Source organism: Staurois parvus, unplaced genomic scaffold (assembly GCF_062004578.1).
Source record: "Staurois parvus isolate SC_StPar_1 unplaced genomic scaffold, SC_StPar_1.0 ptg001344l, whole genome shotgun sequence".
Classification (NCBI taxonomy): Eukaryota; Metazoa; Chordata; class Amphibia; order Anura; family Ranidae; genus Staurois; species Staurois parvus.
In genome coordinates this window covers 669,147-813,325 of record NW_028319140.1, presented here as the reverse complement: position 1 = coordinate 813,325, position 144,179 = coordinate 669,147, and the positions used below count along the sequence as shown (strand labels likewise).

General features: G+C 49.2%; 2 protein-coding genes across 2 annotated transcripts in view; both read left to right on the top strand.

Moving 5' to 3' along the window:
- The window catches only part of PRKCA (protein kinase C alpha), a gene marked incomplete at its 5' end in the record, with an annotated part of 38,182 nt that extends 10,617 nt beyond the window's left edge, over window positions 1-27,565 (top strand). Inside the window, 4 exons of the mRNA XM_089661472.1 lie at window positions 6,926-7,006; window positions 7,309-7,416; window positions 11,058-11,198; window positions 20,173-27,565. Of these exons, the coding sequence (XP_089517598.1) occupies window positions 6,926-7,006; window positions 7,309-7,416; window positions 11,058-11,198; window positions 20,173-20,337 (495 nt within the window). The remainder of the gene's footprint in view (window positions 1-6,925; window positions 7,007-7,308; window positions 7,417-11,057; window positions 11,199-20,172) is intronic.
- A 24,129-nt stretch (window positions 27,566-51,694) lies between these two features.
- On the top strand, window positions 51,695-123,424 carry CACNG5 (calcium voltage-gated channel auxiliary subunit gamma 5). The gene is made up of 6 exons (XM_089661470.1): window positions 51,695-52,042; window positions 90,092-90,326; window positions 93,408-93,494; window positions 106,168-106,308; window positions 120,766-120,911; window positions 122,330-123,424. Exons 1-6 carry the CDS (start codon window positions 51,947-51,949, stop codon window positions 122,585-122,587), a joined length of 963 nt encoding a protein of 320 aa, XP_089517596.1. The 5' UTR covers window positions 51,695-51,946; the 3' UTR covers window positions 122,588-123,424.
- Window positions 123,425-144,179: the final 20,755 nt, after the last annotated feature.

Sequence of the window (144,179 nt, the reverse complement as noted above, 5' to 3'; positions counted from 1 at the left end):
CCCGATGCTTCCTTTGTGCCGAGTTAATCCTCTTGCGATAAGCACTACTTGTAGTCAATCCTTTGTTGGCCGCTTTCAGTGCAGCGCCGGGCTCTGGAAATGACGGTCGGGCGTCAGCGGCGGCACTTTGAGGTGCTATAATCCGCTTTAATGCTTTCAGCGCCATAAGACGGCCTAAATAACATCAACAAAGCGGATGATGAGGCGACGCACCTGAGCCCCGCAGAAACGGCGCTTATTAAATATTAGAGGAGAAGAAATCACAGGAAAAAGCCGGTGACACTGTAATGATTGTGCGCGGCGGGGGCTCGGCCTAAATCCTGCAAAATGTCCCAGTGCATGTCCCTCACACAAAGCCGGAATACCCCGGAGAAATTCATTTTCTGCGGCAGGAAACAGTGGGGAGAATGCAGCTGGGAGCGCGGCAATACGCTGGAGGCTCTCCAGATCTAATCATCAGCAGGCCGCGGTCATCTCCTGACACCCCACAGGATTACTAATTCCTAAAGGTATAAGGGCAGAAATACAACAATGTTGTGTATATATATATATTGCCCAAAGTATTGTCCCCGCCCTCACAATCATGTGATTCAGGTGTTACAATCCCCTCCATATCATGTGATTCAGGGGTTCCAATCACCTCCATATCAGGTGATTCAGGTGTTCCAATCCCCTCCATATCATGTGATTCAGGTGTTCTAATCCTCTCCATATCATGTGATTCAGGGGTTCCAATCACCTCCATATCATGTGATTCAGGTGTTCCAATCCCCTCCATATCATGTGATTCAGGTGTTCTAATCCCCTCCCAATCATGTGATTAAGGGGTTCCAATCCCCTCCCAATTATGTGATTCAGGGGTTCCAATCCCCTCCATATCAGGTGATTCAGGTGTTCCAATCCCCTCCATATCATGTGATTCAGGTGTTCTAATCCTCTCCATATCATGTGATTCAGGGGTTCCAATCACCTCCATATCATGTGATTCAGGTGTTCCAATCCCCTCCATATCATGTGATTCAGGTGTTCTAATCCCCTCCCAATCATGTGATTAAGGGGTTCCAATCCCCTCCCAATTATGTGATTCAGGGGTTCCAATCCCCTCCATATCATGTGATTCAGGTGTTCTAATCCCCTCCCAATTATGTGATTCAGGTGTTCTAATCCTCTCCATATCATGTGATTCAGGTGTTCCAATCACCTCCATATCATGTGATTCAGGTGTTCCAATCCCCTCCATATCATGTGATTCAGGTGTTCTAATCCCCTCCCAATCATGTGATTAAGGGGTTCCAATCCCCTCCCAATTATGTGATTCAGGGGTTCCAATCCCCTCCATATCATGTGATTCAGGTGTTCTAATCCCCTCCCAATTATGTGATTCAGGTGTTACAATCCCCTCCATATCATGTGATTCAGAGGTTCCAATCCCCTCCCAATCATGTGATTCAGGGGTTCCAATCCCCTACCAATCATGTGATTCAGGTGTTCCAATCCCCTCCCAATCATGTGCTTCAGGTGTTCCAATCCCCTCCATATCATGCGCTTCAGGTGTTCCAATCCCCTCCATATCATGCGATTCAGGGGTTCCAATCCCCTCCATATCATGCGATTCAGGGGTTCCAATCCCCTCCCAATCATGTGATTCAGGGGTTCCAATCCCCTCCCAATCATGTGATTCAGGTGTTCCAATCCCCTCCCAATGATGTGATTCAGGCGTTCCAATCCTCTCCCAATCATGCGATTCAGGCGTTCCAATCCCCTCCCAATCATGCGATTCAGGCGTTCCAATCCCCTCCCAATCATGCGATTCAGGCGCTCCAATCCCCTCCCAATCATGCGATTCAGGCGTTCCAATCCCCTCCCAATCATGCGATTCAGGCGTTCCAATCCCCTCCATATCATGTGAAGCGCACAGTGCGCAGAAGTCGGCAACTGTCTGCAGAGTCAATAGCTAAAGACCTCCAAACTTGGTGTGGCCTTCAGATGAGCCCAACAACAGAGCGTAGAGAGCTTCATGGAATGGGTTTCCATGGCCGAGCAGCTGCATCCCAACCTTCCATCACCAAGTGCAATGCAAAGCGTCGGATGCCGTGGTGTAAAGCACGCCGCCACTGGACTCTAGAGCAGTGGAGACGTGTTCTCTGGAGGGACCAATCACGCTTCTCTGTCTGGCAATCCCATGGCCGTGTCTGGGTTTGGCGGTTGCCAGGAGAACGGTACTTGCCTGACTGCATTGTGCCAAGTGTGAAGTTTGGTGGAGGGGGGATTATGGTGTGGGGGTGTTTTTTCAGGGGTTGTGCTTGGCCTCCTAGTTCCAGTGAAGGGAACTCTTAAGGTGACATTTTGGACAATTTCATGCTTCCCAACTTTGTGGGAGGAGTTTGGGGATGGCCCCTTCCTGTTCCAACATGACTGCGCACCAGTGCACAAAGCAAGGTCCATAAAGACATGGAGGAGCCAGTTTGGGGTGGAGGAACTTGACTGTCCTGCACAGAGTCCTGACCTCAACCCCATAGAACACCTTTGGGATGAATTAGAGCGGAGACTGCGAGCCAGGCCCCCTCCCCCGACATCAGTGCCTGACCTGACAAATGTGCTTCTGGAAGAATGGTCCAACCTTCCCATAGACACCCTCCTAAACCTTGTGGACGGCCTTCCCAGAAGAGTTGAAGCTGTTATAGCTGCAAAGGGCGGGGCCAACTCAATATTGAACCCTACGGACTAAGACTGGGGGGCCATTAAAGGTCATGTGTGTGGAAAGGGCGGGGCCAACTCAATATTGAACCTTACGGACTAAGACTGGGGGGTCATTAAAGGTCATGTGTGTGGAAAGGGCGGGGCCAACCCAATACTGAACCCTACGGAGTAAGACTGGGGGGCCATTAAAGGTCATGTGTGGGGAAAGGGCGGGGCCAACTCAATATTGAACACTACGGAGTAAGACTGGGGGGCCATTAAAGGTCATGTGCGGGGAAAGGCCGGCGGCCCAATACTTGGGGCAATTGTGTGTGTAATTCATTTTTACATTGAATGTCTGAGGTTGCGGCACTTCCTAATATTAGGCTGCGTTCACACTCTTGGGGCGTGTGTTGCATGTAGAGCTGTGTTCACACTCTTGGGGCGTGTGTTGCATGTAGAGCTGCGTTCACACTCTTGGGGCGTGTGTTGCATGTAGAGCTGCGTTCACACTCTTGGGGCGTGTGTTGCATGTAGAGCTGCGTGCACACTCTTGGGGCGCGTGTTGCATGTAGAGCTGCGTTCACACTCTTGGGGCGTGTGTTGCATGTAGAGCAGCTCATTCATTTCAGTGGGCTGCCCTACGCCTGAGAGCTCAAAAAATTGCCTCACCCTTCTGAGAAGTTTCTCTGCACTGGAGCACGCGGTGCCATGCGTTTTGGCACATGCACTGCACCTAGACTTAGATGCGGTTCCCATTTGTACACTGTAGGAACTTGCCTAGAATGGTGCACTTTCCTGCAACACACAGAGATTTGCTGCCCTTTTGCAGACACATGATGGTGCTGCAGCAGATGTAATCGCAGTCTATAAACTCTCCTGTGAGATTTACAGATGAATTGAATGTGAAATACTCCGGTCCTAAACCTGCAGCTTTTATTGGAATAATCCCTGGAGATCCCACTGTGAAGATCCTTGTTCAGGCGTTAATTGGGTGACAACGTTTTATTTCTGTCTTTCAATTGTCTTCCTGCGTTGTCACCCTCTCCACTGTTATCATAATCAGAAAAAAAATTGCCAAAGGTCATCTGATCCCCAACACAGATGTAGCAAAAGCGAGTATCAGTCAGAGGACTATTGTCTTCCTGTAGAATTGGGGGATTAGTATTGAGGTACATAGGCTGCGCCCTAATCCCAGGTTCCTGACTGCTCCCCGTGTCCTGTAATGTGCGATTAATGAACGGGACTTTGTTGGCATTCATAGAACAGGACAAGAATTTGATGCTAGACTTGTGAGCGCGGCGCTGAGATAATTCGAGCTCTCCATACTTGAGCCATCACATGGAGCGGCTGCATTGTACAGAGAGGGATGGCGGCATTATGTCAGGGGGAGGAGCTGTGGTCAGACTCTTCTAGACATGGATGACACGGCTCTCACCTTTCCTATTGTGGAAGGAAGAATCCTCTCATTACCGCAGATCCAGACGCAGCGGGGAGCTCGGGACCCGGGCCTGTGGGCGCCTATTTATAATGAGAGGTCAGCACAAGGAGGAGCCCCATGGCTGGACTCGGGGTCTGAGGATCACAGTCATGGGGGGTAGATAGACGCTGTATTGTGACCTTTCTGGAGATCATAGAGAGTCACGTGACTCCTCTGCGGGGGGGTTCGGTATTCGGAAATGCCATGTGTTTGAAGTCTGTCTGGTTTTGGGAGGTGGATATAGACTCTGGCCTACTCTATACAATGTGGGTCAGTCTGGTCACCTGATGTCCTCTCAGCTCTTGTGCTCAATCTTTCTGGTCTTCAGATGGATTATCAATTCAATGAGATGAGGCCCTGGAGGTTCTTCAGGTGATAGAGCCTCCTCTTCTGGCCTATATCCCACTCCTGCAGGGAAGGTATTCTACCCCATTCTCTGGAATACACATACTAATGCAAGCCATACACGGGTCGAATTCCGAACAAATTTTCTTTCAAAAATTGTAACTTAATGCATCAGTTGCAGGAGCATTGTCGTGGTGGAGAATATGCAGGAGCAGTGTCGTGATGGCCATGTCCCTGTACCCCCAAATAATACTGTGTTCCGTCCTGTGTCCCTGTGCCCCCAAATAATACTGCGTCCAGTACTGTGCCCCTACATTGTGCCCTGTATCATGTCCTGTACCTTGTGTCCTGCACCGTGTCCCTGTGCCTTGGCTCCTGCACCGTGTCCCTGTGCCTTGGCTCCTGCACCGTGTCCCTGTGCCTTGCCTCCTGCACCGTGTCCCTGTGCCTTGGCTCCTGCACCGTGTCCCTGTGCCTTGGCTCCTGCACCGTGTCCCTGTGCCTTGGCTCCTGCACCGTGTCCCTGTGCCTTGGCTCCTGCACCGTGTCCCTGTGCCTTGCCTCCTGCACCGTGTCTCTGTGCCTTGCCTCCTGCACCGTGTCCCTGTGCCTTGCCTCCTGCACCGTGTCCCTGTGCCTTGCCTCCTGCACCGTGTCCCTGTGCCTTGCCTCCTGCACCGTGTCCCTGTGCCTTGCCTCCTGCACCGTGTCCCTGTGCCTTGCCTCCTGCACCGTGTCCCTGTGCCTTGCCTCCCGCACCGTGTCCCTGTGCCTTGCGCCCTGCACCGTGTCCCTGTGCCCTGCACCGTGTCCCTGTGCCTTGCGCCCTGCACCGTGTCCCTGTGCCCTGCACCGTGTCCCTGTGCCCTGCACCCTCCCTGTGCCTTGCGTCCTGCACCCTCCCTGTGCCTTGCGTCCTGCACCCTCCCTGTGCCTTGCGTCCTGCACCCTCCCTGTGCCTTGCGTCCTGCACCCTCCCTGTGCCTTGCGTCCTGCACCCTCCCTGTGCCTTGCGTCCTGCACCCTCCCTGTGCCTTGCGTCCTGCACCCTCCCTGTGCCTTGCGTCCTGCACCCTCCCTGTGCCTTGCGTCCTGCACCCTCCCTGTGCCTTGCGTCCTGCACCCTCCCTGTGCCTTGCGTCCTGCACCCTCCCTGTGCCTTGCGTCCTGCACCCTCCCTGTGCCTTGCGTCCTGCACCCTCCCTGTGCCTTGCGTCCTGCACCCTCCCTGTGCCTTGCGTCCTGCACCCTCCCTGTGCCTTGCGTCCTGCACCCTCCCTGTGCCTTGCGTCCTGCACCCTCCCTGTGCCTTGCGTCCTGCACCCTCCCTGTGCCTTGCGTCCTGCACCCTCCCCGTGCCTTGCGTCCTGCACCGTCCCCGTGCCTTGCGTCCTGCACCCTCCCCGTGCCTTGCGTCCTGTACCCTCCCCGTGCCTTGCGTCCTGTACCCTCCCCGTGCCTTGCGTCCTGCACCCTCCCCGTGCCTTGCGTCCTGCACCCTCCCCGTGCCTTGCGTCCTGCACCCTCCCCGTGCCTTGCGTCCTGCACCCTCCCCGTGCCTTGCGTCCTGCACCCTCCCCGTGCCTTGCGTCCTGCACCCTCCCCGTGCCTTGCGTCCTGCACCCTCCCCGTGCCTTGCGTCCTGCACCCTCCCCGTGCCTTGCGTCCTGCACCCTCCCCGTGCCTTGCGTCCTGCACCCTCCCCGTGCCTTGCGTCCTGCACCCTCCCCGTGCCTTGCGTCCTGCACCCTCCCCGTGCCTTGCGTCCTGCACCCTCCCCGTGCCTTGCGTCCTGCACCCTCCCCGTGCCTTGCGTCCTGCACCCTCCCCGTGCCTTGCGTCCTGCACCCTCCCCGTGCCTTGCGTCCTGCACCGTCCCCGTGCCTTGCGTCCTGTACCCTCCCCGTGCCTTGCGTCCTGTACCCTCCCCGTGCCTTGCGTCCTGTACCCTCCCTGTGCCTTGCGTCCTGTACCGTCCCTGTACCTTGTGTCCTGTACCGTCCCTGTACCTTGCGTCCTGTACCCTCCCTGTGCCTTGCGTCCTGTACCGTCCCTGTACCTTGCGTCCTGTACCCTCCCTGTGCCTTGCGTCCTGTACCGTCCCTGTACCTTGCGTCCTGTACCCTCCCTGTGCCTTGTGTCCTGTACCCTCCCTGTACCTTGCGTCCTGTACCCTCCCTGTACCTTGCGTCCTGCACCCTCCCTGTGCCTTGCGTCCTGTACCCTCCCTGTGCCTTGCGTCCTGTACCCTCTCTGTGCCTTGCGTCCTGTACCCTCCCTGTGCCTTGCGTCCTGTACCCTCCCTGTGCCTTGCGTCCTGTACCGTCCCTGTACTTTGCGTCCTGTACCCTCCCTGTGCCTTGTGTCCCCGTACACAGCGACATTATTTAACACAGATCCCTTTACCTCTTCTCTCCTCAGATCATCGCTTACCAGCCGTATGGGAAGTCTGTGGACTGGTGGGCCTACGGGGTCTTGCTCTATGAGATGCTGGCCGGACAGGTGAGCACACCTCATGCTGGAAGTCGTCCATATTCAGGCTGCAAAGATAACATGTTTACCATGTAGATGAAGGTGAAGCCCCTCCATTGTATGAACAGACATGAGGCCGTGGTGGTGGATTGGATGATGCATTTGTCTTGGGTAGAACATTGTACAATGTATCTGTAGAAGAGATCTCGTGTACCTGGCACACTTCCTCCTCCAGTCACATCGATCTCCCTGTTATTAGCGTCGGTCCCAGAACCCCTGAAACATATAATCTGTCCAATAATGCTGTAACCACACCTCTCCCTTTGTCGCAGCCGCCGTTCGATGGTGAAGATGAGGACGAGCTTTTCCAGTCTATTATGGAGCACAACGTGTCCTACCCGAAATCCATGTCTAAGGAGGCCGTATCCATATGCAAGGGGGTAAGAGGTCCTAGAATCCTGAGCGGTGCAGGGCTTGTACTGAATGTTCCATGTGTGGACACAAAGCTCAGAACATTCTCCATCACTGCCTTTCCACGTACCAAACCCAGCAACAATGTAACAGAAAGGATTTTCTCTATATTGCAGCTTTCCCATCCTTAGACATGGAGGCTGCAATAGGTTTCTTTTCTACAAGTATAACTAAATCCTCCTTGATCCTGCCAGAAATCCAGTGTCCTCCTATGCACTGACCTAAAATCTCATTCAATGTTATCAGCTTTCCCAGTTATCTCTGAGGACCACAGAACCCCCCCCCCCATATTATAGAGTGGGGGGGGGGGGCAGTCATGTCCTAGGATGACATTTCTCTTCCATAGATATGATGAGTGAGTGTTGCCACCTTAGGAAAGGAAGTGTGTTCCTGGCAGGATCACCAGGTGAAAATATAGGGGGAAAAAAAAGAAAACAAATGCAGCCACCACATCTGAGGTCTGGTAAGCTCCAATATATGCCGTTAGTAGTCTTTCTGGGTATAGATGCACTTTACCTGTTTTCACAATGGTGAATGCAGATCATTGAATGTGGGTGTGTCCTGTGTGCGGGTAATAATACATTTTGGGTGTGTCTTTTGTTTGCAGATCGTGGAAATGTGAGTGTGTCCAGATCATGGGGATGTGGGCGTGTCCTGTGTGCAGATCATGGGGATGTGGGCGTGTCCTGTGTCCAGATCATGGGGATGTGGGCGTGTCCTCTGTGCAGATCATGGAAATGTGGGCTTGTTCTGTGTGCACAGATCATGGGGATGTGGGCGTGTCCTGTGTGCAGATCATGGGGATGTGGGCGTGTCCTCTGTGCAGATCATGGGGATGTGGGCGTGTCCTGTGTGCAGATCATGGGAATGTGGGCGTGTCCTCTGTGCAGATTATGGGAATGTGGGCGTGTTTTCTGTGCAGATTATGGGAATGTGGGCGTGTTCTCTGTGCAGATTATGGGGATGTGGGCGTGTCCTCTGTGCAGATCATGGAATTGTGGGCATGTCTATGCACAGATCATGGGAATGTGGGCTTGTTCTGTGTGCACAGATTATGGGAATGTGGGCGTGTTCTCTGTGCAGATTATGGGAATGTGGGCGTGTTCTCTGTGCAGATTATGGGAATGTGGGCGTGTTCTCTGTGCAGATCATGGGAATGTGGGAGTGTCCGCTGTGCAGGTAATAGAAATTGTGGGTGTGTCCTGTATGCAGATCATGCCATATAGGTGTGTCTGGCATACAGCTCATGCAGTGTGGGCGTGACTTATACAAAGACAAGAGAAAGTTGATCTTCCATATCCTCGATCAGTTTTTTGTACTTTATTTGATGTATTTATATACAGTATATACATATATATTTTGATTTATCTTCCTATATGCCTGTCATGAAATAGGGGAAAGGGGGCGGGGCCTATTGGCATAGGATACATGTGACTATTTTATATAAAAGATAACAGCCGCCTGATAGGCTGTCCTAGGGGCACACATGGCTTACACACTGCCGCGGCTGCGAGCCCATATAGTGGTACATGTTGCTTTAAGTGTGGCAGGTCGGCCATCCGCGGCTCCATGAATTGGGTATGTGATCCGTAGAGACGCACGATTCCGCTCCGTAATAAATGACATTATTATCCGGTGACTGGCGATCGCTCCACAGGACATTCCTTCTATTTCAACTCCGCGTTCCCATAGAAACTATTAAATGCTTTGGCGCAGCGTTAACCCCTCTGCTCCTGAATGGGTTCGGCGCGGTGCCGGCGTCCAGCAAGGAAAGGGTTACACGCACAGATAGGGTTTGTTGAACCCCCCCACAACACACGCATCTGCTAATTAGGTGTCAGGACGCAGATCGTTAATTCCTATCTTTAATTAAGAGCCGCGGCCACTTACAGAGAGATGAGGCGAAACATTGAAATCGGTGCCGGAGAAGAACGCGCCGGCTTTATGGCTTCCGAGCGAACGCACGACGCTAATGGCGGTCATTTATCTTCCGTGAAAGAGACTCCCTTCTGTGTGTTTAAATCCTTTCCCGTAAATTGCCGGAATGTGACGCCGAAGCCACGGGCACCGTTCACTGACATAGCAGACAAAAGCCCGGCGAAGATTTACACGGGGCCCAATTCACACCTTCACCGCCCTACGGAAAATGAGAGCAGCCTGCGGAGATTCGCTTCACATTTTCCTTTGATTTTGAGAATGAAAGGAATATAGAATTTCTTTCTCCTTTTCAACCCAAAACTAATAGCCTGATCCCCAACACCGGCCCGACCAACGCGTTTCATAAGAAGCTGGTTGTATGGAGGCAACTGCCCATTTAGAAGTGGGATATAAAGACGGAGAGGGTCATAGTAAGTCCAAGGCCCTGGTGGTCAACCTGCAGCCTGAGGGACTCATGTGGCCCTTTAGTATATGATGTGTGGCCCTCAGCCATCAGCAGTCTGTTGCAGGAACATTGATTAGGGTAATTATATTGATCTCTACCAGCCGCATGTCACATCTTCCCGGCTTCCTATTGTCTTCTGCAGCAGATCCTCAGCCAACAATGTGTCCTGTCCTCACTCTCTGACCCTCATTTCCTCTATTAGTCTGCAGTCTCTGACATGAGGCTGTTAGAGATCAATGCCATTACCCTAATCAATATTCCCGCCGCTACAGACTGCTGATGGCTGAGGGCCACACATCATATACCAAAGGGCCACACATAAAGAAGACTGTCAAGAGACTGCAGACTAATAGAGGAAATGAGGGTCAGAGAGTGAGGACAGGATACAATACTATTACCCTAATCAATGTATCCACTACAGCAGGGGTGCACAACCTGTGGCCCTCGACTTCAAGCCAGGATAGCACACTTCTATTATATCTTGCCGGTTTGGTGCTCTTTCAGAAACTGCCCCACACCCACAAGATATAATAGCAGTCAATGGGAAAGGGGCAGCTAAGCCGCAGGTGCCCAGGAGCGTGAGGGGTTGCAATAGTGACCCCGGCCCGTGCTTCAGAGCCTTCCTGTCACATTCTGTCTTACACTTGGCCAGGAGGGGCAGTGGGGGCGGCATATGCAGGAACCCATCTCCTCCAATTTCTTCCTGCAACGGCTGAAAGCCGGCTTCTCCTCCTCTCCCACCGGACTTTAGCGGCTTTAGGAGGAAAATGTTCAATATGCTGTTCAAAATGAAAAATTCAAAGTTCTGAACTGTTTTATTTCATTGTGGCCCGGACTGGTTACCAAATCACGCAAGTGGCCCTCACTCTTCCAAAGGTTGAACACCTGTGCACTGCAGACTGCAGGGGTCCGAGGGCCGCACGTCCTATACCAGAGGGCGGGCTGCATGAGACCCTGGGGCACCACGGCTTTAGGGCTCCGGATTCAGATGTGACTTGCAGGACAATGGCAATCACGTTGCTTCCAATAGTGCCTGCTCTCATCAATGCAGCACATCTATGATGTGATTTGTGCTGCTTTGGTGCATCTTGGCCCCATAGAATATGCAATCTACATCCAAAACACAACCAAAATCACATCAAAGTCACCGATATAATAATCGTGCTGCAAACTGGGTAAAACCGCGGTAGTGTGAACCGAGTCTAAGCGTTCTTCTTTGTTTTACAGCTGATGACGAAACACCCGGTGAAGCGGCTGGGCTGCGGGCCGGAGGGGGAGAGGGACATTCGGGAGCACGCCTTCTTTAGGAGGATCGACTGGGAGAAGCTGGAAGGCGGAGAAATCCAGCCACCATTCAAACCCAAAATGGTGAGTGAGAAGCAGATCCTCAAATACCCTGAGGCGGGGTGGGTGGGGCAGGTTCACCTTCCCAGAGATTATCGCTGGTGCAGTCCAGAAATCGGTTTTGTCCTGGACCTGTGTAGGAAAAACTAGCTTTCTCTGGTGACGCTATGAGGGTGCCAGACGGGAAATTCCAACAGCTTGGCAGTGACAGGAACAATAGTAGACCGATAAACATTTCCAATGGATTCGCTCCCTCATTGGATGGACCAGTGAGATGTCACTTCATTGCTAGCAGGTGGGATTCTGGCCCAGCAAGGCCATAGCTCCATGGTGGTGGTCAGTGGACCCCTCACGTGGTGAATGGCCCTTCTGATGGTTGGCCAGTAATGTCAGCTTTCTAAGAGAATTTGGCCTCCACTACGCCTGCTCAAAATCTGCAGAATATCAGAAGAGAAGGCGGTGGGGGAGGTTAGAGAAGGTACATTGAATAATCGTGGTCACCATACAAAGTGAGCCAAGACCAGGATGTGTCTGTCCTAAATTCCATATCCTCTCTGTCACATATCACACCCAGCATGTCCTCCTCCATTCTCTGTACATTAGAAGAGAGACCTTTTATCTCTCCTTCCCGCCTCTTACCTGAGAAGGAAGAGATTCATGCTGAATCCTGCTCAGAGATGAGCCGCACGTCTCGTCATTGGCGGGTACACGGAGCGTTCCCATCACAATGTTCTCTTCTGCTGGAGGGGAAGGTGTCATACGTTTGGCTGAGCCCCATCTCTCTGTCATCACCTGTCTACCTGATATTAGTCGTCTCCTACCCGTACCGTCTCATCAGAGCGAGAACAATTGCCATCCTCTGGAGCTTCTGTCTGCTCCGTGCCAACTCCGAGCCGATGACTTATCTCTCACACACTTTATTCTCATCCTCCATTCACAGCCTGAACCGCACAGCTGACACACAAAGAGCTATACATTAAAGGGGGCTCTTCTAGGGCTACAACAAAATGGTGGCTGGATTATGCCCATGGCCATGTCAGCCTTACAAAAATGTCAGCCTTTCCCCTTTTCTGCTAGAGTGCCTTGTGAGCCCCAAAACCAGGTAAACACCCGTCTGTGTGTGCCAGCCCCCACCCCCTCCCCCCTAATACTTACCTGAGGCCCATCCCAATCCAGCAATGTGCTGTCAGTTACAGCCAGTGAGCCAATCAGGAGTGGGACATGGCCAATCAGTGCTCTCCAGACAGAGGGTCAGGGGTTATGCACCCTCATAGGACAACCTCCTGCAAGTTTAACCAGTGCTCTGCTGGACACTGATAGAAGTCACAAGACTGCTATATACTGCTGATGAGAAATGGTATTTAGCAGTTTATATTTACTGAAATAATTGCATTTCCATGTTCTGTGTACTGTGGGAGAGTGGATATAGTGAATGCAGGGTCCGGGGAGAGCGGATATAGTGAATGCGGGGTCCGAAGAGAGCAGATATAGTGAATGCGGGGCCCGGGGAGAGCGGATATAGTGAATGCGGGGTCCGGGGAGAGCGGATATAGTGAATGCGGGGTCTGGGGAGAGCGGATATAGTGAATGCGGGGTCCGGGGAGAGCGGATACAGTGAATGCGGGGTCCGGGGAGAGCGGATATAGTGAATGCGGGGTCCGGGGAGAGCGGATACAGTGAATGCGGGGTCCGGGGAGAGCGGATACAGTGAATGCGGGGTCCGGGGAGAGCGGATGTAGTGAATGCGGGGTCCGGGGGGAGCGGATACGGCGAACGCGGGGTCCGGGGAGAGCGGATACGGCGAACGCGGGGTCCGGGGAGAGCGGATACGGCGAACGCGAGTCCGGTGAGAGCGGATGTAGTGAACGTGGGGTCCGGGGAGAGCGGATGTAGTGAATGGCGGGGTCCGGGGAGAGCGGATGTAGTGAATGGCGGGGTCCGGGGAGAGCGGATGTAGTGAATGCGGGGTCCGGGTAGAGCGGATACAGTGAATGCGGGGTCCGGCGGGAGCGGATACAGTGAATGCGGGGTTCGGGGAGAGCGGATACAGTGAATGCGGGGTCCGGGGAGAGCGGATACGGCGAACCAGGGTCCGGGGAGAGCGGATATGGTGAGAGCGGATGTAGTGAACGCGGGGTCCGGGGAGGGAGAGGGGATGTAGTGAATGCGGGGTCCGGGGAGAGGGGATGTAGTGAATGCAGGGTCCGGGGAGGGCGGATATAGTGAATGCGGGGTCCGGGGGGAGCGGATACATGAATGCGGGGTCCGGGGAGAGCGGATACATGAATGCGGGGTCCGGGGAGAGGGAATATAGTGAATGCGGGGTCCGGGGAGAGCGGATATAGTGAATGCGGGGTCCGGGGGGAGCGGATACATGAATGCGGGGTCCGGGGAGAGCGGATACAGTGAATGCGGGGTCCGGGGAGAGGGAATATAGTGAATGCGGGGTCCGGGGAGAGCGGATATAGTGAATGCGGGGTCCGGGGGAAGCGGATACAGTGAATGCGGGGTCCGGGGAGAGCGGATACAGTGAATGCGGGGTCCAGGGTTTAGGAACACTTTCAGTTGTTTTTTTCTCATTCCATAGAGATCTTTAGAAGGTATCAGAATAAACCTTGCAGCTCCCATATTTTATATTGTACATATAATTTGAGGATGTGTAGTTGTTCAGACTTCTCCCTCTCACGGTCGCTGAGCTCCTCCCGTATGTGACTAATATAAGACGTGGCCCGCGTGTTTATCGCAGAACTGCCGAGACATCCGGCTCATCTCTCACGCTGGGATGTGTGATGACACCTCTTCTTTATATAGAGGTATGAAGAGCTGGCGTGTGGGGAGACGGGACAGAAAGTGCGTGGAGTCAGCATGGGAGGGATAGGTGTCATCACGTCGGCACAATCCCCCCTGTATGGTGATCGGTGTTTCACATGGGAGGATAGGTGTCATCACATCGACATATTCGCCTCTGTACTATGCTGGAGATTGGTGTCACCAAGGTGGAGTCATTGTGTATGATGGAAGAATAGGAGTCGTGGTGTAGCTGTGACCCCCTGTACTATGCTGAGGGGAATTGGTGTCACCGTGTCATCATTTCCATATAATGGAACTCGCTCTGTGCTTGGTATATGACATGGAAGAATAGGTGTCACCCATAATCTCCCCCGAACTCTGCTCAGTATCTGCTGTGGGAGAATAGGCCTTACCGTGCCATCGTGTTGGTGTAAATGTTACAAACAACATAATAAAAACATTTACATATATACAGAAAAATAAAATATATTTATAAACTCAGCCCAAGGTTGTGAGGAAGAGGCCCTTGTCCTCATCAACATGAGAACTATGTACCCCATACTCATTCACACGGGGGGGAGGGGGCCGGGATTTGGTGGCCCCCTTGTTAAAGGGGGCTTCCAGATTCTGATACTCCTCTTTCCCCTGCCTGCAGACCCCCACAACCACTGCCCAGGGATGTGGAAAAGAGGCCCTTGTCCTCATCAACATGAGGACAAGGTGATTGGGTGGGGGTCTCCCCCTTCCCCAAAAGCACACCCCACCATGTTGAGGGCATGTGGGCTGGTATGGTTTAGGAGGGGGTGGGGGGTACTCACTTGTTTTTTCCTGGCCTGCTGGGTGGCATGCTGAGATATGGGGCTGGTATAGATTGGAGGGCCCTCACACTGTTTTTTTTTTTACTGCTGGTATTTCTTTTTGTTTACATTCTGCTGTCAGTGGGGATCGTGGTTGTTAAGGATGCTGTGGCTGGCCGCTCCTTAACAACCATGATATTTACTGGTTGCTAAGGAAGCCGGTGGCTGCCCGCTAATTAACAACAAGCTATTTACTGGTTGTTAAGGATGCCGGCGGGTGCCAGCTCCATAACGACCAGTGCTAACCGTATATATTCCTTGAATAACGCGCAGCTAGACCACGACTTTTTCAACAAATGCAGTTTTTTAATTTCTGTAGCTTAGTGATTGGACGTCACAGTCAGCTTACGCAGTATGTTCTGTGTGTTTTACTACTGCGGTAAATACTGCAGGATTGTCAGTGAACTGACATTCTGAATATCACATAAGATAGCTGGAAAAAAATGTCACGTGATCCAGTTATCTCATGCGATATTCTTTAGTGGAATAAAAGTAAAGCGAGCGCTCAAAAATCAGCTGCTGGAACACTCCAAGGAATCACTGGACCTCATAACAAGAGTAGTATATATATATAGTGCAGCGCTGCAGTGTCACAGGGCTCCTCATTGGCTGCTGTCATCTTCAGCTTCTGGGTCCTGATCTTTGGCCATTTTCATTGGCCTGGCCGAAATTACGCCACGTGCAGGAGTTCATTGCTGACGGCATTCCCGAAAATCGTACATTGGGCTGCGTGTGCACAGCTCAGTATTCAGGGCGTACAGGCAGGAGGGTTCCAGATTTGCATCAGCCAATTCCTGGGGTACCTGGAACCAGGAGAGGGATCTCTATCTACCTATCACTTTGGGCAAGAGGGCTCTCTGGACCTGGAGGTATATCACTGCACCCAAGGCTGATGTCATTATTTGAGAGGGATGACCTATGTGCTTTACGGATCTGCATGCCTGACTGGTTATCTGGATAGAATTGCATACATGCGCATTTAAAATGTGCGATATTCTTTAGTGAATTGAGACCTGGATTTTCGGCAGATCAGCCCGTATTTGTTTATGCTTTTCACTTTTTTAATGAGAGAACGTACGGATAGATGTGTCCATGGGCTGAATGGGTTTTTATGCCCCAGGCAACATATGCAGCATCTTGAAAGTACCTTAAAAGGCCAAATCCTCCGATTCTAAAACACAGTTACTGCTAACATGCCATAAATTGCCACAGCCGGCGGTTTCCGGCACAACAAGCTGACCTTGGTTTGTGTGTTGCTGTTCAAAGCTGAGAAGCGGTGACATTGTGTCCTTGTGTGATCACTACAAAGAGTCTTCGTCTGAGCGCTTTGTGTCCTCGGAGCGCCGTTCACGGTTTATGGGAGTAAACGTTTCAAACAATTCATAGAAGAGTAAAAACATAGTTTGTTCTGAGGAACGGGGTGTACACTTGTACATTCTGCTCTAATTTCTGAGAATGTTCACCGAAAATACCTTCTCGTCTCATTGTGAGAAGACATAGAAAAGAGACGAGTCGGAGTCGCCTGTATTGTCCTTGCTTTGTCATCAGACTCGGCATTGTGTGGCCCCCTCCACCCCCGGGTACAGGGGGAGCTCCCCTCCTATATGGAGGTATTTTAAGACGTTGTCTGGAAAGAACAGACATGACAAGCAGGACATAGATCCTCCCTGGTATGAAGGAAGATGAGGGTGATGTGTGCGCTCAAAGATCAGCACAAGATACAAAACATTCTCTGTATTGTCTGAGAATCTTCCCCAGTCTGTGGTCAACCAACGTTTGTTATAGCGCATGGTCCTTGGCCTTGCCCCCTACATCCGACTGTATATTAACCGCTTCCCGTCCAACATATGTACAGTATATAAATGTCCTGATGGCACGTGGTTGGTACCAGAATCATTATACGTGGGTAGTCTGAAATGTTCACGGCCCAACATGGAAGGAGTGACCACAAAGACATGAAACTCTTATCACCAAGCCACTCTTCCAGATGGAAATGGAGCATGCACGCTAAGCAGGTTTCATGCGCTCTTTGCGCCGCCTTCTTCCACTTTCTGCATTTGACTACAGGGGAGTGCCAACTGTTTGCAAAGTGATGGCAACAACAGCCTACTGGGATTCCAAGGGTTTGCAGAAGACTTTGCCATTACTTTGCCCCAGTGGTGTATTTAGGTTTCGTGCTGCCCTAGGCAACATAAAAATCAGCCCCCAATGGAGAGATACTGACCAACACCTCCCCCCCTCACGAAGAGAGCCTGACATTGACCAATACCCCAGACCCACCCCCACCCGAGAGAGCCTTCCACTACCACCGCCCCCCCATACACTGGCCAGCCCCCCACCCCGGCAAGAGAGAGAAGACACTCACCTTCACAGCTCAGGACATCCCCGGGAATGAGAATCGGGCTCTGCATACACCATTAAGCAGCCCACATCCTCTTTCGGATCCCACCTGGTCCCCATGCTGCGTGTGCCCCTTCTTCCATCCCTTCTTCTGGGGTGCAGTGCTGCCCCCCTTAAAAATGCCACCCTAGGCAAAAGCCTTGTGGTAAATACGCCCCTGCTTTGCCCGCTGATGGAACACTTCAAGCTTCCTTCTCTGTGGGAATTAATACAGGCTGCTTGCCACAGTCCTGGATTCTTGAGAGGAACAGAAGAGCTTGGGGGTCACCATAGGTGGCGGTCATTTTCACAGTCAAGCAGATCAGTTATAACTGACAGCCAATCTCAGAATCCCAGAAGACTGTTGCCATCACTTTGCCCGCTGACGGAACACAGCCGCCTTCTTCCACTTTCTCCATTTTAAACATGACCGTGAGGGGTGCCCCCTGCCAGTTTCCTTTGCCAGTACGGGCAGGAAAGAATGTAATGCAGTGCGATCTACACTGCATTAGGTTCAGTGGAGCACAGGGGAGACATGCAGGGTCTTTTAGATCCCGGGTCTCATTAAAGAGAACCTGCCACCAAAAAAAATCATCACCTAGGGGACTTTGTGTCCCTTTGTGATTAAAAAAAATCTGTTAAGTGAAAAAATAATATCCCCCCTCTCCCAAAATTTTTTAGGCCACATATATGTAAGAACAAATGTAAATGCATGCGTCGCGGTCATCTACACATGAAATCATAAATACACGGTATACATCACCACACTGCAGTGAAAGCAATATTTCTCCCACCAGACCTCCTCTGTAACACTAAACAGATGACCTAGAAGGGGCTTTTAAAGCGTCGCCAATAGAAAATACAGGCTAATGAAGCTTGGTGCCATATTACAGGCACGTGCAAATTTAAGGTTTGACATGTTCGGTATCTGTTTACTCGTGCAACCTCAAGTTTTATATTTTACAAAAAAAAAAAACAACATTGGGTAATTTATTGCATTTTCTGTGCCCTAAAATTAACTTTAGTGTATTTTTTCCTGAAATTTTGTGTTTCCTAGAGCAGTGGTGGGCAACCTTTTTTTTCAACTGAGCCAAATCTCGCCAAAACCATGATTGAAATTTATTTTGAGAGCCACATTTTTAAAACTGAAAATACATCTCCCATATAGTAATTCATCCCCCATAGTAATTCATCCCCCATATAGTAATTCATCCCCCATAGTGTAATTCATCCCCCATAGTAATTCATCCCCCATAGTAATTCATCCCCCATATAGTAATTCATCCCCCATATAGTAATTCATCCCCCATATAGTAATTCATCCCCCATAGCAATTCATCCCCCGTATAGTATTTCATCCCTCGTATAGTATTTCATCCCCCGTATAGTATTTCATCCCCCATATAGTATTTCATCCCCCATATAGTAATTCATCCCTCATATAGTATTTCATCCCTCATATAGTATTTCATCCCTCATATAGTATTTCATCCCCCCATATAGTATTTCATCCCTCATATAGTATTTCATCCCCCCATATAGTATTTCATCCCTCATATAGTATTTCATCCCCCCATATAGTATTTCATCCCTCATATAGTAATTCATCCCTCATATAGTATTTCATCCCCCCATATAGTATTTCATCCCTCATATAGTAATTCATCCCTCATATAGTATTTCATCCCCCCATATAGTATTTCATCCCCCCATATAGTATTTCATCCCTCATATAGTAATTCATCCCTCATATAGTATTTCATCCCCCCATATAGTATTTCATCCCCCCATATAGTATTTCATCCCCCCATATAGTATTTCATCCCTCATATAGTATTTCATCCCTCATATAGTAATTCATCCCTCATATAGTATTTCATCCCTCATATAGTATTTCATCCCTCATATAGTATTTCATCCCCCATATAGTATTTCATCCCCCCATATAGTATTTCATCCCCTCATATAGTATTTCATCCCTCATATAGTAATTCATCCCTCATATAGTATTTCATCCCTCATATAGTATTTCATCCCCCCATATAGTAATTCATCCCTCATATAGTAATTCATCCCCCATATAGTATTTCATCCCTCATATAGTATTTCATCCCCCCATATAGTATTTCATCCCTCATATAGTAATTCATCCCCCCATATAGTATTTCATCCCCCCATATAGTATTTCATCCCTCATATAGTAATTCATCCCTCATATAGTAATTCATCCCTCATATAGTAATTCATCCCTCATATAGTATTTCATCCCTCATATAGTATTTCATCCCCCCATATAGTATTTCATCCCCCCATATAGTATTTCATCCCTCATAAAGTAATTCATCCCTCATATAGTATTTCATCCCCCACAGTACTATTCCCCCCCCCCTTCTAGTAAGCCAAGTCCCCCGTGTCAATTCACTTACCTTTTGCGTTCCTCTCGCTGTCTTCCCGCGCCGTTCGGGTCTTCAGGGCGGACTGTGAGAGGAGCCTAGCTCCCCTCCCCTCACGTTCGGCACGCTGCCCCGCCTACACACATCCTGACAGCCACATCCGCAGGCTGGATTAAAAGGTCCGCGCGGACTTTTGGGGCTGCCAACCGAGAGGAGGCAGGGGAGCGGCCGACCGAGAGGAGGGAGGGGAGCAGGCGCCCGGCACACAGAAGAGCCGCATTAGACTGGGTAAAGAGCCGCATGTGGCTCGCGAGCCGCGGCTTGCCGACCACTGTCCTAGAGCTATGCGGTTAAATCATGTGACATAAAATTGAAGCTGCCACTATTTTATTCTCTAGGGTGTCTTTCAGAAAATGAATGTTTTGGAGTTTTATGCAACCTTCAGGCCTAAAATTATTTTTTTAAATGTATTAAAAAAAAAAAAAAGGGAAGGGTTAAACCTGCAACCTGCCTCCTGTTGAACCTGACTTGTAGGAGACATTGCTGCATTTCTAACTTATTTTTTTTTCTCTCATGCAGTGTGGCAAAGGAGCCGAAAACTTTGACAAATTCTTCACAAGGGGACAACCCATGCTGACACCCCCTGACCAGCTGGTCATCGCCAACATCGATCAAGCCGACTTTGAAGGCTTCTCCTACATCAATCCACAGTTTGTACATCCCAGCCTGCAGAGTGTAGCTTGATCACACAGACTCTGATTAGGACCTTCCGGGGGACATGAAGTCTTAACCCTACAATTTTTCAGGTCACAGCTTTTACTATGACACAAAAATAGGCACCTGTAAATTCTAGGGTTAATATGGTTTCTTGAAGGGTTAAACAAAAATCTTGTTTTCTTATTCAATGGTGGAGGCTGCTCAGTGAGAAACGCTGGACCATGCCTCTTCATGCGCTAAAACTCAATGAGCACAGTCCTCGCGGCTCCGTAACTAGCGGACATAACACTATATTAAGAATATCACGTTCGGCTAGAAGAAGGAAAGAAATGTTGAATAAGACCAAAAAAAAACAAAACGAAAAAAAAATGGTCATGGTCTTCCTACTTTACGGGTCAGTAGGTTGTTTCCCCGAGGACACCAGTCCTATCTTACATCTATATTGCCATATGAGATCCAGAGTTAACGGTACGTAGTAACGCTCTGAACTCAGTCTGGAACCCATCAAAGGTTCCTAGACAGGCCAAACTGCTTGTTGCCATGTAGAACACACATTTTCGATACAAAGCCAACAGTAAGTACAGCAGCAGTTGTAGATTCTAGAAGTTGCCTCTAGAATCCGCAACACATCGACGACGTTTTTTTTTTTTCAATGACGTGTGATGGCAGTAGTTTGGCATATGTTATATGAAGGTACTCCATAGAGCGTTCTTGACTCAGAATGCCATAACATGCCTTTCTAGCAATGGGCAAGGGCTCTCCAGGAAAGTCTTATTAATCAAACCTTAATAAATAATCACCTTACAGAACAATGGAATCCAAACGGATTTAAGAGATGGGTTCTGCTTGACGGTCATTTTGTTTTTGGTTTTTTTTTTTTGTTTTTTTGGGCATATGCGTCATGCAATGATTTTTTTGCATGTTTATATAATGTATTCTTAATTGATTCTGTGATAAATTTAGCTGAATCTCCATTAAGAGTATTAATGAGAAATTTTTATAAAAAAAAAAAAAAAAAAAAAAAAGAATCATGCTATATTTGTGAAGGTTTTCTTTTTTTTTTTTTTCTTTTTGCTCATTTTTGGGCGTTTAACTTTGTTAGTTTTTAGGCTAATGCTCATTGCATTTTTATTTTTCATATCGTCTGTGGAATAGGGTCTATGTATTTTCTATACTTACTCTAAACGCGCCAACCCCCCCCTCCCCCCCACTCTCAATCATGATGCAGGAGTCTCCATTATAACCATTTTCTTTGTCCTCACTTGAAAAACAACCCCCCCCCCCATCCTGTTTTCAGAATGTACTATGAAATCTATTATATTTGTAAAAAGGTATTCCTCACCTCAAAACGTTGGCACCCGTTGACAGCTTTTTTTCCCCCCATTTTCGCCTTGTTCCATGTCTGTAAAATTCCGATGTTTGTTTTCTTCCGGTTGCATGTCGTCGGCGAGTGCATGCGATGAACTGGTGCATGCTGAAAGGTCTGCGGTTTGGCTTTTTGCATGTTGATTTTCATGGGAACTCCGCCTGTATTCCATAGGAGAAAAAAAAAGTTGAGATATAGTTTTTGTTTTTTTGATTTTCAATCTTTTTGATTTTCAATCTTTTTGCAGTAAAAACTGAAAGTTGTGTTGAGATTTGTGCCAAAAATTAAATTTCTTAGCAAGCATTGCTTGGAGATGCAGTTCTAACCCATCGCGCCATATGGTGGACTTCACACCTAGTTTTTCTCCTTCCCTTTCATTAAACCATTATTCGTAGTCCCTCGAGAGTTTTGTTTTATTAGAAACCTTTTTCAGTTTCTACCAGTCGGCCAACCTAAACAAATATTGAAGTGTTTGTGCCACATTTGATGTATCTGCTCCATGCAGGTCATCTGGACACTGCCAGCTCTTGAGGAACCAATGGGCATCCTCTGCCAGACGTCCTGCCAATAGGACCTTTATAGCAGGCAGTAAGCTGATATGGATGAGCAATGGCAGTTTTGTTGTGTCCAGTTCTGCCAACTGACATCTTTTTTTATTTTTTTTTCCAAAACTCATGAAGCTCAAACACGATATAAAGACTCAGAAAAGTATATTTATATATAGGAAAAATAATATATAGTAATAAAGAAAAATCAAACTGTTTTTCAAGGACGCCTTTTGCAAATGTGTGAAACCTCTGCAGTGTTTTGCAATTCTGAATATTCAGTATGTATGAGTCCGTCTTATCATGAGCCGAGACTCTTCCACAAAGTTGTATAGAAACCCACAGCCATTTTCTTCACAGTAAACTGGTTACTGAGGAACTGAACTAGGGCAGGGGTCTCCAAACTACGGCCCAGGGGCCGCTTCCAGCCCACAGCTACGGACAGTGGCATATTGTTCATGTGCAAAGGTTAGGCATCAGAGCGATTGTAAAGTCTAAACATGTCATACTTACCTGTTCTGTGTAATGGATTTGCACAGAGGAGCCCCGGTCCACCTCTTTTGAGGTCCCCCACCTCCTCTTTTTCATGTGCCTCCATAGCAAGCCGCTTGCACGTGTATGTATCTATGGAGCCTTGCTGCTCTGCCCTGCCTCCTGTCCTTCTTTACACCATTTGATTGACAGCTGCAGGAGCCAATGGCTACTCCTCTTTTGTGAGTCCATGTGAGAAGAGAAAGAAGGGGGAGAGAGGACTGCAGCTGGACACAGCGCTGGATCCCTGACAGGCTCAGGTAAGTTTGGGGGAGGGAAATAGTGGCGGTTTTTACCTTAAAGCAGAGAATGCATTAAAGTGGTTGTGAACCTCGGATATGAAATATGAACAAAGCACATCCCTCTATAGTGTGTACTTGTCTCAGTCCAGAAGAATAAGTGTCATTTCAGTCTGCTGCCTCAGATGCAGGAGAGGGACCTTCACCAGGCTGACAACCTCAGCTCTGTCTCTGTTCCTGTGAGCTATTTGGAGGTTTGGGGGGGGTCCCTTTCCTCCAATCAGCTCTCAGAGCTCTCCTCACTGAGCTCTACAGAGTGTGACTTCAGCTCTCTGCCCTCTTTTTTTCCTTGCAGCTCAGACAAGCTTTGTACATTCAGCACTTTGAACAGATGAAGAGAATACTGCAGATATACAGGTACAACTTGTGTCGGAGGATTTGTTTCATCTCTGCATGTCACCTGAGGCTGGTCACTTCACTGGAGATATGGAAGGGTTTACAACCACTTTAAGGTCAGCAGAGGCTGCCTATGGTCTCCGCTTCAATCCCCCCCCCCCCATCATGTAACAGGGATCTCTAATTGGGACTCTGATGAGGACAAGGATGTAGAGGGGGACTCTGATCTTAATGGGGATGCTGAAGGGGACCCTGATGAGGACACTGATGTAAGGGGGACTCAGATGTTAATGGGGATTTTGAAAGAGACCCTGATGAGGACACTGATGTAAGGGGGATGCTGAAGGAGACCCTGATGAGGACACTGATGTAAGGGGGACTCTGATGTTAATGGGGATGCTGAAGGGGACCCTGATGAGGGCACTGACGTAAGGGGGACTCAGATGTTAATGGGGATTTTGAAAGAGACCCTGATGAGGACACTGATGTAAGGGGGATGCTGAAGGAGACCCTGATGAGGACACTGATGTAAGGGGGACTCTGATGTTAATGGGGATGCTGAAGGGGACCCTGATGAGGACACTGATGTAAGGGGGATGCTGAAGGAGACCCTGATGAGGACACTGATGTAAGGGGGACTCTGATGTTAATGGGGATGCTGAAGGGGACCCTGATGAGGGCACTGACGTAAGGGGGACTCTGATAGGCACCCTGATGTAAGGGGGACTTTGATGTTAATGGGGATGCTGAAGGGGACTCTGATGAGGGCACTGACGTAAGGGGGACTCTGATAGGCACCCTGATATAAGGGAGGATGCTCATGTAGACTGAAGAGGATGTTTTTTTGGTCCATGAGTTTTTGTACAGAAAAGTTTGGAGACCCCTGATCTAGGGATAATATATTCGACATTCATTAAAAGTATTTGTCCAAATGTTGTGAACTCTCCAGAATTCTATCGATGCCACAATTCCAGCCATGGTATTAGCCATAACTCAAGTATTCGCTCTTGGAATTTCAGCAACCTATTGGTAAACTATGGCGCTTAGATCTCCTTCCCGGGTCGTCTAGTGTTGTGGACGTTCGGTTGAAGATCATTTGGGATCCACTTGACATATATCCATAATAAAATGTACAGGCTGCCGTATACAGTGATCCGAGGTACAATGTACAGCTAGTAGGATTATCAATGTATTGGACTAGGTTACCATTTATCGCGGCCAGAGCTGTTGATTATTAACCTTTTGTAATGCATGTTGGGCCTTCATAATCCGTCCGGCGCTACAATCGTGAGAATCCACTAATACAAGTTATGAACCAAACTAGTTTTACTGCATTAAGCGAATAAAAGCAAACTACAGCGACGTATGGTATACTCTGTGTGTTATCACTGTATGGACAGAACCGTCTGCGGGGAGTTTATAGCGATTTCTGTTCTCTCTTTGTATCCTGTTGATTTATGATGGTACTATGCATACAGCGACTGTTCGGAGGGGCTGGTCTGGAGCACCAAATAACAACCTGTTCTGCATCTGTAGTTTTGGGTGTTTAAATGAAAGCAAAGGAGAAGTTTGTTCTGTTAGCGTAGTAACTTTTTTCTTATTTTGACTGTGAAAAAAAAGAGCAGAGTGCAAAATATTGTTTTTGTTTTCTTCCCATTGCTCTTCACCCCCAAAGCTGTGTACTGTTATATGGGACGCGGGATATGGTGTCACTGTGGGAGGCTAAACATAAAGAATGTCGTCAATATACCTTACCTTTCCATTTCATAGTGGAAATCCCATGGATTAGCTATTATTAAAAAAAATATTGCTGTACAAATTTTCCATCATTTGCACAGAAGTCACAGACAATACTCGCGATGTTTGTGATACGCATGAAATGTCCATTTCTGATCCAGTGAAAGGAACATTTCCTAATATTGGCTCGCAAGTAGAATTTTACCATAAACCTAACTAGGCTTAAAAAATTCTCCTTCCCGTTTCCTAACACCCATGCTGACTAGCCTGTGTAAGAAGGAGGTATATACCTACCTATTTTCTGGCCGCTCCGATACAGTCACATTTTCTGGCTCGCCTGTGTCAGCCACTGGTGGCTGTAGGGGAGAGGGGAGGAGTGTTGACAATGGATGGGCCATTGAAGCCTATGTCAGATGACACAGCTTCAGGCTTCACCAGCCATTGAGTGCTCTCTCCTCTCCCCTGCAGTTGGCTGATACAAAGGATCATGTGATTAGAGGGGGCTGAGAACAGGTAAGTATATACTTCTTTTTTTACCTGGGTCGTTCACCATAGGTGTTAGGAAGGGGGGTGGGGGGTTCATTTTAAAGGCTAGTTAGATTTAGGCTTGAATTCTAAATTAAGAACATTTGACCAGAAGAGGGAATAAGACGAGGGAGACCTGTGCTCTGTGTACAAAGTGTATGGAGAGTCCAGAGCTTGTCACTGCAGACAATAATGAAATCCACCATAGAAGACAGTCAACTCGAATACAGCACGGATACAATGTTGCAGAGAGCGATCTGATCCACAAAACGGATACAATGTAGCAGAGAGTGATCTGATATACCAAATGGATACAATGTTGCAGAGTGATCTGATATACAGAACGGATACAATGTTGCAGAGAGTAATCTGATCTACAGAACAGATACAATGTTGCAGAAAGCGATCTGATCCACAAAACGGATACAATGTAGCAGAGAGTGATCTGATATACAGAACGGATACAATGTAGCAGAGAGTGATCTGATATACAGAATGGATACAATGTTGCAGAGAGTGATTTCTGTTGTTTGATATGTTTACCAGTTTGAAACCTTTACCAATGAGCAATAGATCACCTAATGTAAGAAGAGAGTTCCATCTTTGCAACATTGTATCCCTTCTGTATATCAGATCACTCTCTGCAACATCCATTCTGTATATCAGTTCAATCTCTGCAACATTGTATCCATTCTGTGTATCAGTTCATTCTCTACAACATTGTATCCATTCTGTGTATCCATTCGCTCTCTACAACATTGTATCCATTCTGTGTATCCGTTCGCTCTCTACAACATTGTATCCATTCTGTATATCAGTTCATTCTCTACAACATTGTATCCATTCTGTGTATCAGTTCAGTCTCTGCAGTAGCTGATTCATCACATTGTCTTTGGTGAGCTCAGGAATCTGCATACACTTAGTACACAGAGCAGAGATCTCCCTCCTATTATTTCCTCTTCTGGTCGAATGTTCTAGGCTGCTTTCTCTATTGATATTTTCTGAATTGAATGTTAGGGAATGTTACATTCACTCTGTGAAAAGCAACAAACAGAAGCCGATTTGTAGAAACACTGTGGGTCTTATCTGTGACTTTTGCATGAATGGTATTATTAGGGTAATGGTATTATTTATCATTTGAATCCAGTAACATTGCTAGAGATGAGAAAATGGATCTGTGAATGTGTGGATCAGTTGGACATTTTCTGAAGAATTGCGGTTATTTTGCAAAAGTGCATGCAAGTACCCCGATGAGCTGAGAAATGGAAGATTCATTAATCATAGCAGCTGGAAGTCATGACGTGTGATATTTCCAGCCTTTGGTGCTCCCACAATGAAGATTTTGTGATTCTTTTTAAAGTTGTGGATCCATTTTGCTCATTTCCTTATATAGTCCAGGGGTTGGCTGCCTGGGCCCTCCAGCTGTGGTGAAACTACAATTCCCATCATGCCTCTACCTCTGGGAGCCATGTCTGTGGTGGTCAGAGTCTTGCAGTTCTTCATGGGACATGTAGTTCCACATCAGTTGGAGTGCTAAAGTTTGCCTACTCCTGAACTTGTCCCTAGAACTGGCTCAGCCATATTATTCTCCTTGAAGGGTCTGGCTGTCCACAACTGCTATCACAGTTCAGTAATGGCCGCGTTGGGTGGAGTTCAGGAACTGAGTCCCCCATGGGAAGGTTTCCGCACGGTGAACCTGCGCCCAGCATCCATTCCAGTACACGGCGTAATCCGTTTACATTGTTTTGTTAAGACCAGCTCTGCAGATGGAGCTTCGGGATGGGACATGTCATGGTTTACGGTGAGGAATGTTGTAACTGATTTACCACAATGTTGAATGCACTCACCAGAACATTCGCTTCCAATACATCCATGTAACCCAAGCTATGTCTTTTCAATAAATTCTTTTGTTGGTATCTGTGTGTTCGATTTCTCTTTTTATCCACCTGTTGGGATGGACAAAGGTTGGGTCAGTGGATTGTAAAACTTGGTGTGTTGTTAATATAAAAAAAAAAAGAAAGGAAAATGACAGCGGTATAAACGTGTCTCCTCCCCCGCATTTGCATACAAAGTCATGGCTCCATACACGGTGTGTTTTAATATATAGGATCGAGCACCTTCATGATTTATTTATGCCCTTTCCATTGGGCCCAGTAGGAAATAAGGATCTGATCTGTTTTTTTGGCTGGGCACAGTGGATACCTCAGGAGCCTGTTCATACAGATCTGATCATGTCACCATCTGTCATAGGAAAAAAAATGGAGGCTGCCATTGCAAAACCAAAATTTTTCAGGATGACCGATTTCTGCTTGTCATACTGATTCTGTGGCTGTAATGCTTTCGAACTTGCTGACCTGGACATAGTATTCCAGCTCTGTGCCGAGAGTAATACAAAGGTGGGCAAACTTTTTTCTATTAACTTACAGAGGTCGTACAAATTTCACATCAGTACATTAATCCTTCCTCTACAGTAACTTATTTTTCATTGCAGGTAAATAATGGATTCCAAGCAGCAGCAATGTGCGGTCATTGAATTCTTGATGAAGGAGGGGGTGCAGGCAGTCCGACATCCACAGAAAGCTACGGAATGTTTATAGAGATGGCACCATTTAAACTTCTGCATCCATCTGAGCACATTGTTCTGATCAATGGAGCGGTCTCTGTAAACATTCCGTAGCTTTCTGTGGATGTCAGACAGCCTGCACCCCCTCCTTCATCAAGAACTCAATGACCGCACATTGCTGCTGCTTGGAATCTATTGTTTACCTGCAATGAAAAAAGAAGAGTTACTGCAGAGGAAGAATTACTCTACCAACATGTGAAACAACCACTTTCAGTACATTGAATATATAGATAGAGAGAGAGAAAGAGGGAAGAGGGAAGAGAGAGAGAAATAGGGAGGAAGAGAGAAAGAGGGAAGAGATATAGTGAATATGGGGTCTGGGGAGAGCGGATGTGGCGAACGCAGGGGCTGGGGTTTACACACACTTTACGTAAAGGGCTCCTGTCCTGTTTTTCCTGAGTCTCTCCCAACACATATTTCCTTCTGATCCTGCCAGAAGTTACGTTATGTTTGCACTTCCTATACCAGGCCAAGCTGTCCAGCAATTTAGACAATTACAGTGGTTGGGACAAGCCATAAAATGCTGCCAGGGGGCCTTACAGTGGTGAGATCAATCGGTATTAAAAATGGATCTACTAGCAGGATCAAAGCGTAATAAAAATGGATCTACTGGCGGGATCAATGAGTAATAAAAATGGATCTACTGGTGGGATCAATGGGTAATAAAAATGGATCTACTGGTGGGATCAATGAGTAATAAAAATGGATCTAATGGTGGGATCAATGGGTAATAAAAATGGATCTAATGGTGGGAGAAATGGGTAATAAAAATGGATCCACTGGTGGGATCAATGGGTAATAAGTCTATATGAGGGGGACTGAGAAAAACACAAACTGCTGTGTTAATGATGCTACTGCCAGACTAAGCATTATATGTCACGTCTGATATTGCCCAGAGTTCTACTTTAGGTCACACACAGCCAGGTAACTCTCATTTTCAGGAGGCAGCCAGCTATGGCAGCCCTCATACGTGCTACTCTTCGGCTTGTTGCTGCGCTCCCAGTGAGCGTGGATCCATTCAGAGGAAGCGGCTCGGGGGATGCTCATTACTAAGAAACGAGTTTGTCACATATGATTTAAGTAAATTCCCACAAATACATTATTTCCATTTTATCATCCTTCATGAATGAACGCTCCGCTGCTCCCAGATCTCTGAATTATCAGCAGAGAGGACACACTGAGCGCCCGGCATCCAGCCTTCTGCACACAGCTACCAGGCTGCAGCTTGGAGGGCTCTGGTTCGGGGTGCAGGGGGCTCGCAGTTTCAGGAAGAACTTTTATTGGACAAATTATTAAAGGCGCAAGCTTCCTTTATTGTATATTGCTGGAGGAAGGAACTTAAGAAAGGTCCTGGAAGCTTGCACTTTAATGAGATTAAATTTGTCAATAAGGAGAATCACTTAAACTCCAAACTTTCTTCCTTCATGCGGTACAATACTCTACTTGCTGGTTCAGGGTGGAAAGGAAGAGCCCCGGGCAAAACTATCCCCTTTTCTGAACAAAAATCACATAGAAGCTATAACAACAGATGTACATTTTAAAAACTATTTGCAATAAATTTAAATACAGCGAAGAAGGACCTTCTCAGGCACTTCCTGTTGTTGGTGACAACTCTCTGTCTACCAGTTGTACTCTTGCGTTCCCACCCTGTCACAGGGGTTTCCAATGGAGTCTACACCCATTACACAGACACGGTCTACTGTTGTCACCCGCCCTAAGAAAGGCCATGGGGCCATCACTGGAGTGCATGTAGAAGGGATGTACAAATGGGTGGGAATATAAGCATGGATACGGTCCCCTCCAAAGCCATTTCAGGATTCAGAGACTGAATGATTGTATGAATGGGGATGGTGAGATAAGATGGCCAGGTGTAGACCCGCTAATGAGAAATAGTAATATATCTGTTATGGAATGAGAGTTGGAAATAACCAGGGAGGGTTTTCTTTTTCCAGGACAGGTTCTCCATAGATTTTACATATCAAACCTGACCCCTGACATAGACAGGTATAAATTCTAAGTGTTGGCTCAAGTGATGACTGCTTTTCAACTCATGTTGGAGACTTGGAATCAAATTGTCAAAGTATTTGATATCAAAGGGCTTGACTGATGTCAACACTCAACCAATGGGATTTTTCCTGGGGGAATTCAGTGATCCTCTCATAGTAGCTGATTTATAGAATCCTGTTTGAAGGAAATGAGGTTACAACCAGAAACTCCACCACAACGCTTACAACTCATCCTTTGTTAGGAACCACCTGAACCAGATCTCACACTGATTAGGTGTTAATGTCATCATCAAGGCTTCCCGTCGTCATCTAAAATTGGAGCTTTGCAGACCGTCTACTACCATCGCCCAATAGGAGAAGCAAGACCGCGGCATTGAAAGTCTTCATACAATCTACTGAGCATACGAGTAATCAATTATTTCCGGCATCAGGGATTCGAACCTGGATTTCCAAAGCCCTAGCAAAGCGCTGCCCTGACATATAAATTTAATGAGTCTGAGAACGATGAGTCTCATTCCATTCACCTGAGTCCTGGTATCCACTATGATGGGCTACCATGGATCCAAGGCTGCTACTCAAGGCCAATCAGTGAGTTAGCCCACCATGAATCAACATTGACTATTAGGAATCTGATCAATTGAGTCTGAGAACGATGAGTCTCATTCCACTCCCCTGAGTCCTGGTATCCACTATGATGGCTTACCATGGATCCAAGGCCGCTACTCAAGGCCAATCAGTGAGTTAGCCCACCATGGGACACCGTTAACATTTCTGATTAGGAATCCATCATCAATTGAGTCTGAGAACGATGAGTCTCATCCATTCCTGGTATCCACTAAGGCCTCGCCCTGAGTCAGCACAGCATCCCACTTTTCATTCACCCGGGTTCAACAGCTTGTAAAATTTGTAGTAAACTGCAGATCACTGTAATTTGTAGAAGTCAGGGATCACAATTTTTTTACTAAGTCTTTTTGCAGCCTTGATGTTAAGGGGCTGGCTGCTAACCCCCTAGACCACAGCTTAGCTCTGGCCTGGGGGTTTAGCAGCCAGCTGGCAGCCCAGCCATGACCTTGGAGTTGCCGGTTCGAATCTCTCTTTCCCCTTTTGGAATTTTTTTTTTCATTCATGAGTTTTTTTGCTCCTGAAATAGCAGAACAAACACCTAAGTGATTGAGCAGAGGCAAGTAGCTCAGTGGATAAGAGCAGTAACCAAGGGTGCCATTGACTCAAGTTCAAATCCCGTAGTCCCCAGGTCAAGTCTGTGAGTGAGATGGGCGGAATAAATCACTCGCTGACAGAGGCAGCATTGACTTGAGTACAAATCTGAGTGAATTGGGTGGCTATGAATCACTCAGTGATGGAAGGACCGTAGACCCGAGTGCAAATCCTGCAGACCCCATGCTCAAATCGCTGTGTGAAAGCTTGGAGGCCATGGACAACCCACCAGTCTGCTCCAGTCCCAGGTCCCCACAGGCCTGTAACATGTGTGGGCATCACATTAGGTTGTGGACACCCCCCTCTTCGGTCCACGGTCTGTGACATCACTGCAACATATATAAATACAATGGGCTGTCTTACCGGGGCAGCCCTTTCCAAAAGCAGGAACTTAGGGTTTTTATTGATCTATCTATATATATATATATACACCCCAGGCACTGCACAGTACCTGAACCCCCTAGAGGTGGGACAGGGTAGTGAGTCAGAAACATTTCACACCACCTTGTTCCACCCTCAAGGGGTTCAGGAACCACACAGCACCCGGGATCACACATGAGGCTTACTCAGGGATTCGAACTCAGGTCTCCAGCAGACTAGCCACAGTTCTTGCCCACCAAGCCATCTCCGCTTCACACCAACCTAGGTACTGAATGTCATACTTCAGGACTGTGCAGATGATGAAGCATTAAAAAAAAGGAAAAAGATTTCTAGAAACTCATCTTCCTACTTCAGGACTCAATACCTCTGAAATCCACCACATAAAGTAGAAAACAAAAATCCAAAACTAGACAAACAATCCTCCATACTAAGTCCCACCACAAGAAATAGATAAAAAAAGTATTCTAAGTCCCTCTTTGGGTTGGAGCCGCCTCCAGCAGAACGGGACTGTTCAGTCATGTTGTAACATTGATATCACATGGGATGTAAAGAAAGTCTTACTAGACATCTCTGATGAGCTTTCCAGCCTCCCCTTCCTTCCTCTTGTAGACGACACAGAAGAAAAAGAAAAATAAGATGAAGCATGAAAACAAAAACTGAATACCTCTTCTGTCTTCTCTGGTGAGCCTCATGCTGGCTGCTAACACCCCAAATCCAGATGAGAGCCGGGACACCAGGAGCCACGTTTCTCTATCTCATCACTAACTCTACACAACAGTCATCTTTGGGTCCACTCCAATATTATCAGAAAATGTATTTTACGCATGCCAACATGGCAGCATGCACGTGGTCCACTTACTACACATATGCTGCCATGGATTGCTACCAGGAAAAGAAAATCACGGGACCATTTTTCAGGCACCAACATGGCAGCATGCATGTAGTAGATGGGGATGCTACCACATGTATGATGCCATGGATTGCTGCCAAAAAAGGAAGATTATGGTATCTCATACAATTTTCCATGTTCCTGGGGCCAACATGGCAATATACTGGAGTAGGCGGGGATACTACCATATGTGTGCCGCTATGGACTGGCGCCAGGAAAACGAAAAATGACACTAAGTACCACTTTCTCTTTTTTATACAATATCAATCCCTGCCCTGTTACATGGTGATATGGAAACTACAAATTACAGATTTCCTGATTAATGTTGGCCTCACCAATGTTTAAGAAAGCCTCCAAGCTTTGGTCAAAGGGCAGAGTCTGAGTACCTTAACCCCTTCAATCCCAGGCACTTTTAGCCCCTTCCTGCCCAGGCAAATTTTCTGCTTTCAGTGTTGTCGCAGTTTGAATGACAATTGTGCGGTCATGCAGCACTGTACCCATAAAAAAATGTTATAATTTTTTTACACCAATAGAGCTTTCTTTTGGTGGTATTTAATCACCAATGAGTTTTTAATTTTTTGCTAAGTAAACAAAAAAAATAAACCCCAAAAAAAAGTTTGAAAAAAAAAGCGTTTTTCTTCATTTCTGTTGTAAAATTTGCAAATAAAGAACCTTTCTTCATAAATTTAGGTAAAAATATATTCTGCTACATCTCTTTGGTGAAAATACCCAAAATTAGTGTCTATTATTTAGTCTGTTGGAATGTTATAGAGTCCACAAACTATGGTATATATATCTGATCGATCAATGTACTGACGACCAATCTCATCTCTTCAGCCCCAAAAACGCCAGGACAGTACAAATAAACCCAAAATTACCCATTTTTGGAAAATAGACAGTCCAATGTATTTAGTAAGAGCATGGTGAGCTTTTTGAAGTTGTAATTTTTTGTTACAATTTTTGGAAAATTAAGAAATAAAAAAAAAAAATCACAATTTTAACATATTGTCACCAGTCCTGTACAGCGTTATCATATAACTGGTGCAGCGCTGATCAGAGACACTGACTGGTAACAGTATGGGGAAAAAAAAGATTATTTAAATTTTTTTTTCCAATTTCTTCTATTATTTTTTCTTTTTTCTTAAATTTTTTTTGCAGTTTTTTACTATGTTTATTTTCAACACACTGTGACCAGAGCAACACAATGTTACCATAGTAACACTGAACTTTTTTTTTACACATTATGATTGCTAATACCAATCTATTTCATTGATATTTGCAACCATTGTTACTGAATGAAACTTATTCATTAAGACTGTTGTTGTGATTAGCTATGATTGGGCTGATGATACAGATGGGCTGTGATTGGCCCTGTATGTACCGTGTGATTGCTTTGACCAATCACAGCCCATCTGTATCATCAGCCCAATCATAGCTAACAACACAATTGTATACAAGGGATGGCATGAAAGGAAGCCATCCGTTGTATACAATTGTCATGTGATCTGCTGTGATTGGCCACAGCGGTCACATGACACTGGGCCGGTGCAATGATCTGTCTTGTGGACACAGCCAGTGACAGATTGCGCCGCGGCGCAACACCTTCTGACTGGACTTCATGTGATGCTCACTCAGAAGTAATAAAGAAATTTGTAGTGAGCGCTCTCAAATATATATAGCAGCTGGAACACTTCAGGTAACCACAATACCTTTAAAATATAAGTATATCAATGTAACAAGAAACAGTGCAGCGCTCAAGAATTAATAAATAAATGAAAACAAAGTATATATATGTATATAAAAGTCTGTACAATATCCGTGGTATCGTCTGGTAAGGTGAATACATGTCCGGAGTATATACTGCCTCAAAATAATAGCAATGCGCACTCACCAGAAACGCATGGATTATGCGCATGTAGGGTTAATCATCCCAGATATCAGATCCAACGAAGACCGAGTGGTGGGCGTCCTACTCACGGTGGGTCATCAGAAACACCAAGACAGATCCAGAGGTCCCCTTAAGGCTAATCAGGTAATCCACACTGATGGTATTGATCCCTCTTCTGGCTGGTAAAGGCACCCTTTCTGTCGGAGTAACAGCTCCACAAAGGAGTTTTAAAGAGTAGATTCATCAGACATGTTTTTCAGTATAGCAGCTGGCAAAATCTGTATGTGCCTTCTCTCTCTGATGAAGGTAACTTCTGGAATTTTGGGTAAGCCACCTTATGAAGATCAAATTCCAACTCTTAGTTGGCCTGCCACCTGTTCATCTGAATCTGTAGGTCTCTCCTTGCTGCTCTTGATTCCTTCACATGTGTGTTTGTCCTGCTCACCTGTGTGCTCACACATATGAAGGAATCAAGAGCAGCAAGGAGAGACCTACAGATTCAGATGAACAGGTGGCAGGCCAACTAAGAGTTGGAATTTGATCTTCATAAGGTGGCTTACCCAAAATTCCAGAAGTTACCTTCATCAGAGAGAGAAGGCACATACAGATTTTGCCAGCTGCTATACTGAAAAACATGTCTGATGAATCTACTCTTTAAAACTCCTTTGTGGAGCTGTTACTCCGACAGAAAGGGTGCCTTTACCAGCCAGAAGAGGGATCAATACCATCAGTGTGGATTACCTGATTAGCCTTAAGGGGACCTCTGGATCTGTCTTGGTGTTTCTGATGACCCACCGTGAGTAGGACGCCCACCACTCGGTCTTCGTTGGATCTGATATCTGGGATGATTAACCCTACATGCGCATAATCCATGCGTTTCTGGTGAGTGCGCATTGCTATTATTTCGAGGCAGTATATACTCCGGACGTGTATTCACCTTACCAGACGATACCACGGATATTGTACAGACTTTTATATACATATATATACTTTGTTTTCATTTATTTATTAATTCTTGAGCGCTGCACTGTTTCTTGTTACATTGATATGCTCACTCAGAAGTGTCTCACCCAGCCATCAACCTGCTATAAGCCAGGCGGGAAGGTGTTAAATAACAAAGGAATGTGACTATATGGACAAGACAGCCCACTTTCCTATCAGGAATATGCCATTTACCTCAGAAGGCCATCAAACACCCTCTCAAACACCCCTTCCTTCTATTTCAGAAGTACAAAATATTCCAGCAAAGACTTGTCAGGGGTCAAAACAAATTCTGAGCACGAAATTGATTTAAAAAACAGTCATCGTGGTAGGTAAAGCTTTGGTCGTGTCTCCTCCAGAACTGGCATAGAAAGGGTTGGCACCTCACAATGAAGTCATCGATATTAGAACAAGAGTCAGGAAAAGGGGGTCTCTCTTCTCCCGGTTGTCAGGGGTAACAGAGAATATTTGTGACATACAGAAGCCGCCCCCCTGGTAGTGCCTATTATTTGTTGAGCGGAGGTGAGGATGAAGAGCAGCAGATGAGACCAGACTCGTCGAGGGTAAAAATAGAAGTGAAATGTTTGACTATTGCTTATGGGAGCAGTGGGGGGCCCACCAACCCCGGACAAAGAGATTAGGTCAAATAACAAGTGGGCTTTAGGATGATTCTACTGCCAGACAAAGCCTTGGAAACCCAAAAGGAACACAAACAATGCTATATGAACCGGCGTACGTATCCTTCTGTAGACCTGCAACCCAACCAGGCCTACACAAACCCAGGTTCCATCCCCTGGATGTCCACCCTCCATGGATCTCACATGTTCTGTGGAGCCGGAAGCCCAAGCTCTAGAATCTCAACCTGATCACATCTTTTCAACTGTAATTTTCAGTCTTCCCAAAGTTGTTTTTTGGCTATCTGAGGCTTTCCCTGATCTACTAAATTAAATGTATCTTTATTTCTGACCACGTTGCTAATAGAAACCATTGGTCTGAAATCAGAAATCATAGAAATCACTGTTTGGTGAAACCATTGACCCCGGGACATTCAGTGAGGGAGATCTCTTTAACGGAGCCCCAAGTAGCACTAGAATCAAACAGGGGTTCTAATCCTTCCAAAATTAGAATTAAAAAAAAGTTTACACTTGTGACTTTCTTTAAGATACCACCTGGTGATCCTGCCATGAAGGTCCTTGTTCAGGCACTTCCTGTTACAGGGTGACTATCTCCCATTTGCACTCCTGCGTTGTCACCCAGTCACATTTGCCCCTGATGGTGACCACAGTTACTGCAAGTGGCCATGCCGACACAATGTCCAAGCATGGTCCACCATCAGGAAGCCTGACCAGAGCCAATGCTCGAAAAACAGCATGTAGAAGAGAAATGGCTGAAAGAGGCTTCCGGCAATCAGCAGCAATGCGATAACAAAAAGGGAGGAAAGGTCAAAATTCGATTTTTTTGAATTGTTTCAGAGCAAAGTACATTTCATCGAGTTAAACACAAGATTCTGACTGGACAATATACAGTAACAGGGGCGAACTGACCATTTGGAAACTCGGGCACTGCCTGAGGGCTGGGGTCAGTAGGGGGCCCCATGAGATGCCCCTGGTACCTTTTTCATAGGCTTTTTTGAGTTTGGGCAAGGACACAGGGGCCCCATGATCCCCAATTGCCCAGGGGCCCCATGATTATCAGCCCGCCCCTGTACAGTAATTAAAGGAAAACCGTCTGACAGAATTACAAAGGATGGGGTTGCTCACCTCTCCAGTTGCTTGGCTGTCATACCAATCCTATGACCTGAGTACTCCGAGCCTCTGACCCCCCCAACCAGTATACCCAGAGGGTTACTAGAAAAGTGATCAGAAGAGGCCAGCTATGGGAGTGCCTCTTTCCCCTGTGACAGGTTTTCTATAAACAGATGAACTGATTTTCATGCTGAAGGATTGCAACCAATAGACATATTACCAGAGACTGCTGCCATGTTATTACTGGAGACTATAGACCTCTACCATATTACCTACCACACAGTGCAGGAGACATCTACCATGTTACTGGAGACTGCTACAGACCACTATCATGTTATCAGGGACTGCTACAGACTACTACCATGTTACTGGAGACTGCTACAGACTACTACCATGTTATCAGGGACTGCTACAGACTACTACCATGTTACTGGAGACTGCTACAGACTACTACCATGTTACTGGAGACTGCTACAGACTACTACCATGTTACTGGAGACTGCTACAGACTACTACCATGTTACTGGAGACTGCTACAGACCACTATCATGTTATCAGGGACTGCTACAGACTACTACCATGTTACTGGAGACTGCTACAGACTACTACCATGTTACTGGAGACTGCTACAGACTACTACCATGTTACTGGAGACTGCTACAGACTACTACCATGTTACTGGAGACTGCTACAGACTACTACCATGTTACTGGAGACTGCTACAGACTACTACCATGTTACTGGAGACTGCTACAGACTACTACCATGTTACTGGAGACTGCTACAGACTACTACCATGTTACTGGAGACTGCTACAGACTACTACCATGTTATCAGGGACTGCTACAGACTACTACCATGTTATCAGGGACTGCTACAGACTACTACCATGTTATCAGGGACTGCTACAGACTACTACCATGTTACTGGAGACTGCTACAGACTACTACCATGTTATCAGGGACTGCTACAGACTACTACCATGTTACTGGAGACTGCTACAGACTACTACCATGTTACTGGAGACTGCTACAGACTACTACCATGTTATCAGGGACTGCTACAGACCACTACCATGTTATCAGGGACTGCTACAGACTACTACCATGTTATCAGGGACTGCTACAGACTACTACCATGTTATCAGGGACTGCTACAGACTACTACCATGTTACTGGAGACTGCTACAGACTACTACCATGTTATCAGGGACTGCTACAGACTACTACCATGTTATCAGGGACTGCTACAGACTACTACCATGTTACTGGAGACTGCTACAGACTACTACCATGTTATCAGGGACTGCTACAGACTACTACCATGTTATCAGGGACTGCTACAGACTACTACCATGTTATCAGGGACTGCTACAGACTACTGCCATGTTACTGGAGACTGCTACAGACTACTACCATGTTATCAGGGACTGCTACAGACTGCTACCATGTTATCAGGGACTGCTACAAACTACTACAATGTTACTAGAGACTGCTACAGACTGCTACCATGTTATCAGGGACTGCTACCGACTTCTACCATGTTATCAGGGACCGCTACAGACTGCTACCATGTTATCAGGGACTGCTACAGACTTCTACCATGTTATCAGGGACTGCTACAGACTAGTACCATGGTATCAGGGACTGCTGCTATGTTAGTGAGACTGCTAGAGACTTCTGCCATGGACGTCCCTCTATGGGGTTACATTGTATCTCTGTACTGGACGTCCCTCTATGGGGTTACATTGTATCTCTGTACTGGACGTCCCTCTATGGGGTTATATTGTATCCCTGTACTGGACGTCCCTCTATGGGGTTACATTGTATCTCTGTACTGGACGTCCCTCTATGGGGTTACATTGTATCTCTGTACTGGACGTCCCTCTATGGGGTTACATTGTATCTCTGTACTGGACGTCCCTCTATGGGGTTACATTGTATCTCTGTACTGGACGTCCCTCTATGGGGTTACATTGTATCCCTGTACTGGACGTCCCTCTATGGGGTTACATTGTATCTCTGTACTGGACGTCCCTCTATGGGGTTACATTGTATCCCTGTACTGGACGTCCCTCTATGGGGTTACATTGTATCTCTGTACTGGACGTCCCTCTATGGGGTTACATTGTATCTCTGTACTGGACGTCCCTCTATGGGGTTACATTGTATCTCTGTACTGGACGTCCCTCTATGGGGTTACATTGTATCCCTGTACTGGACGTCCCTCTATGGGGTTACATTGTATCTCTGTACTGGACGTCCCTCTATGGGGTTACATTGTATCTCTGTACTGGACGTCCCTCTATGGGGTTACATTGTATCTCTGTACTGGAGATGGTAACATTTTGGGGTACAATCTGTGTTTGTAGCAGTCAGGTAGAAGCCTTCAAATCTGCTGCCAGAATTACAGCCCAATTTTGCCCAGGTGAGGGCAGACTCCAGCCCACAAAGGTATTTGGAAGGAAACCCATTGGTGGAAAGGATCTGGTGGTTGGTGGGTCCCTATGTGTATTATATGGTGGCAGGTTGATGGAAGCGAGAAGTAATATTGTACTGCATGGTGTTCCCCTTTAAGGGCCTGTCCTCTACCCATTAATCCTGGCGGGTTGGGAGAAGGGGGAGGGGCAGCTCTGTGTTCCTCTCAGACCTCATGAATATTTATGAGCTCAGTTTGATCCATGAGATATGGTCAGGACAGAGAATCAATTCAAAGCTTCACAGTCTAAACATAGCGGCATGTCCTCCAGTGGGATGTCCCAGTTCCTAACACTGACTGAGCCATGAACCATTAACCCAGCACAGGCCAGCGGGGGCCATTGGTGTAATCACGGGGGTTCCTACAGAGCTAATGGTGACCATTCCATCCATGCACTCAGGGGGGCTCCTTAGGATTATAGGCATTTGTTTAATGTACCCCCATTAATAAGTGCTGATCTGCAGCCACTGGAGGTCATTCAAGAGCACAAAAGGACCACAACTGCCATTTGTTCTGTTCCCTCACTTCCTGTCTCAGAGGCACCAAGATAAGAGGCGAAAACTCTTCAACAAAATCCTAAACAAGGCAATAAACTCAACACATAACAGGAACAAACAGATATCATTTGTGATAGCCACCATGATGTGGACCCCACATGAAGGAGGTTATGCTGCCCCAACTATGCCAAGGCATCATAGCTACCGATAAAAACCTAAGAGAGCCAGGGCCAAGCCAAAGGGGTAGGCACAAGAGGCAGCTGCCTCGGGTGCTTCAGCAGATGTGGAGTGCAAAAGGGTCAGGACTTGCAAGCTATGTTGACAAAGAACTCCGCAGCTCATGGGGGCTGTAGACAGGGGCACAGCTCCTTCTCCCAACCCTGCACTGCACACTGCATGGGCACAGATAGCAGAGCTCCTTCTCCCCACACAATGCATAACTGAGATCAGTGTACTGTCAGTCAAGGACAGTATAGTGTCAGACTGGGGCGGTAAAGTATCAGATTAGGGTGGTATTGTGTCAATTTAGGACAGCATAGTGGCAGGTTAGGATAGTATAGTGACAGTATAGTGGCAGGTTAAGGTAGGCTTTGGGGTGGCACAACTACAATCTGGGGGGGCCTAGCCCACCCCAACACCCCCCTAGATTTGGACATGTCCATCAATCCTGGGGCCTCAGGAGGCCATTATTTTAAGACTCCTGAAAAGGACCATCGTACAGCTAAGTAGCTGGAGAACCACTGTGCAAGAGTCCAAAAGCTGGACATATCATCTCTGAGCCACAAACACTGTCCATCAGACCTGGGACCTTAGAAGGCTATAATTTCGAGACTCGTGAAGTGGACCATTGTACAGCTAAGTAGCTAGAGGACCACTACCCAAGAGCCAAAAACGGACATATCACCTCTAGGACACAAATACCACCTATAAAACCTGGGATTTCAGGATAGCATTGTTCCCAGGCTACCTAAGAGGACGGCTAAGTATCTGGAATCTCACTGCACATAAAGTCGTAAAACTGGATACATTACCTCTAGGAAACCAAGGCAATCCATCAATCTTGGGGCCTCAGGAGGCCATCATTTTAAGGGTTCCAAAGAGGACCATACTAGTAATTGGAGAACCACTACAGCAAGAGCCTAAAACTGGACATAGTGGGGTTTATTTACTAAAGCTGGAGAGTCCAAAATCAGACTCCCTTCTGCATAGAAACCAATCAGCTTCCAGGTTTCATTGCCGAAGCTTCATTGAACAAGCTGAGGTTAGAAGCTGATTGGTTTCTATGCTGAAGGGAGTCTGATTTTGGACTCTCCAGCTTTAGTAAATAAACCCCATCATGTCTAGGACACAAAGACCACCCAGCAAACCTGGGATTTCCGGATGTCTTTGTTCCCAGACTCGTTAAGAGAACCATCATACAGCTAAGTATCCAGAAACCCAATACAGACAGAGACCTAAAACTGGAGGAGTGCCCTTTATGACACAAACACCACCCATCAGTCTGGGAACCACAGGAGGCCACCATTGCCAGCCACCTACAGAGGACCATCATACAGCTAAGTATCTGGATGCTCACTGCACACAGAGTCCTAAAACTGGATATGTTACCTCTAAGACACGAAGACTGCCCATCAACCTCAGGACCTCAGGAGGACATCATTCCCAGACTACTGAAGAAGGCCATCATACAGCTAAATAACTAAAGGACCACTACAGCAAGAGTCCTAAATCTGGACATATCACCTCTAGGATACAAAGACTGTCCATCACACCTGGAATTTCATGATGGCATTGTTGCCAGACTATTTAAGAGAACATCATAGAGTTAGGTATCCAGAAACCCAACACAGTGAGAGTTCTAAAACTGGAAAATGCCCTGCAGGACACAAAGACTATCAGTCAATTTACAATGTACAGTCTGATCACTGGGGGAGGGGAGACTGAGGAAATGCTTCCTCCTCCTTCTACAAAGTTACAATGTACAGTCTGGTCACTGGGGGAGGGGAGACTGAGGAAATGCTTCCTCGTCCTTCTACAAAGTTACAATGTACAGCCTGATCACTGGGGGAGGGGAGACTGAGGAAATGCCTCCTCCTCCTTCTACAAAGTTATAATGTACAGTCTGATCATTGGGGGAAGGGAGACTGAGGAACTGCCTCATCCTGCCTGCAGCAGACTGGTGACATCATCTCAGCCTAGGCACAGCCACTGACTGGAGACCAGGGATGGATTTTTATTGATAAAAGGTGGACCTGTTCCTGTATATTTTGACATGTGAGGAATGTATAGAGACGTGGGATGTTAGTGACAGGTCTGCTTAAGGCCCACATATTGAAATCAATATCCTGGTGTGGGAATTGATCTCTGGGGTCTCCAATCAGCAGGACATACAGGAATATTATTTGTAGACAGATTCTGTCTTCATATGAAGAACGTTCCCCGGGATCTTCGATGGTGGTCAGCCTTCCCTCGGTTCTCTTTCCTTCCTTATCACCCCAGACGTCATTCATGGAAAGAAGTTTGCAGTGACACTGGGGACGCGCCGATGCTGCTGATCCCACAATGGTTTTGTTGGAGGTGAGCCGCGTACGGCGTGGCATTGAATTGCAATGACTTCTTCCACCCAGCAAGGAGCTTCCATAATGACCAGATCCTATCGGCAATCTCAGGCACGGTGCTTTTTATTTGCGGAATCATTCTGCTGAGCCCGGAGCCCCTTTTCTTGCTGATTTCACGCACTTCTAGACTGATTGGTGATGAGGAGCTGCGAATGGTACAAGGAGGAACCACCGCTCCCCGCGCTGCAATCACTTCACCCTCATCATTCAGGGGCTGAAATTCTCACACAATAAAGTCTCTTCGATTAACCCACTCACTGCCGATCTGTGAGGAGCTGGGTCCTGCCACTACGACTAACAAGGACCGCCTGATATTACAGAGGAACCATCACTAACTTCACAAGTTACATGCCTGGCATCCCACAATGTACAGCAACTGTAACCATTTCCATAAAAGCACCACCTTTTATCAATAAAAAGCCATCCTTGAGCTCTATTCGGTGACTCTACTTAGGCTGAGATGATGTCATCAGTCTGCTGCAGGCGGTAGGGAGCATTTCCTCAGTCTCCCCTCTCCCAGTGATCAAACTGAGTTTGATAAAAGTCACAGGATGAGACACTACAGCAGGGGCTGATCTGTGTCAGACATTAGTGAATGCAGAGAAGAACTCCACAGACACTAAGATTTACATGATTGCGTCATCTGTGAGTTGGCATTTCAGTCCATAACTGGCCATAACTGATGGCAGGTCGACTTTACAGGGTCAGTGTGTCCAAACATATCTCTCAGGGGCTCCAGTGGTGAGATCCCTGCCCCATTATGAGAGAATCCCACTCCATCTGCTGGATATTCATTTTATATTATGAGTAATACAACAGGTATGGTGGAGATCCCAGGAAAGGCTGTCTTAATGAATGGTCACCCCTGGGCTCTGTCCAGGGGCCCCAGGTGCATAGGGTTCCCATGATAATCTTGCATTACAACACACTTGCCAACTGTCCCGGATTTGCCAGGATAGTCACAGTTTTTACTAAGCTGTCCCAGCATGGCCTGGGCAGCCTCCCAGAACCTGTACTATGCTGTCCTGATCCCCCCCATCCCTGTACTGTGCCCTCCTGATCCCCCTCCCTGTACTGTGCCCTCCTGACTCCCCCCTGTACTGTGCCCTCCTGACTCCCCCCTGTACTGTGCCCTCCTGACTCCCCCCTGTACTGTGCCCTCCTGACTCCCCCCTGTACTATGCCCTCCTGACTCCCTCCTGTACTGTGCCCTCCCGGCTCCCCCCTGTACTGTGCCCTCCCGACTCCCCCCCTGTACTGTGCCCTCCCGACTCCCCCCTGTACTGTGCCCTCCCGACTCCCCCCTGTACTGTGCCCTCCCGACTCCCCCCTGTACTGTGCCCTCCCGACTCCCCCCTGTACTGTGCCCTCCCGACTCCCCCCCTGTACTGTGCCCTCCCGACTCCCCCCGTACTTTTCCCTCCTGACTCCCCCCATACTTTTCCCTCCGGACTCCCCCCCGTACTGTGCCCTCCTGACTCCCCCCTGTACTGTGCCCTCCTGACTCCCCCTGTACTGTATCCTCCTGACTCCCCCTGTGCTGTGCCCTCCTGACTCCCCCTGTGCTGTGCCCTCCTGACTCCCCCAGTACTGTGCCCTCCTGAATCCCCCGTACTGTGCCCTCCCGACTCCCCCCCGTACTGTGCCCTCCCGACTCCCCTCTGTACTATGCCCTCCCGACTCCCCCCGTACTGTGCCCTCCCGACTCCCCTCTTACTGTGTCCTCCCGACTCCCCCCTGTACTGTGCCCTCCTGACTCCCCCCGTACTGTGCCCTCCTGACTCCCCCCGTACTGTATCCTCCTGACTCCCCCCTGTACTGTGCCCTCCTGACTCCCCCTGTACTGTATCCTCCTGACTCCCCCTGTGCTGTGCCCTCCTGACTCCCCCTGTACTATGCCCTCCTGACTCCCCCTGTGCTGTGCCCTCCTGACTCCCCCTGTGCTGTGCCCTCCTGACTCCCCCTGTGCTGTATCCTCCTGACTCCCCCCTGTACTGTGCCCTCCTGACTCCCCCTGTGCTGTGCCCTCCTGACTCCCCCTGTGCTGTGCCCTCCTGACTCCCCCTGTGCTGTATCCTCCTGACTCCCCCCTGTACTGTGCCCTCCTGACTCCCCCCGTACTGTATCCTCCTGACTCCCCCTGTACTGTGCCCTCCTGACTCCCCCTGTGCTGTGCCCTCCTGACTCCCCCTGTACTGTGCCCTCCTGACTCCCCCTGTGCTGTGCCCTCCTGACTCCCCCCCCCCGTACTGTGCCCTCCTGACTCCCCCCGTACTGTGCCCTCCTGACTCCCCCCGTACTGTATCCTCCTGACTCCCCCCTGTACTGTGCCCTCCTGACTCCCCCTGTACTGTATCCTCCTGACTCCCCCTGTACTGTATCCTCCTGACTCCCCCTGTACTGTGCCCTCCTGACTCCCCCTGTACTGTGCCCTCCTGACTCCCCCTGTACTGTGCCCTCCTGACTCCCCCTGTACTGTGCCCTCCTGACTCCCCCTGTACTGTGCCCTCCTGACTCCCCCTGTGCTGTGCCCTCCTGACTCCCCCTGTGCTGTGCCCTCCTGACTCCCCCTGTGCTGTGCCCTCCTGACTCCCCCTGTGCTGTGCCCTCCTGACTCCCCCTGTGCTGTGCCCTCCTGACTCCCCCTGTACTGTATCCTCCTGACTCCCCCTGTACTGTATCCTCCTGACTCCCCCTGTACTATGCCCTCCTGACTCCCCCTGTACTGTGCCCTCCTGACTCCCCCCTGTACTGTGCCCTCCTGACTCCCCCCTGTACTGTGCCCTCCTGACTCCCCCTGTACTGTGCCCTCCTGACTCCCCCCTGTACTGTGCCCTCCTGACTCCCCCCTGTACTGTGCCCTCCTGACTCCCCCTGTACTGTGCCCTCCTGACTCCCCCTGTGCTGTGCCCTCCTGACTCCCCCTGTGCTGTGCCCTCCTGACTCCCCCTGTACTGTGCCCTCCTGACTCCCCCCTGTGCTGTGCCCTCCTGACTCCCCCTGTGCTGTGCCCTCCTGACTCCCCCTGTGCTGTGCCCTCCTGACTCCCCCTGTGCTGTGCCCTCCTGACTCCCCCTGTACTGTGCCCTCCTGACTCCCCCTGTGCTGTGCCCTCCTGACTCCCCCCTGTACTGTGCCCTCCTGACTCCCCCTGTACTGTGCCCTCCTGACTCCCCCTGTACTGTGCCCTCCTGACTCCCCCTGTACTGTGCCCTCCTGACTCCCCCCTGTGCTGTGCCCTCCTGACTCCCCCTGTACTGTGCCCTCCTGACTCCCCCTGTACTGTGCCCTCCTGACTCCCCCTGTACTGTGCCCTGCTGCAACCTCCCCCACCCCACCCTGTACTGTGGCCCTTTGTGTTGATTAGTCTTTTATTTATGGCATGTCGTCGTATTGTTTAAAATCAATTTTATTGATAATAAATATATTTTTCATTCTGTTAACTATGTATACTTTTATTCTTGAGAGTAGGTGTGTATATTGGGGCGGCTTGTAGGGGTCCCCAGCGCATCACTTTGCCCAGGGGCCCATGATGCTATTTGGATAACACAAGGAGGGTGAGGACACTCCATACTTCAAGATTCTGTGGATCTCACTGTTGGAGGCCTCGGGAGCCTCAACCATCCAGACTCCACAGGTAAATGCTGAATAAAATTCTATACTGGACATGGCCTATGTGCAGAATGCCCCTTCTAATGTCTCCCATGATGCATGGCTGCCTATTGAGACTCAGACTACTCCAAGCCCTAAATTATTTCCCCTTGCTTGAACTCTGCCTGATCTCTGCATGCTACATTCCCCCAGCTAGAGATGCAGCATCACTGCCTCATTTATTATTTCAGCAGCTGGTCTGACATACTGCAACATAAACACATTTGGGAGCTAAATAAGAGGTTTATTTCTATACATCAATACATCACACATGACAGAAGGAAAGGGGTGGGGGACAGAAGGACAGTGGTGGGGGACAGAAGGACAGTGGTGGGGGACAGAAGGACAGTGGTGGGGGACAGAAGGACAGTGGTGGGGGACAGAGGGACAGTGGTGGGGAACAGAGGGACAGTGGTGGGGGACAGAGGGACAGTGGTGGGGGACAGAGGGACAGTGGTGGGGGACAGAGGGACAGTGGTGAGGGACAGAGGGACAGTGGTGGGGGACAGAGGGACAGTGGTGGGGGACAGAGGGACAGTGGTGGGGGACAGAGGGACAGTGGTGAGGGACAGAGGGACAGTGGTGGGGGACAGAGGGACAGTGGTGGGGGACAGAGGGACAGTGGTGGGGGACAGAGGGACAGTGGTGAGGGACAGAGGGACAGTGGTGGGGGACAGAGGGACAGTGGTGGGGGACAGAGAAACAGTGGTGGGGGACAGAGGGACAGTGGTGGGGGACAGAGAGACAGTGGTGGGGACAGAAGGAAAGGGGTGGGGGACAGAAGGACAGTGGTGGGGGACAGAAGGACAGTGGTGGGGGACAGAGAGACAGTGGTGGGGACAGAGGGACAGTGGTGGGGAACAGTGGTGGGGGACAGAGAAACAGTGGTGGGGGGCAGAGAGACAGTGGTGGGGACAGAGGGACAGTGGTGGGGGACAGAGGGACAGTGGTGGGGGACAGTGGTGGGGGACAGAGGGACAGTGGTGGGGGACAGAAGGAAAGGGGTGGGGGACAGAAGGACAGTGGTGGGGAACAGAAGGACAGTGGTGGGGGACAGAAGGAAAGGGGTGGGGGACAGAGGGACAGTGGTGGGGGACAGAGGGACAGTGGTGGGGAACAGAGGGACAGTGGTGGGGGACAGAGGGACAGTGGTGGGGGACAGAGGGACAGTGGTGGGGGACAGAGGGACAGTGGTGGGGGACAGAGAAACAGTGGTGGGGGACAGAGGGACAGTGGTGGGGGACAGAGAGACAGTGGTGGGGACAGAAGGAAAGGGGTGGGGGACAGAAGGACAGTGGTGGGGGACAGAAGGACAGTGGTGGGGGACAGAAGGACAGTGGTGGGGGACAGAGAGACAGTGGTGGGGACAGAGGGACAGTGGTGGGGAACAGTGGTGGGGGACAGAGAAACAGTGGTGGGGGGCAGAGAGACAGTGGTGGGGACAGAGGGACAGTGGTGGGGGACAGAGGGACAGTGGTGGGGGACAGTGGTGGGGGACAGAGGGACAGTGGTGGGGGACAGAAGGAAAGGGGTGGGGGACAGAAGGACAGTGGTGGGGGACAGAAGGACAGTGGTGGGGAACAGAAGGACAGTGGTGGGGGACAGAAGGAAAGGGGTGGGGGACAGAGGGACAGTGGTGGGGGACAGAGGGACAGTGGTGGGGAACAGAGGGACAGTGGGGGGGGGGGACAGAAGGAAAGGGGTGGGGGACAGAAGGACAGTGGTGGGGGACAGAGGGACAGTGGTGGGGAACAGAGGGACAGTGGTGGGGGACAGAGGGACAGTGGTGGGGGACAGAGGAACAGTGGAGGGGAACAGAAGGACAGTGGTGGGGGGACAGATGGACAGTGGTGGGGGACAGAGGGACAGTGGTGGGGGGACAGATGGACAGTGGGGGGGGGGGACAGAAGGAAAGGGGTGGGGGACAGAAGGACAGTGGTGGGGGACAGAGGGACAGTGGTGGGGAACAGAGGGACAGTGGTGGGGGACAGAGGGACAGTGGTGGGGGACAGAGGAACAGTGGAGGGGAACAGAGGAACAGTGGTGGGGGACAGAGGGACAGTGGTGGGGGGCAGAGGAACAGTGGTGGGGAACAGAAGGACAGTGGGGGACAGAGGAGTACAGATATCTAACAATTGTCAGATATCTATCAGTAGTACCTTGGAGGAACTTATATAAGACGATGCCAAGAACAGCACAATGAGACATTTACTGCATGTCCTAAAGAGGAAACGAGACTGACCGGCACTGGAGATTGGAATATCAGTCCATTACACAGTCCTTCTCTTCTAGGAAGGCCATGGAGCCCCAATTGACAAGAATCTCTTCTTCCTTTTCTTCTGTTGGATGAAAACATACATACAGTATAATATTGCAACATAAGATACCAGTTACTATCATCACCTGTCTTTGGTGGACACACTACCCTCTGATTGATCCCATTATGGGGAGAATTGATTGGCAGGGTTTGGTTCTCCTGGCCAATCACTTTGCTTTTCCCAGGAGATACGAAATCCCTGACAAGGCTCCCTTCCCATCTCTGTAGCCAAAAACATGAACACTCACCCAATCCAAGCATAGATGTTCAGGGAAGACCTTTTGAAAGGAAGATCTTTATTTGGGGACATACAATGGCTGATTGGACATGGAGATGAAATCTGACCAGCTAAAGATCTTCCTTTTTAAAACGTCTTTCCATAAACATCTGAGCTTGGATTGGCCGAGTGTTCAAATTTATGGCTATGGAGAAGGGAAGGGCGCCTTGCCTGAGATTTCCTATCTCCTGGGTGAAATAAAGTGATTGACCAGGAGAACCCAGCCCTGTGGATTGAGGCAAAACTGGTTGTACACATACAATGGCTGACTGGACATGAAGATGAAATCTGACCAGCCAGTTTTGCCTCAATCCACAGAGTTGGACTATTTTTTACCAAGAAGATAAGAAGTAATAGGCAAGGTTCCTTTCCCTTCTCCACAGCCATAAGCATGAACACTTGGCTAATCCAAGCATAGATGTTTATGGAATGACATTTTGAAAGGAAGATCTTTGGCTGGTCAGATTTCATCTTCATGTCCAGTCAGCCATTGTATGTCCACAACCAGTTTTGCCTCAATCCACAGAGCTGGGTTCTCCTGGGCAATCCCTTTATTTCACCCAGGAGATAGGAAATCCTAGGCAAGGCGCTCTTCCCTTCTCCATAGCCATAAATATGAACACTCGGCCAATCCAAGCATAGATGTATAAGGAAAAACCTTTTAAAGGAAACTCTTTGGCTGGGAAGATTTTATCTCCATGCCCGGTTGGCCATTGTATGTCCACAACCATTTTTGCCCCAGTCCACAGAGTTGGGTTCTCCTGGCCAATCAATTTTTTTTTCCCAGGAGATACGGAATCTTGGACGAGGCTCCGTTCCTATCTCCATAGCCATAAGCATGAACACTTGGTTAATCCAAGCATAGATGTTTATGGAATTACATTTTGAAAATAAGATCTTTGGTTGGTCAGATTTCATCACCATGTCCAGATGGCCATCATATGTCCACAACCAGTTTTGCCTCAATTCACAGGGTTGGGTTCTCCTGGCCAATCACTTTGCTTTGTCCAGGAGATACAGAATCCCTGACAAAGCTCCCTTTCCTTCTCCATAGCCACAAACATGAAGACTCGGCCAAACCAAGCATAGATGTATATGGAAAGACCTTTTAAAGGAAGCTCTTTGGCTGGGAAGATTTCATCTCCATGCCCGGTTGGCCATTGTATGTCCACAAGCAGTTTTGCCCAGTTCACAGAGTTGGGTTCTCCTGTCCAATTACTTTCCCAGGAGATATGGAATATTGGACAAGGCTCCCTTCCTATCTCCATAGCCATCAGCATGAACACTTGGCCAATCTAAGCATAGATGTTTATGGAAAGACCTTCTGTATAGAAGATCTTTGGCTGGTCAGATTTCATGTCCATGTCCAGTCAGCCATTGTATATCCACAACCAGTTTTGCCTCAATGCACCTTGGTGTGACCTTCATGTTCATAAATAGATAAAAAGAGATGCACTTGCCAATCTCTGCCCACACATGGACAATTCACTCTGTGGAGAAAAAGCTGATATACTCCAGTCCAGAAAGTTTAGAGTGTCCCCTCGCCAATGCTCAGAACCAATATATATGGTGTGAGGTTGGGGTGTATAAGGGGAGTAACGTTCCTGCTCACAGCGCCATCACTAAACCACATTATTGCTAAAATGTTTCCAAAATATATAGAAAATAAGTGCACATACCCCATTATCCTTCTAGTAGGTCCAAGGCTGTGGGCTCCCGTCACCGTAGGAGCAGCTGCTGGAACACGTGCCAGTCTTTTCCGATCGTTTCTGAACAGGAATAAACTGGATCTGCGATACGGAACATTCCTCCTTTACATCCATCGAGTGATCTCAGCAAACCGGCCCCTATAGGAAATGGAGATATATTTGTAATCTCTCTCTGTAGCACTGACAACCCCACAATGTTTCAGATCAAGACTGAAAAACGCTCAGAAACGGACCCGTCCCCACAGTGTGGAGCAGCCCTGGGCGAGTATCTGTCATTAGTCCTGATTGATTATCATACTCTAGTTCTTATAGTTATTGATCTTTTCTAGGAGGGTGTGGAGAGGGATGATTTTGGTGTCACCATGGAGGGAGAGGGTGACATACAGAGATCTGCTCATTGATTGGGAGGAGGCATTAATTGGATTATTGATTAGTTCTAGACGGAAGACAAACGCTGTGGTTGGTTGATAAAATAACTTTTTTTTTCACATTTTCAGGTTCATAGAAAGCCCCGGCTTGTCTGCATTTTATTCCCGTCAGGCTGTCACAGTGCAGGCATCAGGCAGACGAGGATAAGATGGCATAAACCGCATGCTTGCAGGTTATGTGCAGCTTGCAGGTTATGTGCAGCTTGCAGGTTACAGTCGGTGCATGTCAGTAATGACAGAGATATACATTACAGTGCAGACGAGAACTCTGCTATTGTCTCAGCACCTGCTGGCTTCACGTCTCGCTCAGCCTCCCTCGTTATTAGAGGGAGGGGCGAGCCTGGTGTACAGAGCATTAGAGAACGGGAACCGTACAAAGACCGCCACAGTCCTCAGCAGCAGCAGCCACCGCTGACTCCCTTCTCTCTTAGCTACATCATGAGCCCCCGGGTCTCCCCCTGACCACCCACATCGCCTGCTACAACCACCCCAAGAGACACAAGGTGCCCTGAGCTATCCTGCCGTAGAGACTCCCGGACCTGCACCCTGCCCCCCCACCAAGCCTGTGCCCCCCCGCCAGCTGCACCCCCTCCCATGCGCTGGTGCAGATTGTTTCTCAGAGGTAGCAGTAAACCCAGGAAGTTTGTCCTGAGCCTTCTGCGTGAAGTCAACAGCCTTCTGCACACGCAGGTAAGTGCCCGGCTCTGGAAAGGGGGCGCTGTGATGATGACTTACCATATATAATGTGGAGATTTCTGTACATAGGAAAGGGCAGCCTGGGAGCCCGAAAATCAAAGCACTGAGCTGATAGTTATTACGGGGGGGGGGGGGGGGTTGTCAGCATGCTCAGAGATTTCAGGCTGGATTGTGGTTTGTACATTGGGATTACATGACTCCGGGATAAACAGATGCATCTATGAACACACAGCTGGTGACCTCTGACCTATCAAACGGTCAGGCATGGAGGATATGGGGGGGAGCACACTTCACATCCGGGGGGCAGATTTCCTATCCAGAGGGGTCACACTTCCCATGCGAGGGGCAGATTTCCTATCCAGAGGGGTCACACTTCCCATCTGGGGGAAGCAGATTTCCTATCCGGGGGGGGTCACACTTCCCATCTGGGGGGGGGGGCAGATTTCCTATCCAGGGGGGTGTCACACTTCCCATCCGGGGGGGGGGCAGATTTCCTATCCAGGGGGGTCACTCTCCCCAACCGGGGGGGGGGGGGGTGGGCAGATTTCCTATCCAGAGATGTCACACTTCCCATGCGAGGGGCAGATTTCCTATCCAGAGGGGTCACACTTCCCATCTGGGGGGAGCAGATTTCCTATCCAGGGGGGTCACACTCCCCATTCGGGGGGCAGATTTCCTATCCAGAGGGATCACACTTCCCATGCGAGGGGCAGATTTCCTATCCAGAGGGGTTACACTTCCCATCTGGGGGGCAGATTTCCTACCCAGAGAGGTTACACTTCCCATCCGGGGGGCAGTTTTCCTATTCAGAGGGGCCACACTTACCATCTGGGGGCAGATATCCTACCCAGAGGGGTTACACTTCCCATCCGGGGGGCAGTTTTCCTATTCAGAGGGGCCACACTTACCGTCTGGGGGCAGATTTCCTATCCAGAGAGGCCACAACTCTAATCCAGGGGGAGGGGGATGTCACACTTACCATCTGGCGGGGCAGATTTCCAATCCAGAGGGGTCACACTTTACAACTGGGGGGGGGAAGAGGGATGTCATACTTTCCATCTGGGGAGGTAGATTTCCTATCCAGAGGGGTCACACTTCCCATCCGTAGGGGGGGGGGGCGCACGGCTTATCAAGAGGGGCCAAACTTCCTATTAAGGGGTGCACACGTCCCATCAGATTTGCTATCTGGAGGGGTCACATTTACCATCCTGGGGGGCAGGGGTTGATTTCTTTTTCAGATGGATCACACTTATCTAGAAGGGTCACACTTCCCATTCAGGGGTGCACACTTCCCATCAGATTTGCTGTTCACAGGGGTCACACTTCCCATTCAGGGGTGCACACTTCCCATCAGATTTGCTGTTCACAGGGGTCACACTTCCCATTCAGGGGTGCACACTTCCCATCAGATTTGCTGTTCACAGGGGTCACACTTCCCATTCAGGGGTGCACACTTCCCATCAGATTTGCTGTTCACAGGGGTCACACTTCCCATTCAGGGGTGCACACTTCCCATCAGATTTGCTGTTCACAGGGGTCACACTTCCCTTTTAAGGGGATCATGTTTAATTTCAGAGTGGTCACACTTCCAATACAGGATGTTCTGATTTCCTATTTACACTTCTCATAAAGGGGGACAGAATGTCACATCAAGAGGAGTCACACTTTCTATCCGTAGGGGGTCACATTTCTCATTCAGGGGAAGATCGCACTTCTCATGCAGAGGGGCCACACTTCCCATCCAGGGGAGGCAGATTTCCTATACAGAGGAAGCACATTTCTTAGTCAGGGGGGACTACAGTGCTTCCATAAAGGGGTCATACTGCCCATCCACAGAGGTCACACTACCAATCCAGAGGAACACTTCCCATCCAGAGAACCACATTTTCTGGTGGGCCACAGGTCTCATCCAGAGGGCCCCCGTGTCTGGTTGAGGGGACACACATCCCACCCAGAGGCCCATATTTCACACAGCTTAGTAAATCGCTTTCATTCACCACTGGGGATTGGTAGTATCTGGTAGATGATGTCCTGCCAGGTACAGAATTAACCAGGAGTACAAAGTCCCACTGGTACCCACCTAGAACCTTCTCCCACCACCGGCATGTCTCGGCTGCTCTGATTCTGTAAAGGAAAGAACAGACAGAAATCATCACGGGAAGAACATGTGGCTAGGAAAGTTAGAGATATACAGGATCCTTCAGAGACGGTACACGGGGCGACATGACACATAATGAAGTCTGTAATGTCCGGAACTAAGTTCACCTTCAGGATCTTCAGTCATAGAACATGCTGGGAGTTGTAGTACTTCAGATCCTCGGATGAGGTTGTGTAGTAGATGGCCATCGTCTGTGATATTTGGGAGTTCCTCAATAGAACACTATGTAAGGAGAAGCAATTAATACTGTCCACAGTGAAGAGAGGATGGCTGTAGATCAATCAATAGGTGACTTTGTCCCCCCCCCCCCCCCGAATGATGCAGAACTTTATAGAACAATATAAATCTTCCAGCCTTGTAGACTGATTGTACTGGTCATACAGCCAAAGCAGGCAGCGGCCTAGGAGCGCACTCTTCAAGGGGGAGGATAAAGGAATCGCTTCCTTCATCTTCTGTTTTGGTAATTATTCGGTGAGATGATGCACAGAGCAAAGATAACATGCAAAGAGACCCCATGGGAGCCAATCACACCTCATTTTATAGGATTGGCCCCGGTTGGTAATCACAGCTGGTAATCGCTCTTCTCTGTGGGGGGTTCGTTCGGTGAGGAGCCTGGGTGGCAAACAGATTCTTATTTCTACCAGTTATGGGTGCCGACATCCCATGCTGAATATTCATCTCTATTTATGACTGGGGGGAGGGGGACAGAAGGAGGGAGAGAGAGAAGGAAAGAAAAAGAGAGAGAGAAGGGGGGAGAGGGAGAACGGAGAGAGAGAAGAGTGGAGAGGAAGAAGGTGGGGGGGGGGGGATGGAGGAGGGAGAGAAGGAAAGATGGGGGAGAGAAGGGGAGAGGGAGAGAAGGAGAGATGGGCACAGAGTGGGGGGGGGGAAAAGGAGGGGGGAAGAGAGTGAAAGAGAGAGGAGGGGGAGAAAGAGAGAAGAGAGCAAGAGGGGGAGAAAGGGAGAAGGGGGAGAGGGAGAAGGGTGAGAGAGAGAAGGGGGGAGAGGGAGAAGGGTGAGAGAGAGAAGGGGGGAGAGGGAGAAGGGGTAAGAGAGAGAAGGGGTGAGAGAGAGAAGGGGTGAGAGAGAAGGGGGGGAGAGAGGGAGGGAGAAGGGGGAAAGAGAAGGGGGAGAGAGAAGAGCGGTGAGGGAGAAGGTGGGGGGGAGACAGAGGAGGGAAGGAAGGAAAGATGGGGGAGAGAGAGAAGGGAAAGGGAAAATGGGGAGGAGAGATGGGAGAGAAGGGGGGAAGAAAAGGGGGGAGAAGGAGAGAAGGGAGAAGAAGGAGAGAAGGGAGAAGAAGGACAGAGGGGGGAAAGAAAAGTAGAGGAAGGGAGAGAGAAGGGGGAGGAAAGAGGGGGGAAGAGAGTGAAAGAGAGGGAGGAGGGAGTGAAAGAGAGAAGAGTGAGAGGAAGAAGGAGGGGATTGAGAGAAGGGAGGAGAGACAGAAGGGGGGAGAAAGAGAGAAGGGGGAGAGAGAAAAGAGAGAAGGGGGAGAGAGAAAAGAGAGAAGGGGGAGAGAGAGAAGGGGGAGAGAGAGAAGGGGGAGAGAGAGAAGAGAAAAGGGGGAGAGAGAGAAGAGAAAAGGGGGAGAGAGAGAAGAGAAAAGGGGGAGAGAGAGAAGAGAAAAAGGGGAGAGAGAGAAGAGAAAAGGGGGAGAGAGAGAAGAGAAAAGGGGGAGAGGGAAAATAGAAAAGGGGGAGAGGGAGAATAGAAAAGGGGGAGAGGGAGAATAGAAAAGGGGGAGAGGGAGAAGAGAAAGGGGGAGAGAGAGAAGAGAAAAGGGGGAGAGAGAGAAGAGAAAAGGGGGAGAGAGAGAAGAGAAAAGGGGGAGAGAGAGAAGAGAAAAGGGGGAGAGAGAGAAGAGAAAAGGGGGAGAGAGAGAAGGGGGAGAGAGAGAAGAGGGGAGAGAAAGAAGAGGGGAGAGAGAAGGGGGTGAGGAGGGGGGAGAAGGGGAGAGAGAGAAGGGGAAGAAGGAGGGAAGGGGAAGAAGGAGGGAGAGAGAAAGGAGGGAGAGAGAAAGGGGGAGAGAGAAGGAGAGATGAGAGTAGGGGGAGAGAGACAGAAAAAGGGGAGAGGGAGAAGGGGGGGGAGAGATGGAGGAGGGCGGGAAGGAAAGATGAGGGGGGAGAGAAGGGTGGAGAGAAGGAGAGAAAGGGGTGGGAGAAAGAAGGGGAGAGGGGGAAGAGAGTGAAGGAGAGAGAGGAGGGGGTGAAAGAGAGAGAGGAGGGGGTGAAAAAGAGAAGAGGAAGAGAGAGAGCAAGAGGGGGAAAAGGGAGAAGGGGTGCGAGAGAGAAGGGGGGAGAGAAAAAGGGGGAGAGAGAGAAGGGAGAGAGAAGGGGGAGAGAGAGAAGGGGGAGAGAGAGAAGGGAGAGAGAGGGGGGAGAGAGAAGGGGGAGAGGGAGAAGGAGGAGAGAGAAGAGTGGTGAGGGAGAAGGTGGGGGGGAGATGGAGGAGGGAGGGAAGGAAAGATGGGGGAGAGAGAGAAGGGGAAAGGGAAGCAGGGGGAGATGGAGAAGAGGAAAAAAGGAGAAGGGGGAAGAGAGAGGAGCGGAGAGTGAGAACGTGGGGGGAGAGAAGGTGGGGGGAGAGATATGGAAGAGGGAAGGAAGGAATGATTGGGGAGAGAGAGGGGGGAAGGAAAAGGGGGAAGAGAAAAGGAAGGTGGGAGAAAGGGGAGGGGGGGAAGAGAGACGGAGGAGAGAGAAGGGGAGAGAGGGGAGGGGGGGAGAGAAGGGAGGAAGGAGTGAAGGAAAGAGAGGAGGGGAAGAAAGAGAGAAGAGGAAAGGAGAGAGAATAGGAAGGGAGAGCGAGAGGGGGAAACGGGAGAAGGGGTTAGAGAGAAGGGGGGTAAGGGAAGATAGGAGGGGGGGGAAGGGGAGAGAGAGAAGTGAATAGAGAAGGAGGGGGTAGAAGGGGAAAGAGAGAGGGGGGGTAGAGAGAGGGAAGGAGAGAGAGAAAGAGAGAGGGGGGGAGGGAGAGGGAGAGAGAGAGAGAGAGGGGGGAGAGAGAGAGAGGGGGGGGAGAAGGGGAAAGAAGAGGGGGAGAGAAGGAGGGGGAGAGAGAGAAGGAGGGGGAGAGAGAGAAGGAGGGGGAGAGAGAGAAGGAGGGGGAGAAAAAGAGAAGGGGGGAGAGAAGGAAGGGAGTAAAGAGAAGGGGAGAGATAGAAGGAGGGGGGATAGCGATAGAAGGAGGGGGAGAGAGTGAAGGGGAGGAGAGAGAGGAGGGAAAGGGAGAGAAGGGGGAAGAGAAAGAAGGAGGGGGAGAGAAAAAAGGGGGAGAAGGAGAGAGAGAAGGAGGGAAAGGCAGAGGAGGGAAAGGCAGAGAAGGGGGAATTGAAAGAAAGGGAGAGATGAGGGGGGAGAGAAAAGGAGGGGGGAGAAAAGGAGGGGGGATAGAAGGAAGGGGGAGAGAAGGGGACATGGGGAGGGGGGTAAGATACAAGTGGGGAGTCTTCCTGTAGACTGTACATACATGACTGATGTCAGTGGGAAGATTATACCTGTACACACCAGTGATGGGGATGGGTGACACCACACAGGAGAGTATAGAGTATCATACATACTGAGCTCATACTGTAACCAATGTACTCCTGGCAGTGCTCCCTGGGATCATACTGTAACAATGTATTCCTGGCAGTGCTCCCTGGGCTCATACTGTAACTATGTATCCCTGGCAGTGCTCCCTGAGCTCATACTGTAACAATGTACTCCTGGCAGTGCTCCCTGGGCTCACGCTGTAACAATGTATCCCTGGCAGTGCTCCCTGGGCTCACGCTGTAACAATGTATCCCTGGCAGTGCTCCCTGGGCTCACGCTGTAACAATGTATCCCTGGCAGTGCTCCCTGGGCTCACGCTGTAACAATGTATTCCTGGCAGTGAGATCCCTGGGCTCACACTGTAACAATGTATCCCTGGCAGTGCTCCCTGGGCTCACACTGTAACAATGTATTCCTGGCAGTGCTCCCTGGGCTCACACTGTAACAATGCATTCCTGGCAGTGCTCCCTGGGCTCACACTGTAACAATGTATTCCTGGCAGTGCTCCCTGGGCTCACGCTGTAACAATGTATCCCTGGCAGTGCTCCCTGGGCTCACGCTGTAACAATGTATTCCTGGCAGTGTGCTCCCTGGGCTCACACTGTAACAATGTATTCCTGGCAGTGTGCTCCCTGGGCTCATACTGTAACAATGTATTCCTGGCAGTGTGCTCCCTGGGCTCACACTGTAACAATGTACTCCTGGCAGTGCTCCCTGGGCTCACACTGTAACAATGTATTCCTGGCAGTGCTCCCTGGGATCATACTGTAACAATGTACTCCTGGCAGTGCTCCCTGGGCTCACACTGTAACAATGTATTCCTGGCAGTGTGCTCCCTGGGCTCACACTGTAACAATGTACTCCTGGCAGTGCTCCCTGGGATCATACTGTAACAATGTACTCCTGGCAGTGCTCCCTGGGATCATACTGTAACAATGTACTCCTGGCAGTGCTCCCTGGGATCATACTGTAACTATGTACTCCTGGTAGTGCTCCCTGGGATCATACTGTAACTATGTACTCCTGGCAGTGCTCCCTGGGATCATACTGTAACAATGTACTCCTGGCAGTGCTCCCTGGGCTCATACTGTAACAATGTACTCCTGGCAGTGCTCCCTGGGATCATACTGTAACAATGTACTCCTGGCAGTGCTCCCTGGGATCATACTGTAACAATGTATTCCTGGCAGTGCTCCCTGGGATCATACTGTAACAATGTACTCCTGGCAGTGCTCCCTGGGATCATACTGTAACAATGTACTCCTGGCAGTGCTCCCTGGGATCATACTGTAGCAATGTACTCCTGGCAGTGCTCCCTGGGATCATACTGTAACAATGTACTCCTGGCAGTGCTCCCTGGGATCATACTGTAACAATGTACTCCTGGCAGTGCTCCCTGGGATCATACTGTAGCAATGTACTCCTGGCAGTGCTCCCTGGGATCATACTGTAACTATGTATCCCTGGCAGTGCTCCCTGGGATCATACTGTAACAATGTACTCCTGGCAGTGCTCCCTGGGATCATACTGTAACAATGTACTCCTGGCAGTGCTCCCTGGGATCATACTGTAACAATGTACTCCTGGCAGTGCTCCCTGGGCTCATACTGTAACAATGTACTCCTGGCAGTGCTCCCTGGGATCATACTGTAACAATGTACTCCTGGCAGTGCTCCCTGGGATCATACTGTAACAATGTACTCCTGGCAGTGCTCCCTGGGATCATACTGTAACAATGTATCCCTGGCAGTGCTCCCTGGGATCATACTGTAACAATGTACTCCTGGCAGTGCTCCCTGGGATCATACTGTAACAATGTACTCCTGGCAGTGCTCCCTGGGATCATATTGTAACAATGTACTCCTGGCAGTGCTCCCTGGGATCATACTGTAACAATGTACTCCTGGCAGTGCTCCCTGGGTTTTCCCCTCTCAGGTAGTATAGGGTCTAGTTGCCCCCGCCGGACCCCGGATTACTCATCTACATGGGGCCCTGGAAGAAGCCGGAGTTTGTGTCGCCCTCCAGGCTGACACTCTACAGTTGGGTTACAGTGATGAAGATTTCCAGTGACATGACACGGGGCGTCTTTGCTCCGCAGACGGTTAGCGGATGTGAAAAGACGATGTGTATTCAAGCGATTCCCAGCGACAATCATTCAGCTTCTTTGCTCCGTGAAGTAGAAGGAAGCCCATATGTTCCGGGCCGGGCCCAGGGAAGCCACTTTAATGACCAGGCCGCTACAGTGCCGATTAATATGTAATACGCCGGCACTTTCCAGTCCCGGTGGACAGGCGAGATGTGAGCGCTGAGTGCTGCGTTCAGGAAATTACTGCCGGACAGGTTTCGGGGGGGATTCATGCAGAAAATGTGGAGAGAAGAGATTGATGTCCTCATGGTGGCAGGATGGATTTATCTCATTTCATTGTTCTTCTCACCTTTACTTCTTCAACACCCTCCCCTCCCCCAGTCTGTCTGCCTCTCACTGAGACATCGCAGCTTTCTGCTTCTAACTTCATCAGCTGGAGAAGGTTGGAGCTCAATGTGTGAGAGGAAAGCAATTATATCCCCAATCTTCTCCTACAGAGGGGGGGGGGGGGGTCTGCTGTACAAACCACACACACAGGATAGGGACTAACCAAAGCTGAACTCAGAGAAACTCACACAGGCTCAGACCTCATATAGCCTGACGGGATCAAACCCCACACGGCCCGACAGGGGATCGGACCCCACACAGCCTGACGGGATCAAACCCCACACGGCCCGACAGGGGATCGGACCCCACACAGCCTGACGGGATCGGACCCCACACGGCCCGACAGGGGATCGGACCCCACACGGCCCCATAGGGGATAGGACCCCACACGGCCCCATAGGGGATAGGACCCCACACGGCCCGACAGGGGATCGGACCCCACACAGCCCCATAGGGGATCGGACCCCACACGGCCCGACAGGGGATCGGACCCCACACGGCCCGACAGGGGATCGGACCCCACACGGCCCGACAGGGGATCGGACCCCACACGGCCCGACAGGGGATCGGACCCCACACGGCCCGACAGGGGATCGGACCCCACACGGCCCGACAGGGGATCGGACCTCACACAGCCCCATAGGGGATCGGACCTCACACAGCCCCATAGGGGATCGGACCCCACACAGCCCCATAGGGGATCGGACCCCACACAGCCCCATAGGGGATCAGACCTCACACAGCCCCATAGGGGATCAGACCTCACACAGCCCCATAGGGGATCAGACCCCACACAGCCCCATAGGGGATCACACCTCATACAGCCCCATAGGGGATCACACCTCATACAGCCCCATAGGGGATCAGACCTCATACAGCCCCATAGGGGATCAGACCTCATTAAGCCCCATAGGGAATCAGACCTCATACAGCCCCATAGGGGATCAGACCCCACACAGCCCCATAGGGGATCAGACCTCATACATCCCCATAGGGGATCAGACCTCATACATCCCCATAGGGGATCAGACCTCATACAGCCCCATAGGGGATCAGACCTCATTAAGCCCCATAGGGAATCAGACCTCATACAGCCCCATAGGGGATCAGACCCCACACAGCCCCATAGGGGATCAGACCTCATACATCCCCATAGGGGATCAGACCTCACACTGCATTCTGAAAATCTTTCTAAAGCACAAATTTGGCTAGAATTTTCTAATGTGATATTGTAAGGCAGTGCAGGGAACCTTCACCTGTCCTATCCTGTGCTCTAGGCAGTGCAGGGAACCTTCACCTATCCTGTTCTCTAGGCAGTGCAGGGAACCTTCACCTATCCTGTCCTCTAGGCAGTGCAGGGAACCTTCACCTATCCTGTCCTCTAGGCAGTGCAGGGAACCTTCACCTATCCTGTTGTCTTTGTCCAAGCTCTTAAATCCCACCTCCGGTCACCTGTGTTTGTACAGCTTTGAACCCCTTTATAATCTGACATGTGCTGATGTTTCTCTAGGTTGTACACGGTGGGAATTGCTCACGCAGCCCTTCCTGTCTCCTGATTAGGAATATGTTCTGCTTTGGGATGCTCTCATTTCTTTGTGTGTAAATATTGTTACCTGCTGGTTTCCTGGCTTTTACCTCAAGCTGGCTTCCAGAGAACACAAGTCATTCTTCCATGTCCTGCACTGATGAGATCCAAGCCTGGCGCAGTCATCTGTAAAGGATAGGCTTGTGCATGGCTTAGAGGATCTTGTAGTACACACCCAGTGCTGGGTACACGGCGTGGGCAGCCACAGCTAGAACCCCCCACCATATCTACACCCCCCACCATATCTACATACCCCACCATATCTACATACCCCACCATATCTACACCCCCCACCATATCTACACCCCTCTATATCTACACCCCACCATATCTACACCCCCCACCATATCTACATACCCCACCATATCTACACCCCCCACCATATCTACACCCCGCCATATCTACATACCCCACCATATCTACATACCCCACCATATCTACACCCCTCTATATCTACACCCCACCATATCTACACCCCCCACCATATCTACATACCCCTCTATATCTACACCCCGCCATATCTACATACCCCTCTATATCTACACCCGCCATATCTACATACCCCTCTATATCTACACCCTGCCATATCTACATACCCCTCTATATCTACACCCCACCATATCTACATACCCCTCTATATCTACACCCCGCCATATCTACATACCCCTCTATATCTACACCCCACCATATCTACATACCCCTCTATATCTACACCCCACCATATCTACATACCCCCCACCATATCTATACACCCCTCTATATCTACACCCCACCATATCTACATACCCCCCACCATATCTACACACCCCCCACTATATCTACATACCCCCCCCCCACCATATCTACATACCCCCCTCTATATCTACAACCCTCCATATCTACACACCCTTCATATCTACACCCCTCCATATCTACACCCCCACCATATCTACATACCCCCCCCCTATATCTACACACCCCTCTATATCTACACCCCCACCATATCTACAAACCCCCCCCTATATCTACACACCCCTCTATATCTACATACCCCCCCCCTATATCTACACACCCCTCTATATCTACATACCCCCCCCCCTATATCTACACACCCCTCTATATCTACACCCCCACCATATCTACACACCCCTCTATATCTACACCCCCACCATAGCTACATACCCCCCCCCTATATCTACACACCCCTCTATATCTACACCCCCCACAATATCTACACACCCCTCCATGTCTACACACCCCTCCATATCTACATACCCCCCCATATCTACACACCCCTCTATATCTACACCCCCACCATATCTACAAACCCCCCCTATATCTACACACCCCTCTATATCTACACCCCCTACAATATCTACACACCCCTCCATGTCTACACACCCCTCCATATCTACACCCCCCTCCATATCTACACACCCCTCCATATCTACACTGCACTGCCACCATATCTACATACCCCCCTCCATATCTACACACCCCTCCATATCTACATACCCCCCTCCATATCTACACCCCCCCTCATATCTACACCCCCCCTCATATCTACACATTCCTCACCATATATACACCCCTCTCCACACCTACACCCCCCTCCATATCTATAACCCCCCCCCCCCATATCTACACCCCCACACAGAGGCTCACTTTTTGGGATTGGTATCTGTCTTCTGTCATCTATTTGATGAAACCATTTTGACAGAAGAATGAATGCTGTGACTGAAGCCCCACAACGGGTACAATGTGTCCGTGTTATAAGTCGGGGGGGGGGGGGGGGGTCTCTCATGGTCGGAGGAGGAGGTGTGGGGCACAATCTGTGCAGTTTTGCACTCTCCTGCTGGGTTTGGATGCAGCACAGATGGAGAGGTGTCGGTGACATCCGAAGGCCGGGACTATCACGAATCATCCGAAGTCATTATTCCTGGGAGGATGTAAAAGCTGCTTATAAAAGAAACACTTGAGATTGTGTTGAGATGGGTGACGTCCTGTTATTAGAGAGGATGTGCAGACAACTGGCTGTCCGCCAATGGAGGGCGAGTGAAGCTGCGACCCCTCTTCACATGACACAGGGTATGGGGGGGACCGCTGTGCGGATCAGTAAAAAGTCTATATTGCAAATCCTCACCTGCTCCTGTTCTGTAGATAAAGAGTAGATCATGATAGGCCTGCACTTGATTACATGTCATATTAGTCCCTATCCCAAGAGTCCCTATCACGAGACCATTCACTTCAACACCAAGCTTCCCATAGGATTATATGTGCGTTTAACATGATATATATATATTTATGTTATTTATCAGTGAACGCCTCCCTTGTGTATACATCCAAAAGGCTTGCTGCCGGGTGCCACCATCTTGGATGTGATGTCAGCAGACTCAGAGCTGTCAGTCAAGTGATACTCAATAGCATTCCCCTTCACTCCCAGCACCTACATACATGGATATGTAGAGGGATGAGTGGCTGAGGAGCTGGGCCAGCACAGACCGTAAATAATCATGCCCAGAAGAGTAGAGGTCTATGGCATGCAAGGAGGGAGGGGGCTGTGCTGGAAATTGACACTTCATGACAGGGGCGGACTGACAACTCATGGGGCCCCCGGGCAATAGGGGATCATGGGGCCCCCGTGTCCTTGCCCAAACTCAAAAAAGCCTATAAAAAAGGTACCAGGGGCATCTCATGGGGCCCCCTACTGACCCCGGGCCCCTCGAGCAGTGCCCGAGTTTCCAAATGGTCAGTCCGCCCCTGCTTCATGGAGTAGCTGGTGACCAGTCTCTTTAAACTAAAATAAATAGATTCAGTAGCACTTAATTCTAAGTCCATCTGCACTTACAGCCTTCTCCTAGTCCCCCTGCAGAGTCCCACAAAGTACCTGCTTATCCCGCCAGCAAAGTCCACCTAATGCAGCTTCCTGTGATGGGGTGACAACAATGCTGCGTTGCTCCTGAACTCAGAGCAGGGTTGTCCCTCTCATACACGGCGTGCCTGCCTGATCGGGATGAGAAGATCCTACATGGGGTATGGCTATCAGCATGATCAGTGCTGAATCACAAACAGGCAGCATGTCAATCAGCAGCTGGCCACACCCTGCCCCGCCCACTGCTTCCTGGATTGACAGCACTGCCTCTGTTGGTGATCTTCTCCAGCTATGAGCTGCAGTGTCTGGGAGGGGAAGTGTGTGAGATAGGAATGGAGGACTTGGCTCTGTCAGGGAAGGTAAAGGATGTCTGCTTGATGGGGCTTGTGCATCACATAGCAACTGGATTTTGGACTCGTTTAGGCCGTCATATAGCAGCCTTTAGTTGTAATTACAGTTCGATGTAGGAGGCGCTATACCATGATCACATGACTGTCCCCCAATACTGTAGTACGAGTCGTTGCACCCCTGCATTCATCCGGATGTGAAGGACCCTATGATGATCAAACTGCCTGCAAATGGACCGCGGTGCGATTACAGGAGCGCAGGCATGAGGATTTTGGTGAAATACGGTCTACAAACTATGCGCTGTCGCCACGGATACAAGGAAGAGGGTTGTATTTATGATTATTTTTGGAATTTAGAAAATCCCAGCAGCAGTTGATTGATACAATGAGGTGATTTTTACCATTTAGATGGCAAGTGGGGCGTGCAAAAAGATACTGTATGTGTGTCTTATTGTTTAAATGAAAAGGGACCTTTGCTCACCGGCCACACCGCTGCGACTTAAAATCACGCAATTTGTGTGCAATTTCAGGGCAATATCTGAAGAGTTTATTGCGATTTGTGAAGATTTTCCACGATTTCTTGCAATTTGCAGTGTAATTTCCATTGTATTCTATGTATGTGAAATCGCAACAAAACTGCAGGAAAAGTCACGCAGGAACTACTTTAGAAATCGCCCCGCAGCAAATCGCACAGGTTAAGAAACAGACATTCATTAAATGCGATTTCAGGTGCGTTTTCAACTCGCAAATCACACCGGTATGACCGGTCACTCGTGGAAACTCGAGAGACAATCATAGAGTTTGTACATCCAGTACTTTACAGGTGGGCAGCTGCTATGGGCACCACAGACAGTCTAGGGCAACCCAGTACATGGGGGAAGTCTAGGGCAACCCAGTACATGAGGGAGGTCTAGGGCAACCAATTACATGGGGGAGGTCTAGGGTAACCCAGTACATGGGGGAGGTCTAGGGCAACCCAGTACATGGGGGAGGTCAAGGGCAACCAATTACATGGGGGAGGTCTAGAGCAACCCAGTACATGGGGGAGGTCTAGGGCAACCCAGTACATGAGGGAGGTCTAGGGTAACCCAGTACATGGGGGAGGTCTAGGGCAACCCAGTACATGGGGGAGGTCTAGGGCAACCCAGTACATGGGGGAGGTCAAGGGCAACCCAGTACATGGGGGAGGTCAAGGGCAACCCAATACATGGGGGAGGTCTAGGGCAACCCAGAACATGGGGGAGGTGTAGGGCAACCCAGTACATGGGGGAGGTGTAGGGCAACCCAGTACATGGGGGAGGTCTAGGGCAACCCAGAACATGGGGGAGGTTTAGGGCAACCCAGTACATGGGGGAGGTCTAGGGCAACCCAGTACATGGGGGAGGTCTAGGGCAGTCCAGTACATGGGGGAGGTTTAGGGCAACCCAGAACATGGAGGAGGTCTAGGGCAACCCAGTACATGGGGGAGGTCTAGGGCAACCCAGTACATGGGGGAGGTCTAGGGCAACCCAGTACATGGGGGAGGTCTAGGGCAACCCAGTACATGGGGGAGGTCTAGGGCAGTCCAGTACATGGGGGAGGTCTAGGGCAGTCCAGTACATGGGGGAGGTCTAGGGCAGTCCAGTACATGGGGGAGGTCTAGGGCAGTCCAGTACATGGGGGAGGTCTAGGGCAGTCCAGTACATGGGGGAGGTCTAGGGCAGTCCAGTACATGGGAGAGGTCTAGGGCAGTCCAGTACATGGGGGAGGTCTAGGGCAGTCCAGTACATGGGGGAGGTCTAGGGCAGTCCAGTACATGGGGGAGGTCTAGGGCAGTCCAGTACATGGGGGAGGTCTAGGGCAGTCCAGTACATGGGGGAGGTCTAGGGCAGTCCAGTACATGGGGGAGGTCTAGGGCAGTCCAGTACATGGGGGAGGTCTAGGGCAGTCCAGTACATGGAGGAGGTCTAGGGCAGTCCAGTACATGGGGGAGGTTGTTGTTTATTATCAGGCCGTCTTCCAGTTCTCGTAGGCATAACAAGCAGTAGGTGTTCAGGGCGGTGTTGGCTGAGGGGTTGCAGTGACTAATTTTGGGAGGTATTACTCACAGCTGCCTGGGGCTGAAGAGACTGAAAAGCCTCCTGAAAGCAGAACAAATGACTCTTCATATTCCACACCACCGACAAGAGGGCAATGTGTGGCAATGGATCCGCGTTCACCTGAGAAGAAGGCAATGTGTGCCAACGGGGCCACACTCACCTGGGAAGAAGTTAACATGTGCCATTGGGGCCGAGTTCGCCTGAGAAGTAAGCAATGTGTTCCAACAGGGTCGCGTTCGCCTGAGAAGTAGACAATGTGTGCCAACAGGGCCACGTTCACCTGAGAAGTAGGCAATGTGTGCCAACAGGGCCGCGTTCACCTGAGAAGTAGGAAATGTGTGCCAACAGGGCCGCGTTCACCTGAGAAGTAGGCAATGTGTGCCAACAGGGCCGCGTTCACCTGAGAAGTAGGCAATGTGTGCCAACAGGGCCACGTTCACCTGAGAAGTAGGCAATGTGTGCCAACAGGGCCACGTTCACCTGAGAAGTAGGCAATGTGTGCCAACAGGGCCACGTTCACCTGAGAAGTAGGCAATGTGTGCCAACAGGGCCGCGTTCACCTGAGAAGTAGGTAATGTGTGCCAACAGTGCCGCGTTCACCTGAGAAGTAGGCAATGAGTGCCAACAGGGCCACGTTCACCTGAGAAGTAGGCAATGTGTGCCAACAGGGCCACGTTCACCTGAGAAGTAGGCAATGTGTGCCAACAGGGCCGCGTTCACCTGAGAAGTAGGCAATGTGTGCCAACAGGGCCACGTTCACCTGAGAAGTAGGTAATGTGTGCCAACAGGGCCGCGTTCACCTGAAAAGTAGGCAATGTGTGCCAACAGGGCCGCGTTCACCTGAAAAGTAAACAATGTGTGCCAACAGGGCCGCGTTCACCTAAGAAGTAGGCAACGTGTGCCAACAAGGCCACGTTCACCTGAGAAGTAGGCAATATGTGCCAACAGAGCCGAGTTCACCTGAGAAGTAGGCAATGTGTGTCAACAGGGCCGTGTTTACCTGAGAAGTAGGCAATGTGTGCCAACAGGGCCACGTTCACCTGACAAGTAGGCAATAAGTGCCAACAGGTCTGCATTTCCCTGAGAAGAAGGCAATGTGTGCAAACAGGGCTGCGTTCACCTGAGAAGTAGGCAATGTGTGCAAACAGGGCTGCGTTCACCTGAGAAGTAGGCAATGTGTGCCAACAGGACTGCATTTACCTGAGAAGAAGACAATGTGTGCAAACAGGGCCACATTCACCTGAGAAGCAGTTAACATGTGCCAACAGGGCCATGTTCACTTGAGAAGAAGGCAATGTGTGCAAACAGGGCTGAGTTCACCTGAGAAGGCGGCAATGTGTGGCAATAGGGCTGTGTTCACCTAAGAAGAAGGCAACGTGTGCCAACGGGGCCACTTTCACCTGAGAAGAAGGCAACGTGTGCCAATGGGGCCATTTTCACCTGTGAAGAAGGCAACGTGTGCCAATGGGGCCATTTTCACCTGAGAGAAGGCAATGTGTGCCAACGGGGCTGCGTTCACCTGAGAAGAGGGCAATGAGTACCAACGGGGCTGTGTTCACCTGAGAAGAGGGCAATGAGTACCAACGGGGCTATGTTCACCTGAGAAGAGGGTAATGTGTGCCAACAGGGCTGTGTGTTCACCTGAGAAGAAGGTAATGTGTGCCAACAGGGCTGTGTGTTCATCTGAGAAGAGGGTAATGTGTGCCAACAGGGCTGTGTGTTCATCTGAGAAGAGGGTAATGTGTGCCAACAGGGCTGTGTGTTCACCTGAGAAGAGGGCAATGTGTGCCAATGGGCCTGTGTTCACCTGAGATAAGGACAATGTGTGCCAACGGGGCTGTGTTCACCTGAGATAAGGACAATGTGTGCCAACGGGCTGTGTTCACCTGAGAAGAGGGTAATGTGTGCCAACAGGGCTGTGTTCACCTGAGAAGAGGGCAATGTGTGCCAATGGGCCTGTGTTCACCTGAGAAGAGGGTAATGTGTGCCAACAGGGCTGTGTTCACCTGAGGTAACCCCTCATGGGGCCATTATGCATGAGTCATTCCCATGACCATGGCAAAATCTTATTTCTATTGTCACTTTTTTTTACTCTGAAAAGTGACTCAACAAGTGACCAATGATCCCTGGGGGAGGATAGCAATCCTAGGAGGGAGGGAGGAGGGTAGCTGGTAATCCTAGGGGGAAGAAGGGAATCCTGGGAGGGGGGATGGTGGTCCTGAAGGGAAGGGGGGGGGAGAAAACAGCAATCCTGAGGATCTTGTGAGGGAAGACTGTGATCCTGGGGAAAAGATGTGGAGGAAGGGGGGGGGGACAATGATCCTGGGGGAATGGCAGAAATCCTGGTGGGGAGGAAGGCAGTGATCCTGAGGGGCTTGGGGTTGGGGGGACAGCAGCAGTCTTGGGAGGGAGGTCAGTGATCCCTGGGTCAAAGAAGATGATCCTGGAAGGGTAGAAATCAATTCTGGAAAGGACAGTGAACCTGGGAAGAAAGGCGGTGATCCAATCCTGGGAGAGAGTATGGTAATCCTGGAGAAAGGGGGGAGGACAATCCTGGAGGAAAACGGTGATCCTGGGGGAGGACGGCGATCTAAGGGTATGATTAAAATAAAGTGCCGTAATGTGATACTACTAAAATATATACAATAGCAAATCAATATTAGCACGTACCATGTATAGTACATGTATTATAAAACCTTGTGTAATCAATAAGTGAAGTCCAAAGGTAAAGCCATCAGTCCTTACTAATGTCGGATAATCCTTCTTTCATCTATGGGGATCCTCCACTTCAACACGATGTGCTCATAAACACCCTCATGTGTGCTTCCTCCACCAACATACATATATATACTCTCACCTCCTGTATATGACCCGTTACTTTAGGTCAAATAGCACTTTTCCCCCATTGACCTGGGTAGGTGTAGCCTCCTGCACTCTCCAGCGTCCAATCCCGGGAGTACTTTCACCCATATCCATCCTCTTGAACCATACATGATATATCTTACACCGCTTGAAGCCCTGGATTCTTAGCAGAACCATTCCGGACCTACAAGTATGCACCAAGAGCACATACGTGACCATCCACCTTACAGACACAAGGATCTGATGATTGTTGGGGGGAAAAGACAACGATCCTAGGAAGAAGGCCAGTAATCCTGGGAAAATGCCCAATGATTCTAAGGGGAGGCAATCCTGATGACAGACCTGGGGGGAATTCAGAGATACCAGCAATTCTGGAGGTGAAACAACAACCCTGGGAGGGAACACAACAGTCCCGAGGAAAAGATGGCAATCATGGGGGTGAGGGAACATCTGGGAGGAAGGATGACAATTCTGGGAAAGAGGATGGTGATCCTTGGGGGAAGGAGGGCAATCCTGGGTGGAAAACAACAATCCAAGGAGTGCAGATGGATCATGGGAGGGGGGAAAGGAATCAGGTGGGGGGAGGGAGGGGCAGATCTAGTCATTTTGGGAGAACGGATAGTGATTCTTGGCAGGAGGAATATAACCCTGGAAGAAGGGAGCAGTATGGTTTATCCAGGGAGGAAGGACATCTGTCCTGGAGGGGGACAGAGATTCTGCGGGGAAGGGGGCAGTATGGTTGATCTAGGGAGGAAGGACAGCTGTCCCGAGGGAGCAGAGATCCTTGGGGGTAGATGGATGCTGGGGGGAAGGGGCAGTATGGTGATCCCAGGAGGAAGAACAGCTGTCCTGCGGGAGGGCAGAGATCTTTGAGAGGGGGGGGGGGGAGGGCATTATGCTGATCCAGGGAATAAGGACAGCCATCCTGGGGAAAGACAGAGATTGGGGGGGGGGGATGATCCTGGGAAAAAGGACAGCTATCCTAGGGGAAGACAGATATCTTGGGGGGGGGGGGTGTTAGAAAGCAGTATGATAATCCTTGGAGGAAGGACAGCTATCCTGGGGGAGGAAAGAGATCCTGAGGGGTAGATGGATCCTGGGGAAAGGGGGGGGGGAGGGGTCAGTATGGTGATCCTGGGAGGAAGGACATCTGTCCTAGTGGGGGACAGAGATTCTGCGGGGAAGGGGGCAGTATGGTTGATCCAGGGAGGAAGGACAGCTGTCCCGAGGGAGCAGAGATCCTGGGGGGTAGATGGATCCTGGGGGGAAGGGGGCAGTATGGTGATCCCAGGAGGAAGAACAGCTGTCCTGCGGGAGGGCAGAGATCTTTGGGAGGGGGGGGCATTATGGTGATCCAGGGAATAAGGACAGCCATCCTGGGGAAAGACAGAGATTGTGGGGGGGGGGGATGATCCTGGGAAGAAGGACAGCAATCCTAGGGGAAGACAGATATCTTGGGGGGGGGGGGTGTTAGAAAGCAGTATGATAATCCTTGGAGGAAGGACAGCTATCCTGGGGGAGGAAAGAGATCCTGAGGGGTAGACGGATCCCAGGGAAAGGGGGGGGGGGAAGGGGCCAGTATGGTGATCCTGGGAGGAAGGACAGCTATCCTGGGGAAGGACACGGATCCTGAGGGGTAGATGGATCCTGGGGGGGGGAGGGCAGTATGGTGATCCTGGGAGGAAAGACAGCTATCCTGGGGGAGGACACGGATCCTGAGGGGAAGATGGATCCTGGGGGGAAGTGGGGAGTATGCTGATCCTGAGAGGAGGGACAGCTATCCTGTGGGAGGTCAGAGATCCTGGAGTGATAAATGGATCCTGAAGGGGGGAAGAGGGCAGTACAGTGATCCTGGGAGGAAGGAAAGCAGACCGGGGGGAGGACAGAGATCTTGGGGGGGGGGGAGACAGATCTTGGGGTGCAGTGCAGTGATCCTGGCAGTTAGGACAGCTATCCTCAAGGAAGACAGACATTTATTTCTTTTGGGGGGGGGGCAGTATGGTGACCCTGGGAGGATGAATGGGGGATTGTGAGGGGAAGATGAATCCTGGAAGGAAGGACGGCAATCCTTGATGGTTGGTTTGGGGGCGAGGGGGGGAGGGATGAGCAGATCTGCTCAGCAATCATGGAGATGTCTGTCCGCTTCCACCGCCTCCCTCAGCAGTCACAGCCCTGTCCCGCTTTTCATTCATCTCATCTGGTGCCATCGGAGGGATTTACATCATAATGAAACCTCATCCTGTCTGCAGATTGATGAATTCTCCTTGTGTGATCCGTCTATTGCCACAGAACGGTCTGTGGCAGGGACAGAAAACATTGGTATTTCAGTTTGGGGTGGAGATTAGTCCAGGTGTGCGATCTCTGCAGATCCACCTGCCTGATTTTTCCTTTTTTCACAGTTTAGAGAATTCAGCAGAAGGAGTGAGACTCTGTGGGGGTTCTGGAAGGGGCATCCTGCGTTATATGACAAAGTAGGGGGGTGAATGAGCCTGTCAGGGGGTTGTGGGACGGACATATAATGACATATTTCAGGTACTTATACTAGCAGGTTTTTATCATAGATTTTTATCTATTTCCAATGACTTTTTAATATTTTGTGTTGCTTTCTAGATATTATGCACTTATAAATTATGAATGATTTAGGTTGAAGTAGACCTGTCATGAAGGGAGGTGCTAGGGTTGGTATGCAGACTGAGATAAAGCATGAATCCCAGTGTGGATCTGTGCTGGGATTGCCCAGTGAATGGCATTGGAAAATCAGCCACCTTCAGATATAAATCTCTGAATGAATGCAGTGTTACATTGTGACAATAACTGGTCCACTGACAGACTTGGCAGAAACACGATATCTAATCTGTGAGCTTGCTCCGAGTCCGAGCGCTCATGTAATTGGAACATCTGCGTATTTCCTGGCCAGACTTGGGAACAGCGGGAACGAAAGCCCCCGCGCTCCATGACATCAGAAATGGATGGTTTTGGCATTGTGTTGCGCTCTTCACTGTTCTCAGATTGTTCCGGAAATTCTTATATTTACTCCTCATGTGTCGGTATAATCCGGACAAAGACATTCCGCAGACTGCGGCTTTAATTGAAATATATTTTATCTGTGGTGGTGACAACCATTGGCAGCGGCTCAGCTGGATCCCAGGCCAAGAACCGCAATCACAGCTCCACCCTCAGCGCTCTTGTGGCTGACACCACTTGACTTTCACATGGAAGAGGCTCTAGAAAGCGCTTTGCTCATCCTGACCAGAAGCCAATCACTGGCCAATTCAGAGCAGATTACTGAAGAGGGCTCTTCACAGCGCCAATTTACTACAAGGATGGTGATAATTGACACCTGCAGGACCCGTGATAGGGAGAGAACAGTGCTGGGGTCACGGCGAGACGTCACCTGAACATCCACGCCAAATTACTGGAGGCAAAGAGTCAAGTCACATCCATTGCCACCAATCTGACCAGCATAGTGAATGGTGGAGCCAAACTTGACTTTTCCAGGAAAATTCAAAATTTGCATATACATTCCGATGTAATATACACTTTATAGTATGTAATTCCTCCTACCAATGACTGGGTTCAGGTGTTCCCAGTGAAGGGTCCTGGTAATAGCTCCATGAAGACATGGTTTGACCAGATTGGTGTGGAGGAACTCAAGTATCCTGCACAGAGCCCTCACCTTAACCCTACTGAACACCACTGAAATGAATTAGAATGCCAATTGTGAGCCAAGCCTTTTTTTTTTTTTGGTGCCCAACGTGGGGCTCGCCATGTGATCCAGGTCTTCTAATCCAACATCAGTACCTGACCTGACAAATGGGCATAAATTCACACAAACAACCTCCAGAATCTTGTGGGAAGTCTTCCAAGAGGAGTGGAAGCTGTTAAAGCTGCAAAGTGGGGCACCTCTGTATTAACTGCCATGGGGAGGGGAGCAAATCCATATTAATGGCCATGCGGGTAGGGGAGCAAGTCTGTGTAATGCCCACGGGTAGAGGCAAATCCATATTAATGGACATGCGAGTAGGGAAGCAACTCTGTGTAATGGCCATGGATGGAGGCAAATCCATATTAATGGCCATGCGGGTAGGGGAGCAATTCTGTGTAATGGCCACAAGTGGAGGCAAATCCATATTAATGGCCATGCGGGTAGGGGAGCAACTCTGTGTAATGGCCACAGGTGGAGAAAAATCCATATTAATGGCCATGCGGGTAGGGAAGTAACTCTGTGTATTGGCCACGGGTGGAGGCAAATCCATATTAATAGCCATGTGGGTAGGGGAGCAACTCTGTGTAATGGCCACGGGTGGAGGCAAATCCATTTTAATGGCTATGTGGGTAGGGAAGCAACTCTGTGTAATGGCCACGGGTGGAGGCAAATCCATATTAATGGCCATGCGGGTAGGGAAGCAACTCTGTGTAATGGCCATGGATGGAGGCAAATCCATATTAATGGCCATGCGGGTAGGGAAGCAACTCTGTGTAATGGCCATGGATGGAGGCAAATCCATATTAATGGCCATGCGGGTAGGGAAGCAACTCTGTGTAATGGCCACGGATGGAGGCAAATCCATATTAATGGCCATGCGGGTAGGGGAGCAATTCTGTGTAATGGCCACAAGTGGAGGCAAATCCATATTAATGGCCAGGCGGGTAGGGGAGCAACTCTGTGTAATGGCCACAGGTGGAGAAAAATCCATATTAATGGCCATGCGGGTAGGGAAGTAACTCTGTGTATTGGCCACGGGTGGAGGCAAATCCACATTAATGGCCATGCGAGTAGGGAAGCAACTCTGTGTAATGGCCATGGATGGAGGCAAATCCATATTAATGGCCATGCGGGTAGGGGAGCAATTCTGTGTAATGGCCACAAGTGGAGGCAAATCCATATTAATGGCCAGGCGGGTAGGGGAGCAACTCTGTGTAATGGCCACAGGTGGAGAAAAATCCATATTAATGGCCATGCGGGTAGGGAAGTAACTCTGTGTATTGGCCACGGGTGGAGGCAAATCCATATTAATAGCCATGTGGGTAGGGGAGCAACTCTGTGTAATGGCCACGGGTGGAGGCAAATCCATTTTAATGGCTATGTGGGTAGGGAAGCAACTCTGTGTAATGGCCACGGGTGGAGGCAAATCCATATTAATGGCCATGCGGGTAGGGAAGCAACTCTGTGTAATGGCCATGGATGGAGGCAAATCCATATTAATGGCCATGCGGGTAGGGAAGCAACTCTGTGTAATGGCCATGGATGGAGGCAAATCCATATTAATGGCCATGCGGGTAGGGAAGCAACTCTGTGTAATGGCCACGGATGGAGGCAAATCCATATTAATGGCCATGCGGGTAGGGGAGCAATTCTGTGTAATGGCCACAAGTGGAGGCAAATCCATATTAATGGCCAGGCGGGTAGGGGAGCAACTCTGTGTAATGGCCACAGGTGGAGAAAAATCCATATTAATGGCCATGCGGGTAGGGAAGTAACTCTGTGTATTGGCCACGGGTGGAGGCAAATCCATATTAATAGCCATGTGGGTAGGGGAGCAACTCTGTGTAATGGCCACGGGTGAAGGCAAATCCATTTTAATGGCTATGTGGGTAGGGAAGCAACTCTGTGTAATGGCCACGGGTGGAGGCAAATCCATATTAATGGCCATGCGGGTAGGGAAGCAACTCTGTGTAATGGCCATGGATGGAGGCAAATCCATATTAATGGCCATGCGGGTAGGGAAGCAACTCTGTGTAATGGCCACGGATGGAGGCAAATCCATATTAATGGCCATGCGGATAGGGGAGCAATTCTGTGTAATGGCCACAAGTGGAGGCAAATCCATATTAATGGCCAGGCGGGTAGGGGAGCAACTCTGTGTAATGGCCACAGGTGGAGAAAAATCCATATTAATGGCCATGCGGGTAGGGAAGTAACTCTGTGTATTGGCCACGGGTGGAGGCAAATCCATATTAATAGCCATGTGGGTAGGGGAGCAACTCTGTGTAATGGCCACGGGTGGAGGCAAATCCATTTTAATGGCTATGTGGGTAGGGAAGCAACTCTGTGTAATGGCCACGGGTGGAGGCAAATTCATATTAATGGCCATGGGGGTAGGGAAGCAACTCTGTATATTGGCCACGGGTGGAGGCAAATCCATTTTAATGGCCATGTGGGTAGGGAAGCAACTCTGTGTATTGGCCACGGGTGGTGGCAAATCCATATTAATGGCCATGCGGGTAGGGGAGCAACTCTGTGTATTGGCTACTGGTGGAGGCAAATCCATATTAATGACCATGAAGAGGGATGACAACTCCATATTACCATGAAGGGGGGGAGGGGAGAGGCGACTCTATTTTAATGGCTATAGTTTTGGAATGGAGGGTACACAAACTTTTGGCCATAGTGTGTATCTTTAGGTCTACTGGTTATATTTGACACGCAGCTTATCAGGGGGTCACCTTCTCTTATGTATAAACTGTAACCTGAATGGCCAGGTGAGGGTCAGGACAAGGGCTGGGCAAGAGGGACAGTTGTCCTGGGTGCAGCATTAGGGGACTGCCCCCTCACTACACATATGCTCAAAGTCAGTGGATGGCAAACAGCAGTCTCCAATAAAAGTAACAGTAAAATGTTACAGGTTATATTGTAGCGATTGGGTTTCCATCCACATTAAAGGGAGAACCATGGATGACATTAATGAGGAGATTTGTTTGATGGAAGACGTCTGTACCGAGGCAGGTGGAACATTCACCGAGACGGAGGGATCGATGCTGAGATAATGTAGTGTTTGGGTGAATGGTGACTCAGTCGTTTCTTCTGATGTTCGGTCCGGTTGGCGTTGGATAGGAGAAGGGGGATTGCGCTCGGCAGGGTATCTCCTCTCCATGTATTGAGCACAGAGCACATGAAAGGGAAGAACTTCCCCGATCGGTGAAGATTTACCATCCAATATCCGATTCTCCAGGAGAAGATAATCCTGTCTTCTGGTAGAGCGGAGCAGAATCAATGTCTATTGTGGCGGCACAAAGGATGGAGGAAGATTCTACAAAGGACAAATTGGGGTAATTATTCCCATGTGCCTGGAGATTTCACACCATCCGCCACGTATCACACAATCCGCGCCGATTTGTAGGAAAAATGTCTTTTCTGAGTGTTCATTTCTATCACATTGACTGAGGTTGTCCCTTAGTCGCATACTGCATCACTTTAGAATGCATCCCGTTAGTCTTGCACAGGTGTACCGGCTCCTCCCACTCAGTCTTGCACAGGTGTACCGGCTCCTCCCATTCAGTCTTGCACAGGTGTACCGGCTCCTCCCCCTCAGTCTTGCACAGGTGTACCGGCTCCTCCCACTCAGTCTTGCACAGGTGTACGGGCTCCTACCCCTCAGTCTTGCACAGGTGTACCGGCTCCTCCCACTCAGTCTTGCACAGGTGTACCGGCTCCTCCCCTTCAGTCTTGCACAGGTGTACCAGCTCCTCCCCTTCAGTCTTTCACAGGTGTACCGGCTCCTCCCCTTCAGTCTTTCACAGGTGTACCGGCTCCTCCCCTTCAGTCTTTCACAGGTGTACCGACTCCTCCCCTTCAGTCTTGCACAGGTGTACCAGCTCCTCCCCTTCAGTCTTTCACAGGTGTACCGGCTCCTCTCCTGTGCTGAAACGGCTTCCTCTGATTTCAATGCACACTGTGAGCTTCATCCTCATCATACAAAAGCATGCCTGGTGACCCCGATATGTATCATTCTACAAATGCACGCCTGGTGATCCCGATCCATATCATCGTACAAAATGCACGCCTGGTGATCCCGATCCGTATCATCGCAAAAACGCACGCCTAGTGACCCTGATCCGCATCATCGTACAAATGCACGCGTAGTGACCCCGATCCATATCATCGTACAAATGCACGCCTGGTGACCCCGATCCGTATCATCGTACAAATGCACGCCTGGTGACCCCGATCCGTATCATCGTACACACGCATGCCTGGTGACCCCGATCCATATCATTGTACAAATGCATGACTCCCCATTCACCCCTAATGACAGGTTTAGTATTCTCACCCATTCTCCGTACGTCATTCTGCCACTACAAAGAACAAGGGACAATCTCATGTCCTGTATTTTAAAAATCCTTTCACCAATAATAACACACTGAATCCTTTCCATGTGATGTAATTACGGTGTTGAGGGGGGCGGGGGCCCTGGGGGAAATGTAATGGATCATTTGCATCTAATTTGTAAATTCAAAAGGCACATTTTTTACTATAATTATCACTTCATGAAATTATTCATATGCTGAAGGGGCCCCATCCTGAAAACTCACAGCTATATCTTTCCCTCCTGGGGGGCTCATCCTGAAAACTCACAGATATACCTTCGCCTGCTGGGGGGGGGGCCATCATGAAAAACAAGGTTTTCAAATACATTATATGGCCAAATGTCTATGGACACCTGACCATCACACTTAGATGAGTGTGTTGTACATTCCACCAAAACAATGGCCATTAATATGGAGTTGCCCCCCTCCTCTCTATGGCCATTAATATGGAGTTGCCCCCCTCCTCTCTATGGCCATTAATATGGAGTTGTCCCCCTCCTCTCTATGGCCATTAATATGGAGTTGTCCCCCTCCTCTCTATGGCCATTAATATGGAGTTGTCCTCCTCCTCTCTATGGCCATTAATATGGAGTTGTCCCCCTCCTCTCTATGGCCATTAATATGGAGTTGTCCTCCTTCTCTCTATGGCCATTAATATGGAGTTGTCCCCCTCCTCTCTATGGCCATTAATATGGAGTTGTCCCCCTCCTCTCTATGGTCATTAATATGGAGTTGCCCCCTCCTCTCTATGGTCATTAATATGGAGTTACCCCCTCCTCTCTATGGCCATTAATATGGAGTTGCCCCCCTCCTCTCTATGGTCATTAATATGGAGTTACCCCCTCCTCTCTATGGCCATTAATATGGAGTTGTCCTCCTCCTCTCTATGGCCATTAATATGGAGTTGCCCCCCTCCTCTCTATGGTCATTAATATGGAGTTACCCCCTCCTCTCTATGGCCATTAATATGGAGTTGCCCCCCTCCTCTCTATGGTCATTAATATGGAGTTACCCCCTCCTCTCTATGGCCATTAATATGGAGTTGCCCCCCTCCTCTCTATGGCCATTAATATGGAGTTGTCCCCCTCCTCTCTATGGCCATTAATATGGAGTTGCCCCCCTCCTCTCTATGGTCATTAATATGGAGTTGCCCCCCTCCTTTCTATGGTCATTAATATGGAGTTGCCCCCCTCCTCTCTATGGCCATTAATATGGAGTTGTCCCCCTCCTCTCTATGGTCATTAATATGGAGTTGCCCCCCTCCTCTCTATGGCCATTAATATGGAGTTGCCCCCCTCCTCTCTATGGTCATTAATATGGAGTTGCCCCCCTCCTCTCTATGGTCATTAATATGGAGTTGCCCCCCTCCTCTCTATGGTCATTAATATGGAGTTGCCCCCCTCCTCTCTATGGCCATTAATATGGAGTTGCCCCCCTCCTCTCTATGGTCATTAATAAGGAGTTGCCCCCCTCCTCTCTATGGCCATTAATATGGAGTTGCCCCCCTCCTCTCTATGGTCATTAATATGGAGTTGCCCCCCTCCTCTCTATGGCCATTAATATGGAGTTGTCCCCCTCCTCTCTATGGTCATTAATATGGAGTTGCCCCCCTCCTCTCTATGGCAATTAATATGGAGTTGTCCCCCTCCTCTCTATGGCCATTAATATGGAGTTGTCCCCCTCCTCTCTATGGCCATTAATATGGAGTTGCCCCCCTCCTCTCTATGGTCATTAATATGGAGTTGTCCCCCTCCTCTCTATGGTCATTAATATGGAGTTGTCCCCCTCCTCTCTATGGTCATTAATATGGAGTTGCCCCCCTCCTCTCTTTGGTCATTAATATGGAGTTGTCCCCCTCCTCTCTATGGTCATTAATATGGAGTTGTCCCCCTCCTCTCTATGGTCATTAATATGGAGTTGACCACTTTGCAGCTATATTACCCTCTACTCTTCTGGGAAGAATTTCCACAAGATTTTGAAGGGTATCTGTGGGAATTTTGCCCATTTGTGAGGTCAGATACTGATGTTGGATGAGTAGACCTGGCACACGATCCAATTTGTCCCGAAGGTGTTCAGAAGGGTTGAGGTCGGGGCTCTGTATAGGACACTCCAGTTCCTCCACACCAAACCTGTCAAACCATGTCTTTATGGAGATGGCTCCATTCTTCTGGGAAGCCTTCCCACAATCTGTTCCCATTTGTGAGGTAAATTACTGATGTTGGATGAGAAGACCTGGCTCATACATCAGGCCCCAGGTTGGGCAACAAAAAAAATAAAAAAAAAATTAAGGCCAGGTTTACAACTGGCATTCAATTCATCCCAAAGGTGATCAGTAGAATTGAGGTTAGGTACAAATGTTGGATTCACCATCAGCAATCCAATTCATCCCAAAGGTGATCAGTAGAATTGAGGTTAGGTACAAATGTTGGATTCACCATCAGCAATCCAATTCATCCCAAAGGTGATCAGTAGAATTGAGGTTAGGTACAAATGTTGGATTCACCATCAGCAATCCAATTCATCCCAAAGGTGATCAGTAGAATTGAGGTTAGGTACAAATGTTGGATTCACCATCAGCAATCCAATTCATCCCAAAGGTGATCAGTAGAATTGAGGTTAGGTACAAATGTTGGATGACACCAATGTTGGATTCACCATCGGCAATTGAATTCATCCCAGAGGTGTTCAGTAGGGTGGAGGTCAGGGCTCTGTGTAGGACACTCCAGTTCCTCCACACCATACCGGTCAAACCATGTCTTTGTGGAGCTGGCTTTGTGCATTTGAACTCAATTTGGAAGGGTTTCTGCAAACATGTGGTAGTAGCTTGCAATCATAGTGAGAACCGTACCGGAGAACGTTGTAACGTCTTGCACAGCTTAAAGGGTATGTATTAGACACGAGCACGCTGGAAACGTTCATTTCGGACGTATTTATTCATCAAAGAATTTCATTTTGACATATTCGTTATATTGAACAGATTTGTTTTCGGAATAATTTCTGTATCTTCAGCATTCGCTCTGTATATTCGTTTGTCTGGGTGGATTCTAAAAATGTTGCAGTTTTTCCCGAAGATGCAATCTATTTATTATATTATCTAATCGGAGGGATTCTATATTCTCAGACGCCAGTCCAACCCACCAGGAGAAATGGCATGCATTGATTGGACAATATCTACTGGTTTCATGTGCATTCGAATTAACAAATGGGATGAAATTTGGATCCATTCTTAATCCGAATCCGAATCTGAAAATTTAATTTGTTTCCCCATGGGCCCGAAACTGCTATCGCATCATGTGACGTCATTCGAACGAAATGAAATGAAAAAAAAATGTGTTCATTTCATTCCAACTTTCCTTTGGATTTGTTGACACTCATTACTACGTCAGTTTGGAGATTCGTATACATCTGAAATTTGTATCTGAAAAACGAATGAAAACGAAACGTCTAATACGTATAGCCACGTTTTGGATGGAGGGTGGAAAGATTAGACCACATATGTCAAACACAAGGCCCGTGGGTCTAGTCTGGCTTGCCAGACCGTTTCATGTGGCCCTTACACCACTCCTGCAGCACCCCCCTTGTTTCCCCAACTCCAGAACTCCTCCTACAGATTTTGCACCTCTCTATGCAGCCGCATCACCCCCTCATCTCTGCCTCCCCTGGTCTCAGCATTGATTAGGCTCTGGCAGCTGATCCCAGCCCTCCTCTGGTCCTCCTCCAGACCCTGCCCTTTCCCCTTTCCAGCTCCATCCCAAGCTTCTTCCTGGCAGCAACACAAGGTAAGGGGGTGCACTGTGATGTAAGAGAGGATGGGGGGGCTCTTGACATCTGAAGTAAAGGGGGGGGTGCTCTGCACATCTAGTCTAACAGATACAACCGTACCTTTGAGGGCCACCATAATGCTGATGTGGCCTGCAATAAAATGGGGTTTGACACCCCTGGGTTAGACCCTCTAATTGGTTATTATTGCTGTCTGTGTCCCCGTGGGGAATAGTTCTCTCTTCTATTTGCCCTGGTGACCACTGTTCACCAGAACAGGAAGTGGTGGCAAATTGTGTCTGGCTCAGGTGTGGCCAATCAGGCTCCATGTATCATCCTCCTGTGCAGTTTGGATGCTGCAAGGAATATTCAGCTTGTCTGCCATAGACCAGTGGTCTTCAAACTGTGGCCCTTTGCTTGCTTTTATCTGACCCTTGGAGCACTATTCCATTAACTGACAACAACAATTGGACTTGTGTCCTCCCATTGACACCAACAATTGGGCATTATGTCCCTCGCTGCCACCAACAATGCGGCACAATTCCTCCCAATGACACCAGCAATGGGGCCTGATTCCTACCAATGACACCAACAATGGGGCACGATTCCTCCCAATGACACCAACAATGGGGCACGATTCCTCCCAATGACACCAACAATGGGGCACGATTCCTACCAATGACACCAACAATGGGGCACGATTCCTCCCAATGACACCAACAATGGGGCACGATTCCTCCCAATGACACCAACAATGCGGCACAATTCCTCCCAATGACACCAACAATGGGGCACAATTCCTCCCAATGACACCAACAATGGGGCATGATTCCTCCCAATGACACCAACAATGGGACACAATTCCTCCCAATGACACCAACAATAGGGCACAATTCCTCCCAATGACACAAACAATGGGGCATGATTCCTCCCAATGACAGCAACAATGGGGCATGATTCCTCCCAATGACACCAACAATGGGGCACGATTCCTCCCAATGACCCCAACAATGGGGCACGATTCCCCCCAATGAAAGCAATGATGGGGCACAATTCCTCCCACTGATACAAACAATGGGGCACGATTCCTCGCATGACACCAACAATGCGGCACAATTTCTCCCAATGACAGCAATGATGGGGCACAATTCCTCCCACTGATGCAAACAATTGGGCATGTGTCCTCCCATTGACACCAAGGAAGGGGCACAATTCCTCCTAATGACACCAACTATGGGGCACAATTCCTCTCAATGACACTAACAATGGGGCACAATTCCTGCCAATGACACAAACAATGGGGCACAATTCCTCCCACTGACACCAATGAAGGGGCACAATTCTTCCCAATGATACAAACAGTTGGTCATGTGTCCTCCCATGGAAACCAAGGAAGGGGCACAATTCCTCCTAATGACACCAACTATGGGGTAGTATTCCTAACACTGACACCAACAATGTGGTATCGTTTAGTCACTCTGACGCCAGGACAATTTCTACTCCCACTGGCCCCAGTCCGGCCCCCCTCCTGCAGTCTGCAGGACAGTATACTGGCCCCTTGCTTATAAAGACTGGAGACCTCTGCCATAGACATGACCCTATTGCCCCCCCTTCCCCGTACAGGACATAGGTCTGCGGTGCGCCCGTGTAAGCATGCCGTGCCAGCGGCACAGATGTGCTGTAATCACGCTGTGAAGGACTTTCAGAGGACTCTTAGAGTGTCCTCATTAATCTGCCTGGATACCGACCCCCCATCAGTCAGCTGTGCCCGCGCTGCTCATTAAGACTTCACTACATGCCGTTTAATTGGGATCAGAGGGTCGCAACGTAGGAAGACAAGACACAAGTGTTGCTCTCCCTGCCAATCATCTCCTATGGATACAATGTGTCATCTCTCCCCGAGTCCCCTCCATGGAATCCCAATTTATTCTCATGTTTGGTCATTACTTTGTAGCGGGATTTACAGGATCACAGATCAGAAATCTTCCTATTAATACTCTTTATCAGTCAGATCCATTAAGAGTCATTATGTGATTACATTGAAACACTCAACGGAAATGGAAATCATTTGGTTCTGCGAGAGTGCGTCACACGTCACGTGTCGGGCTTAGGGGAACTATCCATTGTTGCAGTAGCTGGAGGGAAACACTTTATTTTCACCATCAATTCTGTGTTCACTATATGAGAGGGGGCTTAAGGAAGAAGAACCACAGGAGGGGTATAGAGTTTGTGGAAAGTTGAATCACTTTTTATTATTATTATTATACAATATTTATATAGCGCCAAAGGGTTTGCTCAGCGCTGTACAGTATAGTGGGGACAGTACATGAGACAAGACAGTAACAATACAATACACGAGGGGTTCGAGGGCCCTGATCCTTGGAGCTTACAATCTAGGAGGGAGGGGAAGGTGGTACAGGAGGAGATGGCTGTGGGGGATGGAGTGGTGGGAGGAGTGGAGGAGGTTGTTAGGTGAGGGCAGGTGTTAGGTGAGGTTGGGGTAGGCTTCCCTGAAGAGGAGGGTTTTCAGGGTGCGCCTGAAGGTGAGGAGGGTAGGCGACAGTCTGATGGATTGGGGGAGGGAGTTCCAGAGGATGGGGGAAGTCCTGGAGAAGTCCTGCAATCGGGCGTGGGAGGAGGAGACCAGGGAGCTAGAGAGTAGGAGGTCCTGTGAGGAGCGGAGGACACGGGTAGGGTAGTATTTGGGTATCAGGTCAGTTATGTAGTTTGGGGGCGGCGTTGTGAATGGCTTTGTAGGTCAGAGTTAGCAGTTTGAATTTGATGCGTTGGGCAATCAGGAGCCAGTGAAGGGATTGGCAGAGGGGGGTGGAGGACACTGAGTGGAGGCCAGTGGAGGGATTGGCAGAGAGGGGTGGAGGACACTGAGTGGAGGCCAGTGGAGGGATTGGCAGAGGGGGGTGGAGGACACTGAGTGGAGCCAATGGAGGGATTGGCAGAGGGGGGTGGAGGACACTGAGTGGAGCCAATGGAGGGATTGGCAGAGGGGGGTGGAGGACACTGAGTGGAGGCCAGTGGAGGGATTGGCAGAGGGGGGTGGAGGACACTGAGTGGAGGCCAGTGGAGGGATTGGCAGAGGGGGGAGGCAGATGTGGAGCGGTTGGTGAGGTGGAGGAGTCTCGCCACTGAGTTCAGGATAGACTGGAGTGGGGATAGCGTTTGTTTGGGTAGGCCAGTGAGGAGGGAGTTGCAGTAGTCCAGGCGTGAGATGATGAGGGAGGCCGGTGAGAAGGGAGTTGCAGTAGTCCAGGCGTGAGATGATGAGGGAGGCCAGTGAGGAGGGAGTTGCAGTAGTCCAGGCGTGAGTTGATGAGGGAGGCCAGTGAGGAGGGAGTTGCAGTAGTCCAGGCGTGAGATGATGAGGGAGGCCAGTGAGGCGGGAGTTGCAGTAGTCGAGGCGTGAGATGATGAGGGAGGCCGGTGAGAAGGGAGTTGCAGTAGTCCAGGCGTGAGATGATGAGGGAGGCCGGTGAGAAGGGAGTTGCAATAGTTCAGGTGTGAGATGATGAGGGAGGCCGGTGAGAAGGGAGTTGCAGTAGTCCAGGTGTGAGATGATGAGGGAGGCCGGTGAGAAGGGAGTTGCAGTAGTCCAGGCGTGAGATGATGAGGGAGGCCAGTGAGAAGGGAGTTGCAGTAGTCCAGGTGTGAGATGATGAGGGAGGCCGGTGAGAAGGGAGTTGCAATAGTTCAGGTGTGAGATGATGAGGGAGGCCAGTGAGGAGGGAGTTGCAGTAGTCCAGGCGTGAGATGATGAGGGAGGCCAGTGAGAAGGGAGTTGCAGTAGTCCAGGTGTGAGATGATGAGGGAGGCCGGTGAGAAGGGAGTTGCAGTAGTCCAGGTGTGAGATGATGAGGGAGGCCAGTGAGGAGGGAGTTGCAGTAGTCCAGGCGTGAGATGATGAGGGAGGCCAGTGAGGAGGGAGTTGCAGTAGTCCAGGTGTGAGATGATGAGGGAGGCAGGTGAGAAGGGAGTTGCAGTAGTCCAGGCGTGAGATGATGAGGGAGGCCAGTGAGGAGGGAGTTGCAGTAGTCCAGGTGTGAGATGATGAGGGAGGCCGGTGAGAAGGGAGTTGCAGTAGTCCAGGTGTGAGATGATGAGGGAGGCCAGTGAGGAGGGAGTTGCAGTAGTCCAGGCGTGAGATGATGAGGGAGGCCAGTGAGGAGGGAGTTGCAGTAGTCCAGGTGTGAGATGATGAGGGAGGCAGGTGAGAAGGGAGTTGCAGTAGTCCAGGCGTGAGATGATGAGGGAGGCCAGTGAGGAGGGAATTGCAGTAGTCCAGGCGTGAGATGATGAGGGAGGCCAGTGAGGAGGGAGTTGCAGTAGTCCAGGCGTGAGATGATGAGGAAGGCCGGTGAGAAGGGAATTGCAGTAGTCCAGGCGTGAGATGATGAGGGAGGCCAGTGAGAAGGGAGTTGCAGTAGTCCAGGTGTGAGATGATGAGGGAGGCCGGTGAGAAGGGAGTTGCAGTAGTCCAGGTGTGAGATGATGAGGGAGGCCAGTGAGGAGGGAGTTGCGGTAGTTCAGGCGTGAGATGATGAGGGAGGCCAGTGAGGAGGGAGTTGCAGTAGTCCAGGTGTGAGATGATGAGGGAGGCAGGTGAGAAGGGAGTTGCAGTAGTCCAGGCGTGAGATGATGAGGGAGGCCAGTGAGGAGGGAGTTGCAGTAGTCCAGGCGTGAGATGATGAGGGAGGCCAGTGAGGAGGGAGTTGCAGTAGTCCAGGCGTGAGATGATGAGGAAGGCCGGTGAGAAGGGAATTGCAGTAGTCCAGGCGTGAGATGATGAGGGAGGCCAGTGAGAAGGGAGTTGCAGTAGTCCAGGTGTGAGATGATGAGGGAGGCCAGTGAGAAGGGAGTTGCAGTAGTCCAGGTGTGAGATGATGAGGGAGGCCAGTGAGGAGGGAGTTGCAGTAGTCCAGGCGTGAGATGATGAGGGAGGCCAGTGAGGAGGGAGTTGCAGTAGTCCAGGTGTGAGATGATGAGGGAGGCAGGTGAGAAGGGAGTTGCAGTAGTCCAGGCGTGAGATGATGAGGGAGGCCAGTGAGGAGGGAGTTGCAGTAGTCCAGGCGTGAGATGATGAGGGAGGCCAGTGAGGAGGGAGTTGCAGTAGTCCAGGCGTGAGATGATGAGGAAGGCCGGTGAGAAGGGAATTGCAGTAGTCCAGGCGTGAGATGATGAGGGAGGCCAGTGAGAAGGGAGTTGCAGTAGTCCAGGTGTGAGATGATGAGGGAGGCCAGTGAGGAGGGAGTTGCAGTAGTCCAGGTGTGAGATGATGAGGAAGTGTACGAGTTGTTTGGTGGTGTCTGGGGTGAGGAATGTGCGTATCTTGGAGATGTTGCGGAGGTGGAGCCTACAACATCTAGATAGCAGTTGGATGTGGGGTAGGAAGGAGAGGTGGGAGTCCAGGGTGACACCCGGGACTTTGGCATGCGGGGTGGGATTGATGGTGGCGTTGTTAGCAGTGATGGAGAAGATGGGGGGGGGTGCAGGGGGGGGGGAGACCAGGAGCTCGGTTTTGGATAGGTTAAGTTTAAGGAAATGGAGCGACGTCCAGTCTGATATGTCGTTTAGGACCTAATCATTTAGAAGTTTGTCATACATTATTTTCACGATGCGGAGCGGATCTCTAATTTGTATTGTTTGAAGTTGGAGTGATCACGTTTGGAGTTCATTCACGTGTGCATTTTATTGAGCTATTGGTTTGGATTTTTATTGTATTTGTATTTATATATTGATTAAGTTTGTTTTTTTTTTTCTCTCCCGTGTGATCTGAGTGCACATGATATGTAGTTTGCATGATACACGATTAGTGGCACTTTGTTGATTCATGTAAAAGGTAATACATTATCATAAATTCATATTTTTTGAGGTACACAAAGAATTGGGAAACGTTACGTTGGATTAAAGAAAGACACGATTTGTTTTGGAGGTGGAAAAGACATTGTTAAATAGAGACAATGTTTGGACATTCATTGTTTGGGACATTTATGTTTTTGGGACACTTATTATTCATTATTTATATTTATTTTATTTTATGTATATTTCATGAATTTATTTAGTGTATATTTTGTTTACATTGGGATAGATATATTTACAAAGGAAAGTTCTTTATTATTTACGTTGACTTTCAAGGGTGAAAGTTGTTTACTTTTCTTCCAGGGTGTGGGAGTGTTTGTTAGAGTTGGGATTGTGCAGAGATACTGGTTTTTAATGCTCAATGGAAATAGTAACAATGTAGCAATAGGGATCTGGAATCTTCATGGCTCCGTGCACACTGGCATTTTTTCCGCTTCTAGAAGCTGTTATCAGCATTTTTTCTGCTCCTAGATGCTATTATCCTATGTGCCCATGCACACTGCTTTAGGCTATTGGAGCTTTTTGAGATTCAGCGTCTAGGATCGGAAAAAAAATTAGTTTTTTGTAGCGTTTTTCCAGCAGAAAAAAAAAATCGATATGCTCCTAAAGCTCTATATGTACTGTAAACCACCAATAAAACGTTAAATGCTTTTACCAGCGTTCTTTATCCAGCATTTTTCCACTTTCCCGCCGCCCTATAGAAGATATACTGCTACAGAGCGGCAGGGGTGCGCAGAATCATGCATATATATATGTGATTTTGCCTTTTCGGATAGGGGGGCGCGCAGGATGTGCAACACGCCCTACCCTCACCGCTATTCGCAGCCTCGGCTGTCAATCACCGGGTCCCGGCTGGTGATTACTCACCGGCACCCGGTGATCGTGAAGGATTACTGATGGGGGAGAGAACTGTATGTAAACAATACAGATCTCTCCCCTGTCAGCTCCTGCACACTGCTTTGTATGGCTCTGCATAGCAGCATGCTCACAGTGAAACGCACACAGCCCAAGTAGTGAATCAGCACACAATTAACCCTTTGATCTCCCCATGTTAACCCCCTCCTGTCCAGTGCCCCTAGCACAGTATCAGTGCTTTTTATTAGCACTGATCACTGTATTGGTGTCACTGGGGATGTCAGTGACACCAAGCCAGTCCCCCCCAGTGTCAGAATATCTGCCACAGTCCCGCTATAAGTCACTAATTGTCTCAATTACTAGTAAAAAGAATAGTAATCCCAGTATATACACCGCCATTTGTACACGCTATAACTTTCACGTAAACCAATTCATTTACACGTATCGGGATTTTTGTTTAGCACAGACACGGAGCAGAATACATTTTGGCTGAAATTTATGAGGAAATTTGATTTGTTACATATTTTTACTGGACATGATTTATAGCAAAAAGTCAAAAATATTGTTTTTTTTTTCCTCAAAATTTTTTTTATAGCACAAAAAATAACAAAACGCACAGGCGATCAAATACCACCGAAAGAAAGCTCCATTCATGGGGGAAAAAAAGGACGTAAATTTCATTTGGGTGCAGCATTGCACGACCGCACAATTGTCAGAGTAACGCAGCGCCGTATCGCAATAAATGGCCTAGTCAGGAAGGGTGGGGGGGGGGATTCTCTGGAGGGTGGGAGGGGGGAAATACTCTGGAGGGTAAGGGGGGGGGGGGATCCTCTGGAGGGCAAGGGGGGGGGGGGAGAATCCTCTGGTGGGCAAGGGGTTAATAAAACCGCTAGTCTGCATGGAGCCTACATAGAAGTCAATGTGATCAGCCTGATGGCGGGATGTATATGGGGGGCTGTAGGACCCCCTGAGAGCTGGCCTGTCCTACTGATATTGGAGTTTATGGAGTCAAGGGTTCAATGATTGGTAAAGGGACCTGTCAGTAACAAAATCTCCATAAATCAATTCCTGACCAGGGGTGGACTGACCATTTGGAAACTCGGGCACTGCCCGAGGGCCCGGGGTCAGTAGGGGGCCCCATGAGATGCCCCTGGTACCTCTCTCATAGGCTTTTTTGAGTTTGGGCAAGGACACAGGGGCCCCATGATCCACTATTGCCCGGGGGCCCCATGAGTTGTCAGTCCGCCCCTGTTCCTGACCTATCACAGTGTCAGAAGTTCAGGAAAGCTCCGCCTTTTCTCATTTTAAAGCCGTCCTCGGAGAAGGTGCAGAGAAGAGCGACCAATCCGACAGGCTGCATGATTTGTGGCACGATTTCTCATGTAAAATCGATTTTCCTGAAAGTACTAATAAATATGTTTAATTCTACCAACTATCTATACTTTAATTCTTGTGAGTAGGTGCATTAATTGGGGCAGGCTGGTAGGGGCCCCCAGTGCATTACTTTGCCCAGGGGCCCGTGATGCTATTAGGACAGCCCCCCAAGAGACTACTAATCCCCTGTTGGTCCTCTGCAGGTCCCGATTTGCAGCCTGTCGGACCTGATGCTGTGTGGGATGGGCGCCTGCAGTAGGAAGGCCCTGACGCTACTTAGCAGCGTGTTCGCCGTCTGCGGCCTGGGACTTCTGGGAATCGCCGTCAGCACCGATTACTGGCTCTACCTGGAAGAGGGGATCATTCTGCCGCAAAACCAGACCACCGAGATCAAAATGTCGCTTCATTCTGGCCTGTGGAGGGTCTGCTTCCTGGCAGGTACGTCTACCATCATCTACATACCGGCCCAACGGCCATTGTATCTAGCTGGACTATAGACAGGACCGCACACAAAGACACAGAGGTCCTATATATATATATACACATCCAGGAGAGAACTATATACACAGATGTATAATAATGCTACAGTGACTGAAGAGGAGTGACATAGGAGGGTTGGGGCCCTTGTCTACGGGGCCTGTGGTGTTGTGGGCCCCAAAGCACTCATCTGTCACTGCTACACATACATTCAGTTAAAGTGGTATGAAATCCAAAATGTCATATTTTGCAGCTGTGTCCACCGTGGCCTCACCTGTGTCCTCCATGGCGTCCCCTGTCCTCCGTGGCGTCCCCTGTCCACCGTGGCATTCCGCGTCCTCCGTGGTGTCCCCTGCGTCCTCCGAGGTGTCCCCTGTGTCCTCCGTGGCATCCCATGTGTCGTCCCACGTCCTCCATGGCGCCCCCTGCATCCTCCGTGGTGCCCCCTGCATCCTCTGTGGTGTTCCCTGTGGCATCTCCTGTGTCCTCTGTGGCTTCCCCTTTCCTCTGTGGCATCCCCTGCATCCTCCGTGGCATCCCCTGCATCCTCCGTGGTGTCCCCTGCGTCCTCCATGGCGTCCCCCTTGGCGTCCCCTGCATCCTCCATGGCATCCCATGCATCCTCCGTACTGCGGAATCCACAGGAGCTTCCAGCACTGCAAGGATTGGCGCGGTGCCAGGCCTCCTGTTACGTGACCCTGTTACTGGGGTATTTTTAGCTGTGGTCTCCATTATCGAGGATAGAGCGAGTCTTGTGTGTGGGAGAAGTCAGACCGACACGCTGAGCGAGGTGATGCGACTTCCACGCCTGGCGGCCTTCTCCTTCCATTCAGGAAAACCTTCCAACCAGTAAATAATGGTGAACCTTTAAAGTGAACCTGTCATGCCAGAGTGGACTTCTTTCAGGAAGTCTCTGACCTGGAGCCCTTACTAAGGTCTGGAGACCCAACGTCACTGGCTATTGGCTATACGTTGCACCATCCAGAGTTGCAGTAAAGTCGTATCTAAGTTGCACCATCCAGAGTTGCAGTAAAGTCGTATCTAAGTTGTACCCATCCAGAGTTGCAGTAAAGTCGTATCTAAGTTGCACCATCCAGAGTTGCAGTAAAGTCGTATCTAAGTTGCACCATCCAGAGTTGCAGTAAAGTCGTATCTAAGTTGCACCATCCAGAGTTGCAGTAAAGTCGTATCCAAGTTGCACCATCCAGAGTTGCAGTAAAGTCGTATCCAAGTTGCACCATCCAGAGTTGCAGTAAAGTCGTATCTAAGTTGCACCATCCAGAGTTGCAGTAAAGTCGTATCTAAGTTGCACCATCCAGAGTTGCAGTAAAGTCGTATCTAAGTGCAGCAGTCCAGAGTTGCAGTAAAGTCGTATCCAAGTTGCACCATCCAGAGTTGCAGTAAAGTCGTATCTAAGTGCAGCAGTCCAGAGTTGCAGTAAAGTCGTATTCAAGTTGCACCATCCAGAGTTGCAGTAAAGTCGTATCCAAGTTGCACCATCCAGACTTGCAGTAAAGTCGTATCCAAGTTGCACCATCCAGAGTTGCAGTAAAGTCGTATCCAAGTTGCACCATCCAGAGTTGCAGTAAAGTCGTATCCAAGTTGCACCATCCAGAGTTGCAGTAAAGTCGTATCCAAGTTGCACCATCCAGAGTTGCAGTAAAGTCGTATCCAAGTTGCACCATCCAGACTTGCAGTAAAGTCGTATCCAAGTTGCACCATCCAGACTTGCAGTAAAGTCGTATCCAAGTTGCACCATCCAGAGTTGCAGTAAAGTCGTATCCAAGTTGCACCATCCAGAGTTGCAGTAAAGTCGTATCCAAGTTGCACCATCCAGAGTTGCAGTAAAGTCGTATCCAAGTTGCACCATCCAGAGTTGCAGTAAAGTCGTATCCAAGTTGCACCATCCAGAGTTGCAGTAAAGTCGTATCCAAGTTGCACCATCCAGAGTTGCAGTAAAGTCGTATCTAAGGTGCACCATCCAGAGTTGCAGTAAAGTCGTATCCAAGTTGCACCATCCAGAGTTGCAGTAAAGTCGTATCTAAGGTGCACCATCCAGAGTTGCAGTAAAGTCGTATCCAAGTTGCACCATCCAGAGTTGCAGTAAAGTCGTATCCAAGTTGCACCATCCAGAGTTGCAGTAAAGTCGTATCTAAGGTGCACCATCCAGAGTTGCAGTAAAGTCGTATCCAAGTTGCACCATCCAGAGTTGCAGTAAAGTCGTATCTAAGTGCAGCAGTCCAGAGTTGCAGTAAAGTCGTATTCAAGTTGCACCATCCAGAGTTGCAGTAAAGTCGTATCCAAGTTGCACCATCCAGACTTGCAGTAAAGTCGTATCCAAGTTGCACCATCCAGAGTTGCAGTAAAGTCGTATCCAAGTTGCACCATCCAGAGTTGCAGTAAAGTCGTATCCAAGTTGCACCATCCAGAGTTGCAGTAAAGTCGTATCTAAGGTGCACCATCCAGAGTTGCAGTAAAGTCGTATCTAAGGTGCACCATCCAGAGTTGCAGTAAAGTCGTATCCAAGTTGCACCATCCAGAGTTGACGTAAAGTCGTATCCAAGTTGCACCATCCAGAGTTGCAGTAAAGTGGTATCTAAGTGCAGCGATCCCTAGGGGTGTGCGCTCACATCTAAATAATTTCACTGTGTGCTTTTCTGCCCCAGCTGCCAGCATGCTGCAGAGAAGGAGCCCTGCACTGTGTGAGGAAGCAGTGGTCTCTCGTCAGAGGTCCGACACGCCTCTACTGAGTCAGAACTAGAGTCCTCCAATCAGCAGTGAGCATGAGATTTTTTCCGGGCACAAAGACGTAGCTACGCCTCAGCAGGGGGAGTGTCGGACCTGTGCAGAGAGACCACTGCTTCCATACAGACAGCAAGGGTCCTTCTGTGCAGCATGCTGGCCGGGGACAGGCTTTCATAGTCAGGCACGGTACGGCAGTTAACATTGGGGGGGGGGGGGGGGGGTTCGCTGCACCTGGAATGTAACGGATTACATGAAATGTTCGGTTGCGCTTTACTGTGTCATGTCTGTCCCTGACAGGGGAGGAACAAGGACGATGCTTCACCATCGAGTATGTCATGCCCATGAACGTCCAGATGACATCAGAGTCCACCATCAGTGTGCTGAGTGAGTCAAAGAACATCTAACATCAATCGTTCCTTTTTCAGATCAGTATATTGATTACAGATTGGATCTTCCCAGCTACTGGTCCAGGCGTCTGGGTGAATCCCGACATTAACATCAGGATTGCTCCAGAGCCTGGACCGGCCGAGTGATGCTTGAAAAAGACGTCGTGGTTGTTTCAAGGAGCACAATACGATACTTGAACAATAATGAGCTGCATGGTGGAGTTGCCAGAAAGAAACCTTTACTGTGCCGATGCCACAAAGAAAAGCCCGGTGAGGCGTGTCAGGGTGTTGTCAGGCATATTGTAACTGGGGTATTTGTGTGGCATTGGCCAAGTAAAGGCTTCTTACTGGCAACTCCACCATGCAGCTCATTTTTGTTCAGGTGTAGTATTGTGCTTCTTGATACAACCACACCGTCCTTTTCCAGAGCAGCCTGTATTTCTCCTGAGGTCACCTTTGGGGTTTTTCTTTGTATCACAAACAATTCTTTTGAAAACTTTCTTGACCTACCTGACCTTGGCTTGGTATCAAGCGATCCCCAAATTTCCCACTTCTTAAGTGATTGAGCAGCACTGACTGGCAGATTCAAGGCTTTGGATATCTTTTTCTCTACTTTTCCATCGTTATAAAGCTCCATTACCTTGTTACGCAGGTCTTTTGACAGTTCTTTTCTGCTCCCCATGGCTCAGTGTCTAGCCTGCTCAGTGCACCCACGTGAGAGCGAACAAACTCATCGACTATTTACATATCGACATTAACTGCAATGTAACAAGCTACAAATGTGGGAAATGAACTTTTAATTGTCACTGTACCCCATGTGTGTCACCTTGTGTGTCTGTACCAAAGCTGGACCTTCCAGGGGAGGGAAACTTTTCACCAGGGCCACTGGTACAACCCTGGTAGAGATAAAGGTGGCCCCTCAGTGACACCAACCAGTACACCCAGTATACAATACAAACTAGGGAATGATGGTGAGGAGTGGTCCCTCAGTGACACCAACCAGTACACCCAGTATACAATACAAGCTGGAGATGAGTGAGGAGTGGACCCTCAGTGACACCAACCAGTACACCCTGTATACAATACAAGCTGGGGGATGAGTGAGGAGTGGTCCCTCAGTGACACCAACCAGTACACCCAGTATACAATACAAACTAGGGAATGATGGTGAGGAGTGGTCCCTCAGTGACACCAACCAGTACACCCTGTATACAATACAAGCTGGGGGATGAGTGAGGAGTGGTCCCTCAGTGACACCAACCAGTACACCCAGTATACAATACAAGCTGGAGATGAGTGAGGAGCGGTCCCTCAGTGACACCAACCAGTACACCCAGTATACAATACAAGCTGGAGATGAGTGAGGAGTGGACCCTCAGTGACACCAACCAGTACACCCAGTATACAATACAAGCTGGGGGATGAGTGAGGAGTGGTCCCTCAGTGACACCAACCAGTACACCCAGTATACAATACAAGCTGGAGATGAGTGAGGAGTGGTCCCTCAATGACACCAACCAGTACACCCAGTATACAATACAAGCTGGAGATGAGTGAGGAGTGGTCCCTCAGTGACACCAACCAGTACACCCAGTATACAATACAAGCTGGAGATGAGTGAGGAGTGGTCCCTCAGTGACACCAACCAGTACACCCAGTATACAATACAAGCTGGAGGTGAGTGAGGAGTGGTCCCTCAGTGACACCAACCAGTACACCCAGTATACAATACAAGCTGGAGAGGAGTGAGGAGTGGTCCCTCAGTGACACCAACCAGTACACCCAGTATACAATACAACCTGGAGATGAGTGGTCCCTCAGTGACACCAACCAGTACACCCAGTATACAATACAAGCTGGAGGTGAGTGAGGAGTGGTCCCTCAGTGACACCAACCAGTACACCCAGTATACAATACAAGCTGGAGATGAGTGAGGAGTGGTCCCTCAGTGACACCAACCAGTACACCCAGTATACAATACAAGCTGGAGATGAGTGAGGAGTGTTCCCTCAGTGACACCAACCAGTACACCCAGTATACAATACAAGCTGGAGATGAGTGAGGAGTGGTCCCTCAGTGACACCAACCAGTACACCCAGTATACAATACAAGCTGGAGATGAGTGAGGAGTGTTCCCTCAGTGACACCAACCAGTACACCCAGTATACAATACAAGCTGGAGATGAGTGAGGAGTGGTCCCTCAGTGACACCAACCAGTACACCCAGTATACAATACAAGCTGGAGGTGAGTGAGGAGTGTTCCCTCAGTGACACCAACCAGTACACCCAGTATACAATACAAGCTGGAGAGGAGTGAGGAGTGGTCCCTCAGTGACACCAACCAGTACACCCAGTATACAATACAAGCTGGAGATGAGTGAGGAGTGGTCCCTCAGTGACACCAACCAGTACACCCAGTATACAATACAAGCTGGAGATGAGTGAGGAGTGGACCCTCAGTGACACCAACCAGTACACCCAGTATACAATACAAGCTGGGGGATGAGTGAGGAGTGGTCCCTCAGTGACACCAACCAGTACACCCAGTATACAATACAAGCTGGAGATGAGTGAGGAGTGGTCCCTCAATGACACCAACCAGTACACCCAATATACAATACAAGCTGGAGATGAGTGAGGAGTGGTCCCTCAGTGACACCAACCAGTACACCCAGTATACAATACAAGCTGGAGATGAGTGAGGAGTGGTCCCTCAGTGACACCAACCAGTACACCCAGTATACAATACAAGCTGGAGATGAGTGAGGAGTGGTCCCTCAGTGACACCAACCAGTACACCCAGTATACAATACAAGCTGGAGATGAGTGGTCCCTCAGTGACACCAACCAGTACACCCAGTATACAATACAAGCTGGAGGTGAGTGAGGAGTGGTCCCTCAGTGACACCAACCAGTACACCCAGTATACAATACAAGCTGGAGATGAGTGAGGAGTGGTCCCTCAGTGACACCAACCAGTACACCCAGTATACAATACAAGCTGGAGGTGAGTGAGGAGTGTTCCCTCAGTGACACCAACCAGTACACCCTGTATACAATACAAGCTGGAGATGAGTGAGGAGTGGTCCCTCAGTGACACCAACCAGTACACCCAGTATACAATACAAGCTGGAGATGAGTGAGGAGTGTTCCCTCAGTGACACCAACCAGTACACCCAGTATACAATACAAGCTGGAGATGAGTGAGGAGTGGTCCCTCAGTGACACCAACCAGTACACCCAGTATACAATACAAGCTGGAGATGAGTGAGGAGTGTTCCCTCAGTGACACCAACCAGTACACCCAGTATACAATACAAGCTGGAGATGAGTGAGGAGTGGTCCCTCAGTGACACCAACCAGTACACCCAGTATACAATACAAGCTGGAGGTGAGTGAGGAGTGTTCCCTCAGTGACACCAACCAGTACACCCAGTATACAATACAAGCTGGAGAGGAGTGAGGAGTGGTCCCTCAGTGACACCAACCAGTACACCCAGTATACAATACAAGCTGGAGATGAGTGAGGAGTGGTCCCTCAGTGACACCAACCAGTACACCCAGTATACAATACAAGCTGGAGATGAGTGAGGAGTGGACCCTCAGTGACACCAACCAGTACACCCAGTATACAATACAAGCTGGGGGATGAGTGAGGAGTGGTCCCTCAGTGACACCAACCAGTACACCCAGTATACAATACAAGCTGGAGATGAGTGAGGAGTGGTCCCTCAATGACACCAACCAGTACACCCAGTATACAATACAAGCTGGAGATGAGTGAGGAGTGGTCCCTCAGTGACACCAACCAGTACACCCAGTATACAATACAAGCTGGAGATGAGTGAGGAGTGGTCCCTCAGTGACACCAACCAGTACACCCAGTATACAATACAAGCTGGAGATGAGTGGTCCCTCAGTGACACCAACCAGTACACCCAGTATACAATACAAGCTGGAGGTGAGTGAGGAGTGGTCCCTCAGTGACACCAACCAGTACACCCAGTATACAATACAAGCTGGAGATGAGTGAGGAGTGGTCCCTCAGTGACACCAACCAGTACACCCAGTATACAATACAAGCTGGAGGTGAGTGAGGAGTGTTCCCTCAGTGACACCAACCAGTACACCCAGTATACAATACAACCTGGAGAGGAGTGAGGAGTGGTCCCTCAGTGACACCAACCAGTACACCCAGTATACAATACAAGCTGGAGATGAGTGAGGAGTGGTCCCTCAGTGACACCAACCAGTACACCCAGTATACAATACAAGCTGGAGATGAGTGAGGAGTGGTCCCTCAGTGACACCAACCAATACACCCAGTATACAATACAAGCTGGAGATGAGTGAGCAGTGTTCCCTCAGTGACACCAACCAGTACACCCTGTATACAATACAAGCTGGAGATGAGTGAGGAGTGTTCCCTCAGTGACACCAACCAGTACACCCAGTATACAATACAACCTGGAGAGGAGTGAGGAGTGGTCCCTCAGTGACACCAACCAGTACACCCAGTATACAATACAAGCTGGAGATGAGTGAGGAGTGGTCCCTCAGTGACACCAACCAGTACACCCAGTATACAATACAAGCTGGAGATGAGTGAGGAGTGGTCCCTCAGTGACACCAACCAGTACACCCAGTATACAATACAACCTGGAGAGGAGTGAGGAGTGGTCCCTCAGTGACACCAACCAGTACACCCAGTATACAATACAAGCTGGAGATGAGTGAGGAGTGGACCCTCAGTGACACCAACCAGTACACCCAGTATACAATACAAGCTGGGGGATGAGTGAGGAGTGGTCCCTCAGTGACACCAACCAGTACACCCAGTATAAAATACAAGCTGGAGATGAGTGAGGAGTGGTCCCTCAATGACACCAACCAGTACACCCAGTATACAATACAAGCTGGAGATGAGTGAGGAGTGGTCCCTCAGTGACACCAACCAGTACACCCAGTATACAATACAAGCTGGAGATGAGTGAGGAGTGGTCCCTCAGTGACACCAACCAGTACACCCAGTATACAATACAAGCTGGAGGTGAGTGAGGAGTGGTCCCTCAGTGACACCAACCAGTACACCCAGTATACAATACAAGCTGGAGAGGAGTGAGGAGTGGTCCCTCAGTGACACCAACCAGTACACCCAGTATACAATACAAGCTGGAGATGAGTGTGGAGTGGTCCCTCAGTGACACCAACCAGTACACCCAGTATACAATACAAGCTGGAGATGAGTGAGGAGTGTTCCCTCAGTGACACCAACCAGTACACCCAGTATACAATACAAGCTGGAGATGAGTGAGGAGTGGTCCCTCAGTGACACCAACCAGTACACCCAGTATACAATACAAGCTGGAGATGAGTGAGGAGTGGTCCCTCAGTGACACCAACCAGTACACCCAGTATACAATACAAGCTGGAGATGAGTGAGGAGTGGTCCCTCAGTGACACCAACCAATACACCCAGTATACAATACAAGCTGGAGATGAGTGAGCAGTGTTCCCTCAGTGACACCAACCAGTACACCCTGTATACAATACAAGCTGGAGATGAGTGAGGAGTGTTCCCTCAGTGACACCAACCAGTACACCCAGTATACAATACAACCTGGAGAGGAGTGAGGAGTGGTCCCTCAGTGACACCAACCAGTACACCCAGTATACAATACAAGCTGGAGATGAGTGAGGAGTGGTCCCTCAGTGACACCAACCAGTACACCCAGTATACAATACAAGCTGGAGATGAGTGAGGAGTGGTCCCTCAGTGACACCAACCAGTACACCCAGTATACAATACAACCTGGAGAGGAGTGAGGAGTGGTCCCTCAGTGACACCAACCAGTACACCCAGTATACAATACAAGCTGGAGATGAGTGAGGAGTGGTTCCTCAGTGACACCAACCAGTACACCCAGTATACAATACAAGCTGGAGGTGAGTGAGGAGTGGACCCTCAGTGACACCAACCAGTACACCCAGTATACAATACAAGCTGGAGGTGAGTGAGGAGTGGTCCCTCAGTGACACCAACCAGTACACCCAGTATACAATACAAGCTGGAGAGGAGTGAGGAGTGTTCCCTCAATGACACCAACCAGTACACCCAGTATACAATACAAGCTGGAGAGGAGTGAGGAGTGTTCCCTCAGTGACACCAACCAGTACACCCAGTATACAATACAAGCTGGAGATGAGTGAGGAGTGGTCCCTCAGTGACACCAACCAGTACACCCAGTATACAATGCAAGCTGGAGATGAGTGAGGAGTGTTCCCTCAGTGACACCAACCAGTACACCCAGTATACAATACAAGCTGGAGATGAGTGAGGAGTGTTCCCTCAGTGACACCAACCAGTACACCCAGTATACAATACAAGCTGGAGATGAGTGAGGAGTGGTCCCTCAGTGACACCAACCAGTACACCCAGTATACAATACAAGCTGGAGGTGAGTGAGGAGTGGTCCCTCAGTGACACCAACCAGTACACCCAGTATACAATACAAGAGGGAGGTGAGTGAGGAATGGTCCCTCAGTGACACCAACCAGTACACCCAGTATACAATACAAGCTGGAGATGAGTGAGGAGTGGTCCCTCAGTGACACCAACCAGTACACCCAGTATACAATACAAGCTGGAGATGAGTGAGGAGTGGTCCCTCAGTGACACCAACCAGTACACCCAGTATACAATACAAGCTGGAGGTGAGTGAGGAGTGGTCCCTCAGTGACACCAACCAGTACACCCAGTATACAATACAACCTGGAGATGAGTGAGGAGTGGTCCCTCAGTGACACCAACCAGTACACCCAGTATACAATACAAGCTGGAGATGAGTGAGGAGTGGTCCCTCAGTGACACCAACCAGTACACCCAGTATACAATACAAGCTGGAGATGAGTGAGGAGTGGCTCCTCAGTGACACCAACCAGTACACCCAGTATACAATACAAGCTGGAGGTGAGTGAGGAGTGGTCCCTCAGTGACACCAACCAGTACACCCAGTATACAATACAAGCTGGAGATGAGTGAGGAGTGTTCCCTCAGTGACACCAACCAGTACACCCAGTATACAATACAAGCTGGAGATGAGTGAGGAGTGGTCCCTCAGTGACACCAACCAGTACACCCAGTATACAATACAAGCTGGAGGTGAGTGAGGAGTGGTCCCTCAGTGACACCAACCAGTACACCCAGTATACAATACAAGCTGGAGAGGAGTGAGGAGTGTTCCCTCAGTGACACCAACCAGTACACCCAGTATACAATACAAGCTGGAGAGGAGTGAGGAGTGGTCCCTCAGTGACACCAACCAGTACACCCAGTATACAATACAAGCTGGAGGTGAGTGAGGAGTGTTCCCTCAGTGACACCAACCACTACACCCAGTATACAATACAAGCTGGAGAGGAGTGAGGAGTGGTCCCTCAGTGACACCAACCAGTACACCCAGTATACAATACAAGCTGGAGATGAGTGAGGAGTGGTCCCTCAGTGACACCAACCAGTACACCCAGTATACAATACAAGCTGGAGATGAGTGAGGAGTGGACCCTCAGTGACACCAACCAGTACACCTAGTATACAATACAAGCTGGAGATGAGTGAGGAGTGGTCCCTCAGTGACACCAACCAGTACACCCAGTATACAATACAAGCTGGAGAGGAGTGAGGAGTGGTCCCTCAGTGACACCAACCAGTACACCCAGTATACAATACAAGCTGGAGATGAGTGAGGAGTGGTCCCTCAGTGACACCAACCAGTACACCCAGTATACAATACAAGCTGGAGATGAGTGAGGAGTGGTCCCTCAGTGACACCAACCAGTACACCCAGTATACAATACAAGCTGGAGAGGAGTGAGGAGTGGCCCCTCAGTGACACCAACCAGTACACCCAGTATACAATACAAGCTGGAGATGAGTGAGGAGTGGTCCCTCAGTGACACCAACCAGTACACCCAGTATACAATACAAGCTGGAGATGAGTGAGGAGTGGTCCCTCAGTGACACCAACCAGTACACCCAGTATACAATACAAGCTGGAGATGAGCGAGGAGTGGTCCCTCAGTGACACCAACCAGTACACCCAGTATACAGTACAAGCTGGAGATGAGTGTTCCCTCAGTGACACCAACCAGTACACCCAGTATACAATACAAGCTGGAGATGAGTGAGGAGTGGTCCCTCAGTGACACCAACCAGTACACCCAGTATACAATACAAGCTGGAGATGAGTGAGGAGTGGTCCCTCAGTGACACCAACCAGTACACCCAGTATACAATACAAGCTGGAGATGAGTGAGGAGTGGTCCCTCAGTGACACCAACCAGTACACCCAGTATACAATACAAGCTGGAGATGAGTGAGGAGTGGTCCCTCAGTGACACCAACCAGTACACCCAGTATACAATACAAGCTGGGGGATGAAGGTGAGGAGTGGTCCCTCAGTGACACCAACCAGTACACCCAGTATACAATACAAGCTGGGGGATGAAGGTGAGGAGTGGTCCCTCAGTGACACCAACCAGTACACCCAGTATACAATACAACCTGGAGAGGAGTGAGGAGTGGTCCCTCAGTGACACCAACCAGTACACCCAGTATACAATACAACCTGGAGAGGAGTGAGGAGTGGTCCCTCAGTGACACCAACCAGTACACCCAGTATACAATACAACCTGGAGAGGAGTGAGGAGTGGTCCCTCAGTGACACCAACCAGTACACCCAGTATACAATACAAGCTGGAGGTGAGTGAGGAGTGGTCCCTCAGTGACACCAACCAGTACACCCAGTATACAATACAACCTGGAGAGGAGTGAGGAGTGGTCCCTCAGTGACACCAACCAGTACACCCAGTATACAATACAACCTGGAGGTGAGTGAGGAGTGGTCCCTCAGTGACACCAACCAGTACACCCAGTATACAATACAACCTGGAGGTGAGTGAGGAGTGGTCCCTCAGTGACACCAACCAGTACACCCAGTATACAATACAAGCTGGAGATGAGTGAGGAGTGGTCCCTCAGTGACACCAACCAGTACACCCAGTATACAATACAACCTGGAGGTGAGTGAGGAGTGGTCCGTCAGTGACACCAACCAGTACACCCAGTATACAATACAAGCTGGAGGTGAGTGAGGAGTGTTCCCTCAGTGACACCAACCAGTACACCCAGTATACTATACAAGCTGGAGATGAGTGAGGAGTGGTCCCTCAGTGACACCAACCAGTACACCCAGTATACTATACAAGCTGGAGATGAGTGAGGAGTGGTCCCTCAGTGACACCAACCAGTACACCCAGTATACAATACAACCTGGAGATGAGTGAGGAGTGGTCCCATGTATTTACCAGTAAAACCTCCAAAATGTCACCAGGTAATTCTGTGAGATGTAAATGATTTTTTCCTCCTCCCTGACACCTACTCTGCTATGAGGGGCCCATGTGAGGAGTGTGATGACACCGTGTGCCGCTACCTACGCAGCAAGCAGACGTGTGATGGAGGGGTGGCTGGAAGCGGCAGTGCAATCATGAATATGACTTTCCCTTATGTTGTACACGCCCAAAGCTCAGCACCAATCAGATCATTTCCCGTCTGTAATGTCCATCCAATCTGTGTACGATCGATCGATACATCGAAATCCCCGGAGTGTATCAACGCGAGTCCCGTATTCCCGTCACACGCAATCTGCAAACTTCTGTTCTTCACACACGCGGGGCACAGATTCTTCCGTTTCAAAATAAATTGAAGTAGAGTATTGTGTTTCGGGGGTGGGGGGGTAGATCTATTGTTGCTGGGGAGGTATTTAGTTTCAGGTGGTGGATCTATTGTTGCTGGGGAGGTATTTAGTTTCAGGTGGCGGATCTATTGCTGCTGGGGAGGTATTTTGTTGCTGGGGTGGATCCATTGTTGCTGGGGAGGTATTTTGTTGCTGGGGTGGATTCATTGTTGCTGGGGAGGTATTTTGTTGCAGGGGGTGGATCTATTGTTGCTGTGGAGGTATTTTGTTTCAGGTGGTGGATCTATTGTTGCTGGGGGATCTATTTTTGCTGGGGCATCTATTGTTGATGGTAGAGGATCTGTTGTTGCTGGGGTGGATCCATTGTTTCTGGGGAGGTATTTAGTTTCAGGTGGCGGATCTATTGTTGGTGGGGAGGTTTTTAGTTTCAGGTGGTGGATCTATTGTTGCTGGGGAGGTATTTTGTTGCTGGGGATGTATTTTGTTGCTGGGGAGGATCTATTGTTGCTGTGGAGGTATTTTGTTTCAGGTGGTGGATCTATTGTTGCTGGGGAGGTATTTTGTTTCAGGTGGTGGATCTATTGTTGCTGGGGAGGTATTTTGTTGCTGGGGTGGATCCATTGTTGCTGGGGAGGTATTTTGTTTCAGGTGGTGGATCTATTGTTGCTGGGGAGGTATTTTGTTTCAGGTGGTGGATCTATTGTTGCTGGGGAGGTATTTTGTTTCAGGTGGTGGATCTATTGTTGCTGGGGAGGTATTTTGTTTCAGGTGGTGGATCTATTGTTGCTGGGGAGGTATTTTGTTGCTGGGGTGGATCCATTGTTGCTGGGGAGGTATTTTGTTTCAGGTGGTGGATCTATTGTTGCTGGGGAGGTATTTTGTTTCAGGTGGTGGATCTATTGTTGCTGGGGAGGTATTTTGTTTCAGGTGGCGGATCTATTGTTGCTGGGGAGGTATTTTGTTTCAGGTGGCGGATCTATTGTTGCTGGGGAGGTATTTTGTTTCAGGTGGCGGATCTATTGTTGCTGGGGAGGTATTTTGTTTCAGGTGGCGGATCTATTGTTGCTGGGGAGGTATTTTGTTTCAGGTGGTGGATCTATTGTTGCTGGGGGGGTATTGTGTTTCAGGTGGTGGATCTATTGTTGCTGGGGAGGTATTTTGTTGCTGGGGTGGATCCATTGTTGCTGGGGAGGTATTTTGTTTCAGGTGGCGGATCCATTGTTGCTGGGGAGGTATTTTGTTTCAGGTGGCTGGGGAGGTATTTTGTTTCAGGTGGTGGATCTATTGTTGCTGGGGAGGTATTTTGTTTCAGGTGGCGGATCTATTGTTGCTGGGGAGGTATTTTGTTTCAGGTGGTGGATCTATTGTTGCTGGGGAGGTATTTTGTTTCAGGTGGTGGATCTATTGTTGCTGGGGAGGTATTTTGTTTAAGGTGGCGGATCTATTGTTGCTGGGGAGGTATTTTGTTTCAGGTGGTGGATCTATTGTTGCTGGGGAGGTATTGTGTTTCAGGTGGTGGATCTATTGTTGCTGGGGAGGTATTTTGTTTCAGGTGGTGGATCTATTGTTGCTGGGGAGGTATTTTGTTTCAGGTGGTGGATCTATTGTTGCTGGGGAGGTATTTTGTTTCAGGTGGCGGATCTATTGTTGCTGGGGAGGTATTTTGTTTCAGGTGGTGGATCTATTGTTGCTGGGGAGGTATTGTGTTTCAGGTGGTGGATCTATTGTTGCTGGGGAGGTATTTTGTTTCAGGTGGTGGATCTATTGTTGCTGGGGAGGTATTTAGTTGCTGGGGTGGATCCATTGTTGCTGGGGAGGTATTTTGTTTCAGGTGGCGGATCCATTGTTGCTGGGGAGGTATTTTGTTTCAGGTGGCTGGGGAGGTATTTTGTTTCAGGTGGCGGATCTATTGTTGCTGGGGAGGTATTTTGTTTCAGGTGGCGGATCTATTGTTGCTGGGGAGGTATTTTGTTTCAGGTGGTGGATCTATTGTTGCTGGGGAGGTATTTTGTTTCAGGTGGTGGATCTATTGTTGCTGGGGAGGTATTTTGTTTCAGGTGGCGGATCTATTGTTGCTGGGGAGGTATTTTGTTTCAGGTGGCGGATCTATTGTTGCTGGGGAGGTATTTTGTTTCAGGTGGCTGGGGAGGTATTTTGTTTCAGGTGGTGGATCTATTGTTGCTGGGGAGGTATTGTGTTTCAGGTGGTGGATCTATTGTTGCTGGGGAGGTATTTTGTTTCAGGTGGTGGATCTATTGTTGCTGGGGAGGTATTTTGTTTCAGGTGGTGGATCTATTGTTGCTGGGGAGGTATTTTGTTTCAGGTGGTGGATCTATTGTTGCTGGGGAGGTATTTTGTTTCAGGTGGTGGATCTATTGTTGCTGGGGAGGTATTTTGTTTCAGGTGGTGGATCTATTGTTGCTGGGGAGGTATTTTGTTTCAGGTGGTGGATCTATTGTTGCTGGGGATCTATTATCATTAACATATTTATTACCAGAAAATGATCTGTGTTCTCTAAAAGGGGCGGGGCTGATCGGTGGGTAGAGGGTGAATTAAAGGGAAGTGCTCGAAGGTGAGAAGGGGGCGGAGTCAAGGAGTGACCCTGAAGGGGGAGGTTCTTGCCCCTATAGTCTGACTAAAGCTGGAGAGGGCAGAATCTGGTGCATGGCAGCCAATCAGCTTGTACCTTCAGCTTGTCCAATGAAGCTCTGACAATAAAACCTGATTGGTTCCTATGCAGAGCTGCAGCAGATTTTGCAGCCTCCAGTTTCAGTAAATACCGCCCCCCCCCCATGACACCCATTAGAAGTGGCACACAAGTGTCGGTGCACATTATGGGGGAACTCCGGACGGTCCTGGTCTCCTGTGCTGCCATTGGTTTATAATGCGTTCTGTTTCTTTTCTTCTTCCTGCAGAAATGATTCGCTCAGCCACTCCCTTCCCATTGGTCAGCCTCTTCTTCATGTTTATTGGGTTTATACTGAACAACGTGGGACACATCCGGCCCCATCGGACCATTCTGGCCTTCGTGTCGGGGATCTTCTTCATCCTGTCCGGTGAGTCTTCCTGGAACAGTTCGCCTGGGAAGTCCCGGAGGAGTCACAAGTCTCTAATTTCCCACCCAGAAGTCAGATTGTACTGTATGGAGATCCAGACTAGGTTCCAAAATGTGTGTATGAAGCATCGTATGGTGCGCCGCTCTCCAACCCCCCCTCTGAAAAGCAATCCACACAGGCTGCCAGGATTCAGGAGGCGCTACTGCCACCTCCCTAATGTCTGGATTAGGCCAAAGTGGGATTTTCTATGGAAATACCACTGGTGTCAGTGGGAGGAATAGTGCCCCATCATTGGTGTCAGTGGGAGGAATAGTGCCCCATCATTGGTGTCAGTGGGAGGAATAGTGCCCCATCATTGGTGTCAGTGGGAGGAATAGTGCCCCGTCATTGGTGTCAGTGGGAGGAATAGTGCCCCGTCATTGGTGTCAGTGGGAGGAATAGTGCCCCGTCATTGGTGTCAGCGGGAGGAATAGTGCCCCGTCATCGGTGTCAGCGGGAGGAATAGTGCCCCGTCATCGGTGTCAGCGGGAGGAATAGTGCCCCATCATTGGCGTCAGCGGGAGGAATAGTGCCCCGTCATTGGTGTCAGCGGGAGGAATAGTGCCCCGTCATTGGTGTCAGCGGGAGGAATAGTGCCCCGTCATTGGTGTCAGCGGGAGGAATAGTGCCCCATCATTGGTGTCAGCGGGAGGAATAGTGCCCCGTCATTGGTGTCAGCGGGAGGAATAGTGCCCCATCATTGGTGTCAGCGGGAGGAATAGTGTCCCATCATTGGTGTCAGCGGGAGGAATCGTGCCCCATCATTGGTGTCAGCGGGAGGAATAGTGCCCCATCATTGGTGTCAGTGGGAGGAATAGTGCCCCATCATTGGTGTCAGTGGGAGGAATAGTGCCCCATCATTGGTGTCAGTGGGAGGAATCGTGCCCCATCATTGGTGTCAGTGGGAGAAATAGTGCCCCATCATTGGTGTCAGTGGGAGGAATAGTGCCCCATCATTGGTGTCAGCGGGAGGAATAGTGCCCCATCATTGGTGTCAGCGGGAGGAATAGTGCCCCATCATTGGTGTCAGCGGGAGGAATAGTGCCCCATCATTGGTGTCAGCGGGAGGAATAGTGCCCCATCATTGGTGTCAGCGGGAGGAATAGTGCCCCATCATTGGTGTCAGCGGGAGGAATAGTGCCCCATCATTGGTGTCAGCGGGAGGAATAGTGCCCCATCATTGGTGTCAGCGGGAGGAATAGTGCTCCCTCATTGGTGTCAGTGGGAGGAATCGTGCCCCATCATTGGTGTCAGTGGGAGGAATAGTGCCCCATCATTGGTGTCAGTGGGAGGAATAGTGCCCCATCATTGGTGTCAGTGGGAGGAATAGTGCCCCATCATTGGTGCCAGTGAGAAGAATAGTGCCCCATCATTGGTGTCAGTGGAAGGAATAGTGCCCCATCATTGGTGTCAGTGGGAGGAATAGTGCTCCATCATTGGTGTCAGTGGGAGGAATAGTGCCCCATCATTGGTATCAGTGGGAGGAGTAGTGTCCCATCATTGGTGTCAGTGGGATGAATAGTGCCCCATCATTGGTGTCAGTGGGAGGAATAGTGCCCCATCATTGGTGTCAGTGGGAGGAATAGTGCCCCATCATTGGTGTCAGTGGGAGGAATAGTGCCCCATCATTGGTGTCAGTGGGAGGAATAGTGCCCCATCATTGGTGTCAGTGGGAGGAGTAGTGCCCCATCATTGGCGTCAGTGGGAGGAATAGTGCCCCGTCATTGGTGTCAGTGGGAGGAATAGTGTCCCATCATTGGTGTCAGTGGGAGGAATAGTGTCCCATCATTGGTGTCAGTGTGAGGAATAGTGTCCCATCATTGGTGTCAGTGGGAGGAATAGTGTCCCATCATTGGTGTCAGTGGGGGGAATAGTGCCCCATCATTGGTGTCAGCGGGAGGAATAGTGCCCCATCATTGGTGTCAGTGGGAGGAATAGTGTCCCATCATTGGTGTCAGTGGGAGGAATAGTGTCCCATCATTGGTGTCAGTGGGAGGAATAGTGTCCCATCATTGGTATCAGTGGGAGGAATAGTGCCCCATCATTGGTGTCAGTGGGAGGAATAGTGTCCCATCATTGGTGTCAGTGGGAGGAATAGTGTCCCATCATTGGTGTCATTGGGAGGAATAGTGTCCCATCATTGGTGTCAGTGGGAGGAATAGTGCCCCATCATTGGTGTCAGTGGGAGGAATAGTGCCCCATCATTGGTGTCAGTGGGAGGAATAGTGCCCCATCATTGGTGTCAGTGGGAGGAATAGTGCCCCATCATTGGTGTCAGTGGGAGGAATAGTGCCCCATCATTGGTGTCAGTGGGAGGAATAGTGCCCCATCATTGGTGTCAGTGGGAGGAATAGTGCCCCGTCATTGGTGTCAGTGGGAGGAATAGTGCCCCGTCATTGGTGTCAGCGGGAGGAATAGTGCCCCGTCATCGGTGTCAGCGGGAGGAATAGTGCCCCGTCATCGGTGTCAGCGGGAGGAATAGTGCCCCGTCATCGGTGTCAGCGGGAGGAATAGTGCCCCGTCATCGGTGTCAGCGGGAGGAATAGTGCCCCGTCATTGGTGTCAGCGGGAGGAATAGTGCCCCGTCATTGGTGTCAGCGGGAGGAATAGTGCCCCGTCATTGGTGTCAGCGGGAGGAATAGTGCCCCATCATTGGTGTCAGCGGGAGGAATAGTGTCCCATCATTGGTGTCAGCGGGAGGAATCGTGCCCCATCATTGGTGTCAGCGGGAGGAATAGTGCCCCATCATTGGTGTCAGTGGGAGGAATAGTGCCCCATCATTGGTGTCAGTGGGAGGAATAGTGCCCCATCATTGGTGTCAGTGGGAGGAATCGTGCCCCATCATTGGTGTCAGTGGGAGAAATAGTGCCCCATCATTGGTGTCAGTGGGAGGAATAGTGCCCCATCATTGGTGTCAGCGGGAGGAATAGTGCCCCATCATTGGTGTCAGCGGGAGGAATAGTGCCCCATCATTGGTGTCAGCGGGAGGAATAGTGCCCCATCATTGGTGTCAGCGGGAGGAATAGTGCCCCATCATTGGTGTCAGCGGGAGGAATAGTGCCCCATCATTGGTGTCAGCGGGAGGAATAGTGCCCCATCATTGGTGTCAGCGGGAGGAATAGTGCTCCCTCATTGGTGTCAGCGGGAGGAATCGTGCCCCATCATTGGTGTCAGTGGGAGGAATAGTGCCCCATCATTGGTGTCAGTGGGAGGAATAGTGCCCCATCATTGGTGTCAGTGGGAGGAATAGTGCCCCATCATTGGTGCCAGTGAGAAGAATAGTGCCCCATCATTGGTGTCAGTGGAAGGAATAGTGCCCCATCATTGGTGTCAGTGGGAGGAATAGTGCTCCATCATTGGTGTCAGTGGGAGGAATAGTGCCCCATCATTGGTATCAGTGGGAGGAGTAGTGTCCCATCATTGGTGTCAGTGGGATGAATAGTGCCCCATCATTGGTGTCAGTGGGAGGAATAGTGCCCCATCATTGGTGTCAGTGGGAGGAATAGTGCCCCATCATTGGTGTCAGTGGGAGGAATAGTGCCCCATCATTGGTGTCAGTGGGAGGAATAGTGCCCCATCATTGGCGTCAGTGGGAGGAGTAGTGCCCCATCATTGGCGTCAGTGGGAGGAATAGTGCCCCGTCATTGGTGTCAGTGGGAGGAATAGTGTCCCATCATTGGTGTCAGTGGGAGGAATAGTGTCCCATCATTGGTGTCAGTGTGAGGAATAGTGTCCCATCATTGGTGTCAGTGGGAGGAATAGTGTCCCATCATTGGTGTCAGTGGGGGGAATAGTGCCCCATCATTGGTGTCAGCGGGAGGAATAGTGCCCCATCATTGGTGTCAGTGGGAGGAATAGTGTCCCATCATTGGTGTCAGTGGGAGGAATAGTGTCCCATCATTGGTGTCAGTGGGAGGAATAGTGTCCCATCATTGGTATCAGTGGGAGGAATAGTGCCCCATCATTGGTGTCAGTGGGAGGAATAGTGTCCCATCATTGGTGTCAGTGGGAGGAATAGTGTCCCATCATTGGTGTCATTGGGAGGAATAGTGTCCCATCATTGGTGTCAGTGGGAGGAATAGTGCCCCATCATTGGTGTCAGTGGGAGGAATAGTGCCCCATCATTGGTGTCAGTGGGAGGAATAGTGCCCCATCATTGGTGTCAGTGGGAGGAATAGTGCCCCATCATTGGTGTCAGTGGGAGGAATAGTGCCCCATCATTGGTGTCAGTGGGAGGAATAGTGCCCCATCATTGGTGTCAGTGGGAGGAATAGTGCCCCGTCATTGGTGTCAGTGGGAGGAATAGTGCCCCGTCATTGGTGTCAGCGGGAGGAATAGTGCCCCGTCATCGGTGTCAGCGGGAGGAATAGTGCCCCGTCATCGGTGTCAGCGGGAGGAATAGTGCCCCGTCATTGGTGTCAGCGGGAGGAATAGTGCCCCGTCATTGGTGTCAGCGGGAGGAATAGTGCCCCGTCATTGGTGTCAGCGGGAGGAATAGTGCCCCATCATTGGTGTCAGCGGGAGGAATAGTGCCCCGTCATTGGTGTCAGCGGGAGGAATAGTGCCCCATCATTGGTGTCAGCGGGAGGAATAGTGTCCCATCATTGGTGTCAGCGGGAGGAATCGTGCCCCATCATTGGTGTCAGCGGGAGGAATAGTGCCCCATCATTGGTGTCAGTGGGAGGAATAGTGCCCCATCATTGGTGTCAGTGGGAGGAATAGTGCCCCATCATTGGTGTCAGTGGGAGGAATCGTGCCCCATCATTGGTGTCAGTGGGAGAAATAGTGCCCCATCATTGGTGTCAGTGGGAGGAATAGTGCCCCATCATTGGTGTCAGCGGGAGGAATAGTGCCCCATCATTGGTGTCAGCGGGAGGAATAGTGCCCCATCATTGGTGTCAGCGGGAGGAATAGTGCCCCATCATTGGTGTCAGCGGGAGGAATAGTGCCCCATCATTGGTGTCAGCGGGAGGAATAGTGCCCCATCATTGGTGTCAGCGGGAGGAATAGTGCCCCATCATTGGTGTCAGCGGGAGGAATAGTGCTCCCTCATTGGTGTCAGTGGGAGGAATCGTGCCCCATCATTGGTGTCAGTGGGAGGAATAGTGCCCCATCATTGGTGTCAGTGGGAGGAATAGTGCCCCATCATTGGTGTCAGTGGGAGGAATAGTGCCCCATCATTGGTGCCAGTGAGAAGAATAGTGCCCCATCATTGGTGTCAGTGGAAGGAATAGTGCCCCATCATTGGTGTCAGTGGGAGGAATAGTGCTCCATCATTGGTGTCAGTGGGAGGAATAGTGCCCCATCATTGGTATCAGTGGGAGGAGTAGTGTCCCATCATTGGTGTCAGTGGGATGAATAGTGCCCCATCATTGGTGTCAGTGGGAGGAATAGTGCCCCATCATTGGTGTCAGTGGGAGGAATAGTGCCCCATCATTGGTGTCAGTGGGAGGAATAGTGCCCCATCATTGGTGTCAGTGGGAGGAATAGTGCCCCATCATTGGTGTCAGTGGGAGGAGTAGTGCCCCATCATTGGCGTCAGTGGGAGGAATAGTGCCCCGTCATTGGTGTCAGTGGGAGGAATAGTGTCCCATCATTGGTGTCAGTGGGAGGAATAGTGTCCCATCATTGGTGTCAGTGTGAGGAATAGTGTCCCATCATTGGTGTCAGTGGGAGGAATAGTGTCCCATCATTGGTGTCAGTGGGGGGAATAGTGCCCCATCATTGGTGTCAGCGGGAGGAATAGTGCCCCATCATTGGTGTCAGTGGGAGGAATAGTGTCCCATCATTGGTGTCAGTGGGAGGAATAGTGTCCCATCATTGGTGTCAGTGGGAGGAATAGTGTCCCATCATTGGTATCAGTGGGAGGAATAGTGCCCCATCATTGGTGTCAGTGGGAGGAATAGTGTCCCATCATTGGTGTCAGTGGGAGGAATAGTGTCCCATCATTGGTGTCATTGGGAGGAATAGTGTCCCATCATTGGTGTCAGTGGGAGGAATAGTGCCCCATCATTGGTGTCAGTGGGAGGAATAGTGCCCCATCATTGGTGTCAGTGGGAGGAATAGTGCCCCATCATTGGTATCAGTGGGAGGAATAGTGTCCCATCATTGGTATCAGTGGGAGGAATAGTGCCCCATCATTGGTGTCAGTGGGAGGAATAGTGCCCCATCATTGGTGTCAGTGGGAGGAATAGTGTCCCATCATTGGTATCAGTGGGAGGAATAGTGTCCCATCATTGGTGTCAGTGGGAGGAATAGTGCCCCATCATTGGTACCAGTGGGAGGAATAGTGCCCCATCATTGGTATCAGTGGGAGGAATAGTGCCCCATCATTGGTGTCAGTGGGAGGAATAGTGCCCCGTCATTGGTGTCAGTGGGAGGAATAGTGTCAAATCTGGATAAAAACATGCAAAGGGCCACGTGTCAATGGAAGGGCCAGACAAAGTCAAGCCAAGGGCCACATCCGGCCCGTGGGCCGCAGTTTGGAGACCCTTGCTCTAAATAGACCAAAGATGTAACAAAGTATCTGTATTATTACGTAGCGAAGTTGTTTAATTGGATAGAAGGATCGATGAGGAGAGGAAGGTAAAATAGGACATGGGGGGGAGGAGGAGCGGCAGTGTTCGTGGTGACAATCTTGCGCTTTTTCTGCGCACGCAGCACTTGGTTGTTGTTCGCAGCATCAGGACGTCTCCTCTGCACATCCGGGACAACAGCGATAATTGTGGCCCAGAAATGCCATCTTGCAGGTCGTGTTTATTTCTCTCCCGGTCAATGCAGGCAGTGAAGCAGAGAATTGCCTCCGCCACGGCGCAGACCTTCGGTATTGTCATCTGGTACGGGGGCGCTCGCCCCTCCCGCTCAATCACCGCACATAATAACCGTGTCTGTTATCAGCAGCGCAGGTCTGCTGTGTATTGTGGCAGCTGTCCAGGAGGGAGGGAGCTCACAATTGGAGGGGGAAAGTGCGACCCCCCCCAGGCCATGAGGTGCTGAACTCCAGGCACACAGCTAAATACACAGAAAGGAGATGATTTATCTACTATGAATTGGTATTTGTCACCATCCAGCTGTAAGACATGCACACGCCAGCCAGGCAGTACAGCCAGGTTGGTGACCTGACTTTTCCTCTGCTGAAGTTCAGCAATAAGGCTTGGTCACTGCCCCGCCCCCAGGCTGTTATTGGACATTGGAGGAGGGGACGAAGTTCACTGCGCTGCTCGCTGACATCATACAGTCAGGTCCATAAATATTGGGACATGGACACAATTCTAACATTTTTGGCTCTATACACCACAATGGATTTGAAATGAAAGGAACAAGATGTGCTTTAACTGCAGACTGTCAGCTTTAATTTGAGGGTATTTACATCCAAATCAGGTAAACGGTGTAGGAATTACAACAGTTTGCATATGTGCCTCCCACTTGTTAAGGGACCAAAAGTAATGGGACAATTGGCTTCTCAGCTGTTCCATGGCCAGGTGTGTGTTATTCCCTCATTATCCCAATTACAATGAGCAGATAAAAGGTCCAGAGTTCATTTCAAGTGTGCTATTTGCATTTGGAATCTGTTGCTGTCAACTCTCAAGATGAGACCCAAAGAGCTGTCACTATCAGTGAAGCCATCATTAGGCTGAAAAAACAAAACAAACCCATCAGAGAGATAGCAAAAACATTAGGCGTGGCCAAAACAACTGTTTGGAACATTCTTAAAAAGAAGGAACGCACCGGTGAGCCCAGCAACACCAAAAGACCCGGAAGACCACGGAAAACAACTGTGGTGGATGAGCGAAGAATTCTTTCCCTGGTGAAGAAAACACCCTTCACAACAGTTGGCCGGATCAAGAACACCCTCCAGGAGGTAGGTGTATGTGTGTCAAAGTCACCAATCAGAGAAGACTTCACCAGAGTGAATACAGAGGGTTCACCACAAGATGGAAACCATTGGTGAGCCTCAAACACAGGAAGGCCAGATTAGAGTTTGCCAAACGACATGTAAAAAAGCCTTTACAGTTCTGGAACAACATCCTATGGACAGATGAGACCGACATCAACTTGTACCAGAGTGATGGGAAGAGAAGAGTATGGAGAAGGAACTGCTCATGGTCCTCAGCATACCACCTCATCAGTGATCATGGTGATGGTAGTGTCATGGCGTGGGCATGTATGGCTGCCAATGGAACTGCTTCTCTTGTATTTATTGATGATGTGACGGCTGACAGAAGCAGCCGGATGAATTGTGAAGTGTTTCGGGAATATTATCGGCTCATATTCAGCCAAATGCTTCACAACTCATTGGACGCTTCACAGTGCAGATGGACAATGACCCAAAGCAGACTGCAAAAGACACCAAAGAAGTGGAATGTTCTGCAATGGCCAATCACCTGACCTGAATCCGATGGAGCATTTCACTTGCTGGAGACAAAACTGAAGGGAAAATGCCCCAAGAACAAGCAGGAACTGAAGACAGTTGCAGTAAAGGCCTGGCAGAGCATCACCAGGGATGAAACCCAGCGTCTGCTGATGTCTATGCGTTCCACACTTCAGGCTGTCATTGACTGCAAAGGATTTGTAACCAAGTATTAAAAAGTGAAAGTTTGATTTATGATTATTATTCTGTCCCATTACTTTTGGTCCCTTAACAAGTGGGAGGCACATATGCAAACTGTTGTAATTCCTACACCGTTCACCTGATTTGGATGTAAATACCCTCAAATTAAAGCTGACAGTCTGCAGTTAAAGCACATCTTGTTGGTTTCATTTCAAATCCATTGTGGTGGTGTATAGAGCCAAAAATGTTAGAATTGTGTCCATGTCCCAATATTTATGGACCTGACTGTATGTGCTGCACACCATGTGAGGGCTATGGGGGCCCAAAGCTGTCCACCTACACAGCGATCTATGCAGAGAGCGGCAGTCCTTAGTAAATACATCTGGATATAGAAGGTTTGAGAAATCTCCATCAGGTTGGTTGGGACACAATAGGCATCTTGTATCAGAGGAACTGACGATCAGATCCAGCTCAGTACAGACCACGGTTCTGCTGTGGGGCCCCATCACACATGGATACGGTCCTATGAGGGACAGTGATCATGGGCGGGCATACAGTGTATACAAAGATCACTAAAAACAGGTGCAGCGCTCACATCACAAATATGTACAAAGGTGCTTGTTGGAAAAATTGAGAATTGATAGTTCAATCAACCAAATACAAGTATTATAAGGTGCCAAATAGCACAAATAATATCCCAAACTTGCGGCATCAATGCAAACCACACACTTAACAAAACGCAGTAAATATATAAAGCGCAGAATGTATAAAAATCACATTAAAGTGGTTATGGTGATAAATAAGTGAAAGTCCAAAGAATGAATGTGGGGATCAGAGCAGATCACAGCAAAAGGGTTCAACTCTCCTATTCAGGAGTGACGCATGGGGTGACTAGTAATACGTGAATGGCGCACTCACCAGATGTGTGCTATAATCATGCATTTAAGATTTCTACTGATCAGGTCAGCCAGATCATCTGCTCCAATGTATGGCCAGGTTCCTGTTCCCTTCAGGGCCCCTCGATAGGTATCACTGCATCGGGTCACCTCTATAATAAGCTCTCCATCAGCTCCACAACTTTCTACCTCTGACCACCCGCTCTGCGCTCAGCACAGACACTGCCTGGGAACAATAACAATTTCAGGATAGTTCAAAGCCTGGCAGCCAATCCCTGCACAGGATGATCTCTCTCCCACCAATCCCAGCACAGGACGATCTCTCTCCCACCAATCCTTGCACAGGATGATCTCTCTCCCACCAATCCCAGCACAGGACGATCTCTCTCCCACCAGTCCTTGCACAGGACGATCTCTCTCCCACCAATCCCAGCACAGGACGATCTCTCTCCCACCAATCCTTGCACAGGACGATCTCTCTCCCACCAATCCCAGCACAGGACGATCTCTCACCCACCAATCCCAGCACAGGACGATCTCTCTCCCACCAATCCTTGCACAGGACGATCTCTCTCCCACCAATCCCTGCACAGGATGATCTCTCTCCCACCAATCCCAGCACAGGACAATCTCTCTCCCACCAATCCTTGCACAGGACGATCTCTCTCCCACCAATCCCTGCACAGGATGATCTCTCTCCCACCAATCCCAGCACAGGACAATCTCTCTCCCACCAATCCTTGCACAGGACGATCTCTCTCCCACCAATCCCAGCACAGGACGATCTCTCTCCCACCAATCCCTGCACAGGATGATCTCTCTCCCACCAATCCCAGCACAGGACGATCTCTCTCCCACCAATCCCAGCACAGGACGATCTCTCTCCCACCAATCCTTGCACAGGATGATCTCTCTCCCACCAATCCCTGCACAGGATGATCTCTCTCCCACCAATCCTTGCACAGAACAATCTCTCTCCCACCAATCCTTGCACAGGATGATCTCTCTCCCACCAATCCCAGCACAGGACGATCTCTTTCCCACCAATCCTTGCACAGAACAATCTCTCTCCCACCAATCCTTGCACAGGATGATCTCTCTCCCACCAATCCCAGCACAGGACGATCTCTTTCCCACCAATCCTTGCACAGGATGATCTCTCTCCCACCAATCCTTGCACAGGATGATCTCACATCCAACCAATCCTTGCCCACAACATTATCATCTCCATCCAATCCTTGGACAAGACCATTTCTCTCCGACCAATCCTTGCACAGGACAATCTCACCTCCAATCCTTACACAGGAAGATCTTTCGTCGACCAATCCTTGCACAGGATAAACTTTCTACAGCCAATTCTTGCACAGGACCATATCACCACTGACCAATCCTTGCACATGATGATCTCTCTCTGACCAATCCTTGCACAGGACGATCTTGCCCCCAACCAATCTCTGCACAGGACGATCTCTATCTGACCAGTTCTTGTACATGATTTTTCTCCAACCAATCCTTGCACAGGATGATTTCTGTCCAACCAGTCCTTGCACAGGAAGATCCCTCTCTGACCAATCCCAGCACAGGACTATCTCTCTTGGACCAATCCTTGCAAAAGACGATATCTCTCTGACCAATCCTTGAACAGGGTGTCCCTCAAAATAATCCTTGCACCAGATGATCTCTCTCCAACCAATCCTTGTACAGGACAATCTCTCTTCTGGCCAAAGTCAGCTGCATAGATCCGACAATCTGTGCGATGCTTCTGTATGGTGTGCCAGTGACTTGCAGGTTGTCTTTATGTTCCTCAGCGCCAGGGGCGGACTGACCATTTGGAAACTCGGGCTCTGCCCGGGGTCAGTAGGGGGCCCCATGAGATGCCCCTGGTACCTTTTTCATAGGCTTTTTTTGAGTTTGGGCAAGGACACAGGGGCCCCATGATCCCCTATTGCCCGGGGGCCCCATGAATTGTCAGTCCGCTCCTGCTCAGAGCACATAACTCTAACAGTAAATGTCATGAATAAAATACTTGTCCTTCATGAGCCCCCAATTTGCTTCCAATCTTCTCCATCTATAAACTGCCTCATACAAGTCATCCTGGGGAGGCGCACGTTAATCTCTCATCATCTTGTGTCCACCTGTCCCTCTCACCAGTCTTCTCCTAATCCATCATTTCCTGCTGCCTCATCTGCACCCTCCGGATTTCTAATTCTATACGATAAGCCCAGGATTAGCCACGTTGTCATGTTCTTCCATAAACAAAGTATAGCACAAGGCATGCTGGGAGCATCTTATAGAACATCTATGAATAATCATTCTGACGCAACAAGAGGGAAACCTAAAGTCATGTTAGAGTTTGTGAAAAAAGAAGTGAATGTGATCAACTAATGAGTAGGAATTGTTTGTATAGGCCACCGGATCTCCTGAGAGATCTACACACACATACGGCCAAAGGTTCATGGTCCACACTGACCATCACACCTGGATGACCTTGTTTGTAGGGCGTTCCATTCCAAAACCATGGCCATTAATATAGAGTTTCCCCCCTTCTGTGGCTATATTATCCTCTTCCTTTCTGGGAAGACTTTCCACAGGATTTTGGAAGGTGTCTGTGGGAATTTGTGAACCATTTATGAGGTCAGGTACTGATGCGGAGTGAGAAGACCTGGCTCAGTATTCAATTCACCATTAGGGTTGAGGACAAGACTCTGTGCAGGACACTCGAGTTCCTCCACACCAAACTGGTCAAACCTTGTCTTTATGGAGCTGGCTCCATTCTTCTGCCAAGGCCTCCCACAGTTTACATCCATTTGTGAGGTCAAATACTGATGTTGGATGGGAAGACCTAGCTCACACGTCAGGCCCGATCTAGGGCACCAAAAAAATGCCTGGCTTATAACTGGCATTCAATTCATCTTAACGGTGTTGATTAGCGTTGAGGTTGGGGCTCTGTGCAGGACATTTGAGTTCCTCCACACCAAACTGGTCAATTCATTTCTTTATGGAGATGTCTGCCAAGGCCTCCCACAGTTTGTGTCCATTTGTGAGGCAAATACTGATGTTGAATGAGAAGACCTGGCTCATACATCAGGTCCCACGTTGGGCACCAAAAAAAAGGCCTGACTTACAACGGGCATTCAATTAATCTTAAAGATGTTCAGTAGAGTTGAGGTTTGGGCCCTGTACAGAACATCTGGGTTCCTCCACACCAAACTGGTCAAACCACGTCTTTATAGAGCTGGACATCACATCCCAAAACCATTGTTATTACTATAGCTTTCCACATTGCCATCAATTTTGCTCCCCCTTTGTGTCTCTACCATCCTCCACTCTTCTGAGAAGACCTGGTTTGCAGTCATTCTAAAAGTTCAGTAGGGTTGAGGCCAGGGCTCTGTGCAGACCACTAGAGTTCCTCCACACCAAACTGCTCTCAACATGACTGGCTTTGTGCACCAGAACTCAGTGATTTAGATGGTTGTACAAATATTTTGGTGCCACATAGCATACAATGTAAAAAGTCTATAGAACTCTTGAAGGAATCAGTTTTTGGGGTTGACTTTGTAAATGATATGCACATAGAAACGCTTATAGATCCTGCCTGAACCAGCAAATTATATGCAAATAGACTTTATTTTACACTCAAGCTACAGCGGTAAAGAACTAGTCTGCACACGAGGCTCCAAATGCAGGCTTCTTGACATACAGATTACAATGTACAATTACCTTTTATTGCGATGTTCTGGAGGGTTTTACGTACTGTTTAACTTGGCGCATGTGTATTTCATAGCTTAGGGACTAGCCACTTAGCTTTTACTTTTTTGTTGCAATGAATCTGCCACCAAAATGAAGGCAAAAAGAGACCTTTTTTTGGATATTCCACGACAATCTAAGAGCACACCCTACAGCACCAGCTCACTATCTCCTAGATTCAATGTTCATGGCCTTCAATCCAAGTGTGCCCCAATAGTTTCTTTTGGCTTTATTTTAGTAAATCATTCTCATTGCCTCTGTCCTATTGTAGGTAGGTGGTAGAGCAGGTCCCCTTTAAGGTGCCTCCTTCTCCAGGAAGAAGATTGTGAGTTTAGGCAGGACCAGGGAGGAGGTGGATCAGACTGGAGAGGAAGGAGAAGATGCAACATCTAGCTGCTGTGCTCCTGCCCTTCCCCCTCTGGGGGAAGAGCATGATGACCCAGAGCTCCCCACCTTGACCCCCAAAAGAGGAGAGCTCCAGCAGGTCAGTGCAGGTCCAGAGGAAGATCTATGGAGTTAGTTTACCCATCAGTTCCTCCCCCTCCTTATCCCAGGAAAAGAAGAGTAGCAGGCCTACGGGGAATGAAAGCCATTTTGCATAAAATACAAGCAACCTCCGACAGGGCCTAAGCCCAAAGGTTCCTCATGTGCTGCCATGGTACTGTGTTGGGTCTGCCATCCAAAAAAAGAGACATTTTATTATTTGAGGTTCTCCAGTAAAAGGCCTTAAACTACATCCAGCCTTGGTGTGCCTTATTCGGTCACAATGTTAGGAGTGCAAGAGTTCTACTGATGTCCCCTGGCTGTCAAGCCTGAGAAAGGTGAGGCCAGTGACTGCAGCCCCTGGGAGTGAAGGGGCAAAGCCATGCAGCTGGGAGGGTGGAGAGGGGGCCAGTCTACGCCTGCCATCCACACATCTGGAAGAGCCATTGGGCAAAGTGTCGTATTGCCCAGAAGGTTAGTTTGCGTTGGAGGTTGGCTTGACTGCTCGCTATGGCCACGCTCGAGGCACCCTGCCACCCGCCAACACTATGACATTCCACACATAATATATAGCCACCTGAAGCCTCCCTGTCCTCAGGACACTACCAGACTTAGCACCACCCTCCAGCTGGTGATCTGGTTGTTCCTCAATACCCAGAAGTATGCAAGATCATCTTAATTCTCCATGTAGGTCTTTTGTCAGTTTTTCATCTCATGGCAACATGTCCCTTTCCTCCTCAGGACTGTCCCTGGTGGTCGGCCTGGTCCTCTACATATCCAGCATTAATGATGAGATCCTGAATCGTACGAAAGACTCGGAGACCTATTTCAGTTACAAGTACGGATGGTCCTTTGCATTTGCTGCTATATCCTTTCTCCTCACAGAGGTAATTATGATTTCCAAAGGGCCCTAATGGTTAGATGGGTTTGCTAATAAAAGAAAAGATTTGAGAAGTCAGTTCAGGGTGAAGATCTCGTTGTATTCTTATTCAGGAAGAAGTAGCACATCTCTGGTAGACAGGCATGCCTCGGGTATAGGAGTAGGACTTGATGGTTTGGGGCTAACCAGGAATAGTGATAACATGGAACAGTTACAGATTTAAAGAACTGTATAGGAGGTGCTTTATGGCTGGCTGATAATGGCAGCCAAGCCCAAGGTCCAACTTCTGCTCCAGTCTTGCTAGAACACAATCCCACCTACTGAGGCCAACCCCTCCTCCATCTTGTGCCTTGCTCCTGGCCGTAGGCCTCCTCACAACATTCCCAGCCATAGACCTTTATATCCCGAAGAAGGAATGTCCACACAATAGACAGATTCAATGCATTATACTGGTGTTGTTCAAGGAGTGGCAATACAATCACATCACAAAGACATACACGCCGGAGTCACTTGACATACACAGTCAATCGCATGGAGTGGATGATCCACAGTAGTCAAAGGTGAAAGCACATGCAGCACCTCACAGCCATCTTCCTACAGTCTCTCCTCTGCCCAAGGTTATCAGTACTTACAGGACTGTGTTCTCTGTAGACACTTTGTACCTGGGTACACTTCTCCTGAGAACCCTCCAGGGAAGCAGCCTCACACAGGGATCTCCAGCCTGGCCTAAAAGGCCTTTTGCAATCCACCCTAGCTCCCACTGCCTTAAGGGACAGAATGACTACAGCTAGCTCCTGCACACAAATCCACTCCACCTGGCCTCCTGCCCTGTCCAGGACCTATGTGTCCCAAGACTCACGGTGTCCCCTCCCCACCTAGTTTATATGTGGGTGCTTACTCACCCCTGACATCATCGAGGGGCCTAACACCTGGTGTCACTACCTGCTGTAGCAAACAGTATTCTGTACAGAGCCATCTAGAAGCAAACTCGCTAACTGCACCGGCCTAGAATTGCCTCAGAGCTTAATGCAAACGTCAAGATGCCTCAGGAATAAGGGTGCGAAGCTTAGTGTGGCACCATAAATGCAGAAGATTATGAAAGGTTTCATGTGAATTAAGGAGTGCAGCTCCATGTTGACTTTCACAGATATGGGCAGATAAGAGAAAGGGTTTTCAACTCGTAAACTATCTCATAGCTGTTAGAACAAGTCTGGTCATACATATCAACCACTGTAACACAGAAGCAGGCAAGCCCAGTGTGAACTGGAGAAGGAACCTTGCCTTGGTTTAGTGCACATAATGGACTCCTTGAAGATGTCAAATCTTGTAGTCTTTAAAATGGTTGGAAAACCAGGTGGGGTGGGGTGGGGGTTACAATCCTGTCTTTCCTGCTGAGTTTACACTTTTCCATCTTTACATCTACAGAGCGCTGGAGTAATGTCTGTGTACCTCTTCATGAAACGTTACACAGCCGAGGATGCCTACAGACCACATCCAGGGTTCTACAGGCCACGGCTAAGCAACTGTTCTGACTATTCTGGCCAGTTCCTCCACCCTGAGGCTTGGGTAAGAGGACGAAGTCCTTCTGATATCTCCAGTGAAGCCTCTTTGCAGATGAACTCTAATTACCCCGCCCTGCTCAAATGCCCTGACTACGACCAGATGTCCTCGTCACCTTGCTGAAAACGGGGCTGTGGCCAAACCCTGAGGCTGTATCAATGTTCTGCAGGCCGTGCCGACCCTCCAAACATGTCCTCTAGTCCACTCATCGTTTTCCTTATTGCTAAAGAGACAGGGGATCTCAACAAACACCTAGCAGAGATTCAACACCTACGTAAGAGGGTTCCTGCAGCTCACTTGTTCCACCATAGGTTAGTCAAACCAGTTCTGTGCGGTCCAACAATGCAAATGGCTAGTGGGATCAGTTACTCCATGTTCACCTCCGAGTCGTCTCTTTTCCATCTGATAAGCATTTTGACATGGAAGGAACTGTTACTATCAGGAGGTCTTGGCAAAGGATGGAGGCTTTCTCATGACTTTCTTCAAGGTCGCACACGGACAAGTCATATATGGTCATGTCTTGATAGTTGTTTAGCAGTTGTGTTGTAAAATTTAAATCCTTTTTCAAACTTTTAAGCAGCCACAGACCAAGACAAAAAGAGGCAAAGAGCCATCCGACAAACGCTCATACTTTTCAAACTGGCTTCACCCGCATGGCCACCGTTGCGTAGTAAATCTATTATATATATGTTTAGAAGGGTGAAAATTGTGTCTAGACGTCAGTGATACAAGGGAAAGTCAATGTGTTGTACGCAGTTAGGAGGATCCAGAGCTGAATTCACTGTTGTGTGATTGTTGATGTTAATCCCGTGCGACATGCAATCCTGGCGGTCTGTGTAGACTGTAGCGGGGGAGGATAGATGTTCTTGTAGACCCGTGTATCAGTTTACTTACATAAGATCTTGTCAACAAAACTTGTCTTACTCACCAGGTGAAAAGCGGATAAAAGAGCGGAAACAATGCGTTGTACGTGAATGTTCACAGTTCTCCTCGCTGCAGCTGTCGGAGCTCCGTACATCAACAGTGTTGGGTACACAGTATGGTCTATACCAGGGGTCTCCAAACTATGGTCCTCCAGGAGTTGACTGCAAACCTTGCAAGACTCTGACAGCCACAGGCTAGACTCCCAGAGGCAGAGGCATGATGGGACTTGTAGTACTTCAACAGCTGCAGGGCCGTAGTTTGGAGACCCCTGGTCTATACCTTGAAGGATCACCTAAAATCTGTAGAGTAAGGGCTCATTTACACTTGCTTCGACTTTAATACACATTAGGCTTCATGCACACAGCGCTTTTGCAGCTACATTAAAGGGTGTTAGGCATTTTTTTTTTTTTACTGCTTCCATATAATCCTATGTGTCCATGCACACAGACTTCTAGAAGCTTTTAGTAGCAGTATCATTTACCATCAGCACAAAAACCCCCCAGGGCCAGTGTGTCCAGGAGCAGCAGTGTTTTGGCAGAAAAAAAGCTAGACGCGGCTAAACGCTAGGCATGTTTAGCGAATGAACGTTAAGTCATTTCAATGGCCAGAATAAATGAGCATTCTGGCCAATGAAATGAATTAACGCCCAACTGCTTGACGCTTGTAAGTGCGCCTAAATGCTAGTAACAGCGCTAGATACTTTTACAAGAGTCAGGAGTTTTTTCTGCAAAAACGGTGCTGCCAGGAGGACAGCTTCTAGGAGAGCATTTTTAAACGTCCTGTGTGAGTGAGGCCTGTAAAGCGCCTACTGCTTCAAGATGCTTTGATGATGCTTCAGTGATGCTTTTTTGAAACTTTAATGAACCCCCATGTGTGTGTGTTGATTTTCTATTTATTTATTATTTTAAAGGGGCCCAGTAGAACCACAGTTCAGTAGTACTCCAAATCTGTCATACCCCCACTCAACAGATCCCCAGCTCCTTAGTACCCCTATTCAGCAGATCCCCTGCTTAGCAGTACCCCTGTTCAGCAGATCCCCTGCTTAGTAGTACCCCTGTTCAGCAGATCCCCAGCTCATTAGCACCCCTGTTCAGCAGATCCCCATCTCATTAGTACCCCTGTTCAGCAGATCCCCTGCTTAGTAGCACCCCTGTTCAGCAGATCCCCATCTCATTAGTACCCCTGTTCAGCAGATCCCCAGCTCATTGATACTCCTGTTCAGCAAATCCCCAGTTCATTAGTACCACTATTCAGCAGATCCCCAGCTCATTAGGACCCCTGTTCAGCAGATCCCCAGCTCATTAGGACCCCTGTTCAGCAGATCCCCAGCTCATTAGCACCCCTGTTCAGCAGATCCCCATCTCATTAGCACCCCTGTTCAGCAGATCCCCATCTCATTAGCACCCCTGTTCAGCAGATCCCCAGCTCATTGATACTCCTGTTCAGCAAATCCCCAGTTCATTAGTACCACTATTCAGCAGATCCCCAGCTCATTAGGACCCCTGTTCAGCAGATCCCCAGCTTATTAGCACCCCTGTTCAGCAGATCCCCATCTCATTAGTACCCCTGTTCAGCAGATCCCCAGCTCATTGGTACTCCTGTTCAGCAAATCCCCAGATCATTAGTACCCCTGTTCAGCAGATCCCCAGATCATTAGTACTCCTGTTCAACAGATCCCCAGCTCATTAGTTCCCCTGTACAGCAGATCCCCAGCTCATTGGTAACCCTGTTCAGCAGATCCCCAGCTCATTGGTAACCCTGTTCAGCAGATCCCCAGATCATTAGTACCCTTGTTCAGCAGATCCCCAGATCATTAGTACCTCTGTTTAGCAGATCCCCAGATCATTAGTACTCCTGTTCAGCAGATCCCCAGATCATTAGTACCCATGTTCAGCAGATCCCCAGCTCATTAGGACCCCTGTTCAACAGATCCCCAGCTCATTAGGACCCCTGTTCAGCAGATCCCCAGCTCATTAGGACCCCTGTTCAGCAGATCCCCAGCTCATTAGGACCCCTGTTCAGCAGATCCCCAGCTCATTAAGACCCCTGTTCAGCAGATCCCCAGCTCATTAGGACCCCTGTTCAGCAGATCCCCAGCTCATTAGGACCCCTGTTCAGCAGATCCCCTGCTTAGTAGTACCCCTGTTCAGCAGATCCCAAGCTCATTAGCACCCCTGTTCAGCAGATCCCCTTAGTAGTACCCTCAGCTCTGCTGATGCCCCACTCAGTAGTACCCCCAGGTCTGCTGATCCTCTGCCGCTTAGTCCTCTGCCTGCTGCTCCATGCTGCACACCGGATGTGACGTCTGCATCAGACACTCCCAGAATATAGACACAAGAACCAGAAGTGACTGCTGATGGCATCTTTCTGGTTTGCCTGTTGGTCTCCCAGTGCATCCTGGGATCTCTCATACCTGCAATACCTCCAAAACAAAGCAAAGCCAATGTTGAACAAATGCCTCTAAAAAGCTGCAGGTGCTGTTAGCGAGCGTTGTCATAGACTCCTATGGAGGCTTTGGAGACGATCTGAAGCACCAAGAAAGCGACATGGGGGATAATTTTTAAAGGAAAGCAAACACAACATGGCGACCATTTTATTGATAGGAACTTTGATTGGCATTCAAAGTGCTTTCAAGAAGCGTGACCAATGTAACATTTTGAAGCAAGTGTGAACGAGCCCTAAGGGTGGAATTCAGTCGTATCCAGACATAAGAGATAACATTTCTTAGAATATATCATCCCTGTATATTGCAGGTATTTAAATGTCAGTAGGGGCGCCCAGAAATACATTTCTAGAAGAAAAGTCTCCTTTTGCTTTAAGACAGCAATTGTAACTTCATGTCATCACTTGTGCTCTCCAAGTAAGGTGGGTTTTTTTTTTAATTTAGAAAAAAAAAAAAAATTCCTGTAAAGAGGCAGCTAATAAGTAAAATCGTTGGGTGAACTGCTAACTGCATCCTGCAAACGCCGCAACTGACTGAATTCAGAAAAAAATGCGCCCTTCCGTTCAGTAAAACACAATGCAGCTAGATTTAGCAGGATTTTAATAGTGCTTCTTGAATCCTGTGCTGCAGGTCCTCTCTCAGGCTGCAGTGGGTGTGGTTCATAGAGAGGGGGTGGGGCTAGAACCAGGGAACACAATGGCTGGGATCAGGAGTGGACTGACAACTCATGGGGCCCCCGAGCAATAGGGGATCATGGGGCCCCTGTGTCCTTGGCCAAACTCAAAAAGCCTATGAAAAAGGTACCAGGGGCATCTCATGGGGCCCCCTACTGACCCCGGGCCCTCAGGTAGTGCCCAAGTTTCCAAATGGTCAGTCCGCCCCTGGCTGGGATACGGGGAAGCCAGGTGCAAAAGGTATATAAACCACAAACATCAAATTGATGCAACCTCATTTCTGTGCTAAGGTGTGGGACCAGTCCATTGGGGGGGGGGGGGGGGCTCCCTCTACATTCCGGGCAGCTCCAGCACATAGAAAAATACTTTTTTATTAATTTTTTTATTTTGGCATAGCTGCTGGTGAGGTAATGGGGTGGAGGAGGGGGGGATTTTATTAATTTATGTATCTCCAGCACATAACCCGGCCACGGTCTTTTAAAATTCACTTGGCCTCGCTGTCCACCTCAGGCCGAGGAATCCATAAGCACTATATATAGGAAAACAAAAAAAAGGGGGCACCGGCCTTGTGTATTAACTGAGACATCATTTATCTAAGAATAAAAAGTTATGTACTCACCTACTGTATAGAGCAGAGGTCTCAAAACTGCGGCCCTTTACCAGCCTTTAACCAGCCCTTGGGGCACCATTCCTCTGGATGGTACAAGGCACTATTCCTCCCACTGACACCAATGATGGGGCACTATTCCTCCCACTGACACCAATGATGGGGCACTATTCCTCCCACTGACACCAATGATGGGGCACTATTCCTCCCACTGACACCAATGATGGGGCACTATTCCTCCCACTGACACCAATGATGGGGCACTATTCCTCCCACTGATACCAATGATGGGGCACTATTCCTCCACTGACACCAATGATGGGGCACTATTCCTCCCACTGACACCAATGATGGGGCACTATTCCTCCCACTGATACCAATGATGGGGCACTATTCCTCCCACTGACACCAATGATGGGGCACTATTCCTCCCACTGACACCAATGATGGGGCACTATTCCTCCCACTGACACCAATGATGGAGCACTATTCCTCCCACTGATACCAATGATGGGGCACTATTCCTCCACTGACACCAATGATGGGGCACTATTCCTCCCACTGACACCAACAATGGTGAACTATGTCTTCCACTGATACCAATGATGGGGCACTATTCCTCCCACTGATACCAATGATGGGGCACTATTCCTCCCACTGACACCAATGATGGGGCACTATTCCTCCCACTGACACCAATGATGGGGCACTATTCCTCCCACTGACACCAATGATGGGGCACTATTCCTCCCACTGATACCAATGATGGGGCACTATTCCTCCCACTGATACCAATGATGGGGCACTATTCCTCCCACTGATACCAATGATGGGGCACTATTCCTCCCACTGACACCAACAATGGTGAACTATGTCTTCCACTGACACCAATGATGGGGCACTATTCCTCCCACTGACACCCACAATGGTGAACTGTCTTCCACTGAAACCAATGATGGGGCACTATTCCTCCCACTGACACCAATGATGGGACACTATTCCTCCCACTGACACCAATGATGGGGCACTATTCCTCCCACTGATACCAATGATGGGGCAATATTCCTCCCACTGACACCATTGATGGGGCACTATTCCTCCCACTGACACCAATGATGGGGCACTATTCCTCCCACTGACACCAATGATGGGGCACTATTCCTCCCACTGACACCAATGATGGGGCACTATTCCTCCCACTGACACCAATGATGGGGTACTATTCCTCCCACTGACACCAATGATGGGGCACTATTCCTCCCACTGACACCAATGATGGGGCACTATTCCTCCCACTGATACCAATGATGGGACACTATTCCTCCCACTGATACCAATGATGGGGCACTATTCCTCCCACTGACACCAATGATGGGGCACTATTCCTCCCACTGATACCAATGATGGGGCACTATTCCTCCCACTGACACCAATGATGGGGCACTATTCCTCCCACTGATACCAATGATGGGGCACTATTCCTCCCACTGATACCAATGATGGGACACTATTCCTCCGACTGACACCAATGATGGGACACTATTCCTCCCACTGACACCAATGATGGGGCACTATTCCTCCCACTGACACCAATGATGGGGCACTATTCCTCCCACTGACACCAATGATGGGGCACTATTCCTCCCACTGACACCAATGATGGGGCACTATTCCTCCCACTGACACCAACGATGGGGCACTATTCCTCCCACCTGACACCAATGATGGGGCACTATTCCTCCCACTGACACCAATGATGGGGCACTATTCCACACACTGACACCAATGATGGGGCACTATTCCTTCCAATGATGGGGCACTATTCCACACACTGACACCAATGATGAGGCACTATTCCTCCCACTAATACCAATGATGGGGCACTATTCCTCCCACTGACACCAATGATGGGGCACTATTCCTCCCGCTGATACCAATGATGGGGCACTATTCCTCCCACTGACACCAATGATGGGGCACTATTCCACACACTGACACCAATGATGGGGCACTATTCCTTCCAATGATGGGGCACTATTCCTCCCACTGATACCAATGATGGGGCACTATTCCTCCCACTGATACCAATGATGAGGCACTATTCCTCCCACTGACACCAATGATGGGGCACTATTCCTCCCACTGATACCAATGATGAGGCACTATTCCTCCCACTAATACCAATGATGGGGCACTATTCCTCCCACTGACACCAACAATGGAGAACTATTTCTTCCACTGACACCAATGATGGGGCACTATTCCTTCCACTGATGGGGCACTATTCCACACACTGACACCAATGATGGGGCACTATTCCACACACTGACACAAATGATGGGGCACTATTCCTTCCAATGATGGGGCACTATTCCTTCCAATGATGGGGCACTATTCCTCCCACTGACACCAATGATGAGGCACTATTCCTCCCACTGACACCAACAATAGAGAACTATTTCTTCTACTGACACCAATGATGGGGCACTATTCCACACACTGACACCAATGATGGGGCACTATTTCTCCCACTGACACCAACAATGGTGCACCATTTCTTCCACTGATGCCAACAACGGGTTACTATTCCTTCCACTAATACCAATGATGGGGCAATACTCTTCCTTTTACTGACCACCAACCCTGAGGCCATGTTTATTCTCACAGATGCTAATCCCGGGACATTTTCTACCCCCACTGACCACAATCGGGCCACCTTAAAGTCTGAAGTACAGTAAACTTTCAATGAAAAGTTTGGAGACCCCTGGTATAAAGCATCAAGCCCATCTCAATTATCCATGTGATTGACCAGAAGTGGTATCCCACCTCCAGATGGACTGAGAGGATAACCCAGAGTTCTGCAGACGCCAACATGTTTGGTGGGTGGCCCCACTTCATCAGACATCAGCTGGACCTTTGCTTGTCCTTATAAAATAACAAGGCCCTTGGCTCCGGCTCCGATCATAAAAGGTATATAATATTGGTATGAAAATTAGATTGGGTGAACTTTAAACTCAAAGGGCAGTCTCCTCCAACACAACACAAAGGCGGGGATCGGCATGTCCTTTATTAACAAAACAAGGTTCAATGTACATGGCTCAGGTGCTCCAGGTTCCACATCACAGTGTTTGGAAACCATTGGCTGCTCCGCCGGCACTCAATGCTGAAGGAATCAGAGACTGCAATTTTAGGTGGAAACGGAGGTGGAGAGGAAGACGCTGCACAGAACACATCTTGTTGAAACGAGAGGCGGAAAAGGTCAACAAAACCGTAAGAAAGGGGCATAAAGGCCAGGAGCGCTCCTTACGAAGGGAACTATGCGCACTGATAATGAGAATGAACTGTGAAAGTACAATAGGGATCACTGCCTGAATCAGACTACAGGTGCAGCAGCCTGTGTATGAGGTGAAAACTATGGAACCATCCGAACTCCAGGAGGGAAATATTATTAAAGCAGAACTCCAGTTAGGTTTTGTTAGATTTCAGTTAGATAGGCTGTTGGTTTTTTCTAGGAGTGAAGACTAAGCTGATACTCCCCTGAGCCGCCGATCCTATGGAAAACTGTGCTCCCCCACAGTCTAGCGGTGGACTGTTCCTGTCTGTGGAACGTGCGTTGGGTGTGCTGATGTCAGGAACAGCCCATTTACAAAACCGTTGGGAGGGGGGGAGCAGCCGAAAGGACCGGTCTTGTGTGGGGAGGATATCTTCGGTGTCCTCCCCTAGAACAAAGCAAGCATTTGACCGATGCAGTGCTGGCACAGCCCCACAAAAAAAAAAAAATTCCCAGATTTCTGCTTTAAACATTTAGACCAAGTCCAGGCATTTATTTATTGCAGCTTTTCTACACAAAGTAACAGTTTTCTGCCATTTTCCTTTAAGAAAACTATAAAAGTCTAATCTGGTCCTTGTTTTTATAAATAGATGCAACCTGATACTTTCCTGCTTGTATTAGGCTCGGTTCACACTACAGCGACTTCGGATCTGACGAGTCAGACCCCCAAGTCGCATGACGTGTGAAATCCCATGTTAGTCAATGAGAGTCGTCTTAATGAGCACGACTGAAATCGCCCCGACTTTAGAAAAGGTTCCTGAGCTACTTCAAGGCGACTTCTATCTGACTTGTGCCCATAGACTTTAATGGAAGTCGCCTCCAAGTCAGATCCTCATCAATATTGATGTGATTTGGATCCGACATTACAGGAAGATTACCCAGCATTCCCTGAAAGTCACATCAAAGTAGAACGTAAGTCGCCAGGAAGTCGCCGGGCAAAGTCGCACTTTCAGACTGCAGTAGTGTGAACCGAGACTTATAGGAAATGTTATCTCTGATGATTGATAAAGCCGCTCTGGGCAATCACTCCGCTGACCTATCAGGACTTCCTCTGGTAACTCACTCACTCTGAGGCCGCCATAATCCATTATTGTGGAAAAAAGGCGCAGAAGGAATTTACTGAAAGTGGCGCCGTTATAAAGGAAACATTTTGTTGCCGCTCTCCCACCATTTCCCCACTTTTGTCGCTTTGTTTTCAGAGTGCGCTCGGTGTAGGTGAAGCGTTTGGCGGTCCTTAGGGAGGCAGCCCTGTGAGAAGTGGAGGTTCCGTTACACATTTACTAAAGGAAAAGCTCCCCTTTCTGTGATGCCACTAATCTGCTTCGATATTTATTAAAAAAATGGAGAAAGTGGAGCTCCAGTGAAAATAGTGGTTTGCATTGTGTGTGCTGGCTAGAATGGTGATGCCAATCCCCAGACATGAGTGGGGTTACTAAAATTGGAGCACTCAGAATCAGGTGCAGCTTTGCAGAGTAACCAATCAGCTTCCAGCTTCAGCTTGCTCAATGAAGCTTTGACAATAAAATCTGGAAACTGACTGGTCTCAATGCAGAGCTGCAGCAAAGTCTTCGGTTTTAGTAAGTCTCCCCCCCATGGTGTTCTCACAGATCGACTACTCTGCTGTTACTGGCCCCACAATGAATTATTGTTCCTCCCAAAAAACAAACCCAGGCTTCTTATTGGCAGACTTTTCCTTTGTAGTTCTGACCACTTCCCGCCGACTTGGCATGTATATGGGTCCCTAGGTAAACACTTTTCTGTGCTGACAGCGTGCTCCCTGTGTGCTCCTAGCACAGTATCAAGTGGGTACCAGAAAGCTCCATGGAAGAATGATCATGGAACAATCCATGCAAATGATTCATGAAATTGGGAGCATTCAGATCATGTGACTGCCAATGACAGCGGTCATATGAGTGCAATGTCCGCCTCCGCCTTCTGCCATTTAGATCCTGTTAAAGAGCCAGGAGGTGGTGGTGATGGTGATGGTGGTGGTGGTGGTGGTGATGGTGGTGATGATGGTGGTGGTGGATGTGGTGGTGATGGTGGTGGTGATGGTGGTGATGAAGGTGATGGTGGTAGTGGTGTTGGTGGTGGTGATGGTGGTGTTGGTGGTGTTGGTGGTGATGGTAGTGATGGTGGTGGTGATGATGGTGATGATGATGGTGATGGTGGTGGTGATGATGGTGGTGGATGTGGTGGTGATGGTGGTAGTGGTGTTGGTGGTGTTGGTGGTGGTGATGGTGGTAGTGGTGTTGGTGGTGGTGGTGTTGGTGGTGTTGGTGGTGGTGATGGTGGTGTTGGTGATGGTAGTGATGGTGGTGGTGTTAAACACTTACCAAGTTGCATTATGAAGGTGGGATGCCTTTTTTTTTCTCTAACTTGTCTTGTCCCTTGGTAGTTGTACAGGCTCCTGAAGTAACTTTTTCCTAATCACCTTTTTGCCTTGTTACCTATCTATGGTGTCCCCACGGTGACTCGGCAGTCCATGGGGTTGATTTACTAAAGGCAAATAGGCTGTTCACTTTGCAATCCAAGTTGCTCTCTGTAAAGGGAATTATCCCCAGAACTTTGTAAATGTGGTGAAGCTCTGCTGACTCCCATCATCCAATCATGTGCAAGCAAATATTACCCTTTTTTTTATTTTCCTTGCATGTGATTGAGTATTCTTGGCAAAGTGAAAGTTAACGGGATTCACTAAGCTCTGGGGAACCTTCCGTTGCAGAGTACGACTTTCCTTGCAGGGTGGACAGTGGACTTGCCTTTAGTAAATCAGCCTCCATGTGTCTGCACTTCCCCCACAACAACCAGCATACACTGACCATTACTCCCTGGGCAATGTAGATACCTAAAGAGCCAGTACAAGCATTAGTGTGCAAGCCGGGTATTTATTTTCTTAGTCAAAAGGTTGATCATTCCGCGTGTTTCCTGTCTTTACATAGGAAGCGGACACAACCTCTGTAAATTGCTGAGCACACTGTTGGCACTATATACATCATGGAAAATAACAAGCCGACAACATTTCACGGTTCCATTATTTCTAAGAAATGTCCTTTATTAAGGCAGAGCTCCGGCTGCTGTCACCATAGCTGCTGGTTGTCAGAGATGTTCCTGCTGTTGCATGGTCCCTGTCCTGGTTCATTAACATAACTTTCATCTCAGTGATTGCAGCTAGATTTATAACGAGGCATCATGGTGACAGACCATAATAAACATGTGTATGATCACTCAAGGTGAAACCTCGCCGTCCCTCCAAGAGCCGTTTATGCATTAACCTTCCAAACGGCACAAGACAAGAACAGAGTCTATGGTGAAGGTGAAGAATAGGGTGTCAAATCCACTTATGGTGGAGGTGAGGCATGGGGTCTACTATTGTCCAGTGGACAGTGTTATGGTGGAGGTGAGGCATGGGGTCTACTATTGTCCAGTGGACAGTGTTATGGTGGAGGTGAGGCATGAGGTACACCATTCCCCTATGGACAAGGTTATGGTGGAGGTGAGGCACAGGGTGTCAAATCCACTTATGGTGGAGGTGACGCATGAGGTGCAACATTCACCTATGGACAAGGTTATGGTGGAGGTGAGGCCCAGGGTGTACTATTCACCTATGGACAGGGTTATGGTGGAGGTGAGGCCCAGGGTGTACTATTCACCTATGGACAAGGTTACGGTGGAGGTGAGGCATGGGATGTATTATTCACCTATGGACAAGGTTATGGTGGAGGTGAGGCATGAGGTACACCATTCCCCTATGGACAAGGTTATGGTGGAGGTGAGGCACAGGGTGTCAAATCCACTTATGGTGGAGGTGACGCATGAGGTGCAATATTCACCTATGGACAAGGCTATGGTGGAGATGAGGCACGGGGGTCACTATTCACCTATGGACAAGGCTCTGGTGGAGGTGAGGCCCAGGGTGTACTATTCATCTATGGACAAGGTTATGGTGGAGGTGAGGCATGGGATGTATTATTCACCTATGGACAAGGTTATGGTGGAGGTGAGGCCCAGGGTGTACTATTCACCTATGGACAGGGTTATGGTGGAGGTGAGGCATGGGATGTATTATTCACCTATGGACAAGGTTATGGTGGAGGCGAGGCATGGGATGTATTATTCACCTATGGACAAGGCTCTGGTGGAGGCGAGGAATGGGATGTATTATTCACCTATGGACAAGGTTACGGTGGAGGTGAGGCATGGGATGTATTATTCACCTATGGACAAGGTTACGGTGGAGGTGAGGCATGGAATGTATTATTCACCTATGGACAAGGTTATGGTGGAGGCGAGGCATGGGATGTACTATTCACCTATGGACAGGGTTATGGTGGAGGTGAGGCATGGGATGTACTATTCACCTATGGACAAGGTTACGGTGGAGGTGAGGCATGGGATGTACTATTCACCTATGGACAAGGTTACGGTGGAGGTGAGGCATGGGATGTATTATTCACCTATGGACAGGGTTATGGTGGAGGTGAGGCATGGGATGTACTATTCACCTATGGACAGGGTTACGGTGGAGGTGAGGCATGGGATGTACTATTCACCTATGGACAAGGTTATGGTGGAGGTGAGGCTCAGGGTGTACTATTCACCTATGGACAGGGTTATGGTGGAGGTGAGGCATGGGATGTATTATTCAGCTATGGACAGGGTTATGGTGGAGGTGAGGCATGGAATGTATTATTCACCTATGGACAGGGTTATGGTGGAGGTGAGGCATGGGATGTATTATTCACCTATGGACAAGGTTATGGTGGAGGTGAGGCACAGGATGTATTATTCACCTATGGACAGGGTTATGGTGGAGGTGAGGCACGGGATGTATTATTCACCTATGGACAGGGTTATGTTGGAGGTGAGGCACAGGATGTACTATTCACCTATGGACAAGGTTATGGTGGAGGTGAAGCATGGGATGTATTATTCACCTATGGACAGGGTTATGGTGGAGGTGAGGCAAAGGGGGGACTATTCACCTATGGACAGGGTTATGGTGGAGGTGAGGCCCAGGGTGTACTATTCACCTATGGACAGGGTTATGGTGGAGGTGAGGCACAGGATGTACTATTCACCTATGGACAGGGTTATGGTGGAGGTGAGGCATGGAATGTATTATTCACCTATGGACAGGGTTATGGTGGAGGTGAGGCATGGGATGTACTATTCACCTATGGACAGGGTTATGGTGGAGGTGAGGCATGGGATGTACTATTCACCTATGGACAGGGTTATAGTGGAGGTGAGGCCCAGGGTGTACTATTCACCTATGGACAGGATTATGGTGGAGGTGAGGCATGGAATGTATTATTCACCTATGGACAGGGTTATGGTGGAGGTGAGGCCCAGGGTGTACTATTCACCTATGGACAGGGTTATGGTGGAGGTGAGGCCCAGGGTGTACTATTCACCTATGGACAGGGTTATGGTGGAGGTGAGGCCCAGGGTGTACTATTCACCTATGGACAAGGTTATGGTGGAGGTGAGGCACAGGATGTACTATTCACCTATGGACAGGGTTATGGTGGAGGTGAGGCACAGGATGTACTATTCACCTATGGACAGGGTTATGGTGGAGGTGAGGCCCAGGGTGTACTATTCACCTATGGACAGGGTTATGGTGGAGGTGAGGCCCAGGGTGTACTATTCACCTATGGACAGGGTTATGGTGGAGGTGAGGCCCAGGGTGTACTATTCACCTATGGACAAGGCTCTGGTGGAGGTGAGGCATGGAATGTATTATTCACCTATGGACAAGGCTCTGGTGGAGGTGAGGCATGGAATGTATTATTCACCTATGGACAAGGCTCTGGTGGAGGTGAGGCATGGAATGTATTATTCACCTATGGACAGGGTTATGGTGGAGGTGAGGCATGGAATGTATTATTCACCTATGGACAAGGTTATGGTGGAGGTGAGGCATGGAATGTATTATTCACCTATGGACAAGGCTCTGGTGCAGGTGAGGCATGGGATGTATTATTCACCTATGGACAAGGCTCTGGTGGAGGTGAGGCATGGAATGTATTATTCACCTATGGACAGGGTTATGGTGGAGGTGAGGCATGGGATGTATTATTCACCTATGGACAGGGTTATGGTGGAGGTGAGGCCCAGGGTGTACTATTCACCTATGGACAGGGTTATGGTGGAGGTGAGGCATGGAATGTATTATTCACCTATGGACAGGGTTATGGTGGAGGTGAGGCATGGGATGTATTATTCACCTATGGACAGGGTTATGCTGGAGGTGAGGCCCAGGGTGTACTATTCACCTATGGATAGGGTTATGGTGGAGGTGAGGCCCAGGGTGTACTATTCACCTATGGACAGGGTTATGGTGGAGGTGAGGCCCAGGGTGTACTATTCACCTATGGACAAGGCTCTGGTGGAGGTGAGGCATGGAATGTATTATTCACCTATGGACAAGGCTCTGGTGGAGGTGAGGCATGGAATGTATTATTCACCTATGGACAAGGCTCTGGTGGAGGTGAGGCATGGAATGTATTATTCACCTATGGACAAGGCTCTGGTGGAGGTGAGGCATGGAATGTATTATTCACCTATGGACAAGGCTCTGGTGGAGGTGAGGCATGGAATGTATTATTCACCTATGGACAGGGTTATGGTGGAGGTGAGGCATGGAATGTATTATTCACCTATGGACAAGGTTATGGTGGAGGTGAGGCATGGAATGTATTATTCACCTATGGACAAGGCTCTGGTGGAGGTGAGGCATGGAATGTATTATTCACCTATGGACAAGGCTCTGGTGGAGGTGAGGCATGGAATGTATTATTCACCTATGGACAGGGTTATGGTGGAGGTGAGGCATGGGATGTATTATTCACCTATGGACAGGGTTATGGTGGAGGTGAGGCCCAGGGTGTACTATTCACCTATGGACAGGGTTATGGTGGAGGTGAGGCATGGAATGTATTATTCACCTATGGACAAGGCTCTGGTGGAGGTGAGGCATGGAATGTATTATTCACCTATGGACAAGGTTATGGTGGAGGTGAGGCCCAGGGTGTACTATTCACCTATGGATAGGGTTATGGTGGAGGTGAGGCCCAGGGTGTACTATTCACCTATGGATAGGGTTATGGTGGAGGTGAGGCATGGAATGTATTATTCACCTATGGACAAGGCTCTGGTGGAGGTGAGGCATGGAATGTATTATTCACCTATGGACAAGGCTCTGGTGGAGGTGAGGCATGGAATGTATTATTCACCTATGGACAAGGCTCTGGTGGAGGTGAGGCATGGAATGTATTATTCACCTATGGACAAGGTTATGGTGGAGGTGAGGCATGGAATGTATTATTCACCTATGGACAAGGTTATGGTGGAGGTGAGGCATGGAATGTATTATTCACCTATGGACAGGGTTATGGTGGAGGTGAGGCATGGAATGTATTATTCCCCTATGGACAAGGCTCTGGTGGAGGTGAGGCATGGGATGTATTATTCACCTATGGACAAGGCTCTGGTGGAGGTGAGGCATGGAATGTATTATTCACCTATGGACAGGGTTATGGTGGAGGTGAGGCATGGGATGTATTATTCACCTATGGACAGGGTTATGGTGGAGGTGAGGCCCAGGGTGTACTATTCACCTATGGACAGGGTTATGGTGGAGGTGAGGCATGGAATGTATTATTCACCTATGGACAAGGCTCTGGTGGAGGTGAGGCATGGAATGTATTATTCACCTATGGACAAGGCTCTGGTGGAGGTGAGGCATGGAATGTATTATTCACCTATGGACAGGGTTATGGTGGAGGTGAGGCATGGGATGTATTATTCACCTATGGACAGGGTTATGGTGGAGGTGAGGCATGGGATGTACTATTCACCTATGGACAGGGTTATGGTGGAGGTGAGGCATGGAATGTATTATTCACCTATGGACAAGGCTCTGGTGGAGGTGAGGCATGGAATGTATTATTCACCTATGGACAGGGTTATGGTGGAGGTGAGGCATGGAATGTATTATTCACCTATGGACAAGGTTATGGTGGAGGTGAGGCATGGGATGTACTATTCACCTATGGACAGGGTTATGGTGGAGGTGAGGCATGGAATGTATTATTCACCTATGGACAAGGCTCTCGTGGAGGTGAGGCATGGAATGTATTATTCACCTATGGACAAGGCTCTGGTGGAGGTGAGGCATGGGATGTATTATTCACCTATGGACAAGGCTCTGGTGGAGGTGAGGCATGGAATGTATTATTCACCTATGGACAGGGTTATGGTGGAGGTGAGGCATGGGATGTATTATTCACCTATGGACAGGGTTATGGTGGAGGTGAGGCCCAGGGTGTACTATTCACCTATGGACAGGGTTATGGTGGAGCTGAGGCATGGAATGTATTATTCACCTATGGACAAGGCTCTGGTGGAGGTGAGGCATGGAATGTATTATTCACCTATGGACAAGGCTCTGGTGGAGGTGAGGCATGGAATGTATTATTCACCTATGGACAGGGTTATGGTGGAGGTGAGGCATGGAATGTATTATTCACCTATGGACAAGGCTCTGGTGGAGGTGAGGCATGGAATGTATTATTCACCTATGGACAGGGTTATGGTGGAGGTGAGGCATGGAATGTATTATTCACCTATGGACAGGGTTATGGTGGAGGTGAGGCATGGAATGTATTATTCACCTATGGACAGGGTTATGGTGGAGGTGAGGCATGGAATGTATTATTCACCTATGGACAAGGCTCTCGTGGAGGTGAGGCATGGAATGTATTATTCACCTATGGACAAGGCTCTGGTGGAGGTGAGGCATGGGATGTATTATTCACCTATGGACAAGGCTCTGGTGGAGGTGAGGCATGGAATGTATTATTCACCTATGGACAGGGTTATGGTGGAGGTGAGGCATGGGATGTATTATTCACCTATGGACAGGGTTATGGTGGAGGTGAGGCCCAGGGTGTACTATTCACCTATGGACAGGGTTATGGTGGAGGTGAGGCATGGAATGTATTATTCACCTATGGACAAGGCTCTGGTGGAGGTGAGGCATGGAATGTATTATTCACCTATGGACAAGGCTCTGGTGGAGGTGAGGCATGGAATGTATTATTCACCTATGGACAGGGTTATGGTGGAGGTGAGGCATGGGATGTATTATTCACCTATGGACAGGGTTATGGTGGAGGTGAGGCATGGAATGTATTATTCACCTATGGACAAGGCTCTGGTGGAGGTGAGGCATGGAATGTATTATTCACCTATGGACAGGGTTATGGTGGAGGTGAGGCATGGAATGTATTATTCACCTATGGACAGGGTTATGGTGGAGGTGAGGCATGGAATGTATTATTCACCTATGGACAAGGCTCTGGTGGAGGTGAGGCATGGAATGTATTATTCACCTATGGACAGGGTTATGGTGGAGGTGAGGCATGGAATGTATTATTCACCTATGGACAGGGTTATGGTGGAGGTGAGGCATGGAATGTATTATTCACCTATGGACAAGGCTCTGGTGGAGGTGAGGCATGGAATGTATTATTCACCTATGGACAAGGCTCTGGTGGAGGTGAGGCATGGAATGTATTATTCACCTATGGACAGGGTTATGGTGGAGGTGAGGCATGGAATGTATTATTCACCTATGGACAAGGCTCTGGTGGAGGTGAGGCATGGAATGTATTATTCACCTATGGACAGGGTTATGGTGGAGGTGAGGCATGGAATGTATTATTCACCTATGGACAGGGTTATGGTGGAGGTGAGGCATGGAATGTATTATTCACCTATGGACAAGGCTCTGGTGGAGGTGAGGCATGGAATGTATTATTCACCTATGGACAAGGCTCTGGTGGAGGTGAGGCATGGAATGTATTATTCACCTATGGACAGGGTTATGGTGGAGGTGAGGCATGGAATGTATTATTCACCTATGGACAGGGTTATGGTGGAGGTGAGTCCCAGGGTGTATTATTCACCTATGGACAGGGTTATGGTGGAGGTGAGGCATGGAATGTATTATTCACCTATGGACAAGGCTCTGGTGGAGGTGAGGCATGGAATGTATTATTCACCTATGGACAAGGCTCTGGTGGAGGTGAGGCATGGAATGTATTATTCACCTATGGACAAGGCTCTGGTGGAGGTGAGGCATGGAATGTATTATTCACCTATGGACAAGGCTCTGGTGGAGGTGAGGCATGGAATGTATTATTCACCTATGGACAAGGCTCTGGTGGAGGTGAGGCATGGGATGTATTATTCACCTATGGACAGGGTTATGGTGGAGGTGAGTCCCAGGGTGTATTATTCACCTATGGACAGGGTTATGGTGGAGGTGAGGCATGGAATGTATTATTCACCTATGGACAAGGCTCTGGTGGAGGTGAGGCACAGGACATACATTGTGGTGTGGTGTGGTGCACTACCAGAAAAGGCTCAGGTCCATTTCTTCAGCTGCTGAGGTGCGTTGCCTGTCCATTCATTTTGAATAGGCTGCCTAATGCAGCGCACATTAATGTGCAAAAACAAAAACCGCACGTGCTTCAAACACAACTCAGCTCAGCGGTAAGGTGAGAATCTAGTCTAAATATGTTGTTGCTGTATAAATGAATAAAATAGAACAGAAACTGCTTGTAACCAGTTGCCTTTGGTTGGCTGGACGCGTTTAATCAATCTCGCTCTTTGGCAGAGATAATTGTTGCGGCGATTCAACCGCTGACAGAGTCATCTACAGCCGGGGCTGCGATGGAGATAATGAGAGCGGCAGCTCCCAGGAAAGTAAAGACCTAAAAGCGGTACTGTAGGAGTCTGGTGTCACCATTAATATGGAGGTTCCTTTACACATCAGTAAATAGAGGCGCGCTCAGTGCTCAGGCGTGAACCCCTGACACCACTGCCAGAACAGAGAGATAAATTCCCAGTGTATGCAAATCCTCCGAGAAATTAGGCCGATGCTGGAAATGGAAACCGTCACAATGGGGGCCCCTAATTTGATTTTCTGCTGTGGAGTCAGCCGCTGGAGGGAAGCGTCGTGTGTCCGATAGCTATAAATATATCATTGGAGGGACATTATTTCCCTTTAATGGAGAGGGATACGAGCAATGATGATAAGTTGGCTTCCTCCAATGGCTGAACGCAGCTTTCACTGTCCTCTCCAAAGCTCGGGGCCCCAAAAACCAAGGCACATGAGCCCACCCATTAAGCTCAAGGGCCAATGGGATATGGTAAGGGGTAGGCCACTCCTTGACCTCGCCTCCTCAGGTCAGTATAATCATATCAGAGGGGATCGTCCTTAACGGTCCTTGTAAATGATCGGTCACTTAGCAAATGGCTGCAGCTCAGGGTCCAGGATAATCCTCTAGACCAGTGGTCTTCAAACTGCAGCCCGGGGGCCAGATGTGGCCCTTTGCTTGCTTTTATTCAGTCCTTTGGGGGACTATTTTCATCCACTGGCCCAACGCCTCAATGATGGAACATAATTCCCAACACTGACACCAACGAAGGACAATTCCTCCCAGTGACACTAATGATGAAGCACAATTCTCCCCCCCCCTCCCAAGGATACCAACATTGGGGCCCAATGACACCAATGATGGGGCACAATTCCTCCCAGTGACACTAATGATGAAGCACAATTCCCCCCCTAATGACACCAACAATGGGGCGCAATGACACCAATGATGGGGCACAATTCCTCCCAATGACACTAAAGACAAAGCACAATTCCCCCCCTAATGACACCAACAATGGGGCCTAATGACACCAACGATGAGGCACAATTCCTCCAAATGACACTAAAGATGAAGCACAATTCCCCCCCAAGGATACCAACAATGGAGCCCAATGACACTAACGATGGGGCACAATTCCTCCCACTGACACCAAAGATGGGGCATTGTTTATTCCACTGACATGGGGAGCGTTTCTTCTCCCGATAACCACAGTCTGGCCCCCCTTAAGTCTGAAGGACACTAAACAGGCCATTTTTTTAGAAAGTTTGGAGACCCCTGCTCTAGACACTTGAACCAAAAACAAAAGAGTGTGAGGGCGCCACCATCTAAGTGTAGATTTAGCATAGGGCACAAAATTATAAGTAGCAAATCCTAGGCCATTTGTGAGTGCATAGGCTACTTTTAATTTTGTGTCCTATAATAAATCTACACTTGGATGGTGGCGCCCTCATAATTTTGTGTCCTATAATAAATCTACACTTAGATGGTGGCGCCCTCATAAGCTGGTGTCCTATAATAAATCTACACTTAGATGATGGCGCTCTCATAATTTTGTGTCCTATAATAAATCTACACTTAGATGGTGGCACCCTCATAATTTTGTGTCCTATAATAAATCTACACTTAGATGATGGCGCCCTCATAATTTTGTGTCCTATAATAAATCTACACTTAGATGGTGGCGCCCTCATAATTTTGTGCCCTATAATAAATCTACACTTAGATGGTGGCGCCCTCATAATTTTGTGTCCTATAATAAATCTACACTTAGATGGTGGCGCCCTCATAATTTTGTGTCCTATAATAAATCTACACTTAGATGGTGGCGCCCTCATAATTTTGTGCCCTATAATAAATCTACACTTAGATGGTGGCGCCCTCATAATTTTGTGTCCTATAATAAATCTACACTTAGATGGTGGCGCCCTCATAATTTTGTGTCCTATAATAAATCTACACTTAGATGGTGGCGCCCTCATAATTTTGTGTCCTATAATAAATCTACACTTAGATGGTGGCGCCCTCATAATTTTGTGTCCTATAATAAATCTACACTTAGATGGTGGCGCCCTCATAATTTTGTGTCCTATAAATCTACACTTAGATGGTGGCGCCCTCATAATTTTGTGTCCTATAATAAATCTACACTTAGATGGTGGCGCCCTCATAATTTTGTGTCCTATAATAAATCTACACTTAGATGGTGGCGCCCTCATAATTTTGTGTCCTATAATAAATCTACACTTAGATGGTGGCGCCCTCATAATTTTGTGTCCTATAATAAATCTACACTTACAATTACAGTTACAGTCATGTTGTAAAGTGCTGCGCAAACGGTTAGCGCTATATAAATCCTGTTTAATAATTATATATATCTACAGTCAGTATACACACACGCACACACACACGCATGTGTTTTGTATGTGCAAACCCCTAAGCTGCACCTGTCCTGAGCACACTAAAATGCCGGTGGAAGATAATATTTGCTGGACTTATTTTTTTCCATCAACTGGTCCCCTCACTGGTGTTACCTTTTGCATCATTGTCCCTCCCTATTAGAGTGTAAGCTCTCAGGAACAGTATTCAGTTGTACTGTAAAGCCTCCCTTTATATTGTAACATTGTATGATCTGTAGGATAATGAGAAGAAGAAGGATTGGCAACATTGTAAACAGATGGAAGAGTTTGTCAAAGCTGATCTTAGAAAAGGATTTTCACCTCCAGAGAGAATGAAAGGAATTGCTCTGAGGAACTTTAGGGCACACCTCCCAACTTTCTGACATGGGAATGAGAGACACCTACCTGCAAATGTATGTAGACACACCAACTGCCACGCCCCCATTAAAGGAGAATTATACAACAAATAAAGATTCATGAAACCCACAAGTACTTTTTTGTAACCTCTACTATTCCTTTATACTGGCTGTGGAAATTTACAAATGTAGCAATTTAGAAATCAGATGAAAGGTTCAATACTGTGAAAAACTTTTTGAAAGATTCGGCCAAA

What these genes read in the sequence shown, in the direction of transcription:
- CACNG5 (XM_089661470.1), top strand. Translation starts at nt 51,947, where the DNA reads ATGCGCTGGTGCAGATTGTTTCTCAGAGGTAGCAGTAAACCCAGGAAG. An exon ending in ACAGCCTTCTGCACACGCAG is followed by an intron (nt 52,043 to 90,091) that starts GTAAGTGCCCGG and finishes GGTCCTCTGCAG; the next exon opens with GTCCCGATTTGCAGCCTGTC. An exon ending in GTCCACCATCAGTGTGCTGA is followed by an intron (nt 93,495 to 106,167) that starts GTGAGTCAAAGA and finishes TTCTTCCTGCAG; the next exon opens with AAATGATTCGCTCAGCCACT.